The 119,473-nt window shown below is 52.4% G+C and overlaps 2 protein-coding genes across 3 annotated transcripts; both read left to right on the plus strand.

Moving 5' to 3' along the window:
• Nucleotides 1–1,847: 1,847 nt before the first annotated feature.
• NHERF1 (NHERF family PDZ scaffold protein 1) lies at nucleotides 1,848–38,605 on the plus strand. Of its 2 annotated transcripts, none has more exons than XM_025178096.3 (6): nucleotides 1,848–2,545; nucleotides 25,198–25,359; nucleotides 28,214–28,367; nucleotides 34,419–34,459; nucleotides 36,198–36,296; nucleotides 37,276–38,605. In XM_025178096.3, exons 1-6 carry the CDS (start codon nucleotides 2,078–2,080, stop codon nucleotides 37,438–37,440), a joined length of 1,089 nt encoding a protein of 362 aa, XP_025033881.3. In that variant the 5' UTR covers nucleotides 1,848–2,077; the 3' UTR covers nucleotides 37,441–38,605. The 2 variants fall into 2 exon arrangements, with proteins under 2 accessions (XP_025033881.3, XP_075759829.2); XM_075903714.2 differs by having other exon boundaries at nucleotides 1,849–2,539.
• A 4,649-nt stretch (nucleotides 38,606–43,254) lies between these two features.
• On the plus strand, nucleotides 43,255–115,541 carry LOC102459442 (polycystin-1). The gene is made up of 47 exons (XM_075903721.2): nucleotides 43,255–49,072; nucleotides 52,244–52,315; nucleotides 53,446–53,517; nucleotides 53,777–53,946; nucleotides 55,726–56,000; nucleotides 56,658–57,039; nucleotides 64,664–64,844; nucleotides 65,696–65,907; nucleotides 66,809–66,927; nucleotides 67,350–67,497; nucleotides 69,305–69,576; nucleotides 70,092–70,850; nucleotides 71,422–71,553; nucleotides 73,289–73,464; nucleotides 74,296–74,432; nucleotides 74,671–78,326; nucleotides 79,549–79,698; nucleotides 80,139–80,276; nucleotides 80,978–81,260; nucleotides 82,191–82,413; nucleotides 82,664–82,823; nucleotides 82,974–83,111; nucleotides 83,713–83,854; nucleotides 84,247–84,837; nucleotides 85,385–85,541; nucleotides 86,686–86,944; nucleotides 88,863–89,058; nucleotides 89,601–89,768; nucleotides 91,039–91,182; nucleotides 91,769–91,979; nucleotides 92,782–92,905; nucleotides 94,904–95,053; nucleotides 95,694–95,758; nucleotides 96,872–97,095; nucleotides 97,380–97,497; nucleotides 98,242–98,417; nucleotides 99,398–99,600; nucleotides 100,225–100,416; nucleotides 101,227–101,381; nucleotides 102,542–102,672; nucleotides 103,769–103,859; nucleotides 105,141–105,269; nucleotides 106,617–106,791; nucleotides 107,333–107,620; nucleotides 109,616–109,750; nucleotides 110,199–110,513; nucleotides 114,122–115,541. The coding sequence occupies exons 1-47, from the start codon at nucleotides 48,615–48,617 to the stop codon at nucleotides 114,839–114,841; spliced, it is 13,572 nt and encodes a 4,523-aa protein (XP_075759836.2). The 5' UTR covers nucleotides 43,255–48,614; the 3' UTR covers nucleotides 114,842–115,541.
• Nucleotides 115,542–119,473: the final 3,932 nt, after the last annotated feature.

Below are 119,473 nucleotides of genomic sequence, written 5' to 3' on the forward strand. Positions count from 1 at the left end.
CACAAACCTAGCAGTGAGCGCTCTGCTTATCAGCTTAATGGCATTTGAATCTCTCCTGAGTGGCCACACAAGGGCCCAGCTTACTGGGAACACTGGTTACAAGTTACAATAGTAAGTGCAGCATTTTCAGATCTGAATGGCATTTTTTAAGTTGACTGTCCCTTCAAATGTTCTCTTTTAACATGTTAGACTCAATTAAATAGTGAGGATGCTGAGAAATGCTATGGTTCATCATTGCAAGATTTCTGCATTCTGTTACCTTCACAGTTAAGGAAAGAGTAAATGAAGTCTTATGGGGTATCATGTGCAAGGGACAGTCCATTGTAGATTCTTAAATGTATCCCCTGAATAATATAGTCTCAACAAAAAGCTGCTGCTCCCTTTTATCCTGCAAAATAAAACTGCTTTTATATTGAACAGTGTTATACTTAGTGTTTATCATAAAGATGATGCTGAGTTCTGTAAATGGCTCTCTCCTGATGCTGTTTGGAGTGGGTTTTACTTACACAGGCAGCACTAACCTCACACAGCTCTGCGGTTTCCACAAAGCCAAATTATGGATGAATAGACAAAGTCCAACTAGCAGAGTTGCAAAGGGAAATTCACGGGAACCTGATCTGGAATTTTGAGAAAGAGAGAAAAGTTCCCAGAACCTGCCCTGGCACCCATACAACCTTTACCAAAGGGGGGAAAGTCCCGTGATCTGTAAAGCTGTCAAACCACATGCAGAAACAGACTAGTGCCCTCTGCTATGACAGCACCAGCTCAGAGGCTATTCAGAGTCCATCTTCTCTCCCCAATTTTACTAAGGAATTTAGCATCTGATATGTCTCAACCCACATGATTCCTGTTGCTTTAGTAAATACACAATTCGATTGCTTCTGGTGGCCTAGATTCAGATCTGTTTTTTGTTACCCATTGTTCTCCTGTTCAAAAAATGCAGCCATCCAATCAGAGAGCAACCATGTGACCGAAGTGAAACCCCATCCTACACCCCGGAGAGTAATTAGTCAAAGACAGAATTAAAGCAGATCCCTCACGAACAGCCCATCAGCCTGAAAGCGGTTCACAGAAAGGGTGCTGTGAACTGGAGTAATGAATTGAATGGGTGAATAGGACCCAGCAGTTGTACCAGAGCGTTCTAAACCCGAAAGGATGGCTCTAATTGCAATTAATATGATTAGCAATCCCACCAGTTCCTAATGCGTGTAAAGCCCCAAACTACCAAGCTACTCGGTCACCGCCTTCAGTCCGATCGAGAGCCACTTGAACACAGCGCTGCTGGCAGACGCTCCTGGGAGAAAGGACTTGTCAGTTGCCAGTAAGCAGCTTGGGGTGTGTCATTGAGAAACAAGGATAAGTCAATGAGTCAACCCGCCCTCCCTTCATCACAGCAAGTCTTCCGGGACCAACATTCTGCCCCCCCGAGGAAGTCGCGGCAGCGCTCAGCTGGAGGCAGGCTGCAGGCTGGATGACTCAAGGCGCCCCACGCCTGCTTCTCTTAGACGCCTTGTCTCTGGGGGAACGAAGTGCCCCAGCCCTTCTGGAGAATCTTCGCTCTTGCGACTTCGGGCCACTTCTGCTTTCCGGAGAGCTCAATTTGCACGCGGGAGGCTGAGCAGCCTGTCAAAAAACGTGGGGAAAGCGGAGGGGCGGGGGGGGGGGGGGGGGGGAAGCGAGCCTCTTTCCTCTTATTTGCATAACCCCGCCTTCTCGAGGTTTGGATCCACTCTCGGACTTCACGAGCAGGGTCAGCGCCCCTCAGCTCCTCCCTCGCCTAACTCCGATTGGTCCGGCGTCACCTCCCAGCCCCCTCTTGCCCGCCCCCTGCTATAAAGGGCGGTGACAGGCGCTGAACTCAGACAGAGAGCGGGGCGTGGATTCGGGCGCTGCGCTGTGGTTGTCTCCCTGCTGGTGCGCGGTCTCTCCTCGGGCCAGACCCCGCCCCGGGGACACCTGCTGCCCGGAACCTCCCTGGGCTTTCCGGGTGTCTTCGCCCGGCGCTGGAGCGATCCGCCCGCGTCCTAGCGGGGCTGCGGCGGGCTCCTCTGATCCCTTTCCCCGCTCCCCCGGGAAGATGAGTGACGGGGCAGGGAGCGAGCAGCAGCTGCTGCCCCGGCTCTGCTGCCTGGAGAAGGGGCCGAACGGCTACGGCTTCCACTTGCACGGGGAGAAGGGCAAGGTGGGCCAGTTCATCCGGCTGGTGGAGCCCAACTCCCCGGCCCAGGCGGCGGGGCTGCGGGCCGGGGACCGGCTGGTGGAGGTGAACGGCGAGAACGTGGAGAAGGAAAGTCACCAGCAGGTAGTGAACCGCATCCGATCCGCCGTGGGCGCCGTGCGCCTGCTGGTGGTGGACGCGGAGACCGACCAGCAGCTGCAGAAGCTGGGCATCCAGTGCCGCGAGGAGCTGGTCCGGGGGCTGCCCGCCGCGGGGCAGGAGAAGCCGGAGGAGAAAAGTAACGAGGAGCCGCTGGAGACACCGAAGGAGCAGGAGGAGCGGCCGGAGGAGGAGGAGGAGACGAGCCACCCTGCGGAGAGGGTAAATGTAGGTTCTTTCTGGGGAGGAGGGCGAGCCTTGGGGTCTAAGGGCGAACTGGAGCGGAAGAAGTAAAGGAGGCGGGAGACCGCCACGGTGCTGTGTGTGTGTGTGTGTGTGTGTGTGTGTGGGAATTAGGCAGAAGGGTGAAGAGTTCGTGCAGGTTGGGGCTAGGAGGGACAGGTTCTCAAGTAGCTCGAACTTTAACTGAAGTGCCCCTCTTAAAGAAAGGCCAACTTTGAAATCTAGCCTGTTAAGTAATAAGAATCTCAAGCATTCCATTGGCCCATGAAGCACTCTTCCTGTTGCTTTTTTACAAGCACACTTTCCAGTCTTTTCTTAAAAGTTTTGGGAAAGCAGTGGTAGACATGAAAATGAAGGGCAAATGAGGAAAAACAATAATGGAAGCAGAAGAATCCAGGCTACATACCATCCCCGAGGCTTAAACGTCTCTCTCCTGCTGCCACATGATAGAGGCAAACGGGAAACTGAAAGTCACTATTCAAAGTTCGTGGGAGTATTCAGGGGTCCTGGTCCTTGACTGGGTCCCCTCTTGTGCGAGGTGCTGCACAAAGTAAACAAGTGTGTGTGTGTGGGGCCGGGAAGGGGGGTGTTAAACTTTCCCTAGCTCACTTTTTTCATAGAAGGGTAAGGCTTTTGTTTGCCCCTCTTAAGCATCTTCTCTTGCCAGTAACCACTAGGACTGCATGGTGCCATGTTGCTGTAGTTGGGATATTTGAAATAAGATTACTTTTCAACAGAATCCACTTTCCTCTCAAGCATTGCAGTGAAAGTGGTGTAATTACTCTTACAGATATGGATGAGAGTCATGGTCGAACAACGCAAGGACTATTGCCTTCTCGGTGCTCATAGGACACTAATGCCACCCTTGCGTGCATGTATGGATGTGAAACTGAATGCTTCTCCTGCTTGTTAGAATTGTGTAGCTCTTAGTTGGTGGAGAGGCAAAAGAGATCAGGGTCTCTGTTATGATGAGATGGGTCTCAGAGTATTTGTCCAGGGCCCTCTAACTAGATCCTCAGGCATCCCAAAGTTAATTCAAATTTCTGTGGGCTTAGAGTCCTAGATTAGGGTTGAAAGACCTATAGAAGATCATCTAGTCCAACCCCAACTAAATGAATGTCGTAGGTTGTCATAGATCAGAAAGAACCAGTAGCTGGTGGCTAATTAGGAGGTGGGGAGCTAGTAGAGCTGCATTATCCTCTTTTAAATCTCGCTCGTTCTTTTTTTGCTGTGATATGGTGGGGTTTTTTTTTTCCTTTTAAAAAAGGTGCAACCCCTCCCAAAAACCCTTGACAGTGTGTGCTGGTGTGCTCTGACCAGTTTTTCATACTGACCGGTATCTTGTTTTGTTTGCTGCTCTATCCAATTAAAGATTGTAGTAAATTCTTCAGGGCAGGGATTCTGTCATTCTGCAGTGTCCTGAACAATGGGAGCCGGACCTCTCGGTGCTACTGACAGAAAATGATTAAAAACTAAATAAAAGGGATGGGGAACTTTGATTCATGCTGACTTACGTCTTGGGTAAATGTGGAGGGGGAGAAGGGACTCTGGAGCTGAGACTCAGCATCCTTTACTTACTTGGGGTAGTTACTAATAGAGGCTCTGCCTTCATGACCTAATGAATATTTATTTATATAATCAAAAATATGTACCTTGTTGTGAAGACTTCATGTTTTCACCCTTCGGTGGTCCTCAAAGCTGAGTTATCTTACTTAGGAAGGGAGAGATGAAAAATCTGAACTCTTGAAAGAAGTAGGGTCCCTCCTTTATGATCAGCATAAACTTTCCATGTATACAATTCTGTAGCTGCCATAGTGGGTGCATTATTCATCAGAGCTTAAGGGTGAGAGGTGAGCCTGAAGAAGAGAACTGAAGGCTTAATTATCAAACAAAGATGTAAATAGGCCAAAATGGCTCAAAGTGAGAGTTTGAACTCTCACTAGAACGGTGTTGGTCCGATGTCCCAAAGAAGCTCCACTCCCCAACTTCAGTAAATTGAAGTCTCAGGTGCAAACACTATTTTTCTGAGTTCCAGCTCTGAACCTCTAATGCTCTAAAGCCTGGTTTATTTTTTTTGGGGGGGGGGGTCACCTATCAGTTTGTGTTAATACAAGAAAACAACCTGTAGCGGGGGTAGGATCTAGAGAGGTGCTGTGAACTTTAGACTTGGACTCTGTAAAAGAGCAGTCCCAATTACAGGCTATACCAGGGTGTTAGCTGGTGTGAGGAGGAGGAGCAGGGTGCCCTTAAGGAGATAAGTGAGGACCATGGATGGACTTTGGTGTCTGCGCTGAGTTAACATTCTTACTGATTTCTGCTAAGGAGTGTTAATTCTGCAACTTCTCCCTCTATTGGACTTTAGTCTGCAGCTAGAACACATGTTCCCCTTTGGCCGCTCTGCTGGGAGGTAGCCTGCCAACTGCACAGACTGATGGGAAAATACCAGGCCATTGGAGCAGATGTGCTGATAGCAGGATTCTGTACTCCTCAGTTTCCCACAAAGGAGCCTGACAGGGCTGAAGTGGCTTTGGCCAGTCCCTCTGATGGGAGTGAGAGTCCCTTTGACTGGGGATGGGGGCAACAAAAGTTTTGGTTCATCTTTCGTCTCACCCCATTAAAATGAGAGGAGTCTTCTCTTGATGACCCTTGGGAGAGGAAGAAAGAAGAACACTGATGCAATTTGCTCTTTCTATAGGGGACAGAAATCTGGCATTCCCTCCCACTGATCTTTACTATGTTGCAGCCATATCAGTCAAGTGGCCTCACTGCCATGATGTAAAGATCTTGTTATGTGCCCAGAGCCTTAGGGAGCTCTGAGTCCTGGTTGCTTTGGGACAAACATATTGTACCCTCCCTAATGCAGGCACAGCTCGGGCTTTACATCCAGGACAGTTAAAGCCACATGTCAGAATGAATTCTAATGATAGGAAGGAAAACCCAGCTGTGCTGCCAGATTCCATCAGTAGGGGTCTGTCAGACTGTTTTGCCACCTTGCCATGTGCTTTTAAAGATTCTCTGACACATTCTGGCCTGCATAGGGATGGCTTATTTTATGGGCTATGGCAACAAATTATGCCAACCAGAGTTAGTTTGAGATAGGAACTTCTTATCAGGGAGGAATGGAGATTTGTTTTTGTGATGTGGGGGTGTGTTGCCCTGGTTTTCCACCACACCCTTGAATGCGTTGGGTGGAGGAGCAGACACATGTCTTGTGTGCAGGGAGAGATAGGATCAACTGTTGTGCTTCAAATAAGGGTCTTCCTAGGGAGTAATTGCCTCCCTAGCAGGATTTAAATCCTCTGATGCTTAAGGGCCATTCTCTGGTTTTGTGCAGTCCTTAGCAGAGGCACATTCTTTCCTGTCTTCTTCAAAGTACTGGAGTGAAGAAAATTAGGGGGCATCCTTTGAGTGAATCCTGTTTAACTTGTGTGTGTGATTACTGTGTGTCGGTCCGTTCCAAAGGCAGCCAGCTCTGCGTGAACCATTGTACCCTAATCCGTACTGCTTGCAGGGCTTGATCGTCCTGCAGAGTTACCAAAGCTGATAGGTTCCTCTGGATGTTTGTTTTGGGGGGTGTGTGTGTGGGGGGGGAGGGTGTCCACTTAGCTCCTCATACTAGTGGGGGGAAAGGGACAAATAATTGTGCTGTATATGATCTCTTTGCCCATAGCTCAGCATACCCGGAAGGCCCTGGTATGGCTAAATTATCTGTAGCGCTTTGAGGCTCTTGGATGAAAATCCTGTGTGAGCATCAAAATTATGCTGAGCCCTGAGGCCATTACTGTAGCACCCAGCTATGGATTAGAGCTCAGCTCTCAATGGATACAGCAGCATGACAAGACGAAGGGCGTTCATGAGTTACTTGATCTATATGGCAGAAGAACATTAACAGGGCACAGGGAATGTATGGTCACCCACCAGGGATTCCACCTCTCCAGCATAGTCACAGCCAGCTTTGAGTTACAAGGCTCCTTTTATTAGGAACTAGCGCTCCTTGTTCAGGCGATGAAGCTCCTGGTATCTTTTCCTCCTCTGCCCGGTCTCAGACCTAGCTGTGTCTTGTGGGCTTGTCACCAGGGTGGCTGACAATGCAATGGCATCTCTGAAGTTGGAGCCTGCTGAGGCTCCAGCATTGTGATGTTAGCCTGGTGCAGGGAGTTAACACTAGGGTAGTTTCTCTTCCTTCCCAGAAACAGGAAGTACATGTGTCTGCCCCATGTGAAACGGGTTGTGGCTTGCACAGCAGGAACTCCTAACCCTCCATGGGCTGGGACTGATAACTGGCTGGCCTCTGGGACCCTAGAGGTGTGACAGCGAAGGGAGACTTTGTTTGAAGGGGAAAATCCACAGGGTGCCTGCCTAAGGAGCTCCTTCTCTGAGAGCTGCATGGGAGGAAGTGAAGGATCAACACTGAACTAGCAGTGGCAGTAACATTTTCTTTAGAGCTGGTGGGAGGAAGATCCCCTGAGGCTTAGAGACTCTCAGCAAAAATCTGACCTATAAGGTATTAGTCTCACAACACTTGCTGATTAGTGACAGGTGGTGTCTGGGGAATCCCCAACAGTGATTGCCTCCATTTGAAGGCCAGGAACCTCATGTGTCCCCCTCTGCTGCAGCAGGAAGGATTAAACCCTGTCTGGAGCCAGACTAAGAGGCCAGTGCTCTCCACTGAACTCAAGAGGGCTGCTGAGTACTGCAGAAATTCTCAGCACTTCTCCCAAGTGCCTAAATGGAATCTGAGGTGCCTGGAAAAATCTCCCCTTGCATCCTAATGATGTGATAGAAGTGGCTTTGGGTGGGACACAGAAAGGAGTTCATCCTGTCTTTGGGTGGGACACAGAAAGGAGTTCATCCTGTAATTGCAGGGAGCACCCCCCCCCCCCACTGAGACTGGAGAATTGCTCATTTCCTTTTGGCAGGGGGAGGCAGGGTAGCAAGTTGAGACTCAGCCATTGATTCAACTTCTCAGCTGATGAGACTAATCTGCTAGTGCAGTGTTTCTCAACCAATGGTACGAGTACCCTTAGGGGTACTCTAAGCCTAGGGTGGGGGGAATGTCAACACAACTGAAATTTGGAGAACTGAATTTTAAGTTTTACAGCGTTTTATTACCTTTGTACTTTTTACACCCAAAAACTTCATTGCCGCCTGGTACGATTAAGTTATTTAAACGTGTTGCAATGGTTTTAAAAAAAAATTGTCTGAACTGTAGGTACTGGGGGTAATTATTTTTAAAGGGGTAGTTTATAAAAAATGGTTGAGACACTGAGCTAGTGTTCTGGGGTGGGGGTGGGGAATTCTCCAGGTCCTGTCTGGGTTAATAATGAGTCTCCAGGTAGCACTCACTAGATTTGCACGTGTCAGAGTCCTATTTGCTTTATTGGGCTGGACTGCACATTATTTGCTTAATGAGCTCAAGACTCCCTCTGACAGAAGGGCAAGCTGTCATGTAGCAACAGGTTGATACTTGGCTTTGTTCTAAGGAATGGGGGGGGGGAACCTGCTGTTTGGCGGGCAAAGTCCAGAGTGGGGCTCTGCTGCTGAGCCCTCTTCCCTTGTGCACCACAAACACCCATACTTGTGCTTCATTTTTGGCTCTCCCCTCTCCCCCCCCGTCCTGCCATGACTCCTTGGAAGGAGAAACATTTACTCGCCTGTGTTCACAGCCCATCTGTGTCAGCCCTGAGTGCGCACGACAAGGTCTGAGGAGCCCAAAGACAGCAGGAGGAGAGCAGGCAAGCTCTGTTGCCTTGGCTCTTGCAGCACGGTTCTGATGGCTGTTCCTCCCCTCCAGCTGGATCTGAGAGCACTTTGGAAAACTGTTGTGTATTTATGACTAAGCTTTGCATATTTGGCTAGGCATGTCTCTGGTGTTCCTCGCTGTATTTATTTGTATTTCCGAGGCGCAGGTGTGGGCCAGGACCTCATTATCCTAGGCACTCTACAAACACAACACACAGATTGTCCCTGCTTTAAGGAGCTTTTACTTGTATTGTAAGACAGGAGACAGCAGATGGTCTATATCACGTGAGTAAAAGCCTCTCTAGGCGGTAGGGTGTAAGCATCCAGGAGGGAGTGGTATGAAGGGAGCCTATTCAGGAGTAATGGCATTGCATTTAGCAAAGGAAAACTTAGGATGAATATAGAGGAAACTGTTAATGAGTTAGTGGATTGTTCTAAGAGCAGGGGTGGGGAACCTCTGGCCCGGGGGGCTGGATGCAGCCCCCGGCTTGCCTGGATCCTGCCCCTCACATACTCAGCCCCCCACACCCTACACAGCATCAGGGAGCCCACACTGGTGGTCCAGCCCCCTGCCTCCCTACTGCAGGACTGGAGCGCACAGGCTACTAGCCTGGGCCCTTCTAGGCTCTGGTGTGTGAGGTAACTGGGGGGTTGTCTTTCTCCTTCTCAGTCATGAGCCATGTCAGTGAGGGTTGGTGGGTTGTCTGGTGTTGTGTGTGTTGGTTTTTTTTTTTTTTTCTTCTTCTCACTTTTGTTTGCAGGCCCCTGATTTTTTTTTTTCTGTGGGTCAGTGACTTGTGACCCCCCCCCCCCCCATTGCTTGGGACATACCGATGTGACTGGACAAAGGCCTAGAAAATAAGCCTGGGGAAGGGCCTGGTGACTTGGTAGACGGAGCTGGGTACCTCTTGTTCAGGAAATAGAAATGGATTCTTGACGACTTTGGACTCTTTCAAATTTGAGCCAAACTTGGCACTGCCAGTGAACTGAAAAAAAATCCCTTCCCCCAGCCCTGTTTATGGGCCTCTTGGCAGGCTCCTGAAAGGCACCCACTGTCTGCCTGAAACTGTAGGGCAGAAAGTGAAGAATGCAGGATCATAATTACAGGGGAAGAGAGATCCATATTGGAGATGGCCCAACAGCCTGGATGTACATCTTTAGTCCGGCGAGAATTGCTGTGTGACTGCCAAGGGCAAGTGATCAGGACCTTGCTCATAGATCTGATCTTATGAACTGATTAATATTTAACCTGAAACAGAAATCGGACCTCACAGCCTTTGAGTCCAGGCTGGTTTAGAGAACAGCAGCCTTTTGAACATAAGAATGACCATAGTGGGTCAGTCCAACGGTCCATCTAGTCCAGTATCCTGTCTTCTGACAGTGGCCAATTCCAGATGCCCCAGAGGGAGTGAACATAACAGGTAATCAAGAGCTCCCTCTCCTGTCATCCGTTTCCAGCCTCTGACAGACTAGGGACACCCTTCCTACCGATCCTGACTAATAGCCATTGATGGCCCTAACCTCCATGAGTTTATCTAGTTCTCAAAAGGGCACCCCAATCTAAGGATGTTAAATATTGACTAACTGGCTAATCGAATAGTCAATGCATTTTGCATCAACTATTCAATTAATCGATAGGGTGCCTCTGGGCTGTTGCTACACTTCAAAGGCAAAAGCCCTGCATGGAGCCCAGGGTCAGCTGGAAACTCTCCCACTGGCCCCGGGCTCCGTGTGGTGCTGCCACTTTGAATCATCACATGCAGCCTGGGGACACCCCAGCTGGCCCCAGGGTGCATGTGGCTTTCCAAAGCAGCAGCACCGCAGAGAGCCTGGGGTCTGGCCCGAGGCTCCAAGCAGTGCGGCCGCTTTGAAGTACCCCCTCCTCTTACTGCCTTTCTGATAGTCTGCAAGGGGGGGAAGTGACTGATAAGCATTTGCTTATTGGATAGTCTACTAGTCCTTCTCATCCCTACCCCAATCATTTGTAGGCAAGTCCTATTTATAGAAGTGATTTAGGAGCCCAAGTCTCACAAAGTCAATGGAACTTAGACTCTTAAGTCATTTTAGGTGCTTTTGAACACTTTATCTCTGCTCTGAATTATCCAGACTTGGACACTCTAAAGTGATATGCAAGACTCCCTGAAGAGCTGAACTCTTTATTGCTTGTGTGTTCTCCCCCCCCCCCCCCCCCCGGCCTTATGTTGGGGCAGTTAGGGGAGAAACTCTGGCTGTCAACTTTTTTCCCATGACCCAATTGAAAAAAATTGCCTGCAACCCAACATAATTTGATTAGTGTCTGGGCTCAGGGGGAGGGGCTGAGGATGAAAGCTTTGGGCTGTAGTTGGGGGGCTTCAGGTCAGGGGTGGGTCAGAACTGGGGCAGGAGGAGCTTACCTCAAGCAGAACCCGCTCAGTGGGAGTGCTAAGGCAGCTTCCTGCTTGTCCTGGCCCTGTAGACCATGCTGTGCCCCAGAAGCAGCCAACCTCAGGTTCTAGTCAATGGGAGTGCAGAGCTAGTGCTCGGGGCAGGGGCAGTACATAGTACTGTGCACACTTCTGCCCTCACTTATGAACTGGGCCTGCTGCCAGCCATTTCTGGGGCATAGCAAGTCTGCAGTGCCAGGACAGGCAGGAAGCTGCCTTAGCACCCCCTGTGATCACCCTGCGGCAACAAGACCTAGTGCCTGACATGTCATGACTCAGTTTGAGAGCCACTGAGCGAGAGGGTTAGCTTATCCCAGTGTGTCACTTTTGCACATGGGTGCAAAGCATTCATGTGCTGCTTTGGTGCAACATGGCTACAAATGTCACCAATTGCCTGTTTGGGATCTTGGTAAAACTATGTACTGGCTCCTTTAAATAGCACAATTGGCCCTGAACTTGACCCTTTAGTTACTGCCGTTATAACTTGCTAAGTCTCCCCATCAAGTTTCTCTTGTGATTCATAATATGATAAAGCTACTAAAAATACCAGTGTGAACGATAAACTGTAGAACTAAACTCTGGTCCTGTTCCGGGTGCTTGGTGCTTTACCTCGCCTTGCATTCCTGTCCTCCATATAATTATATATATTTATAATTCTCACAGACACACACACACACACCCCATGCTCTGAAGCCCAGGGAAACTGCTGGCCATCAGCACCTCTGAAACAAGCACTAGAGAAGACAGGCCGTGGAAGCTTTAACAGTTGAGTGTGCCTAGCCTTCGAGCTGAGGCTGCAGCCAATTGCTAAGCGGGACCAGCATTTCCGCTTTTGCCACCTCGTTTCTCAAGGGAACAGAAGAATATTCACATAATGATAACGTTGTTCAACGGGCGTTCCGCTGGCTCAGCAAAGCGAAGAAGAAAACTGGCAGGGTGAGAAGGGGAAGGGATTCTCATTGCAGAATGACTAAACTGAGCCCAAATTGGGCCTTGCTATTTATGCGCAGGATCAGGGAGAATGTACCTTCCCCAGTCCTGCCTCTGCTGCAGCCTTCAGAGCAGCTACTTGAGGCATAACTGAGACGCGACTTTCTGTTCACTAGGCTTGCATTTCCTGTAACGCACTGTGGCAATATGTGGGTGTCTGAAAACCACATGCCCCTTCTGAGCAAACGGCAGCTGCTAATTCTGCATCCGGACCTGTCACCGGCTGTAGCCACCCTATCATGGCAGCGGTCCGAGTGCAGACTAATGGTAACATCGCCAGCTTGGACAGCCAGTTTCCTGGGATCTTCATCTCTCAAGCTAGTGCTAAACTGCAGTCGGCTTTGTATCGTGTCCGGTCCTCTAGATAATGGCATAGAGTGTCTCATGAGTGCAATATGGGGTGGGAGGCAATACCTAACATGAGGGTGACTTGCTGCTGACTTTCCAGCTGAGGTTTGACACCAGAAGCAGGAGAAAATGGTGAAGCTAAAATATCCCCCTGGAACACTGAGAATTTCTCCTGAGTCCTACAGCAGACCAGGAGGAGCATCTGAAGTCCGTTCTAGTGCTAGAACTGCATGTTGCGCAAAGACCATTTGCATCTCCAGTGGGGTGGGTCAAGCCCCCATCTGCCCTCTGCTGTTCATAAGGCCCTAACCAAGGTGGCGACAGAACCTCCTGAAGAACATTTGGGTTAAACCGCTGTCAAGCGAAGACCCAAGAACTGTGATGAGCCAGCTTTTGGTAGAAACTTCAGCTAGCCCTGTCTCAGTGCAGGAAAGACCCCCTCCCCCTCAAACTAATAGCAGAAAGCATTCTGGGGCCTACCCCGGCCAGTCTGTGGCTTGGGTGTGGAACATGGGCTTGGTACTTACAATGTGGCTGCTAATTCTCTGGTCATAAGTATTAGGCAATGGGTTAAATGTGGGCATAGGCATACAGTGTAGTTAAGGGGGCGGGTTCTTGCTGGAAATAAGTAGCCTCCCTTTAGGTGCCCCCTCCCAGTGGCCTCAGGGCAGCTCTGCAAGCTGCGCCATGCCCCAGTTTCCTTTTCTGGTTCCTCAAATTCCAAGGGGCTTTTACAATGCCAGTCATAGCTACCCTAATAGCTAACCAAGGTCTGGTTTATTAACTTGGTCTTTCCTCTGTCTTTGAGACGGTGCCCAACTGAAAGTCCCCTGGTGGCCCAGGGCTTTCCTGCTTCAGCAAACAACTCCCAGCCCTGGTTGCTGGGGCAACTCTCCTGATCTTTAGGTCCTCCCTCTCTTCTTCCCTCCCCCCCCCTCCTGCTTTACAGCAGCCTCCTGCCCCTCTTCATAAGGAAATCACCTGAAGCATATGCAGGTGCGGGGTCTTAGTTGTTCTGGTTGGCTGGGCCCCAGGCCTCACCCCTGGAAGACTGGAGCCAGCCTGTTACTTCACTTCAGGCCTCCACTGAGAGTCCCTTCCTCCTGAGATGCCACCTGGATTCTGTGATGCTGGGCTCACAGGGATGCCTGTTCTGCAGCAAGAAAGGAGGTGGGGCATTTAGCTTGGCCTTGCATGCAGGTGTCACTCGCGGATGGTTTGACATGCTCTGGAAGGAAGAGCCTGTGCTGGTTTCTCAGGGGTGTGGGGGGGGGGGGGGGGGGGGGGGGGGGTTCAGCAGCCCTGCTGTCAACAGGAAGGTCAGGCTTAGCAGTAGGCAAGTCTCTTTCTGGGGGTTGAGTCTCTTCTTGCCTGTGGACTAGAACTCCTGAGGGCATGAGCACCAGCCCAGGGGATGAATGCTGGAGTCGTGCCCGGGTTCTTGCTGCTGCCCCTTCTCTTTGCTGGAATTTATTGCTTAACCACAATGAAGCCCTGAGCCTCAGACAAGGAGAAGGAATCTGAGACAGGAGGGAAGAGCCTGACTCTTCTTGGCGCGGGGAAGAACAAGCCTTATTGTTGAAGGAACTTGTTCTGCTTGTTTGTTCTTTGTCATGGTATGTGCCACTCACTGCATGGCACTGTAGTGAGATTTGTGTTCAGGGCAAGAAGCTAGAGCATCTTGCTCTTGAGGGGGTCTTGACAGCGCTGTAGGCATAGTCTGTGTCCAAAGCGTTTCTTTCAGTGTTGTGGGTCTCAGGACACTGGAGACGAGGTGGGTAAAAGTAGCATCTTTTACTGGACCGGTTTCTGCGGGTGAGGATAGCAAGCTTTTGAGCTATCCAGACAGAGGTGAGAATTTCTCTCATTCCTGGCAAGTCTCAACTGCTATTCTGCCTCATTCCTGCCCTCTTCTGCCCCACCTCTTCCTGTCCCTGCTTCTCTCCCCTTCTCCTCCCCTCCTTCTCCTCCCCTCCTTCCCCCACCTCCTGCATGCCAGTGAACTGCTGATTTCAGCAGGCAGGGAGGAGAGGATCTGGTCTACAGGGCTGCCAGTGAGTACCCACGGTTTCTGTTCCCACAGAAGCACCAGCCTGAGAGCACCCATGGAGTCAGTGCCTATGTACACAGAGATCTCTCGCCAGCAGAAGTTGGTTCAGTAAAGACATTGCCTCACAGACCTTCTCTGTTTCCTTACACCTGGGCTACTCAACTTTGGAAGCCCTGGGGGCCACAATGATACTCTCAGCACATGCTGAGGGCTGCAACTTAAGTGTAGCTGCATATACATGCAAATTCCATCTCCCGAACAGGATTGAAAACCCCTGTGTTCATCCAACAAGCATCTCTTTGTTGCTTCTTATTAAAAAGAGAATTGTATACCAGTGTTTTGGGTGTTTAGCGTGAAGCTTCAGGTTCTGCATTTCTTGGAGTGATTTTACTCAGAAAAAGTTTCCAAGCCAGAGTGCTCCAGCCTGCGGCAGGCAGGGAACTGGGTGAATCAGGCCGGACAGGAGAGGCAAAAAATGGCAGTTGCCTGGGAGCCCCGTCCTGGATTCCCAGCAGGGCTGACATCTCCATGCAGGATCTGTCGCTCCATGCAGGATGGAAGCAGGGCTGCCCAGCCACAGCACCAGACCCAAACATAGCCAGTGTGAGCCAGTCAGCACCTTTCAGGTTTTGCCCACAACACTAAGCAGCCAGCACTTCCCACAATGTCCCAGCTAGAAAGGCCAACACCCTGTACCTGTCTGTTCCAGCCAGCCCATCCGCTTGCCTCTTTCAATGCTCACCCCACCTGGGAGATGCCTCGCCATTGTGGAGCGTGTTCACAGTGGAGGCCATGTTCAAAGGATCCAACCCTTGGGCCACATGTTGAGCCTCGCATAAACCCAACCTACACTGCGGACTGCAAACAGGCCATGGGATGCATGCTGAGTAGCCCTGCCTTACACAGTATGTGGGTGCAGACATAGATGTGGTTAGTCCAGGAGGCTTTGGCTCTAGAGTGCATTTTGGTACCATAAGCTCCAGGCACACAACTGAGCTTGAATGCAACCCAAAGGTTGAGGAAAATCAGCCTTGTTGGACTCTCAGGATGTATCTACACAGCACCCTTACCTTGAAATAAGCTACACAATTTGCACTACACCAGTTGCGTAGCTTATTTCCTTCTTATTTTGAAATAAGGCACTATTTCAAAAGGCCCTTATCCCTCATGCAAGGAGGCTTACAGGGATGTTGGAATAGGAAGCCCATTATATTAAAATATAACGGGCTTGCTCTTAAGATGTAGAATAGCTATTTTGGGATACCAGAGGTATCCTGAAATAACTCCGCAGTGGAGACATAGCCTCAGCTATTGTGGGGGCAGAGACTAGCATGATCAGTGCCTAGCAGGATGGTGGGAGTAGGGAGCATCTCAGAGGCCTCTAGGATGCAGTGCCATGTTGATGGTAGCTGTGGTGCTCTAGAGAAGAAAATTCCCCATATTAGAATGGTCACCCTGAACACTGCCTGTATTACCCTGCTGTTTGTCAAATGCAGTGCAAATGTGCATGCTTCAGATAGGGCTGTTGCTACACGTAAAGGCAGAGGCGCTCTATCGATTAGTCTGCAAAATGCATCAACTATTCGATTAGTCAGTTACTTGCAACTTAACATCCCTAGTTTCAGCCTGACAAAGGTCACTTTGCACCTACTCAGTATTGAGATTTATATTTTTTATTGCGGGAAGAGCTGCAACACACTCCTTAGTATGCAACACAGAACCGGAAAAACATGGACGGCATGCAGTCTAGCTGGCTGACTGGTATGACGAAAGGGGACTTGTATGTGACAGCTTGCTTTGCATTGATAGTTACTGGAATTCAGGGTTTGGGAGCTGGGACTGTTAATATCTCACAGTCAGGGTTGTCAAAGGTGGACAGAAGACCCTGTTGGGAGGGTGACCTTTAGTCGATAGTTCCTTAGGCAAAAGAGCCAACAGCTTCCTTATCCAGCATTTTAATGGCAAGTCAACATGTACTAGAACTTAAGAGAAAAGGAAACTTAGTCTTCGTAGCAGCTTAAAAATAACCTCAACTGTCCTCAGAGGAGACGGGCACGTAGGCAGTGCCAGACCGGATCAGACTGATCCGGCATCCCATCTCTGACAGCAGCCTGTGCGAGGTGCTTCAGAAATGTCTAATCTTAAGTACTTGCATAGCCTGTATTGCAGTACATGTCTGAGCACCACCTGTGCCTTGTGATGTTGGGAAGTATCTTCAGTTTACAGAACTGAAGGGACTTTTTTTTTTAAAGGTGCTTAGGTGTCTAACTCATCACTGTGGGACTCAGTCCCTAAATTCTTGTTAGTCTGGTCTTAGGGGAGTTGTCCAAGGTTACAACAGGGAGTCTGGGGAGACCTGATCTGTTTCCTGCTCCACCCAAGTCTCCAGCAAGTGTCCTAAGTGGCCCATCCTTCCTCCGAGGAAGGAATTAAAAATTCACAATGAGTGGTGGTAGAATGAGCTGCTCATAGGGGATGGCTCCTCCCCAGTCCCATTACTGAGTGGCTTGTGCCGTGCAGCATGTGGGTTTATAGTAGGGTAGGAGCGAGCAAAACATGGCCTGCCAAACATTCAGATCCGGCCTGCCACGATCCTCTAGGCTGCCATTGTCCCATGGCCCCACAGGACCCTTAGGCAGGCTCCCTGCCGGCTGTGCCCCAAATGCCACTCAGTGGCCAGCTGCTGGGGCCAGCATGTGCATCTCTGTGCAGTGCATGCAATGGGGGGAGGGGGAGACACTCAGCACACTCCCCCCACTGCCAGCACATTCCTTGCAGCTCCCATTGGCCAGAAACATCAGCTTCTGGAGTCCTTTTCCCCACATTGCACATGCTTTGATCAGTATGAGGGTGCCTGGCAGGCAGAGAGACTGCTTGAGAGTCTCACTGGGCTGTTGATCGGGAGCTGCTTAGGGTGAGCACCTCCTAGCCAGAGCCTGCCTCTGGCACCCTACTTCCTCATGTAACCCACAAAACTAGTGTGGTTCACTGTCCCATGCAGCGGCACTTAGACCACAGCAACAGATAAGCACAAAAGACCTCTACAGCCTAGGCTGAGAGCCAGCTGGCTTTTAGGCTCAAGTGGTAGAGGCTCCTACAGTAACCGCCGGAGGGCCCAGGTTCGAATTTGTCTGGTCGCAGTTACAGGCACACACTGCAACTCCCTGCTGCAGGTCACAAGCCCCTTCTATTTAGGTCAACCCAAACCCTCTGCATCTCCTCCTAACCCAATCAGTACTCTGCATCTCCTCCTAACCCTACCCTCTGCATCTCCTCCTAACCCAATCAGTAGTCTGCATCTCCTCCTAACCCTGCCCTCTGCATCTCCTCCTAACCCTACTCAGTACTTCTTCATTAATATCAGAAAAGTGTGGCCCGTGGCCACTTTCCAAATTCTTGGAGTGGAAGAAAATCTTAACTGAATATTGCCATTATCCATATAATGAATCCAACCGCCTCACTTCCATAGGATACTAGTCAGATTGAAAGTTCCACAGACTAATGAGTTGTGTGGATGGTGCTTCTCCAAGAAGGTGTTTAGGCTATGATGAGACCAGTGAAAACATGGCTACCGTGGAGGTGGTGATTCATAGGAGCCAGGTTTTTGCACTGGGAATGCTGAAGCATGGGACTAGAGGCATAGAAAATCTATAAGAGAAGATACCCCATCATCTGTAGCTTTAAACATTAGTGTGTCTCTTGGACCACTCATTCCAGGCCTCTGTCCTGCATTCTGGAAAACCAGAAACCTCCCCCTGGATTAAAAGCTTATTTGTGACTGCTGGCACTGGCAAGGTAAAACTTCACACTCCTCCATCGTGAAGGACACCTTGATATTAAGGTGTCTGTTACTTCTGTGACAATAGCCAATGAGGCATGCTCAGGGATTAGGGTCGCTGGGTGTCTGGTTTTCACCCAGACAGTACAGTATTTGCGGGCTCCATCCAGTTTAAAAAAAAAAAAAAAAGGAAATACTGGACATTTCACATGTCCGGTTTTTCCGTTTCCCTGGGACGGAAGCCTGGCGGGGAGTGAGGAGTGTGGCATCTCCTTCAAAGAGGCCTCTCCTACTTTGTAGTATGGGTGTTGAACAGTCTCCTCCCATCTGTATTAAAGTAACTTTTGGTGCTTAAGTCCTATTGACTTTCAGTGGGACCTTGGCGCTTATGAAAATGGTATTCTGATTCTAGGAAACTCATGTTGATCTCTGATCCACAGTGGGTGGAAACCAACCCTCGCCCCTGCACTTAAATCCAGAGAGATGGACAGTGTAAAACCTCTGGCTAAAAGTGTGCAGACTGACTTTGGAGTGTGAGTGAAGGCCTGGGAGAGGTGTGATGTACAACCTACCTCTGACTTGGCTCTAGATGCAGCCTGCCCACAAAGATGGATCGGGGCTAAATTAGGCCTAGAACCAACTCCAGTGAACACCCATCCCTTTTTAAAAGTGGCCCTCCAGGCCCTGCTCTGCCCATGCAACTTCCTGTTTCCCCCATCACCACAGCAGAGCTTAGCATTGTCCAGTGGTAGCTCCAACCTAGGGTGCCTTGGATTTGTGGGCCCCTCCCTATCCTGGAGCTCTGGATCTTGCATTAACCCATCCTGACATGCCCACTTCCAGGAATCCTGGCTGAGTGTTCCCACAGGAAGTGGAGTCCCATGGAAATGGTGATGGAATTTATATTGGTCTTTAGAAGCTGCAGAGGAAATGCCGTGCTCTCCTGGGAGTAGACTTGCACAGAGCACGGTTGATACAAAAGAGCTTTAAAAAAAGGGGTCAAAATGGTTCTTGGCCACAACTGCACAGGGCCAGTGGGGGGATGGGCTCAGCATTTAGAGGAGCTGGTTTGGTTTAGTGTCCCGGGGAGGGGGGGGGGAGGTTCTGTTGCCTTCCTGTCATTGAAAAGTCTCTAAGTCCTTCACCTCTGAAGCTGAATGAAACCAATGGGGAGGCCTTTTCAAAGTGCAGCTCCTGCTGGGGAGGGAGCAGCGCAGGGGAATGACTGGTGTGAACCTGGCACTGGGGAATATGTTCTCTGGCCCAGGGAGGGAGATGTAGTGGATCATAAAGATCTTTTCACCCTCCCCCTTGACAAACTCTTGTGATGAATTTAAAGGCCTTCAAAGGCCCTGGTTAGCCCCCAGCCCCCTGCTGGGCAGGCTTGTGGGGCCTGCGTTAATGAGGGATCCTGCCATTCACAGGCTGCAATGTAATGAATATATTAATGACTTATTTATAAACTGCCCACGGCACTCTGCTGCACCAGCCATTCCTGTGCAAAGTCCTCTCCTCTCCCCTCACTTCCCAGCTCTTGTCTGAGTCTGGGCGCTGCCTGTGGAGGGAATAACCCAGCCTCCCAGCTTTGTTCGGAGTTAGCCGTGTGAAGTAACTTGCTGCCTCTGCCAGCAGGATGGAGGGGGGGGAGCAGAGCGCACGCGCACACAGAACGGAGCCGGCTCTCATGCTAGCAACAAGCTGGGGCAGAGATCTGGCACATGCAACGTCTCGCTCAGACTTGGCTTCTTACAGAGGACGAGTCAGAGCAAACTGAGCACAACTCATGGCATTTTCCCACCTCCTGCGGGACCGGGTTCCCTGCTCTGTGGTTTCTTCAGGGCAGTGGCATAGTGTGCTGCCCTGCCTGCTGTCCCAATGAGCTCTCTGCAGAAGAAGGCAGGAAGAGAGGTGCTGCTCTAGCAATCTTGCACGAATCCCAGCCTGGATACGTTAGCAGCAAGAGGTCCCTTTGCTTAGACTCCTTCTGAGGCGTATTTGGTTTTGGAGCTTTAGGATCCTGGAGAACTGGCCTCCAGATCCTGCTCAGATGAGCAGGAGACTGCACTTGAAAAGCAGGGCCACTGCCCATCAAGGTGGCGTGCTAGTGGCCAACTGCGGAAGCTCATGAGTCAATAAGAACAGCTGATCTGGTGGAGAGGGCAGAGTCCATGTGGCAGCCCTGCAGCTTGCAATAACAAACTTCAGTGCAAATCATAATTGCTGGTGTTGGTGGCTGGGTGCCGCAGGGAGGGAAGTGTGACAGGTGGGTGGGTCAGGGATTTACTGTCCCTCCCTGGTTCAGAGTGTGGCTGCTGCCAGCCCACAGTGTTGGCTCCTATTGGCCCTTATGGTTGGGAGAGAGGGAGGCTAAGTGCTTTTGCAGACACTCAGACACCTTGCTTCAAAGCGAGAGCCTGGGGCGTTGAGCATAGTTTGCTTTACACGGTCCAAATCCCTAGCCAAGGGACAGTTAAATGTCATGTTTAACCAGTTAACCAATGAAGTGGGGGGGGCACCCCAGCAGGGCTGGAGCAGTCCCCCTCCTCCTGCCGCAGACGGACTGCTCTGGCTGGGCTGGAGCACCTCTGCCTGTGGTAGGTGGGGGCTGCTTCAGCCCCCGCAGCTTAACTGTAACTAGTAAGGCAAATCTCCCCCTTCAGGGCAAGGCTGTTAAACATTCACACCCCTAGTTATAGGGCTGCACCCCTGAACACACTCTGGTCTTTGAGGGCATCACCACACATGTCCAGTCCTGTGCTTCTAGTGGGGTGGGACCACACGATTCTCCCTCTCTTGGGCTATGTCCACACTATTGCTGGGGGGGGGGGTCAAATGAATCTTCTCTTTGAGAAACAATGACAAGTAGAATCACAGGTTTCCATTATTTTGTGTAACCATTCGAGTGTAGGACTGGAAGGGACCTTGAGAGAGCATCTAGTCCTGTCTCCTGTACTGAGGCAGGACTAAGTACTGTCTAGACCAGGGGTAGGCAATAACTTTTAATGCGGTTCAGGAAATCCATGTAAAACTCTCTGCCCATTGTGCCCTCTGTCAGTCAACACAAGAGGTTCCTGGATCACAGTGGATCTTTCTGAGAAACTTGTATCTAGTTCTACCTCCCCATACCATGCTCCTTGGGTGCGTTTTGTGGCAATGCTGCTGTTTGAATGCACTTCCAATATATGCACACAGTAGGTGGTAACCAGGTCAGCACATTGTGTTCAGATTTTATTACAAGAAGCATTAAATCAGTCAGTTGCTGTGCTGCGTTTCGGGACAAGTGTCCACAGATGTGGCTAGAATCTGTTCCTCACTAAATTCTGCTTCAGGAATGGTTTTGATCTCCGAGGGCAGTGGAGGAAGGCTGTGGGGTGGAGAACACTTGGGAGCTAGATAAATGTTTAACACCTGGTGTTGACTGTACCATAGCTTGGGTTGCTTCTAAAATTTGGCAGCCACTGAAAATGTTGCCTAGTAGTTAGAGCAGAGACTTGGATGTTCAACCAAAGATTACCACTGAGTTGCTCTAGGAAACTCCCAAGCTGTCTGCCTTGTTTTGCCACCTGTAATATGGTACCTAGGTGTTAGGTGTAACTAATCTGATCTGAGACCCTTTAGGGAAAGCTGACTGTTCTGACCTTGCTGAACTGCTGGTGGGTTTCAAGACTGCCTGGTTTGAGGGATAAAGAATGAGGCTTAATGTTCACTCCATTTCCCTTCACCTTCTCCCCACCTATGTCCCTCTCTGAGCTTTACTGTAAATAGAACACTGGGTTCAGTAAACACAGCCGTGGCTGACCCACTTACCCATCAGGCTGGGCCACTACATTCTGTTGTAGCCGGTGGCATGCAATAGAAAGGAATTGAGGATGGGGGAGAGACTGAGTTTGGGGTGACCCTGGAGGCTGATATCTGTCTAGCAGGTCTGATGCCACAAGAGGAATCTAGTTCTAGGGGTGGGCTTGCTTCAGCTCTTCAAAGATGTCTGGCAGGTGTTTTGAGGCCATTCAGACACTTGCCTGGGTAGGCGAAGGTACAAGAGGAGTGCAAGCCAAGAGCTGGCTGGAAGTGTCAGAGGTACTTGTGTGCCCCACTGCTAGAGGGACTGAGCACCTCCCGAGTATTGAAAAGAGGAATCATTTTAACCTCTTGCTTCCCAGCAGGTGAAAGACTAGCTTGATTGGGCAGCAGAGAATCTTGTGTGGAGGAAAAACTTGCTGAGGGGAATCCAAGTCAGGGGAATGGGTTTTGCAGTTCATTCTGAAAGGGGTGGTAAGTCCTGGGATTTTCCCAGGAGGGGCAGAGCTGTGGCCTAGGTCCAGATCCTGGGGCAGTTCTGTCTCCTGCACTTACAAGCTCTCCCATGGCCAGTCAATAGTCCCACGGTTCTGGTGGAAGGAAGGTAGCTACAGCAGGCGATGGTGGCCATGGAGGGGATGACGTGATATGTGTCTCAGGGAGCAAGGGCTGATTGCATGGAGGGCTTTGGAGATGAGACTGAAGACCTGGGAGTGGACTGTGGTGATGGTGACTTGTGTGCCGAGCAGATGGGTTGGCTCTGTCACAGGAGTCTTTTGGGCTGTGGGCCTACATGTGAGTTAGTAATAACTAAATCCAGCTTTGACCCCGATGGCTCTCTACCCAGGTCTGCTTGATGGGATACAAATGCCTGGCTGGATGGGATGAAGTGGGTGTCTTGCTGGCATGGCTATTTGGGCATCAAGTAGCCTTGAATCCATAGGATCCCAAGCCAGTGGACTGAATTATCCAGAGCATCTGCCTGTAAACTGGCTGTTGTCAGAGACAAGCTGAGAATGGCTCCTCAGCTAGTAATAGAGCCAAGGAATCAGTCTGCCTAGTCAGGCATTGAGCCAGAAACTTGTTATTTTAGATGGTAAAACCCCATTCTCCTGGGAAACTAAATAGGTTTCCTGGTAAAGTTGTACCTGGCTGAGCTGGAGGCCCCACAAGGAGGGAAATGGACACAAGCACTCATGAAGGATTCCCAGACAAGCTTGTGAGGCCAGCTGCTCTGTGCCTCTGCGGGAGGGAAGGTTTCCAAGTTAGCCCCCTCAGCGTGTCACAGGGCAGCTTGGCTTCAGCCCTTCAGAGACACCCTGCTGCGAGAAGCAGGATAGAAGGCAGCTCTGCTTCTTGGATTCAACATCTGGCACTAGTTAGGAGGACAAGAACTCTGATCCAAGAGGATCTGAGAAAGAAAGAGTTCTCGCCTCAGAAAAGATATTTTAGATATTTTGGCCTTAGAAAGGGTTCAGAAAAGTGCAACTAAAATGATTAGGGGTTTGGAACGGGTCCCATATGAAGAGAGGTTAAAGCGACTGGGACTTTTCAGTTTAGAAAAGAGGAGACTGAGGGGGGATGTGATAGAGGTATATAAAATCATGAGTGGTGTGGAGAGGGTGAATAAAGAAAAGTTATTTATTAGTTCCCATAATAGAACTAGAGGACACCAAATGAAGTTAATGGGTAGCAGGTTTAAAAGAAATAAAAGAACGTTCTTCATACAGCGCGTAGTCAACCTGTGGAACTCCTTGCCAGAGGAGGCTGTGACGGCTAGGACTATAACAGAGTTTAAAGAGAAGCTAGATAATTTCATGGAGGTTAGGTCCATAAAAGGTTATTAGCCAGGGGATAGAAATGGTGTCCCTGGCCTCTGTTTGTCAGAGGCTGGTGAAGGATGGCAGGAGACAAATGGCTTGATCATTGTCTTTGGTCCACCCCCTGTGGGCACCTGGTGCTGGCCACTGTCGGCAGATAGGCTTCAGGGCTAGATGGACCTTTGGCCTGACCCAGTATAGCCATTCTTATGCTCTTATCAGGTGATAAAGTGGCAGTGACAGCAGAGCTGCCTTGTCTGGTGGAGGGTAGAAGAAAGGTTCAGGGCAATGGGGCGTTTAAGGTGTGGGTGGTGGTGGGGGGGGGGGGTCACTAGAAATGGCACCATCTCCAGAGAGGCGCAACTTGTATTTGTGTGTGTGTGTAGTCTGACACATCAGTCTGTTCCCTTTTAAGGCTCATTCTGATACTCTGCAAGTGTCTGAAGGGCTTGTGGCGTTAGGAATGGGAGGGTGCGTGTGTGAACAGGTAGGATCTGTCCTCCAAGCACAGGCTCCTGGATACAGAACGCTTTGTACTGTGGCCTGACCTTGCCGTATACTCCCTGTCTGGCCACTCGAACAGCAGTGCCTGAGTACACGCTTGGGTGGCCCTGTCCTCGCCTGCTGGGTGTGCTTGAGTCCTCTCAGGAATCCCTGGGTTCTGCCCTCTGTTTGGCTTCAGTCCTGCAGCAGCCTGTGTTTTGAGGCCAGGAGGGCGTGTCACTTCCTCCACCCTCATGTGGCAACTGTTTCTAAAGCAACATGGAATCCTGTGATTGGAGATAAACAGCCGGGTAATGAAACATGCATGTTGCCAGCCTCTGTGTGGCAAGCCAGGGAAGGGATAGTGCCTTACAACACACCCTGTGTTTAGTGTCATCAAAGCACTTGATGCACCCTAATAGAAAGTATTACTCCACTCCCTGATGCAGCTAACTCTGCCTGGGTCTAGGGGTATGTTTACATGCCTAGGTTAAATTAAATAAAACTCCAATTGCAGGCCCTGGCTTTGTTAACCTAGGACATGAGTGTCTGCACTCATTTGTAACTTCAAGTTAGGCGTTGGTGAACCCTGGGTCCTAGCCTGGAACGCCAGCATCTGCACTGTATTCTATGGGCCCAAGTCCAACCACCAATATCCCAGACTTCCTACCACCCTTCTAAAATGGCCCTGCTTGCACCTCCAAGGGCTAAGTGTGGGAAAACTGGACTGGCCAGAGGACAGTCAGCCCATGGGATTGCGGAAGGCTTTCAGTGAGCTGCCAGAGTGCAAGTCAGTGGAGCTGTGTCTGCATTGTAAAGCAATCCTGGATCCCAGTTTCACTCCGACTTCAGCCTCCCAACCCCATAGGCTCCTGGGACTTTGGGCCCAAGCCCTGGGTCAGTGTATTTTGTGTGTAGATAGAAGGGGGATTGGGCTGGAGTCTGAGTTTGAACTCTGTGTCCACATTGCCCTGTGGATGCTCCATGGGAGATGGCAACACATGGGCCAGTTTCTAGTACGAGGTAGCTAACTGCTGGCAAGCAGACAAAGGCTGGAGCTCTTGTGTGCTGCTTTCTGAAGGGTGCCGAACCTAATTCTCAGGCCTGGGCTGAGTCTCGGAGCTTGGGCTGGTGGGCTGTGAAGAGATGCAGGAGAGGGGGGTAAAGGCTACTAACAACCCCTGTCGTGTGTCCTTTCACTCCAGAAAGAGCTGCGGCCTCGTCTCTGTCAGATGAAGAAGGGACCCAACGGTTATGGATTCAACCTCCACAGTGATAAAACCAAGCCAGGACAGTTCATCCGGGCCGTGGACCCAGACTCACCAGCTGAATCATCGGGGCTGCGTCCCCAAGACCGCATCATTGAGGTATGTGCAGGGGCAGTGCAGCTAGGGGAGAGAGAGCTAGGGGTGTGACATGGGAGCATTGGGTGAAGTCGCAAGGGGGCAGGGCCTCTGAAGGCTACAATGGGGATGGAGATCGGAAGTGTCATGAAGATGCTGCTTTCCTGCATGTGGCAATCACCAGTGTAGTTGTCTGAACTGAGGCTGAACTCTTCCTCTGGAGTTAGTAACATGGGTAGCTTGTCCTCTATCCATACAAACTAAGGAAAATTTTCAGTCCTTTCGCTTGCTGCCTATTATTCATCAAACAATGAGTAGCTAGAAACTGCCTCTGCGGTGTGGTTTGTCTGACTTGAGTCCTGACCCTGGCCCATTTGTCCTATTACACAACCAGAGTCTGAGACAGACTGCCGGGCCCTCCCCACCTTGCCCTCAGTGGTGTTGTGGTTCAAGGCCAGGAAAGGAACAGGAGTCCCTGCAGTCCTGTCTGTAGGAGGCTGACTCTTCAGGGGATCCGGTCTGTGACTTACAGCCTGCTTTCTAGGGCATGCTACACTGAGCATGTTCAGGTCCTGACAAGTATGCTGGGAGGGGGCTGGGGAGCTTTCCTGGCTTCTTTGCTTGGGGTGTGGGAGCCCTTGTGGCAGCTGGATCCCAGCCTGCATACACAATGCCTTGGATGCTCTTGCCACAGACAGGTCTGTGGCCCAGCCTATGTGCATACCCTGCCCTGTACTCCTGGCAGCTTTGCTATGTAGTCCTGTGCTAATCACTTAGAGAAAATCTGACTTAAATGAGGTTTTGCTGGCTGCCTGGCTAATCCCCCCCCCCCTCCCTGCCCCCAGGCTTGCTCTGGGGACCTGCTGGGGCTCGAGGGTGGCAGAACTTTGGCTGCCAGCCAGGCCAGCAAATAAGCCTTCTCCAGGTTGTCTTCCTGGTTCCAGATGGGCCATTTGGAATTGCTGCTCCCTGCTTCCTCTACCCCCCAAGCCCTTCCAAAGGCATCCTGGCCTGATCTCAAAGCCACTTCACCCTCCTCAGGCCATTCCCTGGTGAAAGTCTGTGCAGCACTCCTCTGACTAGCCTGTTGGAATACCACCAGTGCATTGATGGCAGTCACTACCAGATTCCTCTAGCCTTTCCGTCTTCCCCATCAGCACTAGGCCTGCAAGCCGCTTGCTCTGAGCACAGGTTAAATGTTCCCGGCTAGACATGCTGCCACTGAGTCAGCCGGGAGGCAGCATCAGTTCACTCCATTAAAAAGCTGCTGTCTCCAGCTGTTCAAATCCTTTTGTCCTATCCTAGCACAAAGCGTTTGGGTTGCTGGGGGGGGGGGGGGGGGGGGGGGGGGCTTTGAGATGGTGAATGATGGGTTCGCCTGTTTCCCCACTGTTGTATGCACTCTGCTGTAGACTAGAGAAATGTGGGGTTTAGGGTCAACACCTGGGTTTGGGAAGCAGCATGGGGGCTCAGCTGCTAGCCTCTGCTTCCTGAATATAAAGCAAGGCCAGTAGGAATGGACTAGATGAGCTGGCTTGGGGTGTATTGGGGACCACTTCCTCTTGGTTCAGAGACTCCCCTTTCCTTCCTTGGGGCTCCCATCTAAGCATTGCAGTGTCTTATGACAAAGGCCTGATCTGCACTAGAAACTTCTTCTGGAATAACAGGGTTGGTTAGAGGTGTGGGTTTTTTGTTTGGTTTTGTTTTGGTGAGGGTTTTTTTTGGGGGGGGGGCGGGGAGGGGTGACAATTCCATATTGGGAAAAGCCCTGATGTACATGCAGCTCTGCTGGTATAAATGTGCTTGTGCTGGGAGAAGTTATTTCGTTCATCAAACTGGTAAAAGCTACAATGGCAAATGCTCTGTCTGGTGTCAGCTGTGCCCACACAAGAAGGGTTTGATGGAATCGCTATGTTGGCAAACCTTGTCTAGTGCAGACCTAGCCTCAGTTGCTTTTCCACTACAGGCATTCTTCAGTGTCCTGAAGTTAAAATGCAGAGGAATGGGACTTATGAAAAGCCTCTGTACTCAGAGTCTGGATGCTTGCTCCTGCCATCAGCTACAGCCACAACACAGCTGTGGAGGAAGCAGCTGGGGTCAGCTGAGTTAAATATTCAATATCCCATTTAGAAACGAGGAGACAGCTCAGAGCTGGTATTGCCGAGCAGAAGTCAATCGCTGGTTAGGTTGGGCTAAGACAGAATGTTTATAGGAGAGAGTCTGAAATGTGACTGACTTGCAAGACTACAGAATCCTGATCTTTGTGTCCAAACCTAAGATTTGGCCTTGGGCTTGGCCAGCTCTTCTTCCAGACCCACTTCTTCCTGGGCAGACTTTGCCAAAGGCTGTCTCATTTACTGCATTTGTAAATCTGGCTGAATGCTTAGGGCTTCCCCACCTCCCACAGGGCCAGAAGATTTTTGTGGTGACTTGTCTACTAAGTCTGGGATCCAAGCTGTTCTCAGTCGGATAGGAAAATTGGTCACAATCTTGTGGTCATGTTACCACAACTCAGAACAGGGATTTGAGTAGAACAGGCCACTGGGAGCAGAAAGAGGAATGTTGCCAAGTAGATAACACCTCATGACAAGAGGAGTGAATAAGTGACCTGTTCAGGTGAGGGGTCTGGCTGTTCTAGGCTTCTGGACAGCAGAAATCTGACAAGTAGGAATGAATGTTTGTTGCTTGGAGGTGGGGTGGGGGAAGTATCAGTGTACATCCCTGCCTGTTCCCGTACCAGCTGGTTAGCAACTAAATGGGCTAATAGGCAGCGTGTGACTGGTATCAGCATTTTTGTCTAACCCACAGCCAGCCTTGTAATTCAGTACAAATCTCTGCCTTTCATGGTCTCTGATTCTGCCTGGTTCTCTTCTGGCAGGTGAATGGACAGTGCATGGAAGGGAAGCAGCACTCAGACGTGGTGACAGCTATCAAAGCTGGGGGAGACGAGACCAAGCTGCTGGTGGTGGATAACTTAACAGATGAGTTCTTCAAGAAGTGCAAAGTCATTCCCTCTGAGGACCATTTGACAGGTGACCCAGTAGTGATGTTGGGGCTTGTGTTGGTATCTGGAGAGGGGTGCTTTTTACCTAGGGTTTCCTCCCATAAATGCTAGACCAGGCAGCGAGGGTCTGTGGACATATGGCTTGTGGGACTGTTTCTTTAATTGGGGAGCTTCCAAAATGAGACAGAGTAGAGATCTGTCCTGGTGAGAAGTGACCCCTGTAGCATTTCTGCATAGCTGTTTGTGCTGACTGCCTTTGCCCCCTGATCCCTTTTCCTCTGTCACCACATGTAACTAGTTTCCAGGATGTGCTCTGGTTCACTAGCTCCTCTTCCTTGCGGTTTCATGGGAAGCTGAGGAGAAAAGTTGCCAAGACTTAACCCTGAAGGGAGGCAATGTAGCTTGCACTAGTGTCATGCAGCCCAATCGTAGCCTTTCCGCATGCAAAGCTGGAAACTCTCTCCCAAGCCAAAGGCCTTGCTGGTTTCAATGGCATATTGCATGCCAGCAGGGAACTATCTGGTGCTGTCAGCCTGGTTACCCTGCATTTGGTCACTCTACTCCCTCACGGTGTGGTCTTCTGTCCAGGGTTGTGGGAATTTTACAGCTGAAATAGTTTACAGGGTTTATGAGAGGAGCCCAATTTCTCCCTCCTTGATCAGAGGGCAGGCCTGGTCAATACCACGACAGGCCTCTCTAGCTGATGCTGCTCCAGCCCTGCTGTTACCCAGAGACCTCAGTGGAGCACTCTGTCCTCCACAGACTTGTTGGATGTCGTGCTCCAGGAACTATCAAATGTAATTCCTTGATGGGGGAGATGTAAGGGCAAAATCTCCAAGGCCCAATCATCCCAGTAAGATGCCACCTCTTCTAGAATGAGGGTCTTGGCTAGAACCCCTTGGCAGCTGGAGACTAGGAGGCCTGCAAAGAGGACCACAGCATCTGGCAAGACTAATGTGAACCACCAAACCGACTAGCAGCTGAGTGTTAATGGGCTCAGGTGCCAGGGGATCTTTCTATCTGGCCTAAAGAATTCTTGTGCCAATAGCTGGACTTGAGCTCGGAACCCTAAGATACCAAACTAGAATGGAGGCAGAGCAGTTCCGATGGCCTGAGTAGGCCCAGATTTGGCAATTCTGTGACCCCTCAATCTGCCAGCAACTGTTTTTCTTTTGCAGGGGAGAGCTGGGTTTTGCTGGGCTCTAGGGGTGTGTCTAGGCTACAGGGTTTTGTCAACAAAAGTGGGCTTTTGTCGACACAACTATATCTGTGTCTACACTACCACCAAGTTCTGTTGACAGCGGTAAACCGCATTCTACAAGGAATAACGCCTTTTGTTGACAGAACTCTGTCGACAGAAGGCGTTAGTGCGTCTACACTCGCATGTCAACAAAGCGGCTTGCTTTGTCAACAGAACTGGATGTAGTCTAGAGCTCTTTGTTGACAGAAGCTTTGTCAACAGTATGTGTTGACAGAGCGTCTGTCGACAAAAGCCTGTAGTCTAGACGTACCCTAGCTATTTAGAGTAGGGAATGCTTTCTGAGAATCTGAGCTTGCTTTCCAGAGAACTAGGTTCTTTTGATAAGAACGGACATACTGGGTCAGACCAAAGGTCCACTTCTCCCAGTATTCTGTCTGCCGACAGTGGCCAATGCCAGGTGCCTCAGAGGGAATAAACAGAACAGGTAATCGAGTGATCCCTCCCCATCACCTATTTCCAGCTTCTGACAAACAGAGGCTAGGGACAGCATTCCTACCCATCCTGGCTAATAGGCATTGATGGACCTATCCTTCATGAATTTATCTAGCCCTTGTTTGAATCCTGGTACTCAAAACATCCTCTGGCAAGGAGTCCCACAGTGACTGTATGTTGTGTGAAGAAATACTTCCATTTGTGCTTTTAAAAATCTGGAACGTTTAATTTCATTTGGTGACCGTGGCCCTTGGTTCTTGTGTTATGGGAACAAGTATATAACTTTTTTCCTTCTTTACTTTCTCCACACCAGTCATGATTTTATAGACCTCTATTGTATCCCCTTTAGTCTTCTCTTTCTAAGCTCAGAAGTCCCAGTCTTATTAATCTCTCCTTATAAGGCAGCCATTCCAAACCCCTAATGATTTTTGTTGCCCTCTTCTGAACTTTTCCACCCAGGATTTGGTTCTGAGCCTGTGCATATGGCAGTGAGGGGGTGGGGCGGTGGAGTCTGCAGCAGAAAACCCAGCACTTCACCACCAGAATCTGTAGATCTGGGTCCAGTGTGGCTCAATCCTCCCAGCGCGTCCCCCCCCCCCCCCCCACACTATTCTGTTTAGCTTAAAACATTCCCCTGGCATATTTATTCTCCAAATCCAAAAGCTGCTTCTGAGGAAGAATAAGTCTTGCTTAGTAGCAGAGAACTGAATGGCCAGCTGGGCCAGCAGAGCTGGAGGGGGGGGGGCAGTCAAGTTCCACAACAGGCAATCCAGTGTTTGGCTCAGAAGGAGAACAGTTTTCAGAGCAGACGTTGACAAGAGTTTAATGAGCCAGCCAGAAACCTCCAGCTTAGAGGTATCTGCCATTTATGCCTAAGCTTTCACCGGCTCCTATGGGCTGAGCCTTTGTGGGGTTTCGTTTCCTCCCCCTCCAGCAGAAGTGAGGCCTTGAAATGAACGGCATGTGCTCTGACTGCCTGTGACCCTTTTTTTCAGAGGTTGCTGTGTTCATCTGTAACTGAAAACTTAAACAACGAACAGTTCTGCAGCACCCTAGAGAGATTCTACATTTTTTTGTTGCTATCATGAGCTTTTGTGGGCACAATGCACTTCAGATGAATGGAGTAAGGGGTCCGAGGTACAAATAAATAGGAGAGAAAGAAAGGGTATGGGGAGGGGAAAAGAAGGAAAAAAATTGTTAGTTAGTGTCTGTGCTAAATGAGGCTAATAGAGTGGGCTAGAAGTACCCAGTGTTTAGCTTTTTCTGTCATTAGGGTGTGAAATGTCATTAGGGTGTGAAATGTAACGGCTTATCCAGGTCAGGTCTTTGTTCAAACCCTGATTACAGGTGTCAAACTCGTAAATGAAGCCAAGTTCTGCAGCTTCTCTCTCAAGCTGATTTTTAGTCACTTTTAGATCCATGAGTGAGTGCCTGGGCAAGTTAAAATGTTCCCTGACAGATTTCTGTGTATTTGAATATCTGATTTGTGTCTATTAAGCCTTTGTCATAAAGACTGTTCAGTTTGGCCAATATACATGGCAGAGTGGCACTGCTGGCACTTGATGGTGCATAGATCACATCAGTATATGTGGATTTGGAATTGTATGACCTCTGATGTGGCGGCTTGTGTGGTTCGGTCCTGTGGTGATGTTGCTTGTATAAATGTGTGGACAGAGTTGGCACTCACGTTTATTGCAGGGGTGGATTCCTGGTTGAGTGTGATGGAGGTGTGCTGCATGGTTGCTGGAAAGAATTTTTCAGGTTGGGGGTTGTCTGTAGGTGAGGACTGGCCTGTCTCCCAAGACCTGTGAGAGCGAGGGGTCGTTTTCTAGGATAGGTTGGAGGTTGTTGATGATGCGCTAGAGGGGTTTAAATTGGGGGCTCTCGGTAATGACCAGTGGTGGTCTTTGTTGGGCCTCTCTTGAAGCTGATGCCTGGGTACTCGTCTGGCTCTGTCAATCCTTTTTTTTTTTTTTTTTTTTTTTTTCCCCTCCATTTCCCTGGGTGGGTATTTAAGTTTTAAGGATCTCTGACAGATCCTGTAGGTGTTTGCCTCTGGGATTGGAGCAAATCCAGTTGTATCTTAATAGTTGATAGCCACGCCCTGATTGGGAAATGTGTCTTGAATGGAAGCTAGAAGCATGTAGGTAAGTGTAACAGTTGGTAGGTTTCCAGTATAAGGTGGTGGAAATGTGGCTGTCGTTTAAATGTACTTTAATGTTCAGGAAGTGGATCTCTTGGGTGGATTGGTCCAGGCTAAGTTTGCTGGTGGGGTAGAAGTTGTTGAAATCCCTGTGGAAAGATGCCTTTCTCAATCAATTGTTTATAGCCAAGCCATATCAGAGGCTCATGCAACTGAACATCCACCAATGTGATCTATGCACCAACAATACCCTTCTGCCATGTATATTGGCCAAAGTGGAAAGTGTCTGACACACACTTAATGGACACAAATCATATTCAAAATGGCAACACACAGAAATGTGTCGAACATTTCAACTTGCCCAGGCATTCACTCATGGACCTAAAAGTGACTATACTAGTAATTACAAAGCAATGTCAAAAACCAGCTTGAGAGAAGCTGCAGAACATGGTTTAATTTACAAGTTTGACACCTGTAATCAAGGCGTGAAGAAAGACCTAACCTGGATGGGCCTCTACATTCCACACCCTAATGACACAAAGCTAAGCACTGGGTACTTCTAGCCCATTCTATTAGCCTCATTTAGCACAGACACTAACAATATTTTTTTTTCCTTCCTCATCCCCTCTTTCTCTCTCTATCTGTACCTTGGATCCCTTACTCCAGTCATCTGAAGAAGTGGGTTGTGCCTATGAAAGCTCATGATACCATTTACATTTTTTGTTGGTCTCTACGGTGCTGCAGAACTATTTGTTTAAGTGTGACCCTTTTATGTGCCTCCTGGGAGGTGGGGGGAAGGGAAGCAGGAAGCTCTCTGGAATCTCTTAATTAATCCTGTTAACTTCCATCTCCTACCACAATAGCCTGGCCTGGTGCATGCCTTCATAACGAGATGTAAGTGGCACCTCAGAATTGGGCTCAGCTGTGGTTTAGTGTGTGAGGGAAGTTCTGTTTTAACTCTCTCCAGGCACACCTGATCTAGGCAGACAAGCCCTTATTTTCATGGTACAAAAGGGTTTGGGTGGGGAGGGCAGAAGGGGTCACAACAGGAAAACTCTCACATAGTGCCTGTCCTACTACAAAATCCTAGTGGAGGCAAGGTACTGGCATCTGCCACGTAGTCGCTAGGTGAGGCCAAAACTCTACCCCCGTCACCTCACTGCATGGCAGTGGGAACTAGGAGTCTCCCCTTCATGAGGGGTTTCCAAGGGTTAGTTGTCCCGTGGCAAGTGCTCCTTTTGGGTGGAGAAGATGCCGTAGATCTGGAGCACAGTGGCAGGGGGCTGGATCTCCATAGCAAATGGCACTTTGTCCATGGCTGGGGTGGGGGAGGGGGACAGCAGTCCTATGGATGTATGTTGGCTCCTTGGTTGCCTAGCAATCTGGCTTTGAGGGCTCTTTCCCTGCTGCTCTCTCCAGGAAGCTGAACGTCTCCTAAGAAGTGGGGTGGGGGAGGAGGCGCTACGGGAGGCGTGAGCCAGGCTATTTACTCCAGGCAGAAATCTGAGTTCCCAGGGCGCAGGGGTAGAAATGAAAAGTCTGGCCTATAATTATAATAATAATATAATGGGCTTTATTTTGAGCAGTGGCCGGTGCGCTAGGCTTCTGGGATGCCTTCAGATGTGCTTTTTGTCTTGCTGCTGCCTGGTCTGTGGCCGTTCTGTAGAACTTCCAGATTCACTTGAGGTGAATTTTTCTCACCCCCCCCCTTTTGGGCGAGTGACTTCAGCTGGCATTAGGAGTCAGTATGAGCTGGTTTCTTCCACACGCCCTGTCCGCACAGACTAACCTCTGATCACAACAGGATCTGGTCTCATGTCGGCAGTAAGGAACAGAATGGCCATTGGCTCTTTCAGGGTAACGGGGAGTGGCATGCTGAACAGTTGGCATGTCAGTGGCATTTCTCGGCCTTTTTGGGGAGTTTCCCTCCCCGCTCTTCTTCTCTTCTCCCTTCTCCGGGATAATTTTATGGGGAGTGATGTGGGGCTGATTTGACTCTGCCAGTACAAAGGCAATCTCAGTGACAGCATTGTCTGTGGGATGGCACATCCTGCCTTACCCCAAGCTCTGGGCCATTAATACAGTGCATGGGAAAAGCTGGGAGGCCACTGAATCAGCAACCCCATTTTTCCAGAAAAGCAGTATCCTGGTGCCCAGCTATAAGAACGAATCAAGGCAGCGGGTGCTGGGTAAGAGGATTTTGCAGGTTTTTTGTAACTGCATGTCTCTGTCTTCTTCCCCAGGTCCCTTGCCAGAGCCAGTTGCCAATGGCGAAGTAGAGAAGGTAAAGATTGTGCCAAGTCTAAACTTTTTTAATAGATGGCATCTAAATGCTGTATTTGCTGTCCCTGCAGTACCAGCGCCTCCTCTTCCCTGGCGTTCTGCCCCATCCCGAAGCTGTCACATTCCCAGCTTGTGCGCCAGGGCTGGGCTGACCTTTGCAAAGGAAGGGAGAGCCAACTCCTTCAGCACCACTCACTGGACGCATTAAGACATGTCCCTCACTGTCTGGGTCCACCCCTTCTCCAAAGAATGGGCCATTCTCTTCCCCAGGGGAGTCCAGCCCCTTCCTAATCAGGCCATTCATCCAAAGGCCTCGTTACTTCCAGTCTGGTTTGGAAAAACAAAACCTCATTAACCATGGGTGCAGCAGAAAGGAAGGCGTCTGCCGGGAAATCTTAATATACATCAAGAAAAGGAGGGAGGAGAGACCCCAGTGTTGTTTCAGACAAGGGAAAAATGCCATGGGTGAGGAATATGCAAATCTTGGCACTGGGATAGTTCCGTCAGGCTTCCTTCCAGACTGGTGTCAGCAGGTGGGAACAGCCTGTATGTTGAAAAGGAGTTAGGGATCAAGAATGGATTCCTCCCCCGGCTCCTTACCCAAGTCTAGCTGAGCTGTCTCATGTAGGTGCAGCTGTATAGAAGCTGGGTGCCAAACACATGAGCACCACTGCTGTTGAAGGGAACAGCAGCATTTGCTTATCAGATAATCGACTAGTCGTTCACGTCCCTACAGCTCAACTGCTGTGTTTAATCCTTCCCAGCCCTGAACAGGCCGTGCTGCAGCCTGTCCAGAAAATGCTTATTAAGCTGCAGCTGGTCATCAGCTTATGTGCTTGGAAGAAGGATTTCCTAGACCCCCCCCCCTCCCCCCCCACTTACAGATCCCACTGAGGGAGGAGCTAATTAATCTACTTCATACCGCTCCCCAGGGAATCGCAGGGACCTTCTGGACACCCAAGCTGTCTGCATCTCCGTCCCCAGGGCAGCACTTAGTTCCCTGCAATCTGTGGTGGGCTTCTGAGACTGGAGAGGCGCTGGCTTGGAGTGAGATTCCTGCACAGGCTTGGGGGGCGGGGGGAAGGGCGGTATTAATGGGAGCTCTGGCATTTTGGCTAATCCTGCCTTCCCTTCTGGCTCCTGCTAAATGGAGCTGAGCAGCTGCCAGCCCCTCTGATCCCCCTAAGGAGCACAAAGCTGAAGGGTGGAGGTGGAGTGCAGGGAAACAGGGCTCCTCCACTGTGGGACTCTCTAGGGCCCTGACCTGTCATGCAGGGCACATAGCTGGAGTTGTCAGAGGCAGGAGATCTGCGGATGGATTTGGCTCCATGTTAAGTTACCTACTTATCTGCCTTTGCACTGCCTGTCGCACCCACCCTTGGGTGCCCCCTCCCTCTCAGATTCTCCCCTCTCCCCCATGGTCCTGCCTCTGTAAGGCACTTGAGCTCAGCAAACTTCTGGATCTACTGCCACCGACTTTCAGCTCTTGGGACAATTTTCATTCTCGGGCTGTTTCAAGAGTAGCATTTCTGTGTTTGGGCCTCGCCCGGCTGTCTCCTGGCAGACCTACCCCTCCATGTGACTTCAGAGTGAGGCCTAGCTCTCCTGTGGGATCCACTGCATAGAAGAGAGCGGTGGCAGGAATGGCTGGGAAAAGATGGGAGTATGCGGGCTGTATGGCCTGCCCCCCCTGGCTGGGGAGGCGGCAGCTCAGTCTCATCTGGTTTCATTCCTTTCAGGAGGACAGCAGAGAGCAGCGGCCAGAGTCTGTGTCTGAAAGTCCATCGAGTCCAGAGCCGGTGTCTGTGTCCTTCCCTTCAAAAGAGATCCACAATGAGGTCCAAAAGGGCACCCGCAGGGCACGGTTTGGGGTTGCATCTGGGGGGAACAGCTGCTGACTTGAAGCAGAAGCAGGGAGAGGTCTAGGATTTGCCATCTTGGCTTATGTGGGGGCTGGGGGAGGAAATTAGGGAGACAGCACCCCCTGGTGTCTGGGAAGAGACCTTTGCCTTGGAGAGTCACCACTTCTCCTTGATGGAACAGCAGGAACCCTTATGTGTAGCTGTGGGCTCATACCTTTCTAGGGCCAGGTCTGGAAAAGCATCACCTAGGCCAGCAACGACTGAACCTTTTCTGCAAGGGTCAGTCTCTCTCAAACAAAAATGGCCTGATGCCCAAAGGGGCTGAGTGTCGCCCACTCAGCATCTCTCTAGCAGGGCCGTCCATAGGATTTAGGGGGCTCTACACAGTTCTATTAAACTGGTGCCCTTATGCCTGATGGCAGCCGGGGGATGACAATTTTAGAGATGTGACTTTTTTTTAAAATCTTCAACAGAAACTAAATACTTTTCAAGTACATTTTAAACTAAAGTCCAGTAGACTAACACAGTAAATTCAGAAACTGACCGTATATATCTGGGGTTGACAAATGGCTTCATTCCCACTTGCATGGCTCTTTCACTTTTACCTAGAGCCTCTTGGGAAGAAAGCAAAGCCACAGACCAGAGATAGGAAGGGGTGGGTGGGTGGACATTAAGACACAATGGTGCTCCAAATTTCTGGGTGCCCTGTGTAGCTGCATATTCTTCATATGAAATGGCTCTGATCTCTAGATCAGCCTAGAAACCTGGGGCTTGTTCAGAAGATAATTGTAGGCAATCTGGTCTACAAATGGTGGCCTAAGGAAATAATAAACTGGGCTTCAGGCAAGGGAAGAAGACTTAGGACAGTAGGGGATAAAGGCAGACCATATGCTCAAGCGGAGGAGATGGGGAGGATTGCTTTAACACTCAATTTGCATGTTGGTCACCTTTGCAGCCTGACTCTCAAGAGGAGGAGAAGCGAAACTCCACACCAGATCCGCTACTTGACCTCAACGTTCCCCTGGCAGTGGCTAAGGAGCGCGCACACCAGAAACGTACCAGCAAGAGGGCACCGCAGATGGACTGGAGCAAGAAAAATGAACTGTTCAGCAATCTCTGAAAGCCCTGCCTCCCCAGGGAGGAAAGGAGAGTTATCCAGCTCTCCAGCCTCTGACCCAAATCTTCACCAGCATCTCGCTTTCTTTCCCATCTCCAGTTTCGCTAGGGAGCAAAGTCCTTTTCCCTGCACTTGGATTGCACAATTTGGTTTTTCTCTACTGTAAACTAAAGGAAAAAAAGCACAATGGCTCCTTTTTGCATTTCCAGAGCAGTGTTAATATTCAGAGAATGACAAGGTGTTTTTGTGTGTCAATAGCATAGGGCTCGTGCATGGTAAGGGGTTGGACCGTATCATGGGCCTGAAACAAACCCTGTGTCTTTACAGTGGACACCACGGGGCCCCTTTCACTCTCTCACCGGCTCTTCACTGAAAGATTAATCCATGTAAATGCAGGGAAGACATTCAGGGGTGACATGGGATTTTGAGTGCCTGACTTGAGATCTCTGAAAAGGGCCTGACTGGCTCTGAGGGGCCGCATGTCTGCAGGTAAGCACCCAAAATCCCTAGACCTGTCTGAATCTCTTAGCCTTGGGCTTCCGTGCATTTTAAGCTCCAGTTTGGCCAAGAAGCAACAACCTTCCTTCCAAGAGTCACTATGTATTTGGGTTTTTTTTAACCTTTGACCTGGGGTTTCCGTCCACAATGATCCACCCTGTCAAATCCGCTGGTCTGAACATACTCTGAGAGCATTGCAGTTGAATCAGTCCAGCTGAGCACTTGTGTGAATGCCATGAAACAGGCACCCTGAGTATCACTGAACCTTTTGTCCCAGGCTAATGGGAAGTGAGCTTCCAAAGGATCTCACTCCCTAGGGCTACTTAGACCAGCAGGGCTTCTTTTGCCATGTTGTACCCAGAGGGTTTGTTCCCACAGGGCTGGGGATGTTTGGGCCAAGCACAGTGACCAATAACTGCAGGTGAGAATCTTTCAATGTCAGGTTACTTCTGGAGACAGAACCGATCTGGGTTTTGAATACTGGAATGTGGAATGTAAACTTTTTAAATACTTTGTTTTTCTGAAATAAGGTTTCCAATCACACTGATTTTTTAGAAGAAAAAATTTGTGTGGCAATGTTTTTTCCCTGTGGATGTTTTATTTCTGTGTGCGCGATCGGGGTAGAATTGTACTATTAAGCTCAAGAGAAATTCTTTACTAGGAAAAAATCCTTTCTGACTTTGTGTGTTCATTGGATGGCTAAATCCTTCTAAAGCAGGCAGCCTGGGGGCTCTGAGCAATCCCCAGATTTAGCGCCTTGGCTGTGCTATGGAGAGAGACGTGTTGTAACTGCCAATGGCAAACGTGTTTCAGCACTTCCCCCAGAAGCATTTTCCTGGAACAGCTCTCTAGACGCTGCCCTAACATGCTTCCCTACTGTGCTAGTGCGGTTGGGGGGGGGGGGAAACCTGGGCACCACCCCTGGGCTGGCTCAGCTAGTGGTGCAATGCAATTTGGGCAATCCTCCTGCCGGGAGCAGGGACTGGCTTACTGGGTTTGGCAGGCACAAGGTAGGCAGGCTGCCCCCGTAACAGAAGAAGCAGTGTTAAAAATGCTGCAGTCTTGCACCAGATGTGCTCCCACTTGTGAAGTGGGAGTGGCTGTCAACAATAGTGTAGAGGGGGCCTTGGGAAATTTCTGCTAGTGGGGGTTTGTGTGGCTAAAGTGCCTGCCTGTGCATTGGTCCTGCTGGGGATAGAGATGAAGGCCAGTAGCTCTGCCCTGCCCCCATCTTCAGACTCAAAATAATTGCCCCAAGTGTGGCTGTTTAAGCCCATCCCTCCACTGGCCTGCTTCTGGGGTGGGGAGGGATTGGCTGGACCCTCTGCAGGCTGATGTCTGGGGATTACTAATGCTCTAATCCTTGCTGTTCAGGGGGGTGAGAGGAGGTGCGTGCAAGACTGCCATGTGTACCAGCCATAATCTGCTACGGCTGTTGCTGGAAAGGATTCCCAGGGAAGGGTCACGGCAAGCGTGTGGGACTCTTAGCTCCATGTTTACTGACCTCATTAGAGGGCAGCAGCCCCAAACTGAGGAAAATAAACCAGCTGCCCTGCAGCTCATCAGACCCGGCCAAAGTGTTTGTGGGGCCCAAGGCAGCACGCTGTGGTTGGCTGTGTTGGGCAGCTCCCAGCCAGGGCAGCAAGCAAGTGTCCGGGCAGCCAGTCAGCACAGGGCCCAAGGCAATTGCCTTGCCCTAATGCCAGGCCTGCAGTCCATCACCATGTCACAAGACCAGGCAAATGCCAAACAAGCGCCAACCCAACGTGTCCCAGGCTGGTAAACATGAGGCCCTGATGAAGCAGCCCCCTGTCAAACGGCAGAGGGAAAGTGGTGAACAGCTGAGAACGGCACTGCTCCTGGGCTGGTGTGGTGTGGAGCAGGCTGCCCTGCTTCCCTTGCCTCTGATAGGGGTATGATGGATGACGTCTGTGACTTGACCTAGCCAATTGTTGAGGTGTGTGTGCCGTTAACATACAGCAGACCTACACTGGAGCATGCAGATGTATAAGAAGCTGCTGCCCACAGGGAAGAGGATCCTGAAATGGGACTGGAAACAAGGGGGGAGGAAGCATGGAAGAAATCTCTGGTCTGTTGAGAGAGACTCACAGCAATGTAATAGTATTTGGTGTGCAGGGATAGCAAATGCAAGTCCGGGAAGAAGGGGAGGGGCAAACAAATGCATGAGAGTGTGCTGAAGCAGTTAGAGGATGGGCTTGTGATGTAGGCAGGTTTGTTATTACCCTACCTGCCTACAGCTTTGTCTACACTGCCAATTGAACAACTCTGTCACTCATTGGCGCTTTAAAAAGTTCCCACCTCCACCCCAAAAGACACGTCTGCTGTGGCAGTGTGAACAGATGTATTCTCCTACCCACAATGCAAATCCCAACCCTGCTCAGAGGAGTTGCGAGTATTTTGTCCACATGTGCCAACAGTGCTTACACTGCCAGACTGCTTTAGCGATAGGGCCTTGTCACTAAAAGTGTGTGGTATAGACTATGCCTAACGGTATGTGGATTTCAAAGGGTGTGGGTGCCTTGTTTCCATTCCTAGGTGTGTATGAGATGGGCCAGGCTTGTGTGTGTTTGATGAGTAATGGCATTTAGACTCCAGAGGAGGAAACTACAGTCACCCAGAGGAAGGCAATAGCTTCAGAACAGGGAAGCCTAATAGTAGCTAAACTTGATGGACTGAGGCACTGGCCAGCCCTTCTTGCGTGGCTCATTCTCTTAGCCTCCTACTGCAGCCTGCACATGGAGTTGCTCCTAGCAAGAGGCATGTCTTGCTGGAGGTCCTGGGTTCTAAGCCTGGTGGAGGTGATTGAAACAAAAAACAGGACTATGTAGCACTTTAAAGACTAACAAGATGGTTTATTAGGTGATGAGCTTTCGTGGGCCAGAGCCACTTCCTCAGATCAAATAGTGGAAGAAAATTGTCACAACCATATTGTCACAACCAAAGGATACAATTTAAAAAATGAACACATATGAAAAGGACAAATCAAATTTCAGAACAGAAGGGAGATTGGGGGGGGAGGTAAATGTCTGTGAGCTAATGATATTAGAGGTGATAATTGGGGAAGCTATCTTTGTAATGGGTAAGAATTATTTTGGAAAAAGTTTGGAATGGAGGTCAATGGTTCTGGATTGAGAGAAGATTAAAATAAAGGTGAGAGCAGAGCAGTAAAGTTATGATTAGAGTGCTTCACCAAGGCCCCCAATTAGGATGGTGGTTTGGAGTGTGTTGGGATATGACACTCACAACGCCATCGTGAAGAAACCAGAGAGTTGCCTCTGTATGGATCTATTTTTGTTAGTCCCTAAGGTGCCACAGGGCTACTCATTATGTTTAAAGTTACAGACTAACACAGACTCTGAGCCTATAGATCTGTGACCAAAACTTTGCTCAGACTCCACTGCCTGCCCCAGTGATGTAGGAAATCATATGCAAACACTTGGAAGGTAATAAAGTGATAGGGAATAGCCAGCATGGGTTTGTGAAGAACAAGTCATGCCAAACTAATCTGATAGCTTTCTTTGATAGGATAACGAGCCTTGTGGATAAGGGAGAAGCGGTGGATGTCATATACCTAGACTTTAGTAAGGCATTTGATACAGTCTCGCATGATATTCTTATTGATAAACTAGGCAAATATAACTTAGGGCCACAATAAGGTGGGTGCATAATTGGCTGGATAACCGTAGTCAGAGAGTTGTTGTTAACGGTGCTAAATCCTGCTGAAAAGGGATAACAAGTGGAGTTCCTCAAGGGTCTGTTTTGGGACCTGTACTGTTCAATATCTTCATCAATGATGTAGATATTGGGATAGAGAGTACGCTTATTAAGTTTGCAGATGATACCAAACTGGGTGGGGTTGCAACTTCTTTGGAGGATAGGGACATAATTCAAAATGACCTTAGCAAGTTAGAGAAATGGTCAGAGGTAAACAGGATGAAGTTTAATAAAGAGAAATGCAAAGTGCTCCACTTAGGAAGGAACAATCAGTTCCATACATACAAGATGGGAAGCGACTGTCTAGGAAGGAGCATGGCGGAAAGGGATCTAGGGGTCATAGTGGACCACAAGTTGAATATGAGTCAACAGTGTGATGCTGTTGCAAAAAAAGCAAATATGATTCTAGGTTGTATCAACAGGTGTGTTGTAAGCAAAACTCGTGAAGTCATTCTGCTGCTTTACTCTGCACTAGTTAGGCCTCAGCTGGAGTACTGTGTCCAGTTCTGGGTGCCACATTTCAAGAAAGATGTGGAGAAATTGGAAAGGGTACAGAGAAGAGCGACAAGAATGATTCAAGGTCTAGAGAACATGACCTATGAAGCCAGGCTTCATGAACTAGGCTTGTTTAGTTTGGAAAAAAGAAGATTAAGGGGGGACATGATAGCGGTTTTCAAATATCTAAAAGGGTGTCACAGGGAGGAAGGAGAAAATTTGTTCCTCTTGGTTTCTGAGGACAGGACAAGGAGTAATGGGCTTAAAGTGCAGCAAGGGAGGTTTAGGTTGGACATTAGGAAAAAATTCCTAACTGTCAGGGTGGTCAAATATTGGAATAAATTGCCAAGGGAGGTGGTGGAATCTCCCTCTCTGGAGATATTTAAGAACAGGTTAGATAGACATCTGTCAGGGATGGTGTAGATGGAGCTTGGTCCTGCCTTGAGGGCGGGGGGCTGGACTCGATGACCTCTCGAGGTCCCTTCCAGTCCTATGATTCTATGATGTAAGGGCTTTACTAGGAAAGCTGAACTAACACCGTTACACACCAGCTCCCTGGTGAATGGTGAGGCTCCACTCAGAGACTTGTAGTGGAGGAAATAAGTCTTGGAAGGAAAGGTGTCTAGCCAAGTAGCAGTTGCAGAGCCTGGCTGGGGAGCTTGTTCCGTGGCTGCCAGCGCCACCTTGTGGCTTGGGCTTAGCAGCAAAATCAGAGTTTGCAGCCCTATATGTGTGTGTGTATGCTCAGTAGCTGAAGGGAGTTAAACTGATAAGCCCTTAGCCTGTGGACTGTACAGGGTAAGTACATTGCAAATCAAACCCAGACAGCTATTTGGTCATAACTGCAACACCTCAAAGGTCAGGGCTATTTTTCCTAAGCACTAGAAACTTCCCAGGGTTCAATTAGTGTAACCTCAGCATTACAAACACCAGAGTTTGGAACCTACCAGTCAAGCACACATCTCATTTTGAACTGGGAGTGCTCAATCAGGCAGCAGCAGAAAGGCACACCAAATACATTCAGTGCTGTTAAACTTCTAAAAATAAAGGGAAAGTGTGTGTGTGGGGGGGGGGGGAGGGTGTGAGAGTTGACAAGGCGAGGAAATGGTTTCTGTGCTTGTTTCATTCAAATGAAGATGGTAACTTAAAAGCAGCATTTTTTCCCTTGTGTGGTAAAGTTTTGAAGCTACATTCAGTCAACGGTTAGTGGTAAGCTTTGGAAAACACGCAAAGCATTTTGTTCGGAGTTACAAATAGCCTCTGTTCCTGAGATGCTTGTGGTGTTGAGGTTCTACTGCAAAATGGTGACTGCCCTGTCCCCAGCCCTTGCATTCGTGGCTGGTGGTGGCACCGTACAAACAGGGTCTCCTCTAGGCCCTTTGCTGAGTTCTAATGGGTCTGCCAGTTGTAAGGGGATCTCTCTCTCCCCCTACCTGTTCTGAGAATGGCAACCTCAGGAAATTGGGGGTGTTCTGTAACTCGGCTGCTGCTCTGCCCAGGTTGAGCGCTTGACCTTTTCACTTCGGTTCAAAAACAAAATGATGGAATTTCACATGATGCAGCTGTGGTGAAAAAAATTCTAGATGCCAGAAACTCTGCTGTTTAAGACTCCCATTGCTCCTCACCAACCAATAAATGAAGACTCCACTAGTGCCACAGCTGAGAACGCCAGGGAGAATTTCCTGACTTTTTGGTGTGTTGTTTTTCACCCCAATTTTCATTCTGCCTACTTTTGCCTTTCTGACCCATTTGTGAAATTGTGTGTAGAGAACCTCCTCTCTCTTCCCCTCCTTCGCACACCAGCTGCATGGCCCACTAGTGGTTAAATTCCATGTAAGTATTTAGCTGCTGTCTACTGGGCAACATCATATGAAATAACATATTGTGGTGGGGAGGTTTTGGAAACACAAGGTTAAAGATAACTATGGAAAAATGACTTGACTCGCACCTGCAGTCTGTTGTGTTGCATGGTTGGTAAATTTGCAACATCAGGGGCTAGGAATGATGAACTGCAAAAAACTTGATAAGTGGGTAGGATAGAACCCTTGTTCCTTGTGGCTCCTGGTATGTACAATACCTGGAGCGAGCTGGCTGGCCTTTCAGAGCACTCAGAGGGTGCATCTAGACAGCAGCACTATTTTGGAATACTTTGGTATCCTAAAATAGCGTTTTCCACGTCTCGACAGTGGGCCCCCTATTCCAAAATAGCTTTCAAAATAATGGGTGCGCTATTCTGACATTCCTGTAAACCTCATTCCACCATGAGGATGTTTCCACGAGGATTAAGGGATGTTTGGGAATAGTGCGCTATTTCAAAATTAACTTGAAATAAGCTACGCAATTTGTGTAGCTCAAATTGCGTAGCTTATTTTAAGCTAAGGATGCAGTGTAGACGCACCCAGAGATAGTTGGGTGAGTATTTCTGATTAATGCTTTTGGCCCAGAATACCAGGGTTCACTAGTCTTACAAAAATATTGGTGAAAGTTTTTAAAATATGCTGGTTAAACTTAAGAACAAAGCTTATGAAGGTGAAGGAAACTTACTACATTAATGTTTGTTAGTTTCTAAGGGGCTACAGGACCATTTGTTTTTTTAAGTTACAGACTAACACGGCTACCCTCTGAGTCTGAGAAGAAATTACAGCAGGGAGTAATTTCTAGCCAGAGCTTTACAAACACTTAACTGACAGTGATGGTGTCCCAAAAGGGGAAGGAAAAACAGACCCAAACTAAGGTGCAGTGAGCTATGGGCAAAGAGGCTCTCCTGCCTTAAAATGACTGGCCCTCTTTTGAGGCACTTCCTTTGAGAGTTACAGAACATGACTGAGTGGGGAAAGGATAAAGAGAGGGCTATAAATCAGGATGTGTGGAGCAAATGAGTAAGGGAGTGTTGTTTACCCCTTCAGGTAAGACATGAACCTGGGGTGACTCAGTAAAATCAGTGGGCAACCAAAAGGAAATATTTCTTCACCCAGCACTCAGTCAGGCTGTGGAATGTGTTGCCAGGGATGTTGCAGATAAGGGGAAGGAGCAGAGAGACATTGGAATGTCAAAGTTAATGGAAAACCAGAGCAAAAATTCCACAGAAATGCCATCCCCTTCACCCTGCTCTGATTTGAGGCTTCTCCTACAGCTGTGACCTAGCTGAGTTCCAGGGAAATTAAATAATTATACTCTTGGTGTATTAATGTCTCCAGGAGGTTATTTCACTCTCTAGGCAATTTTTGATGTGGAGGAGACACTCCAAGATTTTGGTAAGTGGTTAAGGGGGCCACACTTTTCAATGGAGGGGGTATGGGATCTGGGATGGAGGTTGGGTGAAGAAGGAAGCTCAGGGTAGGGGACTGGGGTGCAGGAGAGGGTGTAGGGTCTGAGAGGGAGTTCATGATCTGGAAGGGAGTTGTGACATGGAGGAAGAGGAGTGCAGAGGGTTTGGGTGGTGACCTTTGGCAGGAGGGGATGGTGGCCTGGGGCAGGGAGTGCCAAGTGCAGGCTCTAGCCAGTAAACGGGAGCTGACAGTTTTTGCTGGGCGGTGGGGACAGCATCCAAAACCTCTGCCTCCCCCTGGTGCCCAGAGCAGAGAGTCACAGGGAGCAGTCACACTGCTTAAAGTGGTGTGGCGCTGCTCAGTGCTCTAGTGTCCCAGGAGGGTAGGCCATGGGCCAGATCCAGCCTACGAGCCATATCTTGCCCACCTGTGCTCTAGGGAGTGGTTGGAGAGATGAGCAAGCATGTGATGCAGGCTAATGGGCAGAATAATCTGCCCGTCAGAATATGTGCATCCTTCTGAGCCACTCAGGGAATCCGGACAAATACTGGAAACACTTTGAGAAGTCAGGAGCAGCCTGCAGATGTGGCATTGATCAGAATTGGGGCTGGCTTGTAATATTAGCAGTGCCCAACAGGTCTTCATTCTGCCAGTAAATTCGAATAGACTGAACTGAGAAGCAGGCTGAGACATCCATACCTTTCTGAGCTAGTCCCTGTAGTCCACGGCTCACTGCCCTTTCCTCCCTACCTTCACATCCACAGTTCTGGGGCTGTCATTTTTAGGCAGGGTTCCCCTGGTATTTAAACCCAGGACTTCAGGCAGCACAGGCAAGACCCGTGCTACAAGGCTATGCAGCCCAGTTCAACAGACGCCGACTTCCCTCTGAGTGTCTGTGTTTTGCAGGATGCCACTGTAAGCAGCCTCCAGGGACCTCAGGGATGAGGAACGTTGTAGCCATGACAGTCTGGAACAAGGGCCTGCTGGTTTAAACCAGTGCCACTCTCAGTAAGGAACCACCAGGCTGGAAATAGAGGCCCTGGATGGCAGGGGTATCCACAAATAAGCAGCAGCATGGGAGAAAAGCCTGTTTTGTTTGTTGAAGTTTAGCAGTGGTGGGGAGGGTGTCAGGTGATGACTGGCAATACCCTCCCCCATGGGAAATGACACTCCCGGACTTTGCTGAGCTAGTGGCCCGCAGAAGCCGATTCCACCAAGGGGAGGTAGCTGTTGCTCAAGACTTCGGATTTCACAGATCATATATTTTATACACAGAGCAAATCTCTCCATTCCAACCTGCTCTCCAAACCTCCCAGCTTCAGCATTCTTCTGCTCACTGAGCATTCGGGGAATTTACTCACTACAGAGGGAAGACTTCTCTAGGAACGGTTGCTGGTGAGGTAGCAGGAAGGAGCTTGTGGACAAAGCACAAGTGAGTTTCTCAGGGGCCTTTGCTCTGTCCCTGGGGTGGAGAGGGGGGAACGGTGGGAATAGAATGAAATGAGCCCACACTTGTGCTCAGAGAACTCTTGGATTAAATTGCTGCTGAGCTCCAGGGTGGAAACAGAGGGCACAATAACAACACCACCTTGAGGAATCGCAAACTATTCGTAGGGCCGTCTGCAAGTGCCAGAGATACCAGGTCTGCTTCCTTGACCCATGTCAGTCAGGAGACACCAACAGGGTTTTTAAAACTCTTTTGGGGCCTTCTTTCCAATGTGTGTGGGAACAACCCTAGGGAGTGCCGGACACTCTCTGGACCTGGATGGAGAGAGCTAGTGGGGGAGTGTGGAGGCCAGGAGCAGGGAAGGAGAGGAGAAGCAGCTATGTGGCAGAGAGAATCCTGAGGAGGTAGTCAAGAGTCCTGGGTTTCTCAGAAAGGGGAAGCATAGGAGTCCCAGGGCATGTCTACACATCAGGGCTAAAGCCAAAATACGCTAAGCAACTTGAGCGACGTCAATTGCGTCACTTAAGTCAAAATAGCTTATTTCGGCTTTTGGCGCTGTCGGAAGTCCGAGTTAGAGTCCTCTTCCTCCGACTTCCCTCACTCCTCATGAAATGAGGGCTACAGGAATCAGAGTAAGAAGTCCTCCAGCTTGCCATTATTTTGCCATTATGTTGAAATAGCTGCTTGCTGTGTAAATGCAGACTATGTTGTTTCGGAGTAATGTCAGTTATTCCAAAATATCGCTGCTGTGTAGACATAGCCCCAGGGTTTCAGGCAGGTGCCTTAGGATCTGCAGAGAGGATACGGTGAGCTGGGTTGGGGACTTGCCACAGAGCCTCCCTAGTTCGTAGGCGTGCCTGGGGAAATCTCCAGGGAATTGATGAGTTTTGCAAATAGTGAGTCAGCAAACAAGCATGCTAGCACATAATCTGTGCTGACACACTCCCTGCCTTTGTTTTGACAACTTTCTGTTCCATTTGTTCCTTTCTGCTCCTAGTGCTCTAGCAGATGTACAGCAAGGTGTCTGTAACAGGAGGCAGGTGCCACTGCCTGTCTCTGCTGTTAACAAAAAATCTCTGCCCAGTTAGAGTGGGATGAAACTGCTGAGGGGAGTGGGGTGACGCTTTTTGGATCAGAGAAGTGAGATTTATAAAGTGCCAATGGCTAGGTGGCAAGTGTTTGCTGACAGGCATTTCATGCTGCTTATAATCATCTCCATGTGACCTTGCATGCTGCCCGTTTGCTGCATCTTGCCTTATTGAATGACACTCGCTATGAAAGGGACTTTTTGTGGGCATACATTACCTGGTACCAGGGGCCTTGATCCCTGCTTGAGATTGCTCAGCACTCCCACAGTACAAGGTACCACCCTGGTCTGTAACGAACTAGCTGGATACTGCTCCATTACAAATTCATACATATGTTCTTATCACCCCCAGTTTCCTCCCCTTTGTTATTTCTAACACTTCATGTGCCAAGGCTCAGAGAAATGGGCATTCCCCTTTTTTTGCTTCATCTCTAGAATCTGAAAAATGAAAGTCAGCTAGTGATATCACTTCTGTTTTCTAAGCCAGTTTCACTCCTGAGCTCAAGGCTGCAGTGTAAATGCAGCAGAAGGGTGTGGGTTGGTCTACCTGGGGCTGTCACTTTAATGCCAGCTTTGTAAAGATGGGCCTGTTTGCAAGGGGAGAACCAACAGCTTTGCTTTAACAACTGGCTTTTCAAGTCTGGTCATGGAAGCTAGAGCTCTTTGCAAGGCAAAGCAGGTATGTCAGTCTGCCCTTAGGGCTGCCTGCAGTTCCATGTCTCTCCTCTTTGGGGCGCTGTTTTTGTGCAGCCTTGGCACAGGGTCTAGACTTGAGGGGGCCACACCAGTAAACCCAGCAGTGATGGGGCTGAAGGCAACACCTCCAAAGCCATGGGGCACTGGAAGATGCAGGGCAGATTTAGGGACCAGCAAAGACAGGGTTTTAGCTTACAACAAGGAAGGGGCAGGAATAGAGGAGCTTGGAAGTGGGATGAGAATGCCCACAACAGCCAGAGCCAGGTGCCACAAGGAGATCCCAGCACTGGAAGAAGCCACTCCATGCCTAGCCAGCTGCGTCTGCACTTCCATGGCAGTGAACTGCTCTCGACTGGGGCTGGCAGAGATTCCTATGGCACAGCCCTGCTCCTGGAGAGTGACAGTCCTGTGAGTATTTTGCTGCAGGGGGGCCCTGCCTGGAAGGGGTGTTGCTTTCAGAGGGGCTGTGAATCCAGCCTTGCCTCTTGGGAGGAGAGGAACCGCCCGCAGGGAGAGGGCAGCAGCCTGTTTACAGGTGCTCGGCAGTGCTCTCCCTACAGGCGGGGGAGTGCCAGTTCTGAGAAAAGGCTGCCTTGATGGAACATTAATGAAATCCCAGAGCTCTGCCCAGCTGATCTGGGGAGTCTGCCAAGGAATATTCACTCCTCCGCTGCCTCCCTTTGGCCTCTGAACTCGGAGAAAGGGCCTGTCGGGTCTCAGGGAGATCAACAGCAGTGCTCCAGCCTCCTCTCCTGAAGATCCTCCCTCTGCATTCTCAGACCAGTCTCAGAGGAGGCCTGGGAATTACTGCATTGCACAAAGAATCCAGGATCTCAGTCCTTGATCCAGGGATGCCCTCCCAGCCACTGGGGCCTAGTGGTGAGAGCACAGGACTCAGGGAGGCCCTCTGAGCAACTGGGGCCTAGTGGTCAGAGCACAGGACTCAGGGAGGCCCTCTGAGCAACTGGGGCCTAGTGGTTAGAGCACAGGACTCAGGAACCCTGGTTTGGAGTCCCATCCCTTTTGCTGACCTAGAGGAGTTATGATTTGCTCAAAGCCACAGCTGCTGTAGCTGTTAAACAGGAATAATAACGCTGCACCTACCTTGACAAAATACATGGAGATTGTTGGGAAGAAAATGCTACACTGTGTTAATCTTCAGTGATGATTCTTTAATGGCAGCTGTGCCCACTGCAAGAGTAAGATAAAGTGACAGCAGCGTCCCAGGGACGTTGCACCCACATCCATGATACCAGGTTAAGTGAGCCGCAAGATCCGCACCCACAGCTTCAGGCTGGAGACTGTTGGAATCCTGTCGGGAGGGCAGGGAGGGATTTGCTCACAGTTCTCATTGCCCAGTTGCTGGAGGACAAGGGCCACTGCAGCAAGCTAGTTGGGCACACGGGTTTTGTCAGCACCAGTGCCGGTGAAATTGCCTTCCAGATCAATTTCGGGTTTCAGCAGACGGGCTCAAATCAGTGTCTGGGTGGCTCAGTTCCCCCTCCTGAGAGATCCTGCCCTCATTCATGCCTATTAGGTGGCCAATGAACATCAAAGGCAGGGTAATTTTGGGAGAAGGATGCTCCTTAAGTTACAGCAGGGAGTGTGGCCTAGTCTGAGCACCAAACTGCAATAGAGATGAGAGCTGGATTCTATCTTTGACTCAGCCACTGCCTCCTGTCAGGAAAGTTGCGTAAATGCTCTGGGCCTCAGTTTCCATGAACGTCGTATTCTTCCCCGGAGGGGTTATGAGACTTCACTGACATGTCCTACTATACAGGTGCTCCAGAAGGATGGAACAAATCTTTATTCCTTATTCTTCCCAGAGTCCAGTACGTCCTTCTGCCAGTGGCTGAGGGGAAGGGAGGGGCTGGTTTAACAGGGGCTGCCATGGAGAAGGCATGGGGCTCTGTCAGGGGAGACGGTGCTGTGGTACACCTCCTTAAGGAGCTCCAGCCAATGGCCCTCCAGACTCAGTGGCTTCTCAGGCTCTGTCAGCGTGGCAGCATGAAACCCATAAAACAATACTTATCTCCTCATTCCCACCAGTTGCCATGGAAACGAGGCCTGATCACCCACAGTTTGCAGGCCCAAAGCTGTAACCTGGGACAACAGAACTGGTTGTTCATGTCCCTGCTGGCTGCGGTAGACTTGGGGCCTGGGCAGCCCTGGTTACTGTCACCCTGCAGGTGGCAGCTGGGCAGGCCAGCAATACTCTTGCATAAAGAAGGACCTTCCAGAGAGTTCTCTACTTAGTTGAGTTGGGCCCATCTCACTGAATGACCTTATAGTGTAAGCTTCTCCCTCCTTTCCCCGCCCCACCCCCCCTGCTTCTGAGCGTTTCCCATTAAATTTCCCTCCAGTGAAGCTTATAACAAGGGAGGGCAATCTAAAACACTAGATCCAAAATAGCCCCAAAGTCCTGGGTGAAGGTGGATTATGCAAATGGCTCCTTCTTATAATGGGCAAATCAACAGCTTGGATTTGTCTCCCTGGACTGTGGCCTGCTGGAGACTCAGGTCTGAACTTTGCCAGTCTGCATCCTCCCAGCATGGCCCAGTACCAGCCCAGGAACTTGCTGGCATAGTTCCCCGCCTCCTCCCAGTGGAACTAGGTTGGGCCCACTTCAGGGACCCTCAAGAGAGCATTAATGGAGAGCCCTGTTGCAGGGCCAGTAAGTCACTGATGCTACGGTTACACTGACTTTTTTTTCCCCACCGGAAGAAGATATGCAAATTGTGCTCGCATTTGCATATCTTCTTCCGATTCTTTTTGTGGAGAAGGTTTTTCCGATATTTGGCCCTGTGTAGATTGGACCAAATGTCAGAAAAAAAACCCTCTTGCAAGACCCCTTATTCCTCGTAAAGTGAGGTTTACAGAGTCTTGCAAAAGAGGAGGTTTGATGACTAGAACTGTGAGGAGCTTTAATTAGTTAAATTTCTTCCTAATGTAACCACGGCTTCCCTCCCCCGAGACCTTCTCCTTGTGGATTCTGAGGGGAGAGTCTTCAGCAGTAGGAGTGGATGTTTACTGCAAAGGAATGTGGACTTTATTTAAAACATCCAGCAAAGCTGTGATAGAGCAACTCCCACCCCTTTGTTGCCCCTGCCCACCACATCAGTGAGGAGCCATGGCAGAGCCTGAGCTCACAGGGCAGAAGCACTCAGACAGCAGCCTCCTGGGGAAACACGCAAGACGACTAGTTAAGCACGTTCCCCAAGCTTCCCTCCTGGGCTGACTTCTGGATCTGCCTAAAATACAGGCCCCAAGTCCTGGAGAGCCCAGGGCAGGTGTGCCAGCCCCCTCGTCTCTGTGGGGCAGTTGGAGAACCCAGGGCAGGTTTCTCAATCCCCAGTCAGAAAATGGAGGCACAGTCAACTGAATGACCCACTCCAGGCCTCATGGGAAGTCCAGGGCAGAGCAGAGACCCGAATGTCCCTGTTCCCCATCCAGTGTCCTGCCCCTTAAGTGAGGGCCGTGTGATTCATGGTTTCCCTGTGAGCATTTCATGCTGCCTGTTGCTAGGAAGCGGTGCTAGGGCCTGCACCGGGTGCAAATAACACTTTGCTTTCAATACAGAGACCTGTCCCACAACCACCTGAGCGAAGTCCGAGCAGAGGACCTTGCCGCATACCCCAGCCTCCAAGTGCTGTAAGTCACTCCCCAGCCCAGGACTGGGCAAGATGCGGCCCGGAGGCTGGATCCGGCCCACCTAACACTTTGATCCAGCCCATGGACGGCATCTGGCGTCTTTCTGTTTATATCCTGCTGCCCGTGCCACTGAATTTCCAGGCGGCGGCTCAGGCAGCAGGATCCTATTGAAATGGCTCCTAGTAGTGGTGCTATCCTGGCAGGGGCCGGAGCCATGAGCCCTTTAATAGCCGTAGCAACCATGGCAAGGCAGTAGCAACAAGGCTAGGAGCCAAAAGCCCTTTGCTGTGTTTAGTTCAAAACCTTCAGCCCCAGCCCCGCCCCTCCTGCACCATGGAGATAGCCCATGGCCACCTACCAACATTTATTACGTGGCCCCCTGCATTGGTGTGTGGTAGCCTAGGCGGGGCCTAAACCTCTGCCCACACTCTGCCCCCAGAACGCCTATTGTAGTATTGCTGCCCCCGGCACCCGCTGTCCCTGTACTGCAGGGGCTGGAGAGGCTCAGGCTGCATGGCCTCCTCCCTCCCAAGTGCTCCAGAGGCTAGGGAGGCTGTAGCCCACAGCAGCCTCTGTCCTTGGTGCTCCGGAAGCCAGGGAGGCTGGGGCATGGATGCCCGCTCGACCCCTCCCATCTCTTCCCCTCCCTGTGGTGAGAGGGGGGCCTCAATGGAGGGGGCAGGGCTATAAGTGGGGCTGGGACCCTGCCTCCCCCCGCCCCAGCTGCACCAACCACCCATACCTCCTGTGAAAATTATTGCTGGCCTTAGCCAAAGCCCCCACCCCTTCCCCGTCAGCTTCTCACTCACTTCACAGTCCAATTTGGGTGGCAAGAAAGGGCCCAACAGGTTTGACTCCTTATTGGCAATGTTTTCAGCCCAGATGCTCAACGGCCCACGAAGCTGATGCTACCGGCCTCAGTGGCACCCCTAATCAAGCTTGCTGGCCACTGTGGGGGCTGCAGTATCCAGAAGCCATGCTTCTCCTGAGCTCCGCACAGTCCCTGGCATGCTGCATGCTAGCCTGAGCTTTCCAGCAGAAGTCCCGGCTGTTCCCTCCTGGCGAGGAATCAGGGCCCAGAGCTGTCTCCCCTCCCTCACAGGGTCTCCTCTCTGGTCTTTCCTTGGCAGGGATTTGAGCTACAATTGTATCCGCACCATAGAGGAAGGAGCCTTCCGCCACCTGGGCAGGCTGCAATCTCTGTAGGTTATGGGCCTCCTCTCAGACCTCTCTGCACCTGCTCCTATTCCTTCTGTCTCCCTGCCTTGGTGTATTTGTCCCTATCCCTCCTCTCCCCATCCTTGTATCCCCCATACCCCCTCCCTCACACTTCCCCCCACATTTTGGTGAGTGTTTCTTCCATTTGGGGGGTGGGGCTCTCTACACCGACTGAGGGAGGGGTCTAGAGGTGCCCAGCTTCCCTTCTCACTGTCCTCCCTTTCCTCCACTCGCATCCCACAGCAAGCTCGTCTCTAACAGCCTTGTGTGCGGCTGCTCCTTGCGCTGGCTCGTGGCCTGGGTGCGAGAAAAGCGCCCGCTCATGAGTGATGCAGAGATGTTCCATTGCTTCCAGCCAACAGCCTCCAGCAGCATCGGGCTACTGGAGGCAGATTTCTCAGCTCTGACCTGTGGTGAGTGACCCCCCCGCCCCAGCCATGGCACCCCGAGCCCTGCTGGAGAGGCTGGCCTTGGGGGGGAGGGAAGATCCCAGATCCGTGATGGAATTCCAAGCATCAGACTCCTCTGCGACTGTTGCCCCCACCCCAGCCCATGTGAGCCTGGCAAAGCATCCCAGGCATGTGTTATGAATGTAGGGGGTGGAAGAATTCCTCATGAACACAGTGGTTTGAATGTTCCCGTTGGTGCTCTGTGGTAGTGCGGGAGCTGCCTTTGTCCAGCCCCTCCTTTGTATTTTTGGACTCTCTGACTTCACCTGGGAAAATCAAGAGCTAGGTACCTCACAGGCTGCCAAAGCGTGAAGCCTCTCTGGCTCTCCTCCATCCAATTCTATGGACGTTTTTTCTCTGTTTTGTTTTTGGAAAGACTCCAGGAGTTTTCCCCTTGTGAGGTTAGGATGCCCCTTCCCATAGCAACCACTCATCTGCCAGAGCCAAGCACAGATGTCCAGACTCTGGTACAAAGCAAAATCACGGAGCTGTAGGGCCTGGCTCAGCATGCTGTCCCTGAGGACTGATGCAGATGCAGGATTCTGATTCAGACCCATCGGAGAGCTTCAGGAGAGTAACTGGGATGGATGAATGAGAGAGAATCTGTAGGAAAAGATGAGCTGAACCAGGAGGACCCAGATAGGATAGAGAAACTAGGTGAGAGGAAGGAGAGGTCAGATCAGAAAATTGCTTCAGGGTTAAAGAAAGAACAGGTGACCCAGGAGGTCACCTCAGGTTCCCTAGAGCAGAAACTTCACCAAGGCCTCAGTGAACTGGGAGAGCTCCAGATAGCCTAGGTCCATGTGCAAAGCATTGTGCGATGAAGGGTGGCTTATTATAGGTGTACGGTGAAGTCATGGTTCCACTTACATCAACAGGAGTTTTGCTGTGGAGTTCAGCAGAGCTAGGGTTTCGCTCTTTGTGGGGGTTTACAAATGTAAAAAAGAAAGTCCTCAGAGAAACAGGGAATTAAGAGAGTAACAAAGCCAAAGACCTGTGTAGTTGTAGGGTATTCCTGAGAGGCGAGGAGAGCAACGAGTCCACGGCTAGTCTGACTCCTGGCCTTATAACTGTAGGGCTTGGGGTGTTCCTAGCCACTGTGACCTAGCGTGATGTAACCTAAAGAACAGCTAACCAGATTTTGCTGAAACTTTAATTTAAAAGAAAAATCCCCCTTGGAGTGAAAGGGAGCATGAGAAATTTCCACCCACTTTTGGAGGAAGTTTCAAAGGAGGAGAATGGGTGATTCGGAACAGGGATGGCCCTGAATTGCAGGATCCGACCCCACACCAGGAGATCTAACTTCCTGGGTTCATCAGGATTTGGGTTGGCCAGGTTTTGGAATCGGCCTGTCTAGAGTTTCAAAGAGAAAAGGAGCAGGTCTGATTCATCTCTGCTGGCACTTCATGGAGTTGTTTATATCTGTGCCAAGACATACCAGAGGAAGGGGGAGATATTAGATGTAAAATACCACTAAAGCCAAATTCACCAATTCATCCCCACTCTGGGCAGGTGCAAATGGTGACACACAGTTCCAAGCAGTACAAAACCAGGTATCTGTTTCCAGAGAAGCCTTTGCAGTTAGCTCCCCTTGGCAGTTTTGGTTGGTGCCTCGGTACAGTATTTGCATTTGGGCTCAACTTTCTTCACTTGATCTACAGGGCTCTTTGCCACACTGAGCCCCCTACTCGTTCGCTGATGACAGACCAGCCAAGGGTTTATCTAGCTCCCTTTTCCTTTCAGCGGATGATTTTATCTCCTGTGTGAAGGACCCAGAGACCATGAGAGACATGGTCCTGCACTACTCCGACCTCCACCCTGGCACGCAGAGTCAGGCCTCCTGCCATGCGCTCTGCTATCAAAAGGCACACACCCATTACGGCCTGGACTTGGAGGACCGCTGCCTGTGTGGATCACTAGGCAGCAAAGTGGCCATGGAGTGTGGGAAAGTGTGCTCCAATGAAATCCAGAGCCAAGTGTGCAATAAAACAGTCGTCCATGCCGTGTACCCTGTCCAGGTAACCGCACCACAAGTTAGGACAGTGTCTCGTCCGAGGGTATACTTAGCTAAAGCTTTGCATGGCCTGCTCAGCCTGAGCTAGCTTGACTCCAGCCTGCACAGGTACCAAGAGCAGTGGAGACAGTGCAGCCCAGGCTTGTGAGCTGACGATGTACCAAGGTCTGTGCCAGGCTTGTCCTACCCACACTGGACTCAAACTGTGCTGACCTCCCTGCCTTTGATACCCACTCTAGCTTAAGCAAGCCCGCCTGTGTACAGCTTTTGTTGTGTAGACAGACCCTGAATGTGACGTATTTCTCTTCTGCAGCCAGTCAGGACAGGCTGCTGCTCTGCGATAGCTGGGTCTGGGAGAAGTTTTCAGCTGCAGCCTGTGCTAGTTGGATGTGGGCTTATGGCACCCTCTGGGAGGCTAAAAGGAAAAGTGGCTAGAGGGAGCTCTGGATAGGGATTTAGGGGGTTGGATGGAGCCCCACCTGACAGAGGGGTTGGAGACAGGGCCTGTCTGTGGTGGTGGAAGGGGTGGGGAGGAGCAGAGAGGTTGTGGGAGTGAGAGATGGAAAAGAGCTCTGCCGTGGCGTATTGGGGCATTGGCGACCTGAGATCAGATCACTACCTGTGTATTTCTGTGTCTCATTCCCTCTCTCCCCTCTGCCAGGTGAGTCTCTCGCTCTCTGCTCCTCCCCATTACAGTCTCCATGAGGTGATTGAATTCACCACAGAGACCCTGCTGCCTGAGACCTTATATGCCTGGGACTTTGGAGACGGAGGGCAGCAGTTCTCCAGCAGCGGCCCAAGAGCTCAACATATGTATGCCCTCCCTGGCAACTACGTGGTGGTGGTCAGAGCGCAGGTCGGGGGCCGGTCCGTGCTACACAGAGCTGCTGTCAGTGTGGTCCTGCCTGTGGGGCCAGTGGGCATAGAGTGCCCCAGGGCAGTGGGAAGAGGAGAAAGCGTCCACATCTGGATCCATAGCCAGCAGGGCACTGACCTCTCTGTCCTCTGGAGGAGGAAGACACCAAGTGGACAGGAGATGCGAGGTGAGATATTGCAAGGCGTTTATCAGTCGTGTTGTCCCCTCCCCACGAGTTGGGGAAGTGGCTGGGGAATTTCTATGGTGCATTGCAGTGCTGGGTGTTGGAGGAAGAATGGCAGGTTGTGACCTTGTCCTTCCTGCTTCCTTCCCTTCCCTTCTCCCCCTGGCCCACACCCTGGAAAAGGAGTAGATAGCCGCAGCACAAGCAAATGACAAGGAAGCCTGGGGAGGGCATAAAAGCAGGGCCAGAACAGCAGAGTCTGGAGGGGATGCAGAAGCAGGAAGCATGGCAGAGCAGCAAGAGTGGCAGGATGGTGTAGAGGGCATGTGGCAACAGGGCATGGGTGGGCAGTCTGGAGCGGGGTGACAGCGGTGAACAAGGCAGGACGGGGAGGCAGAGGAGTCCGGAGGGGGTGTGGCAGCCAGGGGCGTGGCAGGTTAATCTGTAAGGGGCGTGGCAACAGGGGGCGTGGCAGGTTAATCTGTAAGGGGCGTGGCAGGTTAATCTATAAGGGGCATGGCAGGGCATCTGGAGAGGGTGTGGCTAGACAAGGCGGTTTGGAGAGGGAGAGTCAGTGTCAGTTCAGGAGATGGGGAAATGCCAAGTGCATCCTGGAGAGGTGCTATGCTCTGAGCAGCAGGGGAAGGAGGCAGCCAGAGGCTGCTTGGAGAGGGGTGCTGTGAACCTGAAGAGATGAGAGAAAAGGCTGAGGGAGTTCCCTGGTCTCAGTCAGTCCCAGAGCCCGGCAGGGGTTGCTGTGCAGGGAGAAGGGGGGGGGGGGGGTAGGGAAGAGGAAGAGGATCAGTTAAAAGCAGCTGCCTGTCTGTGTGAGGAAAGCTCTCTCCACAGAGACCTTTAGAGAAGGGAGGGCTGCAGCCGCGTATCCAAGGAGACTTGGGGCAGCCACAAAGAAAGGGTTTAAAAAAAGTTTCCGAGTAGAGCCCTGTAAACGCTATCAACGTAGCACAGAAGACGGCAAAGTCCATGAGGCAAGAGAGCTTGCAGCCCCCGGGGAGCTCCAAGGACACGAGACGGAGGGAGAAGAGGCTCAGAGGGACATCGAAGGGGTAACCCTCTCCACACACACAGAATGCAGCTCAGTATTGCCTTAGCCCAGATGCCACGGTGATGGACGTGGTATTAGACCCTAAGCAGGCAGATCATTTCCGTGGCCTTGTGTGGATCCTTCTCTCAGAGACCGTGGTACCCTGCGGAGCTACGTGGCAGGGGTGATGCTGAGCCAAGACTTACAGCTGGGCTGGCTGCTGCTTCTCCTGCTGGGCAGGGGAACTGCTGGTACGTGGGGCCTTGTCTGTGGAGAGTGAGAAGGGCAGGGGGTTCCCGGTGATGGGTTGGCCAGAGGACGACCCTAGTCATTCCCTACTGGTGCAGAATCTCTGTTGTGCCGCTTCTGTGGCTACTTGGCTGGGTTTGCAGTTGAGCGCAGTGGTGACTCTGTGCTTGGCACCTCCAAAAGGGCTTCTGGAGCGCAGCACCTGACATGTTTAAGCTTTAATGTTGGTTTATGTTGAAGCAAATGGAAGGGGGAAGGCGAGAGGTCAGATTGACTTTGCCAGGTGGTCTCCTATAGTCGAAGGCTGCCTCTCAGTCTCTCTGATCTCAGCCCCATGTCGTCCTCCACAAAACCAAAGCGACTGAGGCCCTCTTGCATGTGTAGCCTGCAGGAGACAGTCTGTGCGAAGAGGCAGCATGAGCAGCCAGGATGAGACAATAGGGTCTTAGTGGAATTGCAGAAGGTGATGTCCATATGCAGTGTTCCCTGTAAGCTGAGTGCTTGGGCGGCCACCTAGGAGAGATGCAAATGTTGCCCAGCTGGTTAGCAGTGTGCCCACAGCTGGCAACATGTGCTCCCACAGGTGGTGCACACCTTCTCATGTCTTGGTGCACACAACAAAATTTATTCTACAAGTGAATGGAAACATTTTGAGGGAACATTGCCTGCATGTCCCTTTTCAGCTCATTTGGAGCAGGCCAATAGTCCATCTACTCCAGTATTCTCTCTTCAGGAGTGGCCATTACAACGTGCTTCAAAGGAAGAGAGAAACCCTTCACAATGCACCTCACCGGGCTGTAATTTGCACTGGGGGAAACTTCTTCCTGACCTCACCTGGGGATCAGACCATGCCCTGAAGGGTGAGGTCTGATAGCCTATAAGATCTGAATCTCAGCTAGTACAAAGGCAGGTGACTTTGTAATCATCCACCTCCTCTCTTTTTCAAATGCTCTAAGCTGTTTGTTCCCTGCAGCTGAGTAGTGGCAAATGTCTGGCTCTAAGTGCCTCTTTTTTGCCTGATCCTTCCTTAAGGCTTAAGCACTGAGCCCTCTTCTTTCTGGTTCATCGGGTTTGTGGTGACTTTTCCCTCTGGGAGAGCAGATCCATGCAGTCAGCTGTAGATGCTACACTGGACTCTTGCTGTGGTGATGGGTTCCTGGCCATGCCGTTGGCACTGGGCTGTTGGGCGTTCTCTGGGTTCTTGGTCATGCCCAGCAGCATAGGTCAGGACTATGGTGCAAGCCCGTTGCATGGATGATTGGTACCTCTTGCCAGTGGGCTTCCCATTTACTTTTGGAGCATGCACACTGCAATGTGCTTGTCTGGAGTGGGACATGCTTAAAGCTCTGGTAACCTGGGCTCTCTGGCTCTGGGTGCTTTGCAAGACAAGTGACACCGTGTATGTTTGCTTTTATATTTCTTGTGACTGTGGCTCCATGATGGATGGAGATGCCAGGCCCCTAGGGCAGCAGGGCAGGAAGTTAGTGAAAGCCGAGAAAAAGGAGCATCTAGTCACCTGTCCCAGAGTGGACAGAGAGGACAGGAGTATGGAGAGGAGCCCTGACGTAAGCAGACATGGCTCCTCTTATCTCAGTGGGAAGCTGCACAGGTTTACATCAGTGCTGCATGTGCTCCTACATCTCAGCAATGGAAGCACAGACCTCCTGGCCTTATAACTGTAGGGTGCCAGGTACCGTCATGGCCACTGTGACCTACTTGCTGCATAACATGGCTCTGGCTGGATTCCCTCTCCCTGGCCTTTGTCACCCCAGAGAGGCCTGGAGAGGTCCCGAGTGTGTCGTGTGCCCAGAGGGGGGACAGTGGTGCACCATTTCTCTCGAAAACAAGGGCTGCTGATTCTCCATGCCCTGGGTATAGGGATGGGGTGAATGGGAGATGCTGCCCTCTCCCTGTAGCCATAGGCATGCACAGCACATTTCATTAGGGTGTACACCGAGGGGATTTTATTTTTTATTTTTTTTAAAGGTGAACATGTATTGAATACTTGATCATAAAGGACATTATTTTTATTCATCAAACAAACTAAAGAAACTAAAACTTAATTTTTTTTAAATTAACAACTAAACTTTACTTAAATATACAAACTTAAATATGGGACATTGTACTTCTTAGTTTGTTTTTTACATGTGCAATTCGGCACTTATTGCATAATACAGCACTCCATACTTTAAAACTAAAAGAGCGTATCATGCGATTAAATTAAAACGCAAAGCCACTTTTTTTAGACATTATAGGGTTACCAGGTAGTCTTAAAAAAAATACCGGACACACTTCATGGGGGGCTGGGAAGCAGAGCTGGTCGGTCGGGGGAGGAGGTCAGGCAGAGCAGGGCTGGCTGGGGGAGATCAGAGGGAAGGGGAGAGGGCCAGTGGGAGAGGGGCTGGCCGGCGGAGCTCAGGAGGAGGAGGGGAGAACTGGCTGCCCAAAGCAGCGCTGGTGGGGGGTGCAGCGGGGCTGGCCAGGGAAGATTGGGAGGAGGAACCAGCCAGGGGGAGGTAGAACTGGTGGTGGGGGCAGGGATTGTGTTCAGCGGGGCTGGCCAGGGAAAATCGGAAGAGGAGGGGAGAACTGGCAGTCGGAAGCAGGGTTGGCCGGGGAAAGATCGGGAGGAGAAGTGGGGGAGAACCAACAAGCTGGCCAGGAAGGGGTGGGGGGAAGGAGCTTATCAGCCAGTGGGGAGTGGGACTGACCTGGCAGGCCAGGCGAAGCGCGAGTCAGTCCAGCTGCAGCTCCACCACGCGCTTGACCAGCGCACAGGAGCATGGACCGGGCTGCCCCTCCTCCTCACATGCAACCAGGGCTCCCAGTGCCGATCGCGCACCACCTCCCAGCCACTTCCCCCACCAGGCTTCTGGGCGCCCAGTTGGAAAACCAGAAAATACCAGACATTTCACATGTCTGGTATTTTCTGGATTTTTTTTTTACCAGACAGAGCCCCAAAAAACCAGACTGTCCGGTAGAAAACCAGACATCTGGCAACCCTAAGACATTAGGGTGTGCCTGGGCACACCCGGCACACACCGTACGCATGCCAATGTGTGGGAAAAGAGAGCTGCATGGTGTCTGCTGTGAGGCCCGTGCCATGGTTACTCTATTTTGTCTGGGATGTGGGGGGGGGGGGCAGTGCCATGTTTCCAAGCCAAGTGAAAGCTTCCCTGGAGGATGCACGGAAAGACAAAGGATGAAATCCTGGCCCTGGTGACCTCAATGCCATCGATTTCAATGGGGCTGGGATTTCACTTCCCATCTCTGCCTTGAAGAGGCAACAGCTGACTACAGAGGAGGTTTCCTGAGGGGCCAGGCTTTAGAGAAAGAGGACACTTGACCCAGAGAAAGGATAGCCTTGTGGTGAAAGCAGTGGACTGAGGGTAAGAGAATTCCTGGCTCTGCCACTAATTCCCCTGTGTGATCTTGGGCCTGTCACTTTCTCTCTCTCTCCCCACAACATCTCTGTGAGAGCCCGGATTGCAGAGTGAGAGAGAAATTAATAAATGTAGATAAGATGCTTGTGTACTGTGGTGATGGGACCTTTCAGCTTCCTGGACAGAGGCCAGGGACTGTTTCAAGGGCTACTGGCAACATGAGTGAAGGTGGGTGTGGGAGGAACAAATGTAACTTGCCGGTGGAAGTGTGATTTTGTATTTGCCTGAAAATGAGGAGGGAGCTGTGCCTGGGAGGACATTTTTTTTATCCCAGTATTATAGGTGAAGGCAGCACCATCTGCGTCAACCTCCATCCCAGACCTCTCTTGTCAGGGAGCTGAAACCACTGGGATGGGGGTGCAATCCAAAGCCAAGCCCTTCCTCGCCTCCCAAACTGTAGCAGGCTTTTCAAGAAGGGTTGGTCTATCAGAAAGGTCCGGTCAAAGCTCTGCTGTGGATGCAGCTCCTCTGGTCCAGGCGAGCCAGGAAAGGTTTCTCCCTGCGAGAGGGGTTGATGGGAGCCTGGAACAGATCAAACTTTGTTTAGGGTTGCCATGGCGATATGATTTTTTTGGCTTCCTTTGGAAAGAGCAGTTTGGTTGTTGCCAGGAGACCCAGGAATGCCAGACAGGGCACTCACTGGCCCTCCGGCAACCGCGCTGGATACTGTGACAGTCTCCTGGATTGGATTGGATTGGATTGGATTTTTCTCATTATCTTGTAAGTGTTCTCATCAGAGGGATGTTAGGGCTCAGAAAGCCAGCAGTGCCAGCTTAGGCCTGCCAACCGTTGCTGAGGTTCCAGACACGGGTAATAACAGACTTATCGTCTCCTATCCTTTATGCTGCGGCACTTTAAATACCGACTTCCATTTCACCCCAGTCCTGCATGTCCTGGCTCTCCTTGGGTTAAATTTGTCCTCTGGATGGGGGAACAAAAGGGCTTTGGCCACAGAAAATGCAGAGCCTGGATTTTGGGCTGGGGAATCAGCAAATGTGAGATGAGTTGTGGGGTGCTTACCAGCAGAAAGAGTTAAAAAGCAGAGGAAGTGGGAGAATTTCACAGATGGGCAAGAAAGGGGAGGAAAAGGCCGTGCAAGAGCAGCTGACTCCTTCCAAACCCTAAACACAGGATTTCTCCTTTGGGTTACCCCCTGCTTCCATTACCCCCACCTCTGAGAATTGTACTGAACCTTAATACTGACAGTATGGAACCATTTAAAGCCTCAGGCTACATCTAGACTGCAAGCCTCTTTCGAAAAAGAACGTCTAGACAACAACCAGTACTTGCGAAAAAACACAGATTGCATTACATAGCACCTTTTTTTGAAAGAGTACTTTCGAAAAAAGGTTATTCCTCGTAAAATGAGGTTTTCCGTGGTCGAAAAAACTGCCATGTTCTTTCGATTTACTTTCAAAAGAACATGGCAGCAGTCTAGATGCAGGGGAAGTTTTTTTGAAAAAAGGTTACTTTTTTCGAAAAAAGCCCTGTCATCTAGACACACTCCTAGTGTCTTAGCCAGAGGTAGCTGCATTTCAGGGAAGTGAAGTGATTCCTGTTTCTGACATCTGTAAGGTGCTTTAGGATCCTTCAAGGTGAAAGATGCTAACTCCATGCAACACTCTGCTGTTTAATTTTTCTTCCTCCTCAGCCCAGGATTTGGTGTGCCATAAAAGTTCCGTCTTCTGTGCCAGGGAGGCTCACTTCTTATAGAACAAGGTCCTCTTATTCCTTGGTCCTTCTCTTTTCTCCTAAGGGCCAGCTGAGTGGGGGCACCTCAAGGTGAGGCTCTGGGTTTCAGTTCTTGTCTCACACTGAGCAGTTCCCCTGGAGATGCTGTTTGCAGTTCCTTTGCTCCCTCCAGGAGGCGAGGCGGGTAAATTTGTCACCCGAAGAGCTTTATCCCAGGCCTCCATCTACTTATGGAGTCTGAGGGTATGTCTACGCTACAGAGTTTTGTCGGGAAAATGGCTGGTTTTTTTGATGAAACCTGACTTATGTCCACACTGCAATCGCGTTCTTCTGAAAGTAAATCGAAAGAACAGGGGGGTTTTCCCGGCATTGGTAATCCTCTTTCTGAAAGAGCTCTTTTGGAAAAAGACGTATGTGGATGGGGAAGAGGGAGTTCTTTCGAAAGAAGAGGAAAGAGGAAAAAGCAGATGCGCCCTGGTGGCCAGTCTGTCCATAGTAATCACAGCTGAAATGTGAGAGAGCGTCCACTCTGAATGGACGCTATCTTTTGAAAAAGCAGATTGCTTTTTCGATGCACTTTTGTGTGTGGACGCTCTCTTTTGGAATTTTCAGATCTCTTCCAAAAAATGGTTCTTCTGAAAGAAGCCTGCAGTCTCATAGCCTGAGAGAGAAGGAGAGCCAGGGCATTAACAATGCTGGCTCTTCTTGGTCTTTCTCTCTCAGCACTGGGACAACTAGAGCTAACAGGGTGTTGAAGGGACGGGAGCTCCTACTACGTTCCTTCAGGGCTTGGTGCTATGTGTGCAGTTGGGGCATGGTTGGGAATGGAGGAGGCTCATGCCACAGTGCAGGTCTCTCCTTGCCATATGTTAAATCAGACGGCGATGTGGTGCTAGGTTGTAGTGCTGGGGGGGAAACCTAAGAGGTGGGGTGGAGATAGGTAAGTTACTACCTCCTGACACACTCCACCAGCCCTGTTGGAATAAGGACCTTCTGGAACGCACCACCAAAGCCACTGGTAACTTTCTTCAGTCCTGGTACAGCCAAATAGACTGGTCTCCTCTGCCTACGTCTGGGAGGAGTTGGCAGTGCTGGGCTCTGGGATATGAATTGCCTTCTTCTGTGCATGCTTGTCAGCCTCTGCCCAGACGCTCTGGCAGCGCGGGGACCCTTCTCAGCTGTTGTCCTTCATCTTCAGATGAGTCGTCTTGCCCGCGAGGTGGACGGCTCCACTTTCAGAATCTGAACTGCTACTGGCTCAACCCCGCCAAAGAGACCTGGCAGGCTGCAAGGAGGCTCTGCCAGGGGATCCCCGGTGCAGATCTGGCAATTGTACGAACTCAGGAGGTGCAGAGCTTCCTGCAGGAGACTTTCCCTGGGTGCGTATCGTGCTCCAGCTCCAGCGTCTGTGCTCTGATGACAGTGGTGTTGTCATGACTACAAAGCGGGTTGCTTTTCAGGCACCCTGGCTATAAACCAGACATGCTCCTTGTCTTCCTCAGCTCCGTTGCCCAGAGGCAGTGCTGCTCTCTGTCATGGACCTCGGGCCTAGCAGCAGTGTGTGCTGCAATAATGGTCTTTCCCCTGGTAGTGCAGGTGTGGTTGTGTGAGCACATGGCGGGATGTTGTTCGTGCCCTTAAAAAGCAATGGTGGATCCTGGCATAGAGTGGACCCACTCAACGCAGGCAACAGAACACGTGTGCCACAGAGGAGACCAGCTTCACTTGAAATCCCTGGGAGAAAGCTGCAGGTGCCTCAGCACCCCAGGAATCAAACCTTATGCATGCGCTGCAGGGAACTGCTAGGCAGGTGGGCTGGCAATTGTGGGATAGGTGTAAGGACCCAGGAGCCCAGCAGCGGCTTTGGAGCCCTGCAAGTGGATGCGATGGTCCCAAAACAAGAGGGCTTGACTCAGGCCCTTACAGCACACGCTAGCTTGTTCACACCCGTGCTGAGGAGCCTCCAGGAGATTGGGCCCTATGTTTGAGATCTCCCCGATGGAAATCCAAGTGTGGCCACTCAGCCTGACCTATAAGACCTTTTCCTCCATGCTGGTTTTGGGGGAGGGGTACTTTTCCTCTGCTGATTGAGATCAAAGGCTCTAACTCCTCTCCCCGCCCCCGTTCCAAGTCCCCCCTCCCTTTCCCAGCCACTCCTTATGTTCTGTGTTGACTTACTGATGCGGTTTCTCTTTGAGCAGGGGGGTCATTCTGTCTTTCTCCCTGGCAGCGCTGGCGCAGTGTGGATTGGGCTCAGCTCCATGGGTTCCATGCGCTGGGTCGATGGCAGCCTGCTGGGCTCGTTCCAGAACTGGGCTCCTGTCAGTCGGCCCGAGGGCAAGGAGAGCTGCGTCCAGATGCATCTCCTCGACCCAGGAGGGCTTTGGAGCAGTCACCCATGCTCAGCAAAGTCCTCGTTCCTTTGCGAGAGGAGAGCTGGAGGTACCGTGCCCCCTGCTGGCCCCTGGGAGTGGGAATGTATTTACTGATCCGACTGGTGGCTGCTGCTGCTACTGATCTCCAAGTCCTACCCATTGCCACCAGGGATAAAGAGGCATCTCCTTGTAGCCTATAGAGAAGCTGACTGCTAAGGGGGGCTGATTGTATAATAACCATTGCTTGATGCCGCTTTTTCACCCTGGAGGACCCCAATGCTCTTACTGAACCCTGGTAAGATGCTGTAGGATGCTGAGTGCCCTCCCAGTGAGGGGGCCCTGTCCTTAGCATGTATTTATCCTACGGTCATGCCTAAGGGCCCCATTATGCCCATGCTATGAAGATACTTAGCAAGGGACATCCCCTGCCCCGGAGAGCTTACAGGACAGACAAAGAGGGGGTGAGGGAGGAAATGCTGTTATCCCTCTTCTACAGAGGGGGAACTGAGGCAGAGAGGCTTGAATGATGTGCCCAAGGTGACCACTCAGGGAGTCTCTGGAGGAGCTGGGAAATGGACCCCAAACCCCTGACTGCCAGGTTACTACTCATTGTAGTGCCCGACCCAGATCCTAGCAGATTCCAGTTTACTCTGAGGAGGGGTGTGTGCTAGGACCAGGGGTGTTTCTGAATACAGACATGGGTATGTATGTGTTGGCTCAGCCCACCCTATTGCTTCGCCTTCCCCACCCCCATGCTCTTTGCTTTCAGTCCCTCATTTCACCAACCTTGTCTGGAGTGGCAGGTCTAGGCCCCAGTTAAGCTAGAGCGCACACTTACAGGTTTGCTGGGTCCAGGCCCCGACTCTGCCCGGTGGATCTCCCAGTAGCATACCATGATGCCAGCCTGCAGCAGGGCCTGACTGAGCTGCCAGCCAGGAGGTGACCATCTATGTGCTTTGTGTTTGCAGCCACTTTGCCCAGCCCAGATGTGTTCCTGACGGGCGTGCCGGTGTTCAGCGGAGTCTACGATGTGAGGAACCTCAGCACAGAGCAGCTGCCACCTCTCCTGAACCCCGACGGCATTGAGGTAGAGCCAGCTGGCTGGCATGTGTGAATGCCAGCTGGGTCTATATGAAATCTCTTGTCCCTCTAGTCTATGTACCATGCTGAGTAGCCTTGGGGAAAGGGCAAACCCTTGGGAAGAGAACACAGATCAACCCAGAAGCACCCCCATGTCACAAGAGGCTGTTCCCCCGATGTTTATGACCCAGGGGACATGCGAATCATTAGAGAGAAGCTGGTTCCACATTCCCAAACCACATAACTGGGGCCATGCTTCGGGTAAAGCGCTGATCTTTAGGAAGCTGATCTGAACTACACAGGAACATGACAATAGCACATGTGCCTCGGTTACCACCTCTCCTGCCTCCTCCTCTGCCATTTCCTACCAGGGGGCCGCCCTGGACCTCCCTCGTTCATGCGTTTAGTTCCTGGTTTTGTGTCTTGTAGCTGATGCTCTTTCCAGGCCTCTGGTTCAGCCACGCGGGTGCTCTAGTCTCCATAGACTTCGGGGTGCAAGGGACAAAGAAGCCTGTTCAGGTCCGGTTCCAGATCCTCCGCCCACGTTGCAACCCCAACCAGCATTTGGTTCGCCCAGGTAAGAATTCAGCGTCCAGACCTCGGTCTCTAGTGCACTGATACTGACAGATCCATCTGCCTAGACCAAAGGGCTGTGTTGGTGGGTTGGTGGGCATTCCAAAAGGTCAAGGAGGGGTTATAGCTGCTTGATAGTCTCTATGCTGAGAGCTTCTGGATCTGTTGGACTCTTGGCGGGATGCTGAGAGAGACTGTCTGCTTATCCCCACCGCTCCCTCCAGAGCTCATCCTAGTACAGCCCCTCTGGGCTGTGTGGAAAAGACAGAACAACCCGGGAAAGCAAATCTCATGCAACTATGTGATGTGTAGAGTTGGTCCAGAATTCCCCAATGAACCGTTTCTTTTTTTCACTGAAAAATGAAGATTCATCAAAACAAAAACTGTTTGGGAAACCGCATAGGGTTAAAAAATCTTCCAATTCAAAATATTGTGTGGGGAGGGGGCAGGGCGTTGTGAAATTGACTAACCTTCCTTTTTCAGAACAGAAGAGTTGGGGTTTTGAGCTGATACAAAGTTACGTTTTGAAATGTGAAAGAAATTCAGACTAGAAAAGGGTTAAAAAGAAAAAAAAGGTCAAACTCAAAATGAAGCATTCTGGAAGTTTTTCAAAATGTTTCAAATTGTTTTCATGACGTTTTGGTTCATGGGAGCTTTCGAAATTTCTCATTTGGAACCTTATCTTGAAAATGTTTGTGTGACAGGAAGATGATTTCCTGCCCCAGTACCCTGTACTCACTGAGGACCATATGTGTTGATTCATTGGTCTGTTCTCCTCTCTACTCCTTTTCCATTCTCTGTATCGCAACCTCTTTCTTTTCACACCCATCCCCCCCCCGTCTTTCTCCTTCCCTGTCCTTCTCATTTTATCCCCAAGTGCATTATGAGCTCAGTAAGACCAGGCCTATGCTAGAAAAGGTCTGTTAGCATTGCTCCGTCAATGTGCTTTTGGTTGAACAGCTTATCTGGGACACACACATCCCCCTCTAACCAACCTGCAATCATTCCTGAGATTGGCTTGGCCTACCATTCCAATTGGTGTCAGCCTTTGGAGCCCACAATGTTTGAAATGAAACAAAACCAGTGTTCCCAGTGCTCTGATCAGTGACAGGGTGCGTGGCACCCACCAGAGGGACAGTGATTTCCAAGAGGTTGCTGGGGAAGAATTAATAGTGTCCTGCCATTAAGCTGTGCTCCCTCAGTGAGGATGGTAAGATGTTGAGCTTTTCTCTGGTGTCCCATTGGCTGGGCTGGGAGTGTTATCATTTGTCCCGCAGGGAGCTGGGCAGGTGGAGCTGAGTCTGAACTGGTTGTTTCTGGTTTATAGTAAAAATAAACACCCATAAACACCTTCTCGGAATCCACAAAGTGCTGTTCAGCAGTGGGCTAATGGTGTTATTCCTTTGATACTGATGGGGGGAATACAAGGCGGAGAGAGGTTGTGACTTGCCAGAGGCCACATGGTTAGACAATGGCACAGTCAGGAATAGAATGAACTCCCAGAGAAGTGTGGTGTCCACCAGACCATGCTGCTTCCCAATTTAGGAAACTCTGATTCTGTCCAGATCAAACGTTGGGGTGTTTGAAATCCAGATCTAGCTCCAGAATGCGGCCTGGTCCCTTCCTCTCCTTCCTTGCTTGAATTTACTAATTTAGTGGCCTGGTTTACAAATGCCCTGACAGTATACGTGATTTGTTGGAACACGTGTCCCGGGGAGCACATGCCGGTTACAACAAGCCGTACCCCAGCTGGCACTTGCTCTGGACTTGGCAAGCTCAAAGAATCTTGCAGCATGTGTTCTTCTTCCCAGGCTGCGAACTTCACACGCCATTCGCCTGCTGCCACCCGCAGCTGCTCTGCAACACCACGGGTTGGTGCCCCCGCAGGCAGCAGTGGTGCCCACTGAGAGAAGGCTGCTTGAACATCTCCAGCCCTTGCAGCTCTTACGCCTTTGAGAACATGACCTCCAACATCCTGCCCATCCCAAGCCCACCACGTTACAGCGGGACCCCACCCGTCTACTCGCCAGTGGCTGACTTCCCCCTGCTACTCGCTCCTAGCAGCACAAGCAGGCACATCCATGTAAGTGCTTCCAGGGCGTTGTCCTGCTGCATCTTCTCTTTCCCTTGTGCCGCCCGGTCATCTTCTGGCCCTGTCTTCCCCCTGTGTGTCCGTGTGTGTGTCTGAAAATCCCCTTGTGACTCCATTATGAGTCTTTGCGACAGGGCTTTGTGGTGATGTGCAGTTCAGGCCACCTCCTCATGCTGAGGTACACCATCCTTCTGCTTCGACATGACATGGGGACGGGAAGACACAACATTTGTGCATTGCGGTGCCTGAAATGAACTCGGGACAGTCCCAGGGAAATTAAGGAAAGTCCCAGGAATATTGAGTGGGAGGCAGCCCTGTGATTTATCCCCTGGCCCTTGCTTCTCCTTTGCTGCCCTCCCCGATCCCTCCTCCTTTCTTTGTGCTCCCTTCTCCACCTGTAAGATGTGGGGAGGCAGGATATTCCATGGGGACTAGGTGCAGAGACAGGTCTGGTTACAGTGGATGCTGGGGTTGCAATGGGAGGCGGCTCTTTTTGTGTGTTTCAGGTTCTCCTGCCTAGAGAGGAGTTCCTAGTGTACCCAGATGACATTATCGGGATCCAGCATAACGCAGCAGTGAACTCCCTCCTCCGGTGCCCGCAAAGCTCCCATTCCCCCTGGCGCCAGAGCTATATCAGCCTCATGAAGGACGGCTGGTGGGAGGGGAGCATCGGCAGCTTCTCCCACCCCACCTGGGTGGACCACGTCGTCTGTGACCTCCGAGTGACCTTCGTGGACGTGGCCCGGAGCTTTGCTGCCATGCCACTGCTGGCCAGGCATTTGGAACCCGGGGCCTACACCTACACGGCAACTGTGAGGAACGCCATCAGCAGCAGGCAGGTGGACTGCACGGTGCAGGTGCAGACCAAAGTCAGCGGGCTGCAGATCATCCACCCAGCACTCGCCAGCGGGAAGCTCCATGTGGCCTCCAAGAGAGAGACTCTGATTGTCGTCAAGATTCTCTCCGGCTGCAGTGCTGCAGCTCACTGGACGGCACCGGTGAATAGGGCTGGGGTGTTGTTTGAGGCCACCTGCCCAGGTAGCCTCACAGCACGTGTCCCCGCCTGCCACAGAGACACAGCGGACACCTGGTTCTCTTCGGCCCTGCTTCGCATGGAGGAGCCGAGAACGGAGACCCTGAATGTGCTGGTGGCCAACGAGATCAGCTCCCAGAAGCTGTCAGTGAAGATCCAGTCGTACGATGCCATCGAGGGGCTGCGGGTGGTGCCGCATGGACCCCGCAGGATGCTTGTGGATGTGTCTCAGGTAGGTTGTCTCGCTGCCCTTATTGTGCCTGGGTTATTGCCAAGGGCAACCTCTCACTATCGCCATGGTCCCTATGCCATGCTGTGGTCCCCTTCAGGATGTCTATGGAATCTCAGGTAGGTTGCCTTGCTGCATCTCTCCAACATCTCTGGTCCCAGTGCCACTTCCTGGCCCTAGTGGAAGCTGGCATAAGGGCTGCCTGATTGGAGTTACCATAAAACAAATGTATGGACACTCAGTGGCAAGATGAACCTACCCTCTAGCAGAAACTTCTGAGAAGGGTAGCTCTGAGCCTGTCCCATCCTCCCTCAGGATGCTCTGGGATCCAAAAATCCAGATTAGCATGGGCACTGGGTCTCTTACCTCCTGGCTCCAGTATCTGGGGTGTGTTACATCCATTGTATAGCTGCAGGTGATCGGGAGAATGCTGATGTTCCACGTGAACACATCCATTGCTTTGCTTTAGGCCTATCGGAAAGTTTCACCCCTTAGCCCTAGAATCAACCAGGAGGAAGCCATCTGAGCCTAGCCCATAGATCTGCTGCAAACAGCTGGTTGCTTTTCTTGGCAGGTGTTCTCTGCAGAGCTTGCCCAGGGCTCCTCTGTGTCCTACAGCTGGGTCATTGACAACATGGACATGTTTGCCTACAAGGGACAAACCTACAGCATCAAGTTCAAGAGACCTGCCACATACCAGCTGAAGGTGGGCAAACGTGAGCGCCACCCATGGGTTCCTTCAACTGAGGCATCTGTCATAAAGTGAGAGAAGGGTGTCTAGGAGTCAGGGCTCTGGGTGGCTTTTCTAGCTCTGCTGCTGACTTGCTGTGTGACATGAAATAAATTACCTACACTCTGTGCTTTAGGTTCTCCGCCTGTAAAAGGGAGGTGGGAATTCATATCCACCACACAGGCCGGTTTGAAAGGGTTTAAATGTTTATAAAGAGCTAGGAGACCCCTCAGTGAAGAGCATCATGTTCCCCACCACCACTATCAATATTCCTTCTCATCTTTTCCATCCATGTCTGGATTTTTTTCCCCATCAATGTGTAGAATAATGTTTGTATGTGCACCAAGGCATGTGTGAATGTGCACCACCTGTGGAAACAAAATCCTAGCTGTGGGCACTCTGCTAATCAGCTGGGTGGCATCTTCACCTCTCCTGAGTGGCAGCACAAGCGCACAGCTTACAGGGAACACTTCTTGCCCCCACATGGGTGTTTTGCAGATAGATGGACAAATATACAATTTATTTATTTAAACCATAAGGTGTAGAAACCTGGCTGTGCAGCCAAAGGCCTGGCAGGACTCAATGTGCATCAGGCAGAACCACAGAGTGGCCACAGTGACACAGTGCCAGCTTGACTCAGGACTCTGCCTACGACACCCAATTGCCCCACTTGCTTTTCCTCCATGGAGGCTTGACTCCTCATGGGAGTCATTGCACACTCCACACTGGTGCTGCTACGTTGCCAGAGGGTGTGGTCTGGGCAGTGATTAGCCGCCATTGCACATCTCCAGGGGTTGCATTTTCCTGGCTGTCAGGCCGCTTTTCTCCATAGAACGTCTGTCCCTGGCTCCAGTCCCCATGCTCTCCATGCCCCGATGAGACCATAAAAGTAGCTCTGCCGTTTGCTGACCTCTGCCACCAACCTGCATGGCGGGAGGCACTGTGCTGGGAATCAGTGGAGTGTGTGACATGGGTGGGGCAAGTTGTATGGGGTTGTGTTGCAGCAAGGGGCAGTGAGACAAATGTGGGGGAGGGGCGAACAGTGGTCGTGGTACTGTGGGTTGGGGAGGTGTTGCGGCGAGTTGGGGTTCCTCTGATCCTGCAGCCCCATAGAAGCAAGAACAGACTCCATCAGCCAGTAGAATAGAGAGGGCTTATTGCTTCTCCAGGATACAGCACAGCATAGACGTGATGTGTCTACAGGAGTCTTGGCCAGGATGCCTCAACCCCCTTGAGATGGGGTCTCTGGGCCCCTAGATTCCAGCCCCCTCCTTTGTCCATTTCCTTGATGGTTCCAGCCCAACACTGCTCCTTCTTAGTTCCCTCACTGCCCTCAACCGGTCTGACCGGTTGGGTCTTTGTCCACGTGACCTAGGCAGCCCACCTGCTGGGCCATGCTCACAGACAGAGGCCAGTGGGTGTCATCCACAGCCTACAGCATAGCAACCAGAAAGGAACTGACACTACATCACAGCATGTGGGTGAATCAGTGAGAATCACACATCACAGCGCAGGGGGGCACCGGTCACAGAGCAGACAACACCCCCACTAGGTCACAGGAGGTCATTGGCAGCCATGGCACAGTAGATTGGGCATCGTTGGCAGTCCTGGTGGAGTGGGTCCTAGGTCTGGAGCATATGCAGAGTCAGGAAGCGAATGCCTCTCATTCACATTTCTGTGCATTTGATGCCATTGTGTTCCTCCTGCCCAGCTCAGAGCCGAGAACCCCGTAAGTTCGCAGGTCGTGGAAGTGGCGCTGACAGCCGAGGCGATGAATCCACTCGCCAACCCTGAGATAGTGGGGCTCCCTGGCGTGGTGGCAGTTGACACCCCCCAAACGCTGGTGTTCAGGGTGGAAGTGGACACTGCTATGGAAGTCACTGTGAGGTGAGAGTCCATGGAGCCAGAAAGCAGAACTCCTCCCCCCAAATGGGAGTATCCACCACAGAGGCCAGGCTAATGAAATCTATTGAACGGTCAGGGGACTTCCTAAAGAGATCAGCTTTCGTAGGCAGATCTTTGTACCACCTGGTGACATCTTGTACCAGTCCAGTGCCTTTTTGTGTGTGATCTCTGACAGGAGCCCTTTCTCCCATGCCATGTCTGGAAAGAGGTTTCCTAGGAGAGCTTGTATCTCTCATCAGGAAGGAAGAACCAAGGTGGGACATGTGATTATCCAAGGGGTGAAAAATAGATTGTAAAATGTGGTGGGTTTGAGAGTCATCCCTGATGGGCATAAGTCACCAGAGACTCCAGTGAGAAATGTTTGCAGGTGATGTGGTGTTGGAGGGCCTTGGCCAGCTATGTCTCGAAATGCCAACATGTTACATCGAGAGCGTTCTGCAGAGTCTGCGCATCAAACCAGATTGAGCTGAAAATTGCGCTCATGGGATATAGGAATTGCCATGTTGGGTCGGATACAAGGACCCTCTTGCCCAGTCTCCTGCCTTCAGAGAAAGTTGCGGGGGGAAATCCATGCTGTAGCACATGTCAGATAATCTGCTTCCTTCCCCGGTGTTTCTCTTTGGGATCCTTTCTAGCTAGAGATTAGCTTGTCCCTTCCACAATGTACATTTGTATCTGCTGTTCTAATGCTGGGTATTTGTGTTATTCATGTATCCGCCCAATCTCTGAACCAGCTGCAGCTTGGTGCTCACCCCCCAGCAGTCGCCTGGCTTTCTTTACCCCTGTCTGAGGTGGAACTATTTCTCTTTGCAGGTGGGGTTTTGGGGATGGCAGCCCCAAGGTGGAGAGCCTGCTGTCTCCCCCCTATGACTCACAGCTGTCCCGGCCAGACCCACAGGGAGAGAGGGTCCAGGTGCTGGCCAGAGTGACCCACACATACACTCAACCAGGTGAGAAAGGGACGGGAGCTGAGGGGTCACTTGGAGCTCAGAAGAGCCCTTAACCCACGTGTTGGAGAGGAGAGAGAATGGGATAGGAAGGCAGGAAGGTGATGGGAGAGGGGCACAACTGTTACTCAGATGAGTACAGAGGAACTTCCTGAGCACAATGGGAATGACAGTCTCTAACCACAAGAATCCTAGAAACCCTGGTTCCTTCCCACAATGCCTTTCTTCTCCGCTTCCGCAGGCAACTACTCAGTGACTGCTGAGGCCGTCAACAAATACGATCGAGTGGAGCAGGTGGCCAGAGTCCACGCCGTCTGCCCCATAGCGTCCGTGACCATTCGGGTGACTCCAGCCTCCCCCCTGGTGAATGAGGTTACCCAGTTCGAAGCGTTACCCCGCCCTTCCCCCTATGGCATTGTTTACTCCTGGAACTTCAACGATGGCTCTCCCACGCAGGTGGGAGTGAATTTGCGGGTGCGCCACAGCTTTGAGAAGAGTGGGGATTACAACGTGCTGCTGCGGGCCAACAACAGCCTCAGTGAGGTGTTGTCTGATGTGGCTGTGACGGTCAGCGAAGGTGTCACGGGTCTCCGCATAGTGTCCAGCGGACCCACTGAGCTGGGTGCAGCCACCGTTATCAATGCCGTGTTGGACTCTGGCACAGATGTCCTGTGGACTTTTAACATGGGGGACGGGTCCGTCCACGGCAACCTGACTCTAAGCTTCGTCTCTCACACTTTCGCCAAGGAAGGCAACTACACAGTGACGGTGATGGCTCGCAATGCCGCCACCTCGACCCACGTCTCCACCATTGCAGAGGTTTACCAGCTTCAGATAACTGACATCCTAGCACCCAGCTGCCTCTCCACAGGGGAACTGACTCACTTCCAAGCAGCGCTAACAGGGCCGAGCAAAGGGGTTCAGTTCTGCTGGGATTTCCAAGATGGCAGCCCCCCTTCTATCAGGCTTGGGGACCCCACAGTCTTTCACAGTTACCCAGTGGCCGGGCACTACCAGCTGAACCTGACTGTACGTGGCACAGTAAGCATTGCCTCTCGCCAACTGGCCATCTGCGTAGAGGATCAGATCCGTTCGGTTAAGCTGACGGTACCGACTCTGGCTGTAGCTTTAGGGGAACCCATGAGCTTCCAGGCTGAGGTGGTTCCAGTGCCGGATCCCCAGCACCAGTATTGGTACCACTGGGACTTTGGTATTGGTGAGGACCCAGTGACCTCGGGGTCTCCAGAAATCACATTCATCTACCTGGAGGGAGGATTGTACCGGGTGTCGGTCTCTGTGTGGAACACGGTTAGCCGGAAAAATGCCTCAGCAGATATCCTGGCTCAAAGGGCGGTTGGCACCATCTCTATTCTCCACAGCGGTGAAACAGGGAGCTTTCTGGCACTGGGCACCTCCTACCTCTTTATGGCTGAGGTCCCCTCGGACAGTGCAGCCACCTTTCTGTGGAACTTTGGAGATCATTCTCCCCCGCAGGCAGGTCAGAGCGCCTCCCACACCTACCACGTGGCTGGCGATGTCACTGTCACCGTGACCGGAGAGAACCAGGTTAGCCAGAAAAGTGCCTCACTTGATGTTACAGTCCTGGCCCCAGTGCAGCGGCTGGCTCTGAGCACTGAGCAGCCAGTCTGTGAAGTCAGGCAGGAGGTCACCTTTCATGCCTCTCTGGCGGCAGGAGACCAGGTTCGCTACTGCTGGGCTATTGGAGAGCCCCGTGACTTTCAGAAAGGGGCTGCCATGTTCTCCCACCCTTTCTCTGCCACTGGCATCTTCGTGGTTTTCGTCACAGCCGAGAACGCAGTGAGCACAGAGAAGGCAAATGTCACTGTTGAGGTCCAGGAGCGAGCCCAGGGGCTTCAGATCCACAGCGTGAATGTGGTGCAAGGCAGGTACCTGGCATCTGCTGAGCTCTTTGTGCTGACCGCCGAGGTAACCCAGGGCTCCAACCTCACCTTCTGCTGGGTGATTTCTCAAGGGCCACGTCGAGTGTTCACCACTACGGGACGGTCGCTCACATTCTGTTACAATGCGAGTGGGGAGCTGCTGGTCGAGGTGAGAGCCAGGAACCTGCTGGGAGAGGTGTCCGCTGGCCTTGCCCTGCAGGTGATGGAGAGAGCCTCTGGTGTGCAAGTCCAGGCAGCCAGTGGCAGTGTGGCTGTGGGAAAGCCGGTGAAGCTCTCCGTATCTGTGATCTCTGGGACGGATTTGCTCTATTCCTGGCACCTCGAGGAGCATGCCCAGCCCTTGCTCACCAACTCCTCCTCTCTGTCCTACACCTACTCCACTCTGGGCTCCAAGCTGGTGTTCGTCACAGTTTCTAACGTTCTTGGTTCCACCAATGGCTCCACAGAGCTAAGAGTCCAGGAGCCCGTTTCCAGGGTGAGCTTCACGGTGGAAGGAAACACTCCCCCCTTCTTCTTGATGTCTAACACCTCTAGGCAGCTCTGGGGCTCAGTGGCTACAGGCTCTGATGTCACGTGGGAATGGAAGCTGCAGGGGAAGGAGAAGCAGCCACTCTTCCGTGGACAGAACATCTCCTGCGAATTCAGTGAGGCTGGAGTCTACCAGGTAGACCTCCATGCCTGGAATGACATCAGTGAGGACACAGTCTGGCACGCCCTGGCTGTCCAAGACCCTGTGGCTGGGCTGGCAGTGGAAGTGGACAGGCGGGACGTGTGCACCGACGACAGGGTAGTCTTCGTGCTGCACCTTCAGAGGGGCACGAACGCGAGCTTTGCTCTCACTGTCCCCTCTTTGGGGCTCAGCCAGGATATCCGCGGAGGAACGCATCACTTCTCTTTCCCAGAGGCAGGCTCTCACCGGGTGCTGGTGTCGGCCTCCAACAACGTCAGCATGGAGGTGGCCTTCGTGGTGGTCCAGGTGCTGGAGAAGGTGCGAGGGCTGCACATCCCCAATTGCTGCCCAGCCATCCTGGAGTCCAACAAGGAGCTGACGCTCAGGGCCCAGGTGCGAGCTGGGGAGAACGTCACCTTTTTCTGGGTCTTTGACCTCCCTGGGTACCCTGCCCATGAAGCAGCAGGCCAGCAGGTGGGGTACATGCCCCCCGGAGCAGGTAACCTGACCATTCACGTGGAGGCCCGTAACCCGTTCTGTGCTGCCTCTCTGGCAGTGTCCATGGTTCTGCAGGTGCCCGTCGGGGCAGCCACCTTGTCCAGCAATGGGACTGGGGCTTTCACCAATCAGACAGTGGCCTTTGACGTGGCGGTTGCGGGCGGCAGTGATCTCCGTTCCACGTGGCAGTTCGGGGACTCAGAAGAGACCTTTGCCAGTGGCGGGGCCGAGAGGGTGTTTCACCGTTACGGCCGTGCTGGGGATTTCGCAGTGGAGGTGAAGCTCTACAATGAGGTCAGCTTTGTCCTGGTGCAGACGGTGGTCACCGTGCGGGAGCTGGCGTGTGACCGCCCCATTGTGAGACTGGTGGAGCTGCCCTCCTCTGTCCCCAAATCCCGCACTAGCTACTTTGAAGCTAGCGTAGACCTGAAGGGGTGCACAGCTTACAGGGCCTTGTATCTCTGGGAGGTGTTTGACAGCCCCGGCTGTGAGCAACTGGAAGAGGCCGACCGGGTGTCCCTGCCGCACGTGGACATGTTCACCCCATCACTCACGCTCCCCAAGCTCTCTCTGGTCATCGGCACCCACTGCCTGCGCTTCACTGTCTCTCTCCAGCACACCCCTCTAGCCCGGACACTTTCCCGGCTCATCGCTGTCCTCCCCAGCAAGCTGGTGCCCATCATCCAAGGCGGGTCGTGGAGGAGCTGGTCTGCCCACCGGGACCTGGTTCTGGATGGCAGCGGGTCATACGACCCTGATGTGGGGACGGACGCGGACCCCTCCCTGGAGTACCACTGGGGCTGGGAGGTAACACCAGGAAACCAGCAGGAGTGGCCGTCAGCACTCACCCGGGCAGTCACTGTGGGGGGGCTGGGGCTCAGGGTGCCGTGGGGCAGCAAGGACTGGCTCGAGTCCAGAGGAGGGGAGGTGCCTTTTTTGAAGGGTGCAGAGCTTCCCCCCACCCTCCGTTTTGCAGCTGCTCCCTACTTCATCCCATGCCCACCCTCACTGCTCACTCCATTAACTCACTCAAGCTCATTATATTATATCTACCCGGATCTCTGCTCTTACAGGATGGCTTTTGCCTGTGCTCCGGGACTACCTGCTACAGGGATTTTTGTAGTGTAGACACACCCTTATCTAGAATTAGGGCCCTGCCAAATTCACAGCACTGTACAAATCTAGTCTCCCTCGGTGAAAGGGTTTTTGTGTGCGTGTACTGTATACCAGTGTTTCTCAACCTTTTTTTATAAAGTACCCTTTTAAAAAAAATAAGTACCCCCTGTACCTACAGTTTTCAGGCACAAAACATTTTTTTCTACCATTGCAACCCATTTGTTTAAACAACTTAATCATAGCCGGGCGGGTGATGACATTTTTGGGTGTAAAAAGTACAACAATAATAAAGCGCTGTAAAACTTAAAACAAACTCCCCCCTCCCCCCGACTTCTCTCGAGTATCCCTAAGGGTGCTCATACCACTGGTTGAAGAACACTGCCGTATACTATAGAGATCTCACAGGGGATACCAGCATTCCTCACATTCAGGGTCCTGACCCAAAGGGGAACTGCAGGGGGATCACAAAGTTAATGTAGGGAAGTTGCCGTTCTTATTTTTGTGCTGCCTTCAGAGCTGGGCAGCAGGAGAGCGGCATCTGCTGGCCAGGCCCTTCGCTCGGAAGGCAGCGTCCCCCCAGCAGCAGCACAGGAGTAAGGATGGTGAGACCATCCCATGCCATCCTCCCTTCTGCTCTCAGCCGGCAGCCACCACTCTCCCGCTGCCCAGCTCTGGAGACAGCATCGCCCCCAGCAGCAGTGCAGAAAACGGGCGGAATAACCACGAACCCCCTTACGATAATCTTGTGACCTCCCCACATCCACTTCTTGGGCCAGGATCACGTACAGTGACACCTGAGATTTTAGTTAGCCGGATGCCCGCAGACCATGGGTGTGGCCAAGTCCGTCCCCCCTCTCCAGAGATAGATATAGCTCCGGAGTGAGTTAACCAGATCTCTCTGTCTCCTGCTCAGAACGTGTCCACGCCCTGGTGTGCGCCCCCTCCCCTGCAGAGCGGTGCCAGCATCACCGTTCCCCGCACCGGGCTCTGCACAGGGGCTGGCTACCGCTTCATTCTCACCGTGAAGAAGCCAGGGAAGGAGCCAGCCTCTGTGGCCCAGACGGTGAGTGGGAAAGGGCAGCTCGGGGAAGGAGGCCAAGGGACAGACCCCCAGTCTCACTGGGCATGGAGCTAGCACACAAGGAGGCAGATGCTGCCTTCTCAGCAGGAACGTGTGCGGTACCTGTGACCCCTCACTAAGCCTTGGGGCAGCACAAGGCCGGGAGGAAGAGCTTGGAAACAGTGTGTCTGCTGCTGGTCCATGTGGTGTCAGTGCCGGGCAGATACCAGCCAGGGTCTGTGTGCTTGTGCTGCCAGGCCTGCCCCCAATCCCAGAGCACGGGCCTCGTGTCTCCCTCTTTGGGTGCCAGGCACCTTCCCCTATTGCCCAGGGCTCATTCCCCCGCGTGTCAGGCTTGTCCCCTCTCTTGCATCGAGGCTGCTCTAGTTCCACAGGGGTGTTTTCCAGGGCGGTTTGAATCTGATCCTGCCCTCTGCCTGCAGGTTTGGATCCAGCCCGGCCAGATCCTGCCCGTGGCCATTGAGTGCCGTTCCTGCAGTGCCCTGTCGAGCTACGAGATCAGCAGGAGCATCCACGTCAAGCTGGCCGGGCAGTGCCGGAGCTGTGGCAACAGGACCGTGGTGAGGCAGGAAGTGCCCAGCCCGAGCCACTTGTATTTAGCTCCCACGCCCAGCCCCTGCTGCTTGGAAGGAGGCTTGACTTGAACACGCACCCAGCGGAGAGACTCCCTGCCCTCCACGTGCTCCTCTCCCCTGCCCCTGCTCGTCCCACATGTTGCCCACAAGGTCTGGGGCTCGTGGTGCTGCTTGGGGCTTACACCTGCGAGTGCCCCTGTGCAGACTGGACTAGCCGGCTGGGGTGGGACCTCAGCTGGGCCGTGGCACTTGAGGGGATGTGGGCTCTGCCTGCCTGTAGTCTGTGCGCCCCGGTGCCTGAGGAACGGCGGTGTTACTGGAGAAGGGGGGCTGGGCAGTGGCTCAGTGGGTGAAGGGTGTAGAGTGGCTAGTGCTGGAGACCAGGAGGCTGGACTCCTAGGTTCCAATCCTGACTCTCTGGGCGACCTCGGTCAAGTCAGTAAACCACTCTGTGCCTCAGTTTCCCCTCTGTGATGGCAGGGATAATGTTGCTTTATTGTGCCAGCAGGGTGCTGCCTGGCTCTGTGCATTGGGATTTGTCAGGTCTAGGAAGGGCTTGGATGGCAGGTCCTATAGAAGGGACAGCCTGATTCTCTGCTCCCTTCTCCCACGCCAGCCCAGCTGGTATGTCTGCGCCCCGCTGCTGGGCTGCTCTCTCACCATGTCTCCCTCTCGGACCCTGGCAGTACAAGTGGACGGCTCAGAGTTCGGACGGACAACCTGTAACCCTGGACCATGTGACCACCTCCACCGGGGACTCGAACCGGGACCTGGTGATCCGACAAGGGGCCCTGCAGGACGGGGTGAATTACACTTTCACACTCTCAGCCTCCGAGCCTGGAGGGGAGCTGCAGGGGGCATCCAGCATCTCTCTGACCCCCAACAACCCGCCCAGGGGAGGGGTCTGCACCCTGACACCCGAACACAACCTCTACCTCCTGGAGACCCCGGTCTCCTACCAGTGCACAGGTAACTCTGCCAGGACGTCCTGTGGGCAGCTGCCCCACACTCCCAGGGCAGAAGTTGATCATGTGGACACCAGAGAGTCCACAGTGCCAGCAACAAAGGAGAAACTCCCTGCCCAGTGCTAGGTATATGGGAGGGTGAGAGGGACGTTCAATCTCTGTCTTCCCACCCTGTGCCCTGATCCCAAGCCCCACGGGGTGGAAGGAGCTGGACATGCTGACGATGCGCCTGGCCTGGCCGGTGCTGTGACAGTGGCCACAGGGCTGGCCCACAACATTTTGGCACCTGAGGCGAGGAGCTCAAATGACACCCCCATGCCCCCTCTCTTGGGCCAAAGCTTTGAAAAGTCTCAATTCTGCCTTCTTCCTGTTCTACTCCTCTCATGGCGCTCCCCCCTCTCTGTGCATCTAGAGCAGAGAGAATACATCTGCACCAGCAGCAGACACAGTTTTCTACGCTCTGGGTCCTAGTGGCGCCCCCCAGAACAGTCTGGCACCTGAGGCAGCTGCCTCAGTTCACCTCATGGTGAGGCCGACCCTGAGTGGCCAGGCGTGGATCTGGCCTGTCTGCGTACCAGGATTGGGGATGTGGTTTACAAGGGCTCTCAGGGCCTAGGGAGGTGACAGCATCTCTGGGGCAGGCTGCTCTTGCCCATTTCAAGCCAGGCGATCGTGACATGCTCTGTGTTGCAGCAGTTGCTAACGTATGTTGCAGAGACTGATACAGCCCGGGAATACAGGCAGGCCTGAGGCTGAGGCCCTGCCAAGCAGGGGGAGGAATCGATTGGACTGCGGGTTGGGTGATTTGGCAGGTCGCACGTGCAGCTGGGCCCTGAAGGAACCCAAGAGGCAGTGACTGGGTGGGTGATCCTGTTCTGGACTCAGCTGAGTCACACTCCTGCTCCATCCACGTCTCCCTTCCTTGCTCTCTCAGGCTGGAGGGATGATGATAGCAGCCCGGTGCAGCTGATTTACACGCTTACTGCTGAAAGGTGCTCTCCCGATGGCAGGCACTGCCAGGCCTTCACCCTCTACCGAGGGATCCAGTCCTCCTTCAGCATCTTCCTCCCTGCGGCCACCAGCGGCAGCCTCTCCACTGTCCACGTCCTGGTAGAGCTGGAGGACTCGCAGGGGGCGAAGACGCTGGCCCTGAACCGGTGAGCATAGGCACAGCCAGGATGGGCGAGCCCGAGGGAATGCGGCTGGGCCTGTGTTGGCACGCACGGGCGTCCTAGAAACAGAAAGATCAGAGGCAGCCAAGAGCGTCTCTGGACTCTGCTTGGGACTCCAAAGTGGTCTGGTTCCACTGCTCAGTCCGAAGTGCCCGCTGATCCCCAGCTGCTGGGAGGAACAGAGCCCTTGGAATTCACTGGGATAACTCTCCTTCCTTCCTTCCTTCCTTCCTAGGACCCTGACTCTGGTCATGCCAGTGCTTCCAGGGGACTTCCTGTCTGTCACCAGCTGGCTGAAGAACAAGAGCCAATCAGAACTGTGGGGTGTGGTCCAGCAGGGCAACCCCCAAGAGGTGATCCCATACTCCCTGGCCCTCATCACGGTGCTGAATCAGGTGAGGGGTCAGCTGTGGTGGCCATTGTCTCCCTGGCATGTGCACACGCTCATGATCTTGCACACTTGTGTGTCTCCGTGCATTCCCGCGCGTGCCCCCTCTCCCGGCAGACGTGCCTCGCTCACGAATGCCCCTGTGTGTGTGCTCCAGCACTCGGGCAGCCAGGGCGAGGAGGAGCTGAGGGACCGAATCGCCATCCGCAACAACGTCACCGCAGCACTGGCCTCCCTCCGTGTCTCCAGCGTGAAGGAGGTTGCCCAGCTGAGTGCGGCGCTGCAGCAGTGTGTGGTAGGACCCTGCTCTCCCCTCTCTTCCCCCTGGCCTAGGTGCACAGTCTGGGCACTCCCCTGGTGGCAGACGAACTCCTTGCTCCTCCACCGGGGGCCCTCGCTGGGTGCCTCCATTTTCCCACACACCAGACTGGTGGGTGTGACTAAGCCCCAGGATCCGCCAGGCCCTGTGCTCGCAAAGAGACTGAGCACCCCTAGCTGCTGGCCATGGGGCTCTGTTGGAAGGGCTTAGCCTCCACTGGGACAGTTGCCTAAGGAATGGGCGGGTAGGGAATTGGTGAGCCCCATGCCCCCCAGACTCCTCCCACTGGGGCGAGAGAGCAGGGGCAGGAGAAGAGGGACAGGAGCATCCTACAGCGATGGCTCCTGCTGCCCAGGTCAGTGCAGAGCCGGGGAGAGGCCCGGAGGCAGGGAAGTGAGCGTGTGCAGGGAGGAGTGGAGTGGAGCCAGGAGGCTGGCAGATCTCAGCTGGCTGCGATGGCGAGGGAGTCGGGAGAGTGAGGTCTGCAGGTTACGGCCATGATGAGGGAAGAGTGGGGAGGGGAAGGCTGAGGCAGGGAGGGCAGATCTTCTGGAATCCCTCCCCTTTCCCAACGTAGGCATTCCCAGGAGAGCTCAGCCCCGAAAGCCAGGCCAGGATCCTGGCGGCAGCCCAGCAAATGATCGACGTCATCAGCACGGAGACGGAGGAAGGTCACGAGACGCCCACCTCTGCCGGCAGCAGCATCCTGGGGATTCTGGGTAAGCCACAAGCCATCTCAGCATTATAGGAAGGGTCTGGGGGGGGTGGGAGGCAGCAGGGCCGTACTCCTGGGAGCTGCAATCCAGGACTCTACCCTCCTGCCCCGGTGGCTGGGGCAGCTCTCTGGCTCGGCAGCTAGTGGCAGCTCAGCTCCAAGGCCACGCTCTGGCGCAGCGATTCTGGGTGCTGCACATGGGGCCTTGGAGACACGGCTCCCTGGGCCTGTCGTTCCCAGCAGCATTGCCAGCCCGAGGTGAAGTCTGACATGAAGGGGCTCTGTGCTCTGGGTGGGGCCATTGCCCTAACGAGGGGAGATCTGAGGATGGGTGGGGTTTGGGGGGAGGTGGGGAAGCAGCAGGACTCTAACCGAAACCTGTGAAATCTTTCCCAGGGAGCATGTTATCAGCACTGGACATGGCCCCCCACCCGCCTGTGTCTGGGGCCCCGGGTCTTAGCACAGCCTTGAGCGCCTTCAACCTCACCCGGGCCCTGATGAAGTCCCTGATGAGGTCCCGGGTCCTGAATGAGGAGACCTTGTCGCTGTCTGTTTCGGAGATCCGCACGCAGGGCAAGAGGGCCGACTCCCCCAACCTGCTGTGCCTGGTGCCCTCTGAGCGATGCCTCTTCTCTGTGCCCAGTGCGGTGGCAGGGCAGCTGGCGGGGAGCCAGGAGGTGGTGCAGGTGCTCATGGACGTCTCCGTCAACCCCTTCCCGTTCAATTACTACGCCAACTCCTCCATCTCCACCCGCCTGGCGCTGCTGGAGTTCACCACTCCCGGAGGGGCTCCCATCCCAGTCTCCAGCCTGTCCGGGGAGCAGGCTATCGGGCTGAGGCTGCCGACCGGGCAGCAGGAGCAGCGGCGCTCCCCTCCAACGCTCATCCTCATCCCTCCTGGGGAGTCGGTGACTTTCACAGTGAGGGCCTCGGCGGGGAGCCGGGCCGAGGGGGTGCACATCCACATTGGCGTCACCGTGCAGGAGGGTGAGTCGTTAGCAGGAGACAGAGCTGCTCTGGGTCTGCGATGGGCAGAGGTTAGCTCAGCGGGGTGGGGCCAGTTTGATGCCGATTAACACTGGGGTTCCCTCTCCCACTTGCATAGAGACACCATGACCCTCAGCTATGGCACGAGGGCTCTAGGGATACAAGGGATGTAGCCCTCTGCTGCCCGGGTCAGCAGAGACTCTCCAGGAGCTGCCCTAGGACATGCAGGTCCCTTCTGTAGGCCAGCCAGTAGGGGGCGATGTAGCCACCACCTCTGGAGCAAGCCTGATTCCATCAGTGGAGTGCAGTGGTACCCCAGTTCACCCATGTGCACACCATCAGGAACGGAGGGCTTGGCTGCTCTCTCTGCATGGCAAAGCCAGGATTCTCATCTCCCAAAGGACGCCACGTAGCCCCTGCCGATCAGTCCCTGTCCTGCTGCTGCTGTGCCCCTGTGAAGCCCAGATTCCCCAGTTCCAGGTGGTGAACTGCCAGCCCTGGCCGGATGTTGCAAACTCCCGGGGAGTGACCATCCGTCTCCTTACAGGTTTTGACCCCAGCGAGGAGACCGAGCCCTCCATCCGTTTCTATGGACACTACGTCCCTGCTCCCAGTGAGTTCCACTATGCCTGGAAGGAAGAAATGATCTTTGACAGCCTGCAAGCAGGCAGCAACAGGGAGGTCACCCTCTTGCTTTCATCTCCGTAGGTATCCGTTCACCCAGGGCGCTGGGGCTGGCAGGTTTCTTCCGGCAGCCTTGCTCCCTGGGGTCTGAGGGCTCCACTTGCCTTAAGGGGGTGGAGGGAGAATAATCGGTGTCAATGAGAAACACACCTCCTGTGCTCATCACCCCGGCAGTGTGTCTCCCCCACATAGCATCAGAGCCTGCCTGGGTGAGGAGCACATGGGTGTGGTGACAGCCAAGGGCAGCAAAGAGACTCCATTTCCTGTGCCAGACGCTGCTTTGTTTGAGATCTTCCCTCTCCGGGAAGGACTGGCAGGGTATTTGGGAACTGGGGCACATGGGAACATCCATAGCTCTTGACCACAATAGGGCCACACCCTAGGTGCACACAGCTGTGATGTCACTTTGCTTGAGTTGCATGGTGCAACCCTCTTTTCACCAGCTCTGTAGAGCTTCAGGACAGGGTCTAAGGGGCCTTGTTCAAAGTCGGGTGTGTGGGCAGGGCAGCCGGAAGGAGGCAGATGCCTACAAACACTGCGGTACATTTGGTGCAGAGCGGGGACCAGTCAGGGCCTGACATCACTGCAGGGAGACATCAGCAAGGCTTGGGGGAGATCCGAGGGCTGCCCATGGGTGCTTGGGCAGGACTGGGGGACATTGGGAGCTGGCTCAGGGTTTGATTGGGGGCTTTCCATGTGGTGTATGTGGGGGTGGGGAAGTGCAGGATGGGAGTCCAAAGTCTGGCTCCCCATGTTAATGTCACTAGCCAGGCCCACAGGCTACGGAGCTCAGCTGCATGCAGGCAGGGAAAGCGTGGTCCCGGCATGAGGCCAGTGTGGAACCCCCGGAAGCCCCACACATAGAGCATGGCTGGGATCGGCCCTGCTTGTGGGACTTGCCTGGTTGCAGCCCAGTGTCCCAGCTGAACCCCACCCGGGAAATCAGTGTTGTGCCTCACCACGTTCCTCTTGCCGCTTGTTAGGTACACTGCCCTTTGCTCCCTGTCCTCAGCTGTACGCCTTTTGGCCTCCACAGCAGCTGCCTTCTGCCCCAGCAGGGGCTGCATTGCACAGGTGTGCAAAGTGTGTCACTTGTAAGGGACGTTGGGTCTGAGGCTACTGAACCATAAGACCCCCCCCTGAGCGGGCTCCTCTCCCTTCCAGCCACCGCTTCAACAGGACGCTCCACGAATATCACGTCAACATCACCAACAGCTTCTCCCAGGCATCTGCCAGCGCCGCGATCACCGTCTTTGCCAGCCTCTGCCAGTACTTCCACTTCCCCAGCATGCAGTGGAGCACCGAGGGGCTGAGCCCAACGGCCGCCACCAGCCAGAAGGAGATTGTGTGTCTGACCGAACATCTCACCGTCTTCGGAGCCAGTCTCTTTGTGCCACCTCACAGCATCCTGTTCCTGCCCCCGGTAAGCCCTGGGGCGGGCAAGGAGGAGATGGTTGGCTAATACCCCTGTCAGTGTAATTGCTACAGCCGGCGTCTTGGCCAACACCCAGGGGCCCCCAGAGCTAAAGCTGCGGCAGCTCGAGTCAATGAGCCAGGCTGGAGCTGTCATGGCTCTTATCGCCTGTGGCTACAGCGGGGCACATGGAACACGCGCTGGCTGGAGATGGCAGCAGTCAGAGACTCTGCGTGTGGCACACCCATGGAAGGCAGTGGGGGCTCCCTGTGCAAAGAGCAGCACGAGCCGGGCTGTGCAAGCAGGAAGCCTGGTCTCTGCGCTGCATGCTTGATGATTAATTGAGCCTTATTGCATGCACCACCCTGCAGCTCTCTGCTGAGTCCCAGTGAGGAAGGACCTGGCTCACTGGGGTCTGTGCAGGTGAAATTCTCCCCGATGCAGAGGGGTGTTGACCAAGGAGATATACTTATGCCCTGATGTGAAGGTTTCAGGGGGATTTAAAAGGTGCAGAAGAGGCCGTAGTCTGTGACACCCCCACTCCGTGATGAATTTCCTCACCAAAGGGAGGGAGGGGAAAACAGGACCCCTTTGCAAAGGGATCAGCAGCTGGATCATGTCTAGGTCTGCCGTGTTTTCACCCCAGGACTGAAAATAAAGACCGATTCTGTTGCCACCAGGCTCAGGCTCAAAGTCGATCTAGCCTGGTCATTCTCTAACATTTCTTATTTGGCCCTGTCACCTGCTGAGACGTGTTCCCAGCTCTGTCTGGACAGCCACTCCAGCTGGAGGGGGGAGGCATTTTAGGACCAGAGTTCCCCACTGCCCTATTCCTGAGAGCTGCTGTTTCCAGCAGGGAAATGAGCCGCTCTCTTGTGGTTAAAGGTAGGAACTTGGAGGAAATATTCCCTCCTGGCCCTTCACGGTTGTTTTCCTTTTAGTGCTCCCAGCACCCCAGATCTCCCTCACTCGGCGGTGGCCATTAGTCCACAGGATCCACAGTTCATTGATTTATCTGAAGGCATTCAGGTGCCCCATGGCCAAGGTGATGGACTGTCAGGGCTGTTCCCCACTCTGTTTGCAGAAGGTGGGGGCCCACAAGAGTCCTTAAAAATATCTTGCCTCTATAGGCTTCTGCTTAAAAGCTCCCCAAGGCCACAGATTCCCTGGCCTTGGGAGGTAGCTGCCACTCCTAAGTGAAATAAGAGACCCCTTTCTTCTTGATCCCAGGAAGGTAACACTTGGGCTTCTTCCAGAGGGGTATCCCCAAGCTCTTTTACCACAAGAGAGCTTGGAAAAAAGAGAAAACAAACTGCAGTCTCTGGTAGCTGACTTCTCACTCGGAGGCATGCATACACAGACAGAGAAAAAACGGATATCTCTGGGCATGGCTTATCTAGTGAAGGACGGGGGGAGAAGCCCATGGATTTCACACTGAGAAGTTTTACCCAACAGCAAAATAAAGAAAAATACCCTGATCACAACTAAATATACATTTTCCCTCTACTCACGATCCGTGCTGATCCGTACCTCAAGGCCCAGTTCACTCCCATGTCCAATATTTTTTAGAGGCATGGTAATTCTGATTACTGCACCTGCTCCCTCCAGCCCTTAACTTAGACTTGCCACACACAAAGAGCAGGCAAGGTATCTATATGCAATTCAGATTTCAGCACTGTGTCCCATTGGTTCTTCTGGCCCCCTGCCGACACCCTTGCTAGCTACCCAAGTTTAACGCTGTAGTCACCGGGTGCTGGCCAGCTCTCCTCCTGTCCATCACATGGGCACATTGGAATTGCCATAGAGACAGAGGAAGTAGCACTGACACGTCCCACCTCTGGCATCTCCACTGGGGGGAAGGGCGGACAGCGCCCGAGGGAGCCTCGCCTTCTGCTTACTTCTACCCTGGCCTGTGTTGGGGTTTCAGAGCCAGCATGGCAGGCAGGCTCCGCTGGTGGTGATTACCTGCTGCGTGCTCGTCGCCATCTACCTGGGGCTGGTGCTGATCGCCCACAAGCTGGATGACATTGACATCACCCGGGTGGGCATCATCCCTCGTTGTGGCCAGGCCGGGCGGTACAAGTACTGGGTAATGGTAAAGACTGGCTGGAAAAGAGGATCAGGTATGGCGGCAGGCACAAGCTGGCAGCCTGCTCTCCTTGAGGGACTGGTTGCAGGGGGTTGGGAGAAGCTATGTCCCCAGCAGAGGGAGGCCCTGAGCTTAGAAAGCTTCCCGAGATCAGGGAATGCTCTGCATGCTCTCCAGCCCAGTGGCACAGGCTGGGACGGTCGTGCAGCATGAATTCCTCCTGCCCCAGGAGCCGGGGGCTGTCTCTGGAGGCAGGGCGGGTTTCCTTGGTGGAACTATGTGTGGTGAATGTAGGGAGATGGGAAAAAAAGGGGGAGCTCGGGGTGCAATGAAGTTGGAAACATTTCCGCACTGCCTGCTAGTATCTGCTCCTCGTCTGGGTAGCTAGACCAACGCCCCTCTCCCGCCCCAGTTCAGTGTCGCTTCTGGCAGCATCAAAATGTGGGCACTTAAAGGCAGAAACGGCAGTTTGCTTCAGCTAGCGGCAGCCAAGTTGGGCTGTGGGAGGACAAGCTGGTGATTTCTGGGAAGGACCACAGAGGCGACATAAGCTATCGTGTTGCACGTCTCTTCTAGGTACCACCGCACACGTAGGGATCAGCTTATATGGGCTGAACAAAAGTGGCTCTCGCCACCTGGACAAGGGCTGGGCCTTCCAGAGAAACAACCAGGATATATTCCAGGTGGAGACTGATGCGAACCTGGGAGAGATCTGGAAGATCCGCATCTGGCACGATAACACTGGTATGGCCCAGCGCGGGGTTACGTCTCTGTAAGGAAATGCTGGGCATGCTGGGTTGCTTCCTGCTTTTCTGCTGCATCACTGCTCCAGCCCCTGAGTGTGGCAGGCTGCATTGGTGAGGCTGGCTGGCTGCAGGGCACCCTGAGTGCTGGTGTAGGATTTCAGGGCAGCGTATGCGCCGGCTGTGAGTTTCTTCACATTAGCTCTTTTGATCAAGACCTCAAGACAGGTTGCGGGGGGTTGGCAGGAGCTCGGTGAACGCCTGTGTTCTGGGGTCACTGGGACAAGTAGATTTTTTCCATGCCATTAAGATTTAATTAGTAGTGTTAATTTTCAGACTAGCCTTTATGTCCCAGGGTGAGATTTTGCAAAGTGACTACTAGAGATTTGGGGGGACCTTAAAAGAGCCTGAAGTTTGGAAGGGCAGAGCCCCCACCTTGTGAAATGGAGGTCCCCTGAAGGGGTCTCCAATTGGGTGTCCAAAGTCATAAGTCACTTCAAAAAAATCTTGGCCCCCTCTACTGGAAGGGGCCAGCTCCCCAGCTGGTGTAAATCAGAGTAGTTCTATGGACTTGGTGCTGTGCTGATTTCTACCAGCTAAGAGTGACTCCAGGAAAGTTTTTTGTTTACACTGAAGCCAGCACATTGAGAGTTAAAGCTGAAATCCTATCAACAGGCCCAGCTCCATAGGTGCTCCAGGGCTGGAACAGTCACAGGGAAAACCTGGGGGTGCTGAGTACCCACCAGCAGCCCCCTGTCAGCTCCCCTCACTCCCCCATGCCACCTGCCAGTGGGCCCTGCAGATCAGCACCACCCCCACCCTCCAGGCACTTCCCGTTGTGGTGGAAGATTTTTGTTGCCGAAACTGGGCGTTTTTCCTGACCAAAGTGGCAGTGCAGCATGCGTGCTCTCACTGTTTTGTCGCCAAAAGGCAGGATTTGGTGGCAAAACTTGGTAGTGTAGGCAAGGCCTAAGTTTCCAAGCACTTTTGGCCGAGAGGAACACAGCAGCACACACTGAGTAGTTTAGCCTCCGTACATCCATCCTGAGAACTACCACCCAGCTCCTGGAGCTCTGCCAAGTGCAGGAAGGACACAGACTCCTGCCTCTGGTGAGAAAGGGATGGAGACTAGAGGTCTCCTCTGGATCTGCTGCCATTGGAGGACAACTGAGCAAAGCAGTGAGCAGCAAGGATGTACATTCATGAGGAGCCTCAGGAAGGCAGTGATCTGAAGTGCAGGTGCATCATTCTCTCCTCCTCTGTGTCCCCAGGGCTGGACCCTTCCTGGTACCTGCAGCACGTCATTGTCTGGGACAGACAGACAGACCATATGTATTTCTTCCTGGTGGACGACTGGCTGTCAGTGGAAAACGAGAAGAATGAAGGACTGGTGGAAAAGGAAGTCCTGGCTGCCTGTGAGTGCTGCCCCATGGGCTACGTTCCAGAGGGAGTCCAAAGCTTCCTTTAGCGTTATTACCGCAATAGCACTGAGGTCAGGAGCTGCTGTGCTAGGTGCTCCACAAACCCAGAGTACACCACCGTACCTGGTCTGACGATCTGACCGTGCAACTAGATGAGGCAGACCCAGGAAGGGGGGGGAACAGAGGCACACAGAGGGGAAGTGACTTGTCCAAGGTAGCACAGCAGGTCAGTGGAACGCAGGTCTCCTGCCCCCAGTCCAATGGCCTGGCCACTTGGCCACATGCCGAACATGAGGTTGGTGGACAGTTGAGTCAGGTGGTGATGACACTAGAAAGGGCGGCAGTGGGCACAGAGAGATGGTATCTTCAACAGTGCTCAGGCTGCTGTTGCCCAGACTACCTGGGGGTGTTCTCTAAGTATTGGTGGTGGGGGGACAAGGGGAGAAAGGACTCCCAGTGATGCTCAAGCAAGAAGGGAAGTGTTGGTGATGGCAGAGGTGACAGCCAGAGGGAGGAGGGGATAGACCTCCCAAGGAGGAAGAAAAGGGAATGCTGATCGTTTGCCTTATGCTGCTTCCAGGCCCACAGGAGCTGAAATGCTTCTCTCGGGTTTTCCCTGCCCAGCTGCGTCTTGGCTTCTCTGACTGGCACATGTGGCTCTCAGTCTGGGGCCGCTGTCCCCACAGCCGCTTCACCCGGGTGCAGAGGATTACCTGCTGCATGCTGGCTGTGTACCTCTTCCTGGCCACGTGTGTGCTCTGGTATGGAGCCGTCAGCACTGAGGGCAACAGGTGGGTCCCACTGCACCTCTTGTCTCTCATGGGTGGCTTTCATGCAAGGAGACAGAGAGGGGCAGAGGGAGGGATGGAAAGTAGCGAGTGAGAGAAGAGAGTGCTTGTGGATAAAGCCACTGGGGCTGGGATTTTCAAGTGAGTGCAGAGGAGTTGGGCACCCAACAGCCATTGGATCACAATGAGATTTAGATGTCGAACTCCTTTACGCGCCTTTGAAAATCCCAGCTTTGAGTGGTTATACAAGTGCTGAGGGAGTATCTGATGCTTTGGACTCAGGACTGGAGAGAGGCCATCTAGTCCAGATCCTTGCGCTGACGTAGGGCCAAGCAAACCTAGACCGTCCCAGACAGTTGTTTGTCTGACCTGCTCTTAAAGACCCAGTGATGGAGAGTCCCCAACCTCCTTTGGAAGCCTCTTCCAGGTCTGAATTACTCTTAACATTAGAAAGGTTGTTTGACCAAAATCTGCCTTGCTGCAGATTAAGCCCATTACTTCTTGTCCTACATTCAATGAAAAAAGAGAAAAGTTCATCACCATCCTCTTTATAACAACCCTTCACATATTTGAAGACAATCACCAGCTCCTCCCTCAGTTGTCTTTTCTCACGACTAAGCATGCCCAGGGTTTTTCACCTTTCCCCATAGCTGCGCAGTCTGAGTGTGCTGGCGCTGGTCCCAGAGGGGCCTATGCAAAATGTGCCCCCCACCTACACATGAACATCCCAGTGTCCTGGAACTACTCTCTCTTAACACAGGACTCGAGCCACCACATTGTCCTCTGGCTTTGTTCTCTCCTGCAGTGTTCCCCTGGGGAGTCAGGCGTCAGTGACAGCAGAAAGTATTGCCGTGGGGATGGTCGTGGCTTTAGTGGTCTTCCCAATACAACTTCTCTTCACCTTCATCTTCAGGAGAACTCGCAGTAAGGTACTGGCCACCCTCCACGTGCAACATCCAATGAGCCTCCTCTCCCCAGCTACATCATCCACCAAACCTGCTGCTACAATCCCACCAAGGTCCATCCGTCCCCTCCCTAAGGGACAGGAGTTTGGCATGATCAGAGTGAAGGACCTTGTATTGTCATTGTCATTGTCTCTACAGTGCCTGTTGTGTGCATACATATTAACAAGACATGCCAGCATCCAGGGCTGTCAGATCCCTTTTCACTAGCACTAAAGCCATTTAATCTTTTCAAGGACTCTCTCTGAATGTCACCATCTATTTTACAGATGCTGTGGAAAGACGAGGCTTAAATATACAGCCAAAGAAGGTTGAAAATTAGTTTAAAAAAAAAGGCTGTCTTTTTTTTCTTTTTTTCAAAAAATTGTTTTTATAAAAGTTCACATTTAAAAAAGTCTAAATCAAAATTAAGAATTCCTAAAATTTTGACCAGACTTACATATATGTACTTACAGGTGTTTTAAGAACAGGGTTATTAGTAGTATTAATAGTACTGTACTTAGGAATCTCTCTTGGTCCTGGACCGATTGTGTTAGGTGCTATACAAAAAGAGAATAAAAAAGCAGCCGCTGCCTTAAAGAACTTACAATCTGAGTATAATAATAGGAGAATTGGAAATTACGCAGAAGAAATTTTGCCATGAGTGCACAAAGCTACCAAGCACTTCCACATGATCTGACTTCCAGATGCTCAGTTAGGGTGTGTCTACACAGCACAGTTATTTCGGAATAATGACTGTTGTTCTGAAATAACTATGTGAGCATCTACACAGCAATTCCATTATTTCGAAATAATTTTGAAATAACAAACAGCTTCTTCTGATTTCTGTAAACCTCATTCTATGAGGAATAACGCCTATTCCAAAATAGCTATTCCAAAATAAGGTGTGTATAGATGCTCCACTTCTGCTATTTCGAAATAGTCCCTCACCAGGGCCTTTCCAAGTTATTCCTCCTGGGGCTCTAAATCGAGATAGCACTTCTACATTAGGGAAGCCTGCCCTGGACTAATTTTGAAGCTTCCCTGCAGTGTAGACGTGCTATTTCGAAATAAGCTATTTCAGAATAACTATTCCGGAATAGCTCATTCCGAAATAACCGTGCAGTGTAGACGTAGCCTTAGGGAGTAACAATAGTGCATAGCTCTTACACAGCACTTTTCATCACTAGCTCTCAAATCACTCCCACAATCTCTTTTGGAAGCCACGGATCATGCTCCATGTTTTACAGATGGGGAAACTGAGGCACGAGGAGGGGAAGGGACTTGCCCAAGGTCACCCAGCAGGCCCATGGCAAAGTCAGAAATAGAATCCATAGCTCCTGTGATCCAGTTCACTGTCTGTCACTTAGAGGCATTCTCTTGGACGCCAAACTGAAATTACACTATTTACTGTTAAGGTCCAGCTGTCTGAGTCCTGCCTCTGTGCACATGGTGCTTTGTATGTGCTCACTGGGCCCTGGGCATACACTAGCATCTGCGTAAGCCAGGGAGAGATTCTAACCTATGAAAACTTCTTCCAGGAAGAGGAGTGCACCAGCACAAAGGGACTGGGCGGGAACCTGGTTGTAGACCAGGTGTGGGCAATTTTTGACGGGGGGCCACCCCAGAAGGGATGGGGCCTCAGGAGGAAGGGGCGGGGCCAAAATACTTCCATGCTTCCCTGCCCACAGATCCTCATTGGTCTGGGGGCTGGGGAGAGTGTGAAGTCTTTGCCCCCCTCCCCTCAGAGAGAACCACTAGCTGTTCTGAACAGCTGTTGGTTCCCTCTAGGTGCTCCTGCCCCTGATGGTGGGAGGAGACTTCACATGCTCCCCTCTACCCCCCTGGTCAATCAGGGCTTGGGGGCTGGGGGGAGCACTGGAAGTTTTCTCCTGCCCTGTCCTGCAAGGAGCACATGCTGCGCCCCTGGCAGGGCGGGAAGGAGACATCTGGGCAGGGAGCATTCCTTGCTCCTCTTTCCAACAGGTGGTGGTAGAAGACCCCGACCCACCTGTGCAGGACGCTCAGACTGTGGAGATGGACGTGTGCCTTGAGCACTCGGACCTCGGCAGCTCCTCCTTCCTGTCTATCCCAGGGGGGCTGGAGTCCATCATGGACCAGAGCTCTGTTAGCTGTGTAAGTGAAAGGCTGTTCCATGGGCATCTCTGGGGGACCTTGGGAGAAAAGGATCCCATGTCCCTGGGGGGCGAGGGGCTCTGAGTGGGTGTTTGCGAGTGCGTGTGTGCTGGGCTCTGGAAAAGATGCCTCCTCTGAAAACTGAGCTCCCAGCCGATGGGTAATGAGCCAGGACTCCCTGGTTTGCAGTGGGATGGGTTTGCTCATGGTAGGACAGCACCATTTTCAGCCCAGGCCATCTTCCTTCACCCCCCTCGCAGAGCCTTCAGCCCTGCTTTGCTTTGAGCCACCACAGCCCAGATAGAAACCATCTCCCCTACCAGAGGCAGGGCCCTGGCAGAGGGAAAGCCCCTCCCATTTCATCCTAAAGGCTTTATTTAACTCTTTTATTGCTGGACAAGAGTAACATGGGGCTGCAGTCTCAGCAGTGCCTCACCTCTTATTGGCAGCTGCCCTTTGGTTTGCTGCAAGAGGGGCACGTTTTCTCTCAAGGGCAATGGTCATTTAGCTAAAGGGCTTCATGGAAGTCAAAGGGAAACCGCTATAATTCTGTACGGCGGGGGTGGGGGGGGTGCCAGGGGAACACCCTCCAGGACCCCCTCAGAGTTCATCTGCATCCCCCTCATCCCTTTCTTTTTAGGAGTCCCCCGGGAGCAGGAGGCCAGCGCCCACCCAGGAGACTCTCACTAACACGGGCACTGAACGGTACTTCTGCCACAAAGGGGGGTGGGCAAGGGGATGTGATCCCCTTAATCGAAGGAGATTCATGTCCACCCTGAATCGGCTCTTTATGGGGAAACTGGCTGCAGAGAGGCCAATGCAGGCAGGGTAGAGAGCTGCTGGGGTGACCCCTCCACTCTTCCACTCCAAGAGGGGGAGGAGAGAAGAGCCCTATTAACACATCCTTGCTGGCAAGAGAGGGTCAGGTCTCAGGGGCTGGAGAAAATTATCCCATTCTGTGCTGAACTGATGGCATCGGAAAACCTGCCTACAGGCAGCTGTGACTTAACCCCCCCAGCCAGCTCTGCTTCCTGCTCACGGAGGGACCCCCCAGGGGAGTGTTGCGAAGACAAGCTCAGCATCTGGGCTCCAATGAGTCTGCAGTTGGCCTGGCCTTTGGCAGATACTTATCCAGGGCTGTGCAGGACCGGATGCTCAGAGGGGCACTGGAATGGCTGGCCCAGCGCAGTAGTTGGGCTCTTTGTGAAGGTGGGATATGGAGGTTTGAGGCTGTTCCGGTGCCTCGTGCCCCACGCTGGGGGAGCTGAGACCGTGCCCAAGCAGAGCAGGCAGCCCTGGTGGGGGAAAGGTCCTGTCCTGATCAGCAGTAATCCAGCCAGTCGGATCAACAGGAGGGTAAAGGACTTGGCAAAAGGATGGGGCTGCAATGCAGAGCATCAAGGAGGGTAAGGTATCTGTCAAGGCAGATAAGGAGATTCCCTGGAGCTTTGACAAGTCCTTGGAGATCTCTCTGTGGACAGAGGGGGGTCTATAAACCCTCTGCTACTGGAGGGAGCAATTTGCACAGGCCCATTAGAAACAGGCCTTTGCTGTGTGGGGCTTGATTTCTCACCTGTTTCTAACAGGCCTGTGCAAATCCCTCCTTATCTGCCTTGCCCTCTCCCCACCCTTGGCCTGTGTTTCCAGGCTAGTCTGCTGATTAGGCAGCAGATGGCAAATTCATGAGTGATGAGCAGCCAGGCGGGAGGGTGGTTTCTGTCCCCACACAGAACTGTCACACTCGGAATATCTGAGCTGGGAAGGGACCCTCGCCCTGGGAACAGAGCTCAGGAATGTGTCACCCCTTTGGCTCCGCAGGACCATGAACCGCTGGCCCTCCTGCGACAGCATCTTCGACGTCCCGGAGCTTCTGAGCGTGGACCCCCTGGAGCACCAGAGTCGGATCCTCAAGAGGAAGAAGGCCCTACTGAAGCTGGGAATTGAGTCGGCATCCAGCTCTGATGATGACCCCCTGTCCCTCTCCTTAGGGGACTCAGAGGATAGCAGGAGAGCCAGCTGTGGCCACCGCCTCACCCACTCCGGTACCCCAGACAAGTCTCCTTCCTTCTTTCTCTCCTCTCCATCCCTCCCTCCTCCCAGCCCCTTCTTCCTTCCTCATTCTCCAGCCCAGTGGTACGGCGTCAGTGCCGTAAATCTATCCGCTACGCCCAGGAGAGAAGGGCCCTGCCTCCTCCTGAAGTCAGGGGACGTGCCAGTGAGCTCGGTGAGATGCGAACTGAGCCCAACCCGCTCCTGCCTTTCCTCCCCCGTGCCAGCCTGTGGGGCTGCCTCACTGAGCACCATCCTCTTCCTCTCCACTCAACAGAGGAAGATTTGCTCAACTCCATCGTAGCTGAGACACGGCTGAGCAGCTCCTCGGGCTGTGTCACGTCCGACAGCGGCAGGTTCTCGCCCCGAGCCCAGGCAGATCTCATTTCCGATGTGTAAGTATTCCCGAGCACACCCGAAAACCTGAGGGGGAACCGGGTAGGAGTGTTAAATTTAGATTAATGGGGTAATCGAGTAGTCGATGCAATTTGCATTGACTGTCTGATTAATCGATAAGGGCGCCTCCGCCTTTGAAGTGTAGGAAGAGCTCTGGGGTACACGTCAAAGGTGAAAGCGTTGCAGGAGCATGGAGCCAGAGGGGGCTCAAGCCGTCCCCTGCTGGCCCCGTGCTCCCCGTGGTGTTTCAAAGTGGCAGCTCCGCATGGAGCCCAAGGTCTGGCCCCGGGCTCCACCCAGTGCTGCTGCTTTGAATCGCCCCCTTCTTCCCCCCCCCTTTCTGACAGAGGCACAAAGGGGGGAAAAGCAACTAGTCGACCCGACTATCCGATAAGCGTTTGCTTATCGGATAGTCGACTAGTTGTTCACATCCCTTGAACCAGGCCAGAGAGCTTCATAGATGCTGAGGCCACTAGGGACCATTGTGATCATCTCGTCTAACCTTCTCTGAGACTCTCCCACTGCTGCACTGCTGGGAACGGGGCCCCAGTAGACCCTCACCCCGAAGGGTGATGCTTTTTGTGACCAATTAGAATTCAGAGCCCAGAATTCTTGCTCTGTTTTCATTTAGTTTGGGGTCTCCAATGTCCCGCCCATCTCCAAGGGCTCTCACCCAACCCAGCGCCTCTTCCCAGTTCCAGTGGTTGACAATCGCTAACCACCACCTCTCTCCCCCATTGCAGTATAGAAAGTCCCTGCAGCGGCTGGTCTGATGGCAGCCCAGAGCAGGGGAGGAGCGGCTGGGGCTTCCTGCGCAAATCCTTCTCCTACATCTCCGCCATGACGAGCACCGGCAGCATGCTGCCCCCAGATCCAGAGCCTCTGCCTGCCTCCGCATCCTCCTTCTCCACCCGGATCGGTGGGTGAAGCACCTGGGAAGGGGGAGCTGTCCTTTAGTGAACTGGAGTACTGGGCTGAGGGGGGAAGAGACGTGTCGCCTGTGCGAATGTAGCATCAGAGTAGCCTTAAAGCTGGGTCCCTCTATGGGCTGCTCCCAGCTGAGGGAGCACCTCTTCCTCCAGTTCTTATCTGACTGCTCCAGGCAGGGATTGCACCCTGCTCCCCCACGGCGCCAGCTGGGGAATGAACCCGGCATCCCTGTTTCCTGCCCTTCAGCGCCAGCTGGGGAGAGAAGCCCAATCTCTCTGCTACGGCCCACCTGCCTCTCGCTGAGCTGCCACGTGCTGGGGGAGATTGCTCCAAACACAGATCGAACGGGCTGCATCTCCAGCCAGAGGCAGCAGCTGGAAGAAAAGGGGGCTGTGGACCCCAGCGCAGAGGAAGGGAAGCCAAGAGAAAGCACCTGGACTGGTGTCTGTGGCCCTAGAAGGGCCAGCCCCTGTGCAAGTGGAGGCAGTAGGGCTGCCCCGGGGCTGTGGGCTGGGGAGGGGGATGTTGAATCTGTTGGGGTATGTCTACACTACCACCCTAGTTAGAACTAGGAGGGTAATGTAGGCAACCGGAGTTGCAAATGAAGCCCGGGATTTGAATTTCCCGGGCTTCATTTGCATCTTGCCGGGCGCCGCCATTTTTAAATCCCCCTTAGTGCGGACTCCGTGCCATGCGGCTACATGCGGCACGGACTAGGTAGTTCAGACTAGGCTTCCTAATCCGAACTACTGCTACTCCTCGTAACTAGCCGGCATTTAAAAATGGCGGCGCCCGGCAAGATGCAAATGAAGCCCGGGAAATTCAAATCCTGGGCTTCATTTGCAACTCCGGTTGCCTACATTACCCCGCTAGTTCGAACTAGGGTGGTAGTGTAGACATACCCTTGGAGCTAAGTGATGTTATGGGTTTAAATAGAACAACTCCAACGGCCGGTTGCTCTTCCTGCAGGGGTGTCCCGCAGACCCTTGGAGTGGCTCTTCCCTGGCTGGGTGTTGCCCGTGACCTATGCCTTCATCTTCCTGCTCCTAGCAGGCTGCTTCACCATCACCATCCTCTATGGCGCCTCCCTGCATGACCACACTGCCCTAATGTGGCTCATCTCCTCCCTCTTCTCCTTCATCACCTCCTTTGTGCTGCTGGAGCCGCTGAAGGTAACGGCCTGTACTGGTGGCATTCTCCTCTCGGCACTGCAGCTAGCTCGACAGCGCTGCCCATCGATAGCCCCTGAGCACCACGATGCCTTTCACAGCGCCCTTAGCGTGGGCTGACGCTACTTCATTTTCAGGCGGGGAAACTGAGGCACGGAGCAGGAGCGTGACCTGACCAAGGCCACACAAATGAGTGAATGGCCAGTGGGGATGGAATGCTGGAGTCCTCTGTAAAGAGCCTCCTCACACTTGTCCATTGGCTTTGCTTGAATCCCTGCTGGCAACGGACTCACATGTGTTATGTGGGGCAAGCCACTGGCCTGCTTGGTGCCTCAGTTTCCCAATCTGTCAGGTGGGAGCAGTGTTGTCCTGGTTTTCCCAGGGGGCTGGATGTGAGCTACTGCCTACCTGCTGGAATCAAGCTGGGGGCATTCGGTGGGGTTTGGAACCTTTGTCTTCCCCATTGAGGGTATATTCAGCTCCCCTCCCCCTTTGCTCTGGGCATTCCCATCGGGCTTTGCTCTGCAGGCTGGGGTGACCTGCTCCTCCTTACGGCTCTGGAAGGGTAACGGCCCCTTTCCCGGCAGAGCTGGGACTCACAGACTCTCCCCTGTCCTGTTGCGGCAGGTGCTGCTGGAGGCCCTGCGTGCTGCTCTCCTCACCAAGCCAGTGGACAGTGAAGAAGAGGGGCTGGTGGAGGAGCCGCTGGTAAAGCCAGTGCCTGAGCGCATTGGGAAGGTGCGAGTGCCCTATGGGTACGGGCTTCTCCAAGCCAAGGAGGAGGCGAGGAAAGTGCGGGCGCTGCGAGCGCTGATGAGGGTAACGACTTTCCCTGGGACTTGCCCACCTCGCTCGGCTGCTGCTAAGAAGCCCTTGGGGGAAGCCCAGTGCCCGCAGGGTGGCTGGGACGTTGAGGGAGGATACAGGGCGTTCGTGGAGTGCCGCCCTGGGCTCTAAGGAACTGCCCACAGGGCGTTTAACCTAGGCCCTCCTTTTCTGCCGTCGTCCTCCTCCACCTCCGCTTCCAGCTGCAGCCCTCGGGTCCCCGCTGGGCAGTGCACCCAGCCGCTGATAACTGCTCCCAGTCACCGTGCCGATCGCACGCGCCAGGCCAGGGCTTAGAGACAGGAGAGCAGTAACTTGCAGGAAGAGAGGGAGGCCAGCTTGGCTTTGTGTACACGGCCCAGGTCCGGCACCAAGCAGCCCGGGCTGTGTTTTGTACCAGGCACCAAAGGGGTGGGGTGCGTGTGAGCTGTAGAATCACAACTGTGAGGGCTCGCGCTGGCCGCTAGATGTCAGTGTGAGTTTGAATTTGCCTGGTTTAGCTGCATCTGAAGAGAGCTGGGTCCCGTTCAAAGTCCTGGCGGTTTCTCCACAGCTCATGATGCTGCAGGGCTCTAGGCCTGGTGGCCGGGCAGCGAAAGGCTGTTCCAAGCTTGTCCATAATGGGGCTTGTAGCATCTTCCCCTGGTGCATCAGGCTGTGGCCCCTCTTGGAGACGAGAGATGAGCTCGACTGACCCTGGACTTGCTCTCATATGGTAGCTCCCGTCCTGCCGTGCCTCTCTCAGCCCACAGTCCAGCTTTCCTGGCTGCGCATCATTTGTCCCGTTTTTCTCCCTCTCCCCAGAAGTGTCTCACCCACATGCTCTTCCTCCTGGTGGTTCTGATGGTCAACTACCAGAGCTGCTTCCACAACCCCAATATCCATCTCCTGCATGTTGCTGTCCGACAGGCCATTGCCGCCCCCAACGACAGGGGACTCCACTTCTCCTCTGTGCACAGGTACGTACCCCAGGCAGGGTGGTGGTTGTAGCCTGTGAGCTGTTCATTTATGCCAGGAAGCGTGAGCGTGGGGTTGTAGCGTACTGAAGATTCCCTCCCCCCCCCCATGCTCATGCTTCAGGGCAGAAATCAACAGTTGACTCATAGGGATCAAGAAGAAAGTTTCCTCATGTGCAGGTTATGACGTAACCACCTGCTGCCACGATGCTGGTCATTGGGCTAGCTAGACCACAGTTCTGATCTAAGCAGTGACTGTCCCTGGAGTGCAACTGCCGGATACCCAGGACTTTTTCAGGTCCCAGGCTGGGAATTTGGTGATAGCTTCATTGCCATTTAAATAGGGAACTTTTGACATGAGTTACTGAGAAACTCACGTTGACCTCCTGACACGGCCTCCCCTGTGTGTTTGCACTGATATTAAATGCAATTCTGTTTACGCCACCAGCACACGGTTGGTTTTCTGTGCTGCCGGTTTTGAATGGCTGGTGCAGAACTTGCCCTGCTCGGGGCAAGCTCTGTGGTACAAATATACCACAAACAGCACCCACCACAACAGGGCCGCCAGGCCCTATGTCATATGAAAATCATTGCCCTACTGAAGAAGCAAGGAGGAAGCCGGAGGTTCCGACAGTGGGGAATGGGACAGGTGGGGCTGGATAGGCATCGGCTGGTGAGGGGCTGGAGGCAGTTTGGGATTATGGAGCAATCTCATTCAAGATGGATGTTGTTGTTCGGAGTTTGCACCGTGCCTGGTTCAGTACGACTAGTGCTCTTACAAAGACTGAATAACAACCGTGATCAGTGGTGACACGGTTAACGGGGTTGATATCTAAATTACCCCCTTAGGTTTCAGAGTTAACCCACTGAAATGAATGGGGCGGTTCACCCCTTTCAGAGCAAGCATGTCAGGTTCTCTGCAGACTCAGGGAAGATGGCGCAAAGGTGGCTTGTGCTCGGTTCTTCTTTTCACGGTTACTGTCACAACCGTTTGGGCTACAAGCAGACTGATGCCAACCAGGGAAGTTGACATGTCACAAGAGGCCCCGCTCTGCAGGGGATGTTCTGCAGGAGTGGGATGGCTGGGGGCGCGGGACACCAGCCAGCCCGTCCCTCTGCACTGGATGACGTGCACCTGCTCTTCTGGCCTCTTTGTTTTGCAGTTACACCGACACATGGGAGTGGATAGACTCTGTGCTACTGAGCTACCTCTACAGCAACTCCCGCCTGACCCTGGCTGGGGTACCTCGGCTCCGGCAGGAGCACTCTGCTGGGAACATACCTCTGGATCTGGGTGCGTTCTGGTAAAATCATGCCTCTCCCTTTACCCCTGCTGGCTGGGAGAAGGGTCATTGGGGGAGGAGGTTTGTGGGCACAAAATGGCACCAGATAGAAAGAGTCTACGGCCCCATTTTAGTTAGACTGGAGTATAGACCTGAAAGGCAACATCATCCCCTATTTGACAAGTAGGGAAACTGAGGCAGGGGAGGACTGTGACTTGCTCAAGGTCACGCAGCATTGCCAGTAGAATCCGAGAGGTCAGATTCCCGGTTCCTTGCTCTAGCCACTACAGACCGTCTCCTGGCTACTGATGTTTGTAACTGGCTTCTCTCCGCAGTGCCAGGGACTGAAGATGAACTGGTGTAAGAGGGGGTCAGGGGAGAGTCTCAGCCACTTCCCCCGAGGCTGAGCATTGGTAGACCAGGGGAAGGGCTGTGATCAAGGAGTTGGGGCTAACACCAGGCACCTGAAGGGTGGCACATGGAGGAATGGAAAGGCAGAGGCGAGGGGAAAGCAGGCACTGAGGAGGCAAAGTTGCCAGGTGGTAACACATCCAGGCAGTGAAACACAGGGCAGGGCGGGAGCTTCCTGAGCCAAGGGAGGGTGAGCATGCTGCGAAGGAAGCACATGCAGCCCCTGCAGAAGCGCATGGGGCATGGTGGGGAAGCCCTGCTCTGGAGCCTCCCATGGACCTTCCTGGGAGTTTGGTCTGAGGAAGGAACGCAGGCTCTGGCCCCCTTGGGATGCTTTGGTGCAAGCCCTGCAGGCCAGCAAGGGAGGGCAAAGATGGGGCTGATGGGGAACCCTGCACAGATGAGGAACCGGGGCTGGGAGGAGGAGGCGTTAGAGCCAAGAACTGGAAAGGAAACAACAGAAGAGAGAGAGAGAGAGAGAGCACAGCCCAGATGCAGAGGGGAAACTGAGGCAACCTGGATCTGGAGAGCACAATAAAGAGTGTAGTTTCTGAATTGACATCTAGTTAATATGCAACTCAAAATTTCACCCTGCCCCCGTCTTTTCTGCCCCTTCACTGCTCTCCCACCCCGGGCTTTGGTCTCTCTTGACCCGTCACATCACTAAAAGAACCCGTCCCCCCTGCCATGTTTCAGTGCCCAGAGCCGAGGTTCCCAGGAGTGGCCAAGTGGACAGAGATGCATGCTCTGATGCCAGCCCCCAGAATGCATCCCATGACGCTATCGGGTAAGAAGCAGAGTTCCCTTTCATAGTGTCCATCCATGTGCAGAATAAATTTTGTTCTGTGCCCCAAGGCATGTGCACCACCAGAAGAAATACATGGTACCAGCTATTGGCGCTCTGCTAATAAGCTGGGCGGCATTTGAATCTCTCCCGGGTGGCTGCCCAAGTGCTCAGCTTACAGGGAACGCTGGTAAGAACGCCGGCCCAGGGGGCACTAACTGGCAGCCGAGAGCAGGAATTGGGCAGTTAGGCAGCCAAGATTCTTGGCGATGGATTTCCATCTCTGCATGAGACGCCACACCCCATGGGGGAGCTCCGAAGGCCCCAGGCTCGCAGCCCCAAGTTGCTTCACACTGAACCAGCAGCACTTTTGCTTCCACAAGAGGCTCTTCCAGGGGAGAGTCGCAGCCTTGCAGTGACTCCATGGGGATGTAACTTACCCCAGTTCTTGTCCCTTTCTCCACCCTGACTTATGGCATCTCCAGTTTCCCTGAGTGTTAGCTGAGAATCAGCAGTAATGCTCCCTTTCTTTCGATAGCTGAATCTTAGACCCGCAGGACGGAAAGGGACCCTGATAGTCATCTAGTCCAGTCCACTGCACTGAGGCAGGACTAAATATTTGGAAGGATCCCAAAGCATTTCACAAACTATGGACCTGATCTTGCAAGCTGCTGGGCACCTGTAGTTCCCATCAACTTCAGTGGGTAGTGAGCATGTTCAGTAACACCCAGGAGGCACCCAGCAGCTTGCAGAATCAGACCCAAGACTGGACAGACAACACCACATGGGAGACGCTAGAACACGGCAACTGTCACAGCCCACAGCACCTGCTACCCAACAGCACAGCCAGAGAAGCCACGGAGACGACCACACCCAGCTGGAAATACAGCTCAAATCCAGGGGGCATCCCAGGCTGGAATTTGGTCAGGACACGAGGACTAAAGATCTCCTCTCACTGACCATGCCATGCCATCTGTAATGACAAGTGGCCATGACTTTCAGTTTCAAAGTACAGCCCTAAAGCCGCCTAGCTAGGCCCATGCAGAAGCCCTGGGTCATGACAGACTCAGATAACAGAGCCACATCCTGAATCCCTAACTCTGTCTGCAGCATCCTGGGGTTTCCCAGGACGTATCCCATCTAACTAGGGGCTGACCCATCCCATAGTTCTAGTGTAGGATCTGACCAGGCCCCAACCCAGTTAGGGCTCTAAATCCAGCCGCTCTGCCTGCTGCATCTCTCAGCTACATTTTCTGGTCTCCCCATCTGCATTTCTTCGGGCAGGTTTTGGGTCTGGGGGCATGTGGGAGTTTACCCCAGTAACACAGGCTGCTGGAGGGAGCTTGGCAACAGCTCCGCCCAAGCCCGAAGGACACTGGCTGACCTGCGAGCCAGCAATTGGATCAACAAAAGGCAAGTCAGTTGCAGCCTCCCCTTTTCCCTTGAGACCTGGGCTGAGAAGTGGAAACTGCCGTGGATGCAGGGTGGCTGTCAGTGTTCCCCTGCAGGAGGGAGGGTTATTTCAGGGATGGTTCTCCCCTGCAGAGCTCTGCCCGTCCTCAGTCTGCACGATGATGTCAGTCGTTCCCTCCTGTCATGTGGCCTTTGTCCCACTCCCCCAGTCCCTTGCTCTGACGAGGAGCAGAGCGACCCCCCGCCACAGCCCTGCACAGTGCTGGGCCCAAACTGTGGAGCCACCGCCCAGCTGCTCAGGCCAGGGAGCAGCAGGGCTGGCAATGGAACTCAAGCCAACCAGGGGGTGGGGTCATGTTGCCAGCAGTGGCCACTTGAAGCAAACTTGAGGAAGGGGGACCTCCCGATAGGGAAATTAGGGTTTGTGCAGACAAAATGCACTGTTATTTCCACTGCCTCTGGGACTCCTTGAGACCCATTAACTCTGCAGCTGCCTCCCATGCGATACAGCCGGTCCCCGACTTACGAACGAGTTACGTACCAAACACTAGGCTGTAACTCGATCTGTTCGTAAGTCGGATTACATTCGCTTATGTACGGCCGCGCTGTTCCTAAGTGTGGATTTCATTCGTAACTCGGGCTCCGGCTGTATAGGAGGTTGGTCGGAAAAACGAACGGTCGTAAGTCGATGCGTTCATCACTCGGGGACCAACTGTATATGCACCACTGGCTGGGGCCAGTCGCTTTCCCAGCATCATTCTGGGGGTCTCTTACTCTGAGTCTGGCTGTCCCGGGAGCTCCAAGGCAGCACGGCTGAGACCCTGGTTTGGGGCAGGAATTGAGGCCTCTCTGCATCATATCCCTGAGCTCACCCACAGAAATGGTGCAGCTCATGCTAGTACATCCAAATGGCATGAGAGAGGCTGAATAAATGCAGATAATGGAGGCACTGGGAGTTTCAGAAGTAACCACCCCGAGACAGGAGCGGCAGCTCCGGCAGCAGCAAGGCCATGCTGAAGACAAGCAGGGAGATCTGAAAGAAGCCAGAGAAGGGGACAACCCCAACCAGGGCTGGTGTCTTGCCCCAGTTGTGAATAGCAGCTACTGCACTGCATGTACGTAGCCCAGCGCTGTGGCTGTCACCAGCTGAATTTGACGGCTAGTGACCTGCTAGGGGCATCCCAGCCTAATCCCTGGAAGTGAAAGTCAAAACAGTGTTTCCCAGCAAGCCAAATGAAATGTCCCTGTCCGGAGGGCTGAGAATCAGGCCCAATTACCCAGCATTCCAGAGCCCTGGACAGTAATTCATCTCAGCCTCCTGCTCTCCGCTCTCTCCCTGCATGACAGGAGCAGAGCCGTGTTTCTGGAGTTTACCCAATACAATGCTGATGTCAACCTGTACGTGGCTGTAGTGCTGCTGCTCGAGTTCCCGGCAGTCAGACCAGCTGTTCCGTCTAGCCTCATCCTCCCCTACCGAATGCTGCGCTTCGGCACCGGGCTGGACCTTCCCCTTGCCTTAGTGGTACGTACTCTGTGTTGTGAGATACATCCAAGCCTCAGGGCTGGTTCCTCGCCAAATGGAGCTGAGATTTAACCCACCCCGGGGGGCAAGCTCTCCAGGATGGGGCTACTTATGCATTCTCAGCAGGAGCCGTTTGCTGGATGATCTCACAGGTAACTGTAGGGAAACCTTAGCTCCACAGTAGCAGCTAATTACAGTGCAAATAAATGCTTACCTGTCTGCATGTTGATCTGCAGCAGTTCCAGTCTAGTCTGATGGATCCCAGGAGTGCATTCCCGGTGAATATTCCAGGGGATCTAGCCACGGCTCTGCCCCCTAGTGACAGGCTCTCTGATCCTTGTGACCTGGCACAGGACAGAGTCATTCCTGGGTGGAGTAGCTGCTCCATATGAATGGGGACGATGCTAGTTCTCTGCTTTCTTTATCGAGGCTTCAGAAGTAGCACCATCGCCACCACATCCCTGCTGCATCCACCCGTGTCCTCGCTGCCTAACGCAATGGGAAGGCAGATTCTCTTCTCCCCTGCTCTGGCTTCTTTCAGATCTCACTGCTTCTCTTCAGCGTGGCCTTTCTGCTGCCAGAGCTGTCGCTCCTGTCTCAGGAAGGGGCCTCCTATTTGGGTCAGAGCCGCTGTTGGCTCCAGCTGCTCCTGGCACTGCTCTCCATCGCGGTTGGCGCCTTGCACCTTGCACACCTCTGGCTGGCAGAGGTGCGGCTGGAGCATTACTGGGGACACCGCCACGCTTTCACTAGCTTCTATGAAGTGGCACTGTTGGCTTGGGCGCAACGCTGCGTCTCGGCGCTGCTGCTGGCCGTCACCACGCTGAAGGTGAGTGAGCGCACGGGGGGTTACGGGATTTCCCAAACTCCTGGGCCATGTCAGTTGCAGAGCCAAAAATGGAACCCAGGAGCCCTGACTTTCACTCCCCAGCTTCCACCCCTCCCCACCGTCCCTCATAGGCCTGGAAACCCATTCCCATAGCTGCTGATTAACAACCTGACCCATTGACATCTCAAGGGAAGCCTTTCTGTTCAGTCCGAGCCCTCGTTAGCATGTTGTAGGAAACATTTTATCTACTCAACAGCCATCACTACAAAGCCACCTGGGTGTTGTGCACAGGAATAAGTCACGGCCGATCCTGAGCTTCGTTATGTGTGACTCCTCAATTTCATCATCTGCCAGGCTGTGTGGCCTAAACACCTTCCTGATTCTCATCTGCCATCACCAGCATGGGAGGGCCCCTGGAAATGGGGGAAGGTAGATGCTTGTGAATTTGTAAAGAGATGAAAAAATAAGAATGGCCGTGCTGAGTCAGATCAATGGTGCAGCTAGCCTAGTCGCCTTTCTTTGACAATGGCAGTGCCAGATACTTCCGAGGGAATGAACAGAACAGGGCAGTTTGAAATATCCATCCCCTGTTGTCCAGTCCCAACTTCTGTCAGCTGGAGGTTTAAGGACACCCCCAGTCGAAGGTTGGCTACCCGTCCTCCATGAACTTAACTAATTCTTCTTCGAACTTTTGACTTTCACAACATCCCAAGGCAAGGAGTTCCACAGTTTGACTGTTTTGTGCGAAGAAATATTTCCTTTTGTTTAAAACTTGCTGCTGATTAATTTCATTGGGTGACCCCTGCTTCTTGTTATGCGTGATCTGACACATGGTGCCTTCAGCATTCACAGCCCTTCAGCCACCTGTCCCTAGCTCTTTTGGGCAACGGTCTCTGCCTCTCACCCAGTGGAGAGTTATGTGGGAACAGATCAGAGGGCAAAACTGAAGCCCAAATGGTTTCTCTGTCATAAATACATCAAGCAACTCTGTGGCTGAACCCCCAACCACCTCTGCAGTACTTTGCTTTCTCTCTTACTCTGAGAGTCCCAGCCGCTCTGGCCCCATCTGGTCTCTCTGTAATAATGTCTTCACCACCACGTGGAGGTGGGACATCCTTCTTCATCCAGCAGCCATTGTGCATGGCGGCAAGCCGTATGCGACAGTGTCAGGCCTGAGCTGCTAACAGCCTGCATGATATATGCCTTCTCGTTAGCATGTGTATATTAAATTATGCCACAATGCCCTTATAATTGTCATTGGGGCTGCTCTGGAGACAAAATAGCATCTTCGTTCCTTTCTCCTGCTTCCTAATGAATTGGCCGAATGGCCCAGCTGCTCTCTTCCAGGCTTGCTGTATTTATGGTTCTCTGTCAGATCTTATTTGCTTAACCAAAAGCCAATGAAAGAGCAAGATAAAGGCTGTGGGGAGCCAAAGCTGGAGCAAAAGGGACCCCCTGAGCAGCCTCCTGCAGAGCTGAGAGGATGGGGATCTCTGGCGGGAGATCATGCCCAGAGAGCTGGACACTCCCAAGAAGCTGCTTTGATGGAGTGTGTGCACGACAGATCAATCTGTTAAGGGAGCGCTGCACAAGCGCGAGAGACTCCCCCCCCCCCCCCCAGCTGCAGCACTGCTGCCCTCTGACCTGGTTGCAACATGGTTAAAACGTAGCGTAGATGGGACCTAACCTCATAACAAGGTTAAAACGCTCAGCGGCCACCTATGGTTGGTTACAGGCACAGGGCTCAGTTCTGCTCAGGCTGCAGCGTTGAACAGCCACCTTGCAACTGGGCCCCAGTCTCAGTCATGGCTATAGTGAATGCTGGGCCCAGGAGAAAGATGGTGCTCTTGCTCCACCAGGCCTCCCTCGCTGAATGCCTGATGCAGCTATGCAGCCACACAGATGCCTCTTGTGGGCCAGAGCAAAGCAAATGTACTTGGGGTTTGAAACATCACTTTCCTGATCACATCTAACCAAGCTTCCTGCTCCCCCTAGGTTGTCCGGCAGCTGCGCTTTGTCCGACGATGGTCTGTGTTTGGGAAGACGTTCCAGCATGCACTGGGAGACCTAGCATCTGCCACGCTCCTCTTCCTCCTGCTGCTCTTTGTCTATGCCCAGTGTGGCACTCTGGTAGGTTCTGCAGCCACTGGCTCTCAGCCAGGGGGAGCACGTGGAGAGTAGAAGGGGTTCTGCACGGTCCGGCCCTTACCTGTATTTATCCATAGGCCTGACACGAGGTGATGAAATGCCTTTGTCCTCCTGCTGCTCTGTAGCTGGGCACTGGCTCTGTCCAAGGAGGACCACCCTTCCCCAAAGAGCATCAATCTGTCTCTACTGCTCTCCACATGAGGCCCACGCGGGGTGGAGACTAGATGAGATTCTGTTGCTCATCTGCGTTCACACCACCCTTCCTTGCACCGCTCCGTCAGTGAGAGGGAAAGCTGACTGGGCACGACCCACCTTCCCCAACCCCTCACGGGGATACAGGGGCCTTGTGCAATTGCTACGGGTGCTGCAGACAGGACAGGGGAAAGACACCTTTCCTAGCAATAACCGCTACGTCGTCTCTCGTTCCCAGGCCTTCTCTGCCACCGTAGAGGAGTTCCGAACATTCCAAAATGCCTTCTCCGCACTGCTTTCGGCCCTCCACGGGAAAGTGGCTTTCCAGCGCGTGATCCGGGAATTCCCCACCCTCGGCGTAGCATACGTCCTCAGCTTCACAGTCAGCTTGCTCTGCATTGGCAGCCTTTTCCTTTGTGCTATTGTCCTGCACAGTTTCCATACGGTCCAAGCAGAGATGTACCGCCCCGCCATTGAACCGCAGGACTACGAGATGATCGAATTCTTTGTCAAGAGGTTCAAGCTGTGGATGGGGCTCAGCAAAACTAAAGAGGTAAGAAAGGGGACAACCTGGGCGTAAAGCAGCCAGCAATCCAGAGTCCTGGGGGCACAACAGGGTGAATTGAATCCAGTGCTTCATTTGTGCCAGGGTTGATTCCCAGCACCTCCTGGGGCCTGGCAGTTCAGAGCCCCAGGCACCTCCTGGGGCCTGGCACCTCTGACCTTGCTGCATCAGTTGTGAATGTTAAAAAAAAAAAGAAAAAAAAATTGCTTGAGCCCCAGCACATCTTTAATTAAAAACTGCAACCCACACACCTCCTGGGTGCTGTGCACTGAGACCACTTAGAGAGCAATGAGCTTGTGGTAGAGGCTCACACATTTAGCTCCAGAGCTCCCAGGTTTCATCCTGCCCACCAATGACTGGCTCTGGTGGCATTACAAAATTAAGCACTAATTGAATCCAAAGGCCAGGTTTGCACATAGGGTGGTGATCCTTAGTTTTTAGGCGGGGGAGGGGTCTGATTGTACAGTAGGGTACATCTGGGTTAACTCTTTCCGTGGGGCCCCTTGGTTTTACACCTGTGACTGAGATCATACCCCTCCCCCTTCCCTAACCTGCATCCTGCCCTGGAGGGACCAGCCTTTTAGGAACAGAAAGAAGTCTGGCTTCCATGTGACTGAGATCATACCCCTCCCCCTTCCTTAACCTGCATCCTGCCCTAGAGGGACCAGCCTTTTAGGAACAGAAAGAAGTCTGGCTTCCATGTAAGAGGCTCGCTTCCCCCCTTCTGGGTGTCAAGGCTTAGCTTTTCCCCAGTTGCTATACCCAGAGCGGCTTACTGGCTGCAGTGAGACTGCCGAGCTGTGATTTGACCCTAGCACAGGGGTCTCCAACCTTTTTAGCCACAAGATCACTTTGTCAATGTAAGTGCAATGTAAGATCTACCTCAAACCCAAATACCCTTGCCCGGCTTCCTTCCCCCCCACCCCCTGCTTCTCTGAGGCCCTGCCCCTGCTCCACCCCTTCTCCGAGGCCTCACCCTGCTCACTCCATCCCCCTTCCTCCCCAAATCTCGTTCACTTTCACCAGGATGGGGCAGGGCGTTGGGATGCAGGCTCTGGTCTTGGGCCAAGGGACTTGGAGTGTGGGAGGGGACACCCTGAAGGTAGGGAGGTGGGGGTAGGTTCTGGAGTGGCCTAGGGGATAGGGCATTTGCTTGAGGAGTGGAGGGTTGTGGGCTTGAGTCCCCACCCTGGGAGCAGCCAGACAGCCAACACAGGCTGCCCCAGGGATGGAGCTGGCTCACGCATTAGGAAAGCAGGATAAGAGATGCCCTGAAGGGAGGGAAATGAGGTGAGGTGGGTTCTGGAGTAGCTTAGGGGCTAGAGCATTCACCTGGGGAACACACCCTGGTGGGTTTGAGTCCTGCCCACCCTGGGAGCAACCAGACAGCCAACATAGGATAAGGGACCTTCAGGGAGGTGAGTGGGTTCTGAAGTGGGATAGGGCATTCATCTGGGGAGCACAAGATGGTGGGTTCAAGCCCCATCCCTCCTCCATCCATCCTGGGAGCAGCCAGACAGCTGCCCCAGGGATGAAGCGAAGGCAGGCACACTCCTGCTCTGGCCCTGCACCACTCCTGAAAGGAGCTGGCATGTACAGCAATGGTACCATGTGCTGCCCCCCATCTACAGGCACCAACTACAACCTCTACTGGCCACAGTTCTCCATCATTGATCAATGGGAGCTGCAGGCAAGGACAACATGTGGAGCCCCCCTGCTTTCTCAGGGGCTGCAGAAACATGCCAGCCACTTCCAGGAGCACAATTGCCACAGGGATAATGACTCCAGCCACAACAGGTTCAGCATTTTAGATCTCACTAGTCAAAGAATTAAATTTAAGTGTAAGAGAGAAATGAAAGTTATGAAATGCACAGACCAGTCAAAAACTAAATACAACCCACTGTGCAAGCAGTAAAAGTGGTAACAACCCCCCATGTACGTGTGGGGTCGGGAGATGAGAGGGAAGGACAGTGCGTGTTTGTGAGAATGACAGACACACACAGTGTGTGAGAGTGACAGATTTGCATTGCCAAGCTCCCTCCATCTCCTCCTCTCTGTGGAGATAAGGTACAGGAGTGGGGGGAGGAAGGACACCTTAACATCAGCACCCCGCTTTCTCCCACCCACACCCTACACAGCAAGCAGGAGGCTTCCAGGAAGGCAGCTGTAAGGCAGAGGGCAGGAGCAGCATGACAGTAGGTAGAGGAGGCAACTGAAGTGCCAGCGCTTGATAGCTTCCCGGTCAAACCTGCCAGGATCCCTTGTCAGAGGCTCCAAGATCTACCGGTAGATCCTGGTTGGTGACCACTGCCTTAGTAGGTCAAGACTTGGAAGCAAGGCTGGTCCTAACCAATTGGTGGCCCTGGGCAGCCACCGGGGAAAAAACGCCAGGCAAAAATTGGTCGAGCAAAAAAAGAAAAAAGGGCCAAAATGCTCTCGCAGCCTCTTTAATTGCCACGTGTCCAAGCGGACTTTCGTCAGGCTCTGTTGGCGGCCCCTTGAAAATGGCGGCCCCGGGCGATCACCGTCCAGCTCACCCGCCCCTAAGACCGGCTCTGCTTGGAAGCAGCAGAGATTGAAGCACATAATACAAAGCAATCTTTGATTGTTCCTCTTTGTGGAGGGGGAAGGCTGGTTTCGTGGCTCAGGGATATCAGGGGTCAACTTCCCTGCACTGGCTTCTTAGTGTGACCTTCAGAAAGTCAGTTGTCTTAAGGTATGTCTAGACTCCAAGCCTCTTTCAAAAGAGATCTAGACAGCCCCAAGGGTTTTGAAAAAGCAAGCTGCTTTTTCCAAAGAGAGCACCCAGGCAATCTGGACGCTTTCTTTCGAAAAAGCCCCGTTTGCGGTCAAGAACACCTTTTTTCAAAAGAGCTCTTTTGAAAAAAGGCGTTCTTCCTGGTAAAAGTAGGTTTACCAATTTCGAAAAAACCGCCACGTTCTTTCAATTTAATTTTGAAAGAACGCAACAGCAATCTAGGCCACTTTTTTCAAAAAAACTCAGTAGTGTAGACACATCTTTGGTGTCCCCCTCCCTTAGACGAGGATAATGTGTCTCACCTCTGTTGTAAGAATACATTCGGTCAGGGCTGCGAAGGGTTGGGAGATACAGGAATGAATGCGGCAGGAAAATCCTTTGCACTTTATAAAACGACTCTGCTGATAAATGGTGAGTGGAAGTGATAAGCATGTTAGAGAAACAAGGAGCATGGTGGCAGTACAGTAGGATATTAGACACAAGGAGGAGAAGGTGGCATGTTAGATTGGTGAAAGAGACAAGGGGATCTGAAGAAGAGCTCTGTGAAGCACAGAAGCTTGTCTCTCTCACCAGCAGAAGTTGGTCCAGTGATAGATTTGACCTCACCCCCTTGTCTCTCTAGTGTGCAGAATAATGGCTGTAAGCAACCTGTTCCACTGGGTAATGATTTAAACCGTCTCTTAGCCCTCACTAAGCCATTTACTAGACCCTAAATATAAAGTGTGATGGAAATGAGCACACAACCTGTGGCTTGTGGGCCCTCTTACCCCATCTAGGGCAGCAATGCTGGGCTCTGGGGTTCTCAGGGGATTTCCTCTTTTTACCTTCTGTCACTCAGTTTCGCCACAAAGTGAAGTTTGAAGGGATGGACTCCCTGACTTCGCGCTCTTCCAGGAACTCCAAACGCTCCTGCCTCCTCTCTGCCGGCACCGTCTTTCGCTGCACCAGCTCCGCCAACTCCTCGAGCTCCATCAGCTCTGAAGAGCTGGCCCTTCCTGAGAGCCCTGCGCCGGAGCCGTACAATGTAGCGTTGTACTTGGAGCAGCTACCCTCCGTGGTCAGTAACCTTCTGGACCAGTTTGACCGGGTCAGTAGAGTGCTGGAGGATGTGTACCAGCTGGAGAGGGGCCTGGAACAGGCTCAGAAAAGAATTAGCGATAACAAGAAGGGACAGAAGAGCCGGAAGGGGGAGAAGCTGATGCCAGGTAAGCAGTTAGAGCTACCAAGGACTTACAGCACCTTCTCGGAGCCTGCCCTGATCAGACTGAGGGCCTGTAGGCCAAAGGTCTCCAACTGCGATGCCTCTAATGGGCCCACACTGGTCCAGCAGCCTCCAGAAGATTCTATACCTCACCCAGTGGCCGGGGACACGTCCTGGCTGGGTGGCCCTCCTGTATCAACTGATCTCAGCCAAAGGCTTACCCAGGCACCTGGTATTTCGCGCAAGTGGAGACCAAAGAGCGAGGCGGGGCGGGGCTGGCTCTGCTGTGATGTGCCCCAGAGGCAGATCCCGTTAAAGAGAAGAGCATGGCAAACAGAAGGTGCGGAGAATGTGTAATGAGACTAAGGTACAAATCAGAGGACAGGCCAAGCTCCTGTCCCAGCTGTGGAACCTGAGGCCTCTCCAATTTCACAGAGTGCTTCCCTCTCAGCATTTATCCTGGACAATTCTTTGGATTAGCTCCGTCCGCCACCCCTCTCCAGCACAGGGGGCCAGAATGCCATTTTCCCCCACTCCCTTGGGACTTCAGCAGTGATCGGGTGATGCCAGTTCCTGGGGCAGAGCCAAATCCTGGCAAAATCACATGGCGATGCTCTCATCAGAAGAGACAGATCACGTGGGCAGCTTCCCAAGAGCTGTGAGAAACAATGGCTGATAATAAAGTCACGGGCCGGTCCCTTTCATGCTCTGAGGGCCTTCGGCCTCCCCGCTTCACGGAAATGGACTAATCAAAAGGCAGCTGGAGCAGCCACCCCAGAAGAAATGCTCCCCATTATTGCTGCTGAAATTCCCCCAGACTGAGACTTGTCTGTTCCTTCCTAGGCCCATTGAAACTCTCTGATGGGGCTGAAGCAAAGGCAGGTGCAGTAGCTACCCCTAAAGGATTCCATCCTGGGGCTGAACTGTAGAATGATTTTTTTAAATAATTTTCCCACATTCTGTATTGTATTTAATCACCAACAGCGGTTAGTGGAAACATACGTAGCTAGCTCAGAGATGTGTATTTAGCTAACTCAGTTAAAGGATTTACAATCAAAGGAACAAATGCTTGAATGCATTGGTCTGTCCATACTGCTGCGTGTTTTGCATGTCAGCTGTGCACATCTGGCCAGACACTCCCTGTATTTATTGCCAAGTGCCCGAGACACTTGGCAAGACACGAGAAGTCATTCTTCTGCTCTACTCTGCGCTGAGTAGGCCTCAGAGTATTGTGTCCAGTTCCGGGCACCACATTTCAAGAAAGATGTGGAGAAATTGGAGAAGGTCCAGAGAAGAGCAACGAGAATGATTAAAGGTCTAGCGAACAAGAGCTACGAAGGAAGACTGAAAGAATTGGGTTTGTTTAGTTTGTAAAGGAGAAGACTGAGAGGGGACAAGAGCAGTTTTCAGGTATCAAAAAGGGTGTCACAAAGAGGGAGAAAAATTGTTCTCCTTGGCCTCTGAGGATAGGACAAGAAGCAATGGGCTTAAATGGCAGCAAGGGAGTGTAACGTGTCCCGTCGGAGAGCTCCGGTGACCCTACCTTTATCCCACCACCAGCTATTACTATGGTCCTAGTTCGTGTCCTTGTGGAATTTTACATCTTGGCTATGTCTACACTGGCCCCTTTTACGAAAGGGGCATGCTAATTTTAAACTTCGTAATAGGGAAATCCGCAGGGGATTTAAATATCCCCCGCGGGATTTAAATAAAGATGTCTGCTGCTTTTTTCCGGCTTGGGGAAAAGCCGGAAAAAAGCATCTAGACTGGCCCGATCCTCCGGAATAAAGCCCTTCAAAGTAGGAATAAGAGATCCTCCGGAAAAGGGCTTTATTCCGGAGGATCGGGCCAGTCTAGACGCTTTTTTCTGGCTTTTCCCCAAGCCGGAAAAAAGCGGCGGACATCTTTATTTAAATCCCGCGGGGGATATTTAAATCCCCGTGGATTTCCCTATTACGAAGTTTAAAATTAGCATGCCCCTTTCGTAAAAGGGGCCAGTGTAGACATAGCCCTCATGTCTAAGTCCATAGTCTTCTGCGCTGAAGCAATATCACCTTCTCTGAAGCTTCCGGCAATGGGCGAGGGAGGGGGGGGGGGTCCGGGCCTGCCCTCACTCATGGACCCCAGCCCAGGGCCCTAAAGACACAGACCTTTCGTCGTCTGGTCTGGCTGGCGGGGCGTCCCGCCGAAACTCGCCAGCCCGTGGGCTCCCGATTGCCCAGCCCTGGGCTGCTTCCTTTCCCGGTTCCTTTCTTTCCCTGCTCCCGTACCTTCCGAAACTCCTGCCTGATCTCCAATTCCACCCCCCACCACCACCACACGCTGCACCTGTGCCTTTTATTCCCAGCCCTCCCTGCTGATTGTCAGCTCCTGAGGTTTCGGCGCATGTGCGCTGTTCTTATCTGCCTTCCCCCACTCCCCTGCTGTTGGCCTTCGTCCACAGCTGAGGCCGAACACAACACACATGCGCACAGCTCCACTTACGTACAAGGTTGGCATGGCAGCATGGTGAGTGCAGGGAGGTTTAGGTTGGACATTAGGAAAAACTTTGTAACTGTCAGGGTGGTTAAACACTGGAATAAGTTGCCTAGGGAGGTTGTGGAATCTCCATCACTGGAGATATTTAAGAGCAGGTTAGACAGGCATCTATCAGGGATGGTAGACGGTACTGGGTCCTGCCGTAAGGGCAAAGGACTGAATTTGACCTCTCAGGGTCCCTTCCAGTTCTAGTATTCTGTGATTCTATGATTCATTCCCTTTGGGGACTGTGTCTTGCACTTCCCCAGTCTCTTCCTGCTGTAGACACTTAAGCACGGCTACTGGAGTGTTGTGCCCCATAGTGACTGTTCCTGTTTTCCAGAGTCCTTTTCTACAGCTTTCCCCATCTTTGCTCAACTCCTTTATCCAGGACTCTGGCTTTCCTGCCCCAAATAACCCACTGCCCTGACCCAGCTAACTTGCCTGGTGAGACACATCACAGCACTGTTAATACAAAGAATCCTAATTCTTTTTTTGATGTATATGCCTTGCAGTTTGGGTCCTCTCAGCTCAAGGCAGTGTGTTGAGGGATGGCTGTTGTGTACCTCTTAGATGAAGCCCAGCAAGACACTGAAATGGAAGATCTCCAATCATCTGTGTTCCCTGTTGACTGTAAATTGCATCCAGCCTTCAATCCCAGCTATATTTCTGAAGCCCTGTTTCCAATGGGCTGCTAGCATCTTCTTGGGCAGGGAAGGATGGTATCAGAGTTTCTTGTCTTTGCTCAGAACTCTGAATTTGACATGATTTTGTGAAGGTGGCAGAGCTCCAGGAGACAGAGGGAAATTCAGGATTTACATCACACCCTTCAGTCGGAGAAGGGCTGAGCTCCCCTAGTGCTCCTAAAACAGGGTTAGGTGCTGCTAAGGGAACCCAGCTACTGGCAGCAACACAGGTGCATTAGTCTCCTCTCAGTGGGGAGCGTGGCCCCTCAATCCTGCAAGAAGTGAGGACTGAACTCCTCAATCGGCAGGCTTCTTCAGGATCTTGTGAGCAGGAGGGAAGAGTTTCCAGTGAGAGACATTCCAAACTGCAGGCCCTTCTCTCCCTCCTCCTTCCCCTCATCTAGCACCATATCAGGACCAGCTGTAAGGTAACTTGACCCCTGCTTTGGTCCACTATGGAGCCAGTCTAATTTTAATAATGCCCCGGCACAGATAACATGATGGGGAGCAGATGAAATGGCTCCACTGTTTACAGAGTTACGGGTTACTTATTTCCATTAGAATGTAACTAGTTTCAACTAGTTTCCAGCCCTTGTGTACAGGCCTTAACCCACTTTAGCACCACAGTGGCAGAACAAAATTAGTTCCACTCAAACACTTTTCCTACATGCCCTGTAATACATGTAGGACTTTTAGCCCACTGTGTTTCTACAACACTGTCCAGCAGCCCCAGGCCTCTCTTCAGGAAATTGGGAGACTTCTACATAGAAATTTGAAAACACATTCTTTTCCTGACCCACTTCAGTTCATTTGGCTTCAGTGTTGCTGACAGCAATACTATGCCATCGACTTCTCATGGCAGCAGGAACAGGCAGACTGTTCATATGTGCATTTCCAGCCAGCAACTGAGTGCAGACATGTTCATTACTTTGCTGGAGCAGCACCAACCTCCTTTCAATAGCATCATGCTGCGAGCAGTGGCACTTGGTTTAGTGGAAGCAGAGAAAAGCCCATAATGCACCTGGCCAATTGTGCAATATTGTACCACGGAGACAAAATTCAGGCCTGACCCCGGCTGGTGATCAAGCAACATGAGGATTACTAGCCCTTATAACTTTAATCCCAGCTATACATAAAGCTCCTCTTCACTTCATTACTGCACATGGCTTTTGCTATAACAAAATCCACACTAAATACCTACTCCCTGATTAAAATGCCACAATATATTTCTACTGCACTTGATTTTAATATACATCATAAGAATGTGGGCATTTACATGAACTAAAATCAGCATGGAATGCCTTAGGACTAACACAAACAACAGCGGTAAAAATTCCACAAAATGATGATTAAAAATATCCCAGTTTAAACCTGCTACCCTACTCAGCAGCAAAACCAAGCCTGAGAGAGCAAACCGCCTTTTCTAAAGAGGGAATGTTACAGGCACTGTCTAGCTACACCTACCTGACCTTGATGAGCTTAGCTCCCAGTAGCTTCCTAACATCTATTGCTGCTGGGGGGAGATTTGATTGTCCTTCAGAATGGCTCGCTGTATAAACAATTCTATTAGAGAAATCAATCAGGTTTCCCTTACTGAGTTCTAAATCTTGCAGTCAAATAATGTGACTATTAAATGCTCACCCTCAAGGACACCACCTCAAAGTAGGAGGCACTTTTTCCCCATCCATCTTACCCGGAGTGCAGTAATTGAGCTGAGCTGCCTTTGAGAACTGGACTGTTTGTCCAGTATTGCTTGTCCCACTTTGAAAAGCAGTTTTATAAGGGT

Source organism: Pelodiscus sinensis, chromosome 20 (genome assembly GCF_052426305.1).
Source record: "Pelodiscus sinensis isolate ZL-2025 chromosome 20, ASM5242630v1, whole genome shotgun sequence".
Classification (NCBI taxonomy): domain Eukaryota; kingdom Metazoa; phylum Chordata; order Testudines; family Trionychidae; genus Pelodiscus; species Pelodiscus sinensis.

What these genes read in the sequence shown, in the direction of transcription:
- LOC102459442 (XM_075903721.2), top strand. Translation starts at nt 48,615, where the DNA reads ATGGAAGCTAGAGCTCTTTGCAAGGCAAAGCAGGTATGTCAGTCTGCC. An exon ending in TTTCTCAGCTCTGACCTGTG is followed by an intron (nt 53,947 to 55,725) that starts GTGAGTGACCCC and finishes TTTTCCTTTCAG; the next exon opens with CGGATGATTTTATCTCCTGT. An exon ending in CACTTCTCCTCTGTGCACAG is followed by an intron (nt 101,382 to 102,541) that starts GTACGTACCCCA and finishes TTTGTTTTGCAG; the next exon opens with TTACACCGACACATGGGAGT.
- NHERF1 (XM_025178096.3), top strand. Translation starts at nt 2,078, where the DNA reads ATGAGTGACGGGGCAGGGAGCGAGCAGCAGCTGCTGCCCCGGCTCTGC. An exon ending in ACCCTGCGGAGAGGGTAAAT is followed by an intron (nt 2,546 to 25,197) that starts GTAGGTTCTTTC and finishes CTTTCACTCCAG; the next exon opens with AAAGAGCTGCGGCCTCGTCT. An exon ending in CTCTGAGGACCATTTGACAG is followed by an intron (nt 28,368 to 34,418) that starts GTGACCCAGTAG and finishes CTTCTTCCCCAG; the next exon opens with GTCCCTTGCCAGAGCCAGTT.